Source organism: Populus alba, chromosome 9 (assembly GCF_005239225.2).
Source record: "Populus alba chromosome 9, ASM523922v2, whole genome shotgun sequence".
Classification (NCBI taxonomy): Eukaryota; Viridiplantae; Streptophyta; class Magnoliopsida; order Malpighiales; family Salicaceae; genus Populus; species Populus alba.
Genome location: NC_133292.1, coordinates 9,659,282 through 9,787,293, shown reverse-complemented (window position 1 = coordinate 9,787,293; position 128,012 = coordinate 9,659,282). Strand labels below are relative to the sequence as shown.

Sequence of the window (128,012 nt, the reverse complement as noted above, 5' to 3'; positions counted from 1 at the left end):
GATGAAAATGGAAAAACAAATATTTGATTTAGTCGGGTATAAAATATTTTTATTATATTTGTGCGCGCGCGCATGTATATATATATATATATATAATTTACTATATTTATCTAAAATAATTTGTATAATTTCTTTAAATGCCCTGTGGCCATCATCCTAATGGCTTCTGTGTTTTTTGATGTACCCTTTATCTATTCCCAATAAAAATTGGATCCTATTCATGAATAATAAAGGGCTCCTCTCACGCAGTTTATCATTGCCTAACTAGATAATTTATTTTCTTCCATTAGAAATTAAAAGTTCTTCGTAAATCGGTTAATTATTTGCTCGTCATGATCAACCTCATGGAACATGGGGTTCGCTGAAATTTCATATCTTCCTCGTTCTTAAAAGTCTCCGTGATCTTATGGTTACCACTCCTGAACTCTGGTCAGTGGGACACAAAAAATGAGAAATAAAACGAAAGTGATTGAACATTTGAACCTCAATTTCAATTACCTTGTCCCAAGTCAAAAATTATTGCTTACCTATAAACATAAAAACAAGGAAAGTCATCATGTACATGAATCCTGTTTCTATTCCCCGTTCATTGTATGATCCAAACCGGTTATAAATTAAATGGGGTGCCGGAATATAGAAAAAGTTAGGTCATGCTAGCTTTCACAGCTCACACCACACCAGCATCTTCCTCTCTTTTCACCTATATATATATATATATATAATATAACGAAAACTATTTATGTAACCTAAGAAACTAACGTGGTTCTCCATTTCAGATGACATGTACCTGTAATAACTTGGAAGTATCTTTACAGGTTGTGTTTTTTGAATCATTATAATTATTTTTATATCAATTTTTATTTTGATCATTTATCGTTTTTAATTATTTAATTAAAAATAACTATCAATTTTAATATTAAGAGATTCATGAAAAATTAAGTTGTTTCTAGTAACCTCATTAAAGTGGTGATTTTTACTTAATTTTAAAAAAAAAAAAAACCACGTCGGCGCCCCTTTAACCATCAAACAAATTGACCCCCTCATTCTATTTTCTCATTCTATTTTGTGTTTTGGTCATTTTAGTTTTTTTTTTTTTTTTTAATTTAAAGATGATAACATGGTAATATAAATATTTTTTAAGGATCATACAGGATTATTTTTGTAATTATGTTTTTACGTACAATAAAATTTACTAAGTAATCCTTGAATAAAATAATTTAATGATTTTTACACAAGTGTATTTTTATATTTTTGTATCTGACAAGATCAATATAATTACTATATTACTTTTACCATTCAAATTTCTTAATATTGTCTTTAGGAGATTGATTTTAATTTTATCATGGTTTATTTATTATTATTGTTTAGTTCTAAGAGTAATTTTTTGTTTCATATATATATAAAAAAAAGGTATTTTGATCACGATTCTGTTTTATTATTTGATTTGTCCTGGTATTTGTTTTCTTTATGAATGACACGTGTACGGTGTTCCACATTAATTAACCCGAAATTACTTTAATTTTGGCCGGCGGCAACGCGCGGCAAGATATGTAGTTGTATACTAGTTAATTCCTTTTCTCTATGGCAGGGGGAAAGTAAGTGGGTCTCACCAAAATGAGACCATCAGATGGCCCAAACGGACCCAGATAGATTGTACATCTGGGCCTAGAAGAGTGTGGCTCTCCTTTTTGTGATGGCAGACATTCAAGTAGAAAGATGGTGAAAGCAACTTATCAAGACTCTGAATCCGGCGTCCAATGTCTACCTTTTGGCCCCATTTTTTGTGGAATGTCTCTGGCAGTCCCACTATGTGCTTCCAAAATTAGCCGTAGCTCGAGTTTTCACCTTCCAGGTCTTCTTTTACAGTATGTGAATTTTATCTTTATCTTTTCTTTAAAAAAAAAAAAAAAGATGAAAACGAAATGATAATGTGCATAAGTATACAATGTCATTTAGCGTTTTTATTACATAATCTCTCGTTTAAAATTGCTGGGATTTGTCAAATCTATAAAACTCACGATGAATTTCTCATAAATTTGACTTTCCTGACATCTTAGAATTTACCTGCATTGTACTTTTTACTATGAAAATAAAAGGTTCACGGTTGTTATATGAAATGTCAGTGTATTATTTATGATGCAGAGACAATATGCGGTGTTTGTCACTGTGGTACAATTTTGTTTTCGAAAATTTTTCATTTTTTTTTAATTTTGAATTATTTTTTAATGTTTTTATATCATTTTATATATTAATATTTAAAAAAATATAATATATTTCTAAGCAAAAATTATTTTAAAAATCAATATAACCCTACTCTCAAACAACAAACTTTTAAGTGTCTCTTGATTATAAAGGTTAAAGATTCGTTCCTGTTCCATCAAGAGCTGCTCTTGTGTTTATAAATTGCAGGAAAACAAATTCTTGAAAAATTCATTAAGAAGGAAGTATTTTTGCTAGCAAATTCTTGAAAAAAATACACTTCACTATCTTGAACCGAAAAAATGTGTTTTCAGGAAAGTGAAAGGAATCGAACAATATTAGGATCTCTATGAGTAGAGAATTCACACAAATGAAAGGCTATTGTTTCTTCTTTCTTCCTGTTCTTCCTCTTTTTTTTTTTTGGAAGAAGTCATGGATAAATGGAAGGGATGCATGTATGCAAACAAGTCTAGTCAAACATCAAAGGGTAGGTCAAAGACAGTAAATGCCAGTTGCGGCACAAAGACAAGTGTAGAGACAAGCCCCATGTTCCAAATCTGTTTCACATGAAACCAAACCCACATGCCACAAGCACTCTCTGTGGATTTGGTCAAGACATGCCTGGACCAAGTTTTCACAGTTTCAGATGATCATAAAGCCAATTCTATCCTCCTCTAATCTGACTTCACTTCCAGCCCTGGCTGCCTAGCCTGTTTAGAGAAGAACAATGTGGACACCATTACCTAGCTACAGCTGGGCGTTCATGATTGCATATTCACGACAAGAACACCAGAGCTAAATTTTATCCAAGATGCGTCTGTCACGTGTTTAGGCAAAGATTCCAGCCAGCTTGGAAATTTATCTACCAAGCTAAAATGTCTTGTATGTGCTTTAGCTGGCTGTTACATATGTGGAACCATACCAGAAGCATGGGCCAAGTACAAGAATTTCTAATGGTTTCAACTACTGGTGATCAAAATTCTCCATCATCGCCCCATTTGAAGTGTTATTGCAAGCAGCAGGTTCTATATGATTTTTAAGCAATATCATTTGCTTGATGCTAATTAGTCAATCTTAAAATGAATTGAGATATACTAAGATAGAAGTAGTGTCTCTCTCAAGATATACCAAAAGGATTAGATCCATTAGTATGTAAATAGGAATGCTCAAGAGAAACCTTAATTATTTGTTCCCAGGATCGAAGACAAAAGGAAAAGGAAACCCATTTTGTTAGAAGAGCTGGGTGGTACAATAACATAGCTAGAAGCAAGAGAGACAATAGCACATGAGAGATCCTGGGTTTCCATAAAGAACAAGCAACCTGAAGGGCCTGAGTTTATATATTCTATCGTTGAAGAGAGATCTTTATAGTTTGGGATATTGGGGCATCTTAAGGAATGTTTTACGGTGAGAAAAGGACAAGTGACTGGTGATGAGGATGGCCATAAGGACTAAGCAAGAACTTGGAGGATCTTTGCCACTATTACAAGGCCATATGGGCGTGTTCCCGGTATTTTTTAGGCAAATATTAAATCAAATAATCTCTAAATAACACAGCTATATTTTCCTTGCATGCACTAACTCACACCTTGTCGGTGTCCCCTTCCAATCTCCTTCAATACCTACCAATTATTCGTAGAATTCCAGCTTGATATATAAAATTGAAAGTCATGCAACTTGCTTCTATGTATACCTTTGATTAGAGAGTTCTTGACAAGCCTTCAAACTGATCAAGATTCCGGGCCTCAGTTGCAGTCTTTAGGATAAGAAAAAGAAAGGTCCTTGAAATATGTAGTGCACATTCTGTATTAGCTAGCTCTGAATCGACAGCTCTACTGAAAGGAAATCAATTAATGTTCAAGGTTTTACCACAAGAAACACCGAGTTTCGCCTCAAAACATCATCGCTAAGATATTAAATCACAGACAACTTAGCATGATCTAGACCACCCTTCACCGATTTGTCTTCAAGTACAATCAATACATGGAGGTCATTCCTCAGCAACATTAATCTTGATGTCACATCCATGGGTTAGCATCATTATGGGACAGTGGGTAATGAAGAGCAGAAGGAGGACATGCAGAAGAGGTGTTGTGTTACAGCATCGTTTCAGAATTTTACATGGGGACAGATGTCGTACCAAATGAATAATTGCTTGATTTAATTCTCCAGCTGTTTGCAAGTGCAGCTCATGTTTCTCACTCTCATTACTTTCAGATCTCATTATATAATGAGGTTTGACATTTTTCCAGCTTAATGCTGCTTAATTCTTATGAAATACTAGCTAGAAGCAATAAATTTAAAAACAAAATATTGGGACAGTCAATATTCTATTAATTCACTCAACCGTCTTTTATTTTATTTTTTTCCCTTTCTACGAGCATCATTCAACAATCCTTGGCTACGTGAGGCACTTGAGAGGCAATAATTGCCATTGGAATTTGTTGTGTTAGAGTTGCTATGAGCATTAAGATTCAAGACAAATTTTGCTCAGTGGCCCCACGAGCACATAATATATGAGCCAATTAGCCATTAACACAACTCTGTAGCTGCATAGAACAGGAGCATAATGGCTTGGTATTACTCTGTCCATACAAGCTAGACCCGTTGTACACCTAGTGGACTTTCGATGGATATTGTATTTGATTTTGAACCTTCTAGAGTAATTTGTTTCCACCACTTCAAGCATTATAATACTGATGTTGATGGCATTGAGGCCCATGAGAAAATGTGGACTTATTATCTTGACAGCAGAAAGGCCTTTAGACGAAGATTGGGCAATTAAAACTGTGGGTTCCTCCAACCGGAAAGCTGGTGAGGAAACGAGAGTCCTTCAAGATTATGATGGGTGTAGGCAAAGTCAATATGATTTTGAGAGATCCAGCTGTATGGAGTTGTTATTAGAATAAGATGATAAGTTTGAGCTATTAGATATTGCTATTATTACCACCATTATTGTAACTTTTTGTGTGTCTTTTTGAGCATTCATGCGTGGGGAAAGTACACTTTAGGAATGGTCTTTGGTTTCATGATGGTTTTGAAGGACTGCCCGAAAGGAATAGAGATTTTGAGAGTGTGAAATGCTTTCTTGAAGAATCAAAAGCTGCAGGATTTCAAAGACAAAATGAAGAAATTTTGTTATTGACGTCACGGAAATGATTTGTACTCCTTTAGGCAAAAGCTGTAGAGAAAACATGGAGTCCATGATGATGGCAAGTCTAAGTAATCCCATCTTAACAGTTAACTTTTATCATTCTTCTGCTCGATTCACCTCAACTATCATTTGATGATATAACTTCTTTGGATTCTACTCTTTCCACAATTGAAGTGCTTTAGTTCTACATTAATTCATCAAAATATTCTGGGATTCACTCTTTTTTTCTTTTCAAAAGTGTATTGATTGTAAACCAGATTTCATTTAATAACTTTGCTTTGAGAATTTACTGTCTTGTTCGTAGAAAAAATCCATCTCTATCACAAAGAAAAGGATTAAACATTAAAAAGAATAGAGAATACTGTTTCACTTTACTTTCTTAGAAAAGAGTTTTGACCCGATTATTCGTTTGCTCGTTTTTCACTGTACAGGAGGCCAGAGTCCCAAAGAACTAGGGAACGAAAGACAGGGCATAGATACCACCAATTAAGGCTGTTCCAGGCCCCGTTCATCTCTACTAGCTTAATTGGACTAGGCGAACAATGTTCTCCTTTAAGCCCATTGTAGGAAACCCAGGTTTTGATTTAGCCCGTAGAGATGTTCTTAATAGATATATCCCCAGTCTGCTACCCGAGTCACGCTGCTGTTGCGAAAAGGGAACTGGTGACATAGGACTTTTTCAATGTTGTGGAGGAGCTGATTACTGGTAGAGAGGATGTTCCTATTAACGAGGAAAATAGAGACAACAACAACAACAACAACAAAAAAGTGGTTTTTCTTAATCATATAGAATACTGATATTGATTTAGAACTTGGGTTTTTGTGACTTCTGGAATGAAGCCATTAATTAACTTTAAAACTTGGAACTAGGGGCATTCCAGCCGAGGGTGATGAACTTGTTGAATGCTGAACAAGCCCCCTTTCTAAAAGTACCATTCAATCAATGCCACCATCCTGATAATTGATGGGAATGGAAAGATTTGACAGAAGATTCACTTGATATGTAAATAACTTGGCACTGCTAAACTGTCTATTTGAGTCTTGCAAGGAGTGTAGAAGTGCAAGAACTTTGAAATGTAGATGGATTCACTGTTAACAGTCAAAAAAGAGAAACATATCTTTCTCAATTCTCCAACTCACTGTCTTGCTCTCGCATTTAAAACCTTGGAGCTATCTCACACCGCATCTTTGAGTGAGGCAAAGCTTGGACGGGAGTGCTGATTGGACTCCTTGAGCGTCCAGCTCAAGGTGACATTTTCTTCTAGGATTGTATAAAAACAATCTGTCTGAAGAACTATGTAACAAAATATCTCCATTTTCCAAGACACATGTGTTGTAAATCTCCACTGGACAATTCAAGAACAATCTAGCTTCTATAACAACGATTTTGATCCGAGATTCAACACCACCATACTCCTCCATCAACCATACCTCCATAAAACTCCGTTTCTATTGATCAGTTAATGAAGAGAAATGTATGGTACTGTCCCTGAAGACCCCGATATGGAGTGTTCGATATTTCTCAATATTATCATCACTATATAAAACAGGAGGCAACGAGAATGATCGAAACTGCTCGTTTTTGAAACCAATCGCACATATTCGCTTCTGTTCCTGACGAACAAAACAATGAAGAGATCCATTAACAAACGCACGCCAGTAACCTGTAAGATTATGAAAATATTAACCACAAGGACTCTCCAGGTGTTAGAACCGCCAAGTGTGCACCAGTCTACCATATATGAAATCCAAATAACCTTAAATTTCTAACAAATGCACGAAAATAACCCAGATGTCTAAATTGACCATCAACACCCGCAAAGCTTTTCCAGGTGCTATTGCCATGTGTGCATACCTCAGTTTTCAAATCATCCTTGTAAATATCTCTATAACAACTTTCTTCCTGTTTTAAAAAAAAACCCTAAAATCTTAAATTTCTTGGTCTTGGGATCAAAACCAAGCCCGCTTAATCTTGTTCAGAAATAATCCTTCCCTTTTCACATGTACTAGGATTCTTTATTTGCAGAACAGCATTACCTAATTTATCTTGACAGCGACAGAGCAACCCACTGCAAGAATTGAGAAAAGCGAATGAACTGGGCCAGCAGTTGAGCTTTGCTACAAGTTTAAAATAGTGGGTTTATCCTAGAAATTAAAGCCTATGAAGTTCGTTGATCAAAGGGCCATAGGCCTGCTTCTTCAACCCTTTGAGCATCCACGAAATATAAAAAACGCTCGCCTATCTGTTTATCATTAAATACTATTTTATTGCTGAAAGAACACTTTTCTCCTCCTCACGACCTCTCAAGTCTCATTCTATCCTTTTAATCAAGCAGGATTGCATATGGACCAGCTTGTGTGGATGGTGGACTAGTGGTAGAGTTTTTTAGCCCTTGAAGAGTCGCATTTCTTTTTGCTTTCATGACCTAAAAAATAAAATGGGCCTTCAAAGAATTTAAGGCCCGTCAAGGGTTCGTGGGCCACATTCTTGTGAAAGGACGCCATCCTTGCAAAAAAAACAAAAAGCACCTTTTATGGGCCCTTGCAACCTGCAAGGAGGAACCATTAAAAATGGGAAATTGGTCTCTAGGGAGATAAAGCCCTTCTGCATAGTTAGTTGAACCCGTGCTCAAGCCCTGCATTAATTATTTTTTATTAGAAAAAATAGATATACAGATTACAGACAGACTTACTCCACAGCCAATAAATAACATTATACTTATCTTTTATATCAAAATGAAAATTTAAATTAATTTTATGAATGGAATTTAATTGATCTTTTGGGTGATTTAGTTCATTTATTGGTAATTATAAAGTTTTTTTTTTAACACTTGTAAAATAAAGTATTTGGAAGAAGAAATTCCAAATACACGGGTAGTATGTATGCTACGGCCACCCTAAAATCCTCCTCCACTAATCCACTTTAATTCCGCCACTTGGCTCAGGCTGCAACCGTAAGAACCTTTGCCCAATTAATGTGTCCTTTACCATTGTTGTCAGGTTTTTTAAAAAATATTTTTTAATTAAAAATATATTAAAATATCTTTTATATTTAACACGTTAAAATTATTAAAAAATATATTTTAAATATTAATTTTATGTTTTTCAAAATAAAAAATAAAAAAATAAGTTGAACTACATTATTAAACGGAGCATAATCATTAATTAATTGTTTAGATATAAAAATAAATAGAGAGTTGGATTATAAATATTAAAATATTATTTTTAAAGTATTTATTTGTCTCGAAATAATATTTTCAGAATACAATTAAACCCTCTAAATATATAAATTAAAAAAAAAAAAAAAATTTTTTTTTTGTATGATAACATGTTTATATAGACTCTAAACATTATTATGAAATTACATAATTTAATAAAAATATATGATTATTAATAAAATAATTTTATTTTGAATTAAACTAAATAGTTGTTATACAGTTATATTTCAATAATCACAAATAAAAAATTAATTATAAAAATTAATAGAATTAATTTTATTTTTTTTAAAAAATAATCCTATTAATAAATTAAATTCATATAATAGCATTAAAAATATTTATTTTTTGATATTATAAATATTCATATAATAACATTAAAAATTCCATTAAAACTATACAATATACAATAGAAACTAATACTTGTAAACATTAAAAGAGAACGTTTAATAGAAATATTTTCCTTTTTATTCAACACCAACAATAACTAGATTGAAAACTTGTTCATCAGGCTTTGGGAATGATATTTATGCGCTAAGCATGGCTAGCCCCTCTAGCTTGATGTGAGTTGTTAGCACAAAATATGAATTTGCGAATTCAATTATACAAACAGAAGTGCCAAGTTCTTATATTGATATGCATGAATCATTTGAAGAATGCTACGGCCTTCTCTTTCTAACCTGACCAAAGTAATAACATTTTGCCCATGAACCACCGGGGCTGTTCCTTGCTCAATTAAAATTGCTGGATCAAGGAGTTTGTTTCCTTTATAATTTTAAATTCAAGTTATATAGTTGTTAAAATATGATTATTAGAGACTTGCATAATTTATTAAAATACATGTAAGTTAATTTAAATTAAAAAAAAAAAAAGCACTTCTATGAACTCTCTCTATCAACGAATGATGGTGGTGAAGTTTCTCCATCATGAGACGAATGATTAATGGCATGACCAAAAAATGGATCGAACTTTCTTTCTCTTTTATTATTTTCAAGAAGATGACCTAACGATCATTTGTATGGTCCTCGTTAAAGAACACATCAATGTTGCCCTTGTTCATGGTAACACACGATAACCACATTTAGATCCCCAAATATTTTGGTTTTGATAAAAGCTACATGTGTGATCACTCCGAGGGAACCTTCTGTTAATTATCTTGAAAATTAATTGAAAAAAAAAAAAAAACCAGTAAAACACAAGTGAGATCGTTAACAGGACAAAATATGAAGAAATGAATTGCCAACTGTGCAAAATCCCCTGGGAAACCAGCGGCACCTGAAGGGATCCAGCAGCGAAACAACGAGGGTGATCACACACATACATGTCATGGTTCGGTGTCAAGTAGCCACCCAGAACCTTGTGGTATGCTGGTCACCAGCAAAAATCCGAAACTCCAATTCCAAAGGTCTGAAACGAATCAAAACTGGATGAATATAAATCCAGCAGGGTATCTCTAGCTAGCTGCTCTCTTTAAATCTTGGCAGCAAGTCATCAGTGATACAAAAGATCATGCCAGGTTCCTGCCATCTGATGCCAAGAGTTCGAGCCTGACACAGTAAAAGATAGCTATCCATTTTCTTCAAAGAAATCAATTGCAATATTTGATAGCATGCCATTTCTGGATTGCTATTTTCACACTTGTTGTTATGTCATCATCATCACTGTTAAAAAGATCTCATCTTTAACTCCTATAGGATAAAGATATGGCCAGTAATGTCCATCTGAAATCACCAGTGGGTGAATATAAGGTAACGATATGGCCAGTTATTCCAAATAGTGAAATTGACAGGTAAAGTTTTGCATAGCTCTTCCCTTCTTTGTTTCTTTTGCTTTCTTTCTTGTCTCAGATTTGGCTTTTCCATGTTTTGTTGCTTTCCTCTAAAACTGAACTGTCACCTCTCGCCATTTCTTGTACTACTTGGTGTTATGTCCCGAACACTAATTTTCTTATCCTCAATTCCTTTTCTGCATTTTGCCTTCCTTTTATCCATGCTTCAACATTAATACCACCAATATATGTCCATGAAAGTGCATTTTCAGCTACACAGTTATGAAATGCAACTTCAACATCAAGGAGATGGGTTTGCTTCCTCTTAAATGCTTTTAGTTAATAGCTAGGTAGTAGTTACATGGTTGTTTGTAATGAAACTAGTTAGTTCATAACCTAGGAAAGCTTCTGTGGATATTATAAAAGAAAGGAAAAGCATCGGGAAAAGTCTAAATTGAAATTGAAACCGATTCCTCTCTCCCCTGTCTGTGTCTTGTCCTGCTTCATCTTGTGGTTCCAAAGAAGACTTGTCACTCCTTACGCCACCTCTTGGCAACATAGATTCTCCAACTGGCTCCAACCAACCACCACCACCACCTCTTTCTCCACCATTTATAAGCACTGCACCCTAGTCAATCAGAATCACAAACCACCTCTTCATTTAAAACCTGCTCTCTTGTATTCACTTGTTTGGTGATCAGCACTCCTATTTTTGTATTTGCAAAGAGTCCCACCCTCTCTTTCCATCAAAGTTTTAGACTTGGCATTCAAGAACATGTCTTCAAGCTATCAAGCTTCCAGAAATTCTAGATCCGCTTGGACACCAAGGGAAAACAAACTGTTTGAAAAGGCACTAGCCTTGTTTGATAAGGACACACCGGACAGGTGGCAAAATATAGCCAAAGCTGTTGGTGGTGTGAAATCTGCCGAGGAAGTGAAGAAACACTATGAAATCCTTATTGAAGATCTTCAACATATCGAGTCTGGCCGCATTCCTATTCCTAAGTACAAGTCTAGTGGAAGCTGCAACCATACAAACGAAGAAGAAAGGTAATGCATTGTTTTCTTAAGCATATGCACTGTTACATTAAAGAACGCCTACAATATGTCAGGCACTGTAGATAGTGGATCCAACATGTGTTCATAATTACCAAGAATCATAATTCTAAAACTTCAAGTCACAATGTCGAAATCTTTATGCCCATTTAGTGAAGTTAATAAGAACAAACTGCAGATGGCAACTGGCAATCTCCATATTGACTCATTGAGAGTCCTCCAGGATTTCATGGCAGGGTAGGTCCATGTGCTAAGAGTGAGAAGGGAAAGTTTAGCTCTAAAGGGGTCCATCAGTGTGTCTTCGTTCCAAAAAGCCAACGTCCTCAAACTCCTTCCTTCAACCTGTTCCTAGTTAAAAATCAAGCACAAATAGGATTTCGTGTTGATCCTTTTGACTTTTTTTCATATTTTATAGGTGTAATTAACATTAAGAAATTATTCCAATAATTCTAGTTTTTAAAAAATCTTATGCTGTATATAAATTTTAAAGGTTTATTTTTTGTTAATTCTTTATGTTGATATTTACTTATTTTTGTGATCATAAAAAAGGAAGAAAAAACTAGGAGAAAAATAATAGTTTTTTTTTTTTTAATGAAAAAGGTCACTTGGAATATAGTCCTATTTCTAAGAGGAGAATAAATAAAATCATTTTTGTGTGATCACAGCAAATAAACAAAAAATTGCAACTAAGATATAGAAAAAATAATATTCCTTAATGAAAAGGTGACTTGAAAACATCCAGTTCTAGGAGTAGAATAAATAAAATCAAGTTAACCATGTTTGCTTTATAGGCTTCTGAAGTATCTCAACCTGCAGTGAAGTCCAAGAATCGGACAGGCTACCTGTTTATCATCCCGAAGGCAAGTTTGTGGAAAGTGGATGCTCCTATCATCATGAGATGAACTCTGTTTCTTTGTCCTTCTCTGCACTATGATTCATTTCATATCATCTTCCATTAGCTCCGTTGTGATGAAACTATCCATGCTAGTAAGATGTTCTTCATTGCTCCACCATCGCTCTTCTGATTAACAAGAAAATGAAATGAATTAATAGATTAAGTTTCCATGCTGCAAATTAACTTAATCTTTACCAGTGGATGCGGTCCTATGTTCTTCCTTCCAGATCTGGTTCATGTTTTGTGCACGTATACTCTTAAGGTCGCCTGGAAGAGAGGGTATCAAAGAAACCCTCGGCAAGAAATTGAGTCCTGTTCGAGTGATGTCCGATTACCAGAAAGCCCAACCACTGCCTAATTCCACTTAGATCAAGATTTCCGAATCATTTAGAGGCCTCTTGTAATGGGCCGTCATTACAGTTTGGGCCCGCTTCATTAAATAGGCCTAAAAATATATAATCACTGAGAGGTTTTTTATCAAGCAAGATTATTTTTTTAAAAAAGATTAATCATTATTTCAATTATGTTTTATTAAATTTAAAAATTACAAATATTTTCAACCCAACATTTTAATGTAAGAAAACTAAATTACTTAGGGATCGAGTCCTTAATAAAACATACACGGAATTCATTTTTGCAACTCCTTTTTATCTATTTATTTATCCAAACCAGTTAAAAACCATTTATTTCGATGCAGAGCTCCATTTTATTCCGTTCAAACAACAATTGATGGACGGAATCAGATCTCCCTGGTTTTGCTTTCCGTCAATTTGCATACAAAGAGGCAAGGATTTTCTTGAGTTGCCTGTTGTAAGCGCACGGTCGTTCCGATGGAACCACATGCCCTGCCTTCTCTACGTAATGCAACGTCGCTTTGCCCCCTAGTAATCTCCTGCAATCATTTCTCATCATATAATTAATCCACTGTGCAGCATAGGAAATTATATTTATGTAATTATTTAATTTCCTTTGAACATGAATGAAAAGCAACACGTGATTACATGAGCATGGCCGGTGCATGTTTCAAAATAATTTTTATTTGGGAATAAATTAATTTTTTTTTTTTTTTTTTTTTTTTTTTTTTTGCATTTCAATACTACCTGTTTCCATCTTATTATCTTGGATTCTTGGGGGGAGGGGGCCACGGTCCCCATAAGTTATTTGAAAAGTAAGACTTCATCCCTGTATCTGAGGAATTTCAATTAGGATACTTTAATTCCATCCTTGTATTTAAAATAATGTCAATTAAACCCCTTTAAAATGTTTTCCAGTAAAACTTGTGCCCTCGCCAAGAAATTAATTGAATAAATGTCTCGCTGTGTAATAGACTACTTACTCTTTCAAGTTGCGTGCGATTTCCATGGTGAAAAGTACGTCCTCCTCGCCCCATAAGAGATGTATCCTCTGTGCTTGTGGGTAATGAGGGATGTAGAAGTCCTTGTCCATCACTTGAAGTGCCTCCAGAAGTTCAACTCTCTCCTTCTTGTGATTTATAAACATGTCCTGCAGCATGAGTTTTCAAGTCATTTATAATTTGATTCCTGTGTTTTTTGTATATATAATTTTGTATATCAGTTTCTTTTGTTTTGAAAAAGCATAAGTTAGTAATTACATGTCATGTTAGACTGTTAGTTGATTTAAATCTGAAAAAAATGTACAGTTAGTTGAATCTAGGATAGCACTGCATTGCTAAACTCCCCAAGGACTGGGAACTAAATTTTCTTACATAATTCAGTGAAAAGACAAAAACTCGAGGGAAGTTGAATGCAATCGACGAGGCAATGATAGAAAGATTGTCCTCTAGCTCAGAGATTTCATCAAGTGAAGAACTAGTTGTTGGAATTAGAAGAAGTACGACAGAGGATATTACCTGGAAAATGTCTCTGTAGAAAAAATCAGGCATCGCTAAGGACTTGTAGGTACAAAGTTCTGCAATTTTTTTCACACCTTCAAATGTTTCAGGAATCAAGACTTCTGCCCATGATGAGAAGCCGATTCTTTCTAGGGCGGAACGAGTGATGGACTCAGTCAAGGCCATGACAGAGCAAGTCACAACCATTGAATCAACCAAGTCAGGGTACATCTCAGCCATCTTGAACCCAACCATTCCTCCATAGCTTAACCCAACCAAAGTACACTTCTCCACACCAAGCTTCTTTAGACCCTTAGCCATACATTCTGCTTGAAAAGCCGGTGACCGCTCGGTTTTATCAGTGATCGAGCCCCCAAAGAAGACGAAATCTGGAACATAAATAGCATAGTCCTTGGCCAGAGCAAGCATCTGAAATTGCCATGTTGAAATCCCATTGAATCCAAAACCGTGAAGAAACACCACAGCAGGTTTTCTCTTGGCTTGGTTGTGGATTTTGGTCTTACTTGGGTTTTCAGCTGGCGCCCAAAAGTGGACGACCGTCCCTGGTTCGATCTCTACTGCTTGGGACCTCACGCCGACTAGCCTTAAGAGGACACGCAACAAGGACATGTACATTGCTAAGCTTTTCCCCATTTTTCTCCTTCCTTGCTCGGGGTCGAGGGTGCGTGTGTGATTTGCTGAGTTTGGCTTTGCTGCAGCAAGAAAGAAGGAATGGTGGCCTTATATATTGGAACAAATAAACTCTAAACGGTCCATCTGCATTACAGTTAAGGGGGCTTCTTTCATTTGCGTTGTTGACTTGACCTTCTGTTAGAAACAATTACTTAATTAATAACTCGTGAATCACGCGAAATAAATTTGCTTTTAAAAAAAAAAAACTTTTTTGAAAAAACACTTTTTTAAATAATGACAAAATAACATAATTTAAAAATGTATATAAAATAAAATGGTTTGTTCATAACATAATTAAAAAATACAACGTTAAGTATGTTCGAGACATTTTAAAAAATATAAAATGGGCTGCATATATATATATAAAAAAAAAAGTTAGTCAATTTAACCCTATTGACTTTTTTTGAAAAAAAATCAAGTCAGCCAATTTAACCTTCCGATCCATAACCTGAACTTTTTCTCGGGTCAACTCTCATGTCGATTTTTAAAATTATGATAATAACTATTTTATCTATATATTGACTCAAGTTAACTCGACCAGTTATCCAAGCCTTGATTAGTGACTCGAGTTTTGTCCTGAATTGAATCCTGTGTTAGGTTTTAAAACTATTATATTAATCATTTTTATATTTACATGTTTTAGTTGGAAAATTTTAAAATTGAGAGTTTTTTACAATAATATTTTAGAAAAAAAAAAAAACAAAAGAGTTAAGAATATTATTTTAAAAAGCATGTCTCATTTGTAACTCTTGTAAATATAAAAATTCATTTTAAAATTATTATAAAGTCAAATTTATTTTACATCTCTATTTATCTGTTTAATCAAATACTTTCCAATTTATATTGTCTTTATCCCAACTAAACACTACCTTTGAGAGATAGACTAAGGCTCTGTGTGTTTGCGCGGTTGCTTCTGCGTTTAAAGCAACCATAACAACTTAACTGTTTGGTAATGCTCCAACAATATATTTATACTTGTGGGGCCTACCATTAATTGTGGCACAACCACAAGTTTATAAGAAGTAGCATAAAGTTGTTTCTTGTGCTGGGAAAACTCATGTTCATGGTTTTCTTTCTTGAATAGTGGAGCATGTCTCTACTGTTTTAGTTGGACCGGTCCAATTCAAAGTTAAAAATACATTAAATTAGGTCCGATCTAACAAAATAAAAAATAATATTTTTTATTTTTAATTGTGATTTATTCAAAAAACTAATCAATGTAACTTGGACGTATTTGTAGATTGTACAATTCGAGGAGACTATTAAGCAGTCAAGGTTCAAATTAATTCTTAATTATCAATCTAATTATGTAGTTTTGACAATAAGTGGTTTATAATTGCCTGGAAAACTTGTTCAAACTTTCAACTTCCACTTAAAACTCGTCATGTAATGACTTACATAATTTATGGCAATCAAATCTCCATACCCGGCTCGAAAATAAACAAGACAGACAATAACTGCGAGACGGGTACAAGGCCTTCGCCCTGTTTTTTGTTTTTATTTTCCATGCAAAGAGACGAGAGTTTTCTTGAGTTGCCTGTTGTAGGCAAATGGGCGTTCCAAGGGAACCCCATGGCCTGCCTTCTCTATGTAATGCAATGGTGCCTTCCCAGCTAGTAATTTCCTGCAAGCATGGTTCAATTTTCAAAATATAATTAACTAATTAATGCAAGGATAAGATTTGCCTCTGGTTGGATTAGCGAAAATTAAGAATTTTGTCTTGTTACTTCTATCTAGTCGGATTTAATGCCAACTTAAGATTAATTAGATAATTAAATGGTGTCATCTACACTCACTCTTGCAAATTGCGAGCGACTTCCATGTTGAAAATTACGTCTTCCTCCCCCCATAAGAGATGTATCCTCCTCGCCGTATTCTGCATAAGTCAAGAATATTAAATGAACAGTGAGTGGTGAAGAAGAGTGGCCATGGAAGCTACATTTTTTAAAAACAAAACTTCATTAGGACGAGATGCCATGTTTTCAGGCCACCTTGGCAGAGCGAAGGTCAAGAGTTTCTACAATTGAATAAAGGCCAAAAAAAAAAAAAAAGTAGCTCTAGAAAATGCTTTTTAATATCCTATTTAGAGTCAGTGTTATGACAATGTAATTAATTTTTCAAATAATTTTTTGTATTGAAATGCATGTGAATAATATTTTTTTATTTTTAAAAAATTATTTTTGACATCAACACATCAAAACAATCTAAAAATATAAACTATATTAAATTTTAATAAAATAAAAATTTTAAATTTTTTAAAAAATACAATTTCAAGCATGTTTTGTGATATTTTTCAAAATAATTTTTCGTGTTGAAATGCATGCTAATGATATTTTTATTTTTTAAAAATTATTTTTAATATCAAGTATATCAAAACGATTCGAAAAGTACAAATTATTTTAAAACTTTTTAAAAAAAGTTTAAAAAATTTTTCAAAAAAATATAATTTTAACCCATGTTGTCAGTGCATTAAATGGATAGTTAATTGTGACCTGTGGTTAAGAAGTGGGGCTGAAGTCCTTGTCCTTTAGGATGAGTGCGTCCAGAAGCTCTACTCTTTCCTTCCTGTTGATATTATATGCGGTCTGGCGCATTGAAATATTAAAAAAATCAAAAAGTACAAAATTAATGAGCAAATTTAATTTCTGGAAATAAAAGAAAAATTGAGGCAAAAATAAAAAAAAAAAGAAAAAAAAAAGGGATTACTGTTGTAATCCACAGGAACAGTGATTCCCCACACCATTTAAATATTGTTAATATAATATATATATATTTTTTCCTTCTCCATGAGATACTTTTTTAAACTTACATTGCAATCACCACCGGACCCGCCACTAATCCAAAGGCCATTAGTGCCCGCAGCCTTTCCTCACCGTTATTATTTATCAGGTTCTCAAAAGGAAATAAAAATAAGCATACCATTATATATTACAATTTTATAACCTCCAATCAAAGGGACATAGACATTAAAAAGTGCCCTTGATTTCAGATATTATCGTTGTGTATCCATGGTATATAAGTTATTATTTAGGGTTTAAGTTTTTAAATTAAATTGATTTTTTAATATAATATTAGAACTTTAATTGATTAATTAATTATGAATTCAAAATTTCTATAGTTTTATTTATTTAATAAAAAATAAACATAAAATAACTTAAATTTATATAAATTTCAAACTTAAAATATCAGCCTCTAAAGACGACTAACAGCAACATAAAGCACCCATAGAAAGGATGTCGGGTAGTCGATTTATTTCACCGTCGCTCTGCTCATTTTCTGGATCTTTCTTCCTTCGACCTTCACTTATGTTTTATAGATAAAAAACTAGCACATAATATAAATATTTTAAGAAGGAGCATAAGATAGATTACCTCGAAAACATCTTTGTATAAAAAGTGAGGCATCCACAGAGATTTGTAGGTGGAAACGTCTACAATTTTTTTCACACCTTCGACTGTGTCAGGAACCAAATGTCTTACCCACGATGGGAAGCCAATTCTCTCGAGGCTGGCACGACTAATGGACTCTGTCAAGGCCATAACAGAGCAGCTCACAACGAAGGAATCGACCAAGTCAGGGAACATCTCAGCCATCTTGAACCCCACCATCCCTCCATAGCTCAATCCAACCAAGGTACACTTCTCTACACCGAGCTTCCTTAGACACTTAGCCATGCATTCTGCTTGAAAAGCTGGCGACCGCTCAGCTCTATCGGTGATTGAGCCTCCAAAGAAGAGGAAATCTGGCACGTAAACTGAGTACTCTTTAGCCAATGCTAGCACCTGAAATTGCCAACTTAGAATGCCGTTAAATCCAAAACCATGAAGAAACACCACAGCAGGTTTGCTCGGTTTGTTCTCGGCTTGTTTGAGGTTGTTGGTCTTCTTTGCTGTTTCACTTGGAGCCCATATGTGCACGACTGTTCCTGGCTCAATCTCCACTGACTGTGGTCGCACTCCGGCTAGCCCTAATATGGCACGCAAGAAGGACGTGTAAATGGCTATACTGTTCACCATCGTTCTCTGATCTTCCTAATTTGTCTAGGCTGCTGTGTGCACAGAAGGGATGGTGGAGGAATTTATAGAATGTTGGTTGATACTTTTCTTCGTGAGGGACCCTTGTGGTTTACGTACAAACTGCATTGCAGGTTTATTTATTATTGCCTTTCCGCCAAGGGAAAATGTTTAAGATGTTTTATAATATATATATTTAATTGCATATAATTTATATTATTTTAAAAATTTTTTAAAATTAAAATTTATACAATTTCATTATTGTTTTATGTTTAATTTTATCAAATAAAATAAAAATAATATAACTCAAACTTATAATTACTTAAACAGTAAAATTTTAATATCATCTCAAAAAAATCTTCAGCTTTCATTGGAATCCAATTTGAAAGGACATAGTATCGTCTCCGGTCTTATCATCTGGAAAACTTGTTCCCGAAACTGTTGTCGCGCAAAATAATTCACCAACCTAAAATTTGTCGACTTCGGAGCTTCCCTGCCAAAAAAACTTTTGCCTGTCTTATTAATGTTGCTCACATGCACATGATAATGATAGCTTGGTTTTTATCGAAGTGACACGACGAGCTTTTTGTTTTGGGAGATGAGTTGGGCCCCGAAACCTCTTGTGGGATGGGATGGGGGTGGACAAATCATGGGTTGGGTCTCTTACTACTTTTTGGGTTTATTTAAATTTGGGCTGATCACGTGATCTGGAATTTGAGCTCATTAAATTGTACACGGGCTTTTATCCCTTCAATACTTCCAAGACTCTGAGAGTTCCGGTGAGTGGAATCCTTTCTCTTGTTAAACTTCAACACTCTCGGACTCGGTGCATGTTGCCCGTGGTGGAATAAGCATCCTCTCTCAAGTTGCCTGAACACTTGCTGCATGATGAGGGCATGTGCTAGTGAAACTTACCGACAAGAATTGAATTCAGCTTCAGCCGGCGGCGGAACAGGAGGGTGGGGCCTGGGCCCCTGATTTTTTTATTTGTTTTATAGCCCAGCTTAAATATATGTGCTAGAAAATAAATTATTGATCAGAAAATAAAAAATAAATGACCCAGTTCTCTCTCTCTCTCTGCACGCCCACACTAAAAATCCTCTGCTCCTCTCTCTCTTCATAGTCTCTTCTTGCTTTTGTGTTATTTCATTGGCATCATATTTTGTTTTTGCACCTAGTGGATTGTCATCAATTTTTAATTTTGATTAATTTTTTGTAAATTTTTAAATATTATATTAGTATATTTAGCTTTTAATAAGTAACTATCAGTACATCATACTTTTTTTTATAGATATTAATAATATTGTTACAGCTCATCTTCATTAATAACAGTCACCTAACTTTTTATATATTTTATGATTTTTGTTTATTATACCAACAACTTTCTTTACCAGTGAAAGCTATCTTGTTTTAGAAGATAGGCTGTAAAATGCTGCGGGCAATATCCCAACACTATGTTATCGCATTCTCGCTCCTACCTAAATTAAGTTCCTATAAGTTGTTTGTTTGCCCCAGATAAACAAGTGTTGCAACAGAAATTCCGCTAACTGAATTGATTAACGCAAATATTCTTGGTATTAGAAGCACTATTTTCGGTTCTAAACCATACTTTAACATACACAATTGTAAGAAATTAGATTCTTGGATTAATCCTGTGAAAGAGAATAATAAATATCGAATGAGAGTTTACGGAGTTGTTAGAATTTGTTCTCTGTTATTTATTTATTTTCACCCTGAGATTTCATTTGGCTTGAGGAGGCTGGCCGGTATCATGAAAACAGAAAATTAGCACGTCGGAAAATTCACAACGCAGCTTGATTAGGCACAATTGCTTATGATCATACTGAAGACAAACTAATACAAACAACAATGGCCAAAACCTGAGAGGATGAGTTCCACTATTTTTCCTTCCCATCTTCGTACAATGAAGCAAGAATTTGCTTGAGTGTCCTATTGTAGGCCAAGGGGCACTCCAATTCCACCAAGTGACCTGCCCTCTCTATGCAGTGCTCCGTTGCTTTGCCTTCTAGTAGCCTGTGATCACAGTTTCAAGTACCGTAACGTTACTAATGATGAACAGCATAAAAGCTCATTAAATCTATTCATTTAATCGGTAATATTCGTATAATTTTTACTGAATCTAATTTACGATATGGTAATATCATTCCTGAATGAATACAATATCCAATAAGACGTACTCTTTCAAGTTGCGAACTTCTTCCTTGTCGAAAATTATGTCATCCCCTCCCCACAAGATATATATCCTCTGCACTTGGAATCATAAATAAAAAAAAAAAATTCCCGAACTAGTTAGAACTTCGAGGAAGAAGAATGGAATGGCTGCAATACAAGGCCTGTGTAAAACGATCAACTTCGACTCTCATTTGAACAAGTGAAAGTATACATGTGACAAAATAAAGAGCATCTGCCATGCTGTCGGTTACAGGTTAAATCCCATTAATGTGGACTAGCAAGTTGAGTAATAACAATCTTGATGTCGGTTCCTTTCTGACCTGTGTAAAACGAGGGACAGTGAAATCCTTGTCCTTCACAATTAACGCCTCTAAAAGTTCATGCCTTTCCTTCTTGTGGTTGAAATACAAGGCCTGCCACCAATGTCAAGAATTTATTACTGTCAAAAATCAATTACGAAAGTTTAAATATGACTTTTATTAATGATATGTAGAATTCTACTTCTCAACTAAAGATCCCCGTTTGATGGAGAACTACTATATTCATGAATTGTTCATCTCGATTATTAAGTCAAATCTAGAACTGCTTTGCCAATATATATATATGGTTGCTTGCTAAGATAGAAGGATTTGATAGGTAGCATTCATGTCTGGGTACTTGCATGCTAATTCTAAACAAGTAGGAAGGGTTCATTAGACAGGGAGATTTGGTGTCATGATATGTGTGCACACACAATGGATCGAGGAGAAAATTAAAATTAAAAATGGGATGCACAGTGTGATACTTTAGCTAACGAAGCTTACCTCCAAAATGTCTCTGTAGACAAAATCAGGTATCCATGGCAGCTTGTAGAAAGCAACGTCTAGCAGTTTCTTCACGCCCTCGACAGTTTCAGGAATCAAATAATGTGCCCACGATGAGAAGCCAATTCTTTGGAGGCCAGCACAAGTGATGGACTCAGTCAAGGCCATAACTGAACAAGTTATCACCATTGAATCAACCAAATTAGGGAACATCTCAGCCATCTTGAAACCAACTATCCCTCCATAGCTCAATCCAACCACGGTGCACTTCTCGACGCGAAGCTTCCTTAGACTCTTAGCCATGCATTCTGCTTGAAAAGCCGGTGACCGTTCCGTTTTATCGGTGATTGAATCTCCAAAGAAGAGGAGATCCGGAACATAAACTGCGTACTTCTTGGCCAAAGCTAGCACCTGAAATTGCCATGTCAAAATCCCATCACAACCAAAACCATGAAGAAACACCACTGCAGGTTTATTCGTGGTAGTGGTTTCACTCGGGACCCAGAAATGGATGACTGTCCCTGGCTCGATCTCTACTGCTCGGGGTCTGACCCCAGCTAGCTTCATTAAGCCTTGCAACAAGGGCTTGTACAATGACAAAGTGTTCACCATCTCTCCTTCTCTGGAAAGGTAGCCTCTTCCAAGCCTTGTATAGTAGTTGTCTGAATGATAACTATAGAAGTCGTGTGAGTTGTTTCTATTGAATGACGTGTTGTTGCTCCGTACTAGTAAATTGCTTTCATTCATAAATGACAATTTATGAATGTCAAGTTGTTTGCTAGGGAAAAAAATATTTTTTTAAAGTTATTTTTAAAAATTTTTGTATTTGTTTACAGTAAAAAAAACTAGTTAAAAAAAGTATTTTTTAGTTTAAAAACAATTTGGTTTAGTTTTTTAGAATTGTATTTTTTTTATTTTGGGCGGAAAATACTTTTTAAAAATTATAAAAAATTTAAAATATCATATTATTTGCTGATTGTAACAAATTTGGTTCTCAAACTTTTAATTGTTATATATTTTATTTTCATTTTTTTTTAATTTCACCTCTTAGAATTTGATTTAATTTGATTTTTATATTAACTTTGGTTCTTATTTTTATGATTTTTGTTTTTTGCTTTTCTCTTATTATTTTTTTAATTGAATTTTTTTTATCTATCAAATTTGGTCCTTATTATTTTTATTGTTACTTATTTTATTTGAAATAATTTATAAAATTATAATTATTTGTTATTTTAATTTCATCATCTTTTAATTTTTTATATATATTATATTTAATCTCCATTATTTTGATTGTTATTTGCTTTATTTAATATAATTTATGAAATTAGATTTATTTTTCTAATTTCATTCTTGTTCAACCTTTTAATTTGTAAGATTTGTTCCTCATTATTTTAATAAACTTGAAAACATATATATTAATAAGATATTTTTCAACTTATTTTCCTTGACATAACAAAACTTTAGAAAGTGTTTTCTAACTTATTTTTCATAACACTACCAAATATCAGAAAATAACTTACTTTTTAGAAAACTATTTTTTTAAAGAAAAAAAATATTTTTCAACAAATAAACAGGTCTGAATGAAACTTTCATTTCCAAGTTGATGCAATTTCATTGAATGATGTGTTGTTACTTTATAAAAATAAATTACGATGTTGCTTTTTTATTCTTGAATGAAACTTTCATTTCCATTTTATTTTGTGATAAGTCTTTTAAATATAAAAATAATTTGGGTATTTAATATATTAAAAGTTAGAAATTTTAATTAAAAAAATAGCATAAAAATTAAGCCAAATCAATATGGGTTAACTCGTTAAGTACTATTCTCAAGTCATGAGACCGATATAAACTTATAGAAATCAAATTGAAAAATACATCATGAAATTTAATCTCAATCAAATGCATTATTAAATGATGAAATTAAAAAAAAAAAACAATTAAGAAAAAACTAAGTAGCATGATTTAACCAGGATTAAACCACCAAAACCTGCAATCTTGATCATGAAACCAAAATATTCCCATAGAAAACAATCAAAACATGTATATGAAACTCAAATTAAAATCGATCTAATATTAAATGATAAAATTTTAAAAAAAATTCAATTAAAAAAACACAAAAAACAACTTAACTTAACCTATGTTAACCTGCTAAGCACAATTATCAGGTCTTGAGACCGGAGAAACCCAATAGAAAGTGAATAAAACAAATTATGAAGTCTAATCCTTCATTAATCAAATATTAAAGGATGAATTGAAAGAAAAAAAGTTAAATAAAAAAAAACCTTAGCTAGTTGGGTTAACTCGCTATTTATATTATAAGAGTGAAATAACCCAATAAAAAATAAATTTAATATTAAAGGATAAATATAAAAAAAAAAAAAAAAAAAAACAAAACAAAAAAAAAACTTAGCTAGCCAGGTTTACTTACTATTCATATAATGAAAATGAGATGACCAAAAAAAAAACAGTCTAAAATTTAAAAAAAAAAAACAAAAAAAATAAAGACAAGTGGTTTTTTCAAGGCCACACCATGTGGAGAAATTACTTTTAATTGCTAAAGCACTTTCCCTTAAAAAAAAAATAAAAAACAATATTTTTTTAAAACCATGCTAAAACACGCGGGGAAATTACTATTTATTGAAATGGTACTTTTTTTCATATGACATGTTTTAGTTTATTGTTAATAATTAATAATCTAACGTGGATTTGAAAAAAAATAGTAAGGAGATATTTGAGAGTATGTTAATAGAACTGCTTTGCCAATATATATATATGGTTGCTTGCTAAGATAGAAGGATTTGATAGGTAGCATACATGTCTGGGTACTTGCATGCTAATTCTAAACAAGTAGGAAGGGTTCATTAGACAGGGAGATTTGGTGTCATGATATGTGTACACACACCATGGATCGAGGAGAAAATTAAAATTAAAAATGGGATGCACAGTGTGATACTTTAGCTAACGAAGCTTACCTCCAAAATGTCTCTGTAGACAAAATCAGGTATCCATGGCAGCTTGTAGAAAGCAACGTCTAGCAGTTTCTTCACGCCCTCGACAGTTTCAGGAATCAAATAATGTGCCCACGATGAGAAGCCAATTCTTTGGAGGCCAGCACAAGTGATGGACTCAGTCAAGGCCACAACCGAACAAGTTATCACCATTGAATCAACCAAAATAGGGAACATCTCAGCCATCTTGAAACCAACAATCCCTCCTAGCTCAATCCAACCAAGGTGCACTTCTCGACGCGAAGCTTCCTTAGACCCTTAGCCATGCATTCTGCTTGAAAAGCCGGTGACCGTTCGGTTTTATCGGTGATTGAATCTCCAAAGAAGAGGAGATCCGGAACATAAACTGCGTACTTCTTGGCCAAAGCTAGCACCTGAAATTGCCATGTCAAAATCCCATCACAACCAAAACCATGAAGAAACACCACTGCAGGTTTATTCGTGGTAGTGGTTTCACTCGGGACCCAGAAATGAATGATTGTCCCCGGCTTGATCAGGGTCTGACTCATCTATAACGCTCATATTTAGAGAATTGTTTTAAGGACGAAAGGAAACCAAAGAAGGTGGTGTTATTGCGTAATAAAGATTAAGTCCATCACTTGGAGAATAATGTGATAAGAAGCCTAACACTTGTAAAACATTCTCTTTTAGTGGGGTATAGAGACCCTCAAGTGATAAAATTAATGATTTTTTAATAAGGGATCACAATAAATAAAAAAATGAGCTTTCAATTCCAAAAATAAAAATGTTTTTTCTTGGTTTTATATGATAAATGCTCTAAAAATTAAAGTATAAATACTTAAAGAATATAAATTATCAATCTAAGGCTTGAAGGATTGCTCGTGAATTTATTTTTTTTGTGTAATGGAGGGGTTAAAGAGTTATTTTGCCCTTATAAATACATTAATGAGGGATAAATATCTCTTACAAAAATATTAGTGATAGGCTTTTAGAAGATTTTTTATACATATAAAAGTGTAGAAAAAATAAAATTTAGAATGTATTTGGTCAATAATCATAGACCTGAGTCTATAAGAACTAGACTTCTTTTTTAGGCTCAATCCATGAGGGTTGGCATCTTCTTCTAACCTAAACTCATAGAAATTGAGTTTACATATATTGCCTAAAACCATGAGTTTTTAGGTTTTTAATAATTTTGTAGACCTGTTAAATTTAGTTCCAAAACATATAAAAGTCATCTTCCAGTACACTTTGAGAAGAACAGTACTCCGCAAAATTTCTAACTAGAAAAACGCAGAAACTTACACAGGGATTTGTTCCTTTCAGGAATTTTTTTTATTATTATTGTCTATATCTCATTCACAGTAAAAATTTCTCATCATCTACCCTTGTCATTTTCAATTCTTCTGAAATAGCATCACTGGTTAAAGAAATTGTAAAAGCTGACACATCAAGGTGCTATTGTGACCGATTAGTCTTCACATGGCCTGCTGCTAGTGACTCGTGAGCAAATCAAAAACCTGTTTCGTATTCCTTTCAAAAGTTTTGGATTTGATAGTAAACTTGCAAAGTGGGGCATCATCAAGATTGATTTAATTTGTTTTCAAGCATCACCCCTTGTTATAAGATGAATGTTCTGTTCCTATACATTGGTGTAAGTACCATCCTGGACTTGTTTCTTTCAAGAATTGCAATCAAGTGGTCGCAACTGTGATTAACTGAGGAATTTGTTAGTTTTTGAAGGAAAGCGTTCCAACTTTCCTGGTCAATCTAGAATAATAGGCTCACTGTCTCAAACACAGATTGAAGAAACCTGCCGAGCTTTCTGTATTTCCCACTTGGAAAGGATGTTAATTGTTTAACCAATATTAATCTCCAGTATTTTGGATATTAGACCACCTTGTACGTTAATAAAGGGAAGCCAAGATTCTGCAATGTATAGGAATACTTGTCAGGGAAAAGCTATCAATCAATCAAGCTAGGAAAGTTCACTAGTTATTGCGCATGACACATGCATTGATCCGTTTCACTCCAAGCTAGGAAGATGTCCAAGATAGTGAAATGTGTAAGAAAACAGCATTAAACACAAAGAAATGCTTCCATGAATCATCACTTTTCAGAAACAGCTAGGAAAGTTCGTAGTTGTAAGTGCTACCTAATTTGTAAAATTGTAGTTCAAGCTTCAAGCATAGTTCTGTGCTACAGATCTATGAATTAGACGCACCGAGGACTTTCATAGATCATTAACACTGTGGAATCCTGATAGATAACGAAAGAAAGGGAAAACTATATCAAAACTCATCGGTGCTGGGAAAACACATTGCGATTTCATCCAGTTCAGAGCCAAAAACCAAACAGCCTGGGAAAGTCTGGCAACACTACTTAACAAGGGGGGAAATGATAAATTCAAAAAGATAATTGAGGAGAATTAAAGTACACGTATTTGGAATTGAAATTTTCTTTTTTAAGGAAAATAGGGGGGCATGAAACAGCAAGCAAAAAAACTTAAGAAGCAACCGATACTAGGACGAAACTAAACAAGTTTTCTTATGGTTATGCTTGAGAAACTAGAAATGAGATCGTGGGAATGGAATTGTATGTATAAATCTTGTTGCAAGCTACAACTTCTTCTGAATATGGGTCTTGAATTCTAAGAAAAAAGGGGGATGAAAAAAAACTAGATAAACAAGTTCATCTAAAGTTAGGATTTTATATGCCTTTAAATCAAACCAAACACTACATAATGTTTTGACTGCATTCAGAACAAAATCCATCAAAGCATTGAAGTACAAGAACACTAGAAAAGACTCCATAATGTTATGGCTACATTCCTCACACATGACCTGACCCAATAAATTAACAAAAGGAAAAAAAAAAAAAAAAAAAACAGTAGAGTGATTCCCTTGTTTGTCTATCAAGGCAACTCCTCCAAATTAAGAATCTATAACCAAGTTGTTGGCAAGCTACATGACTATCTGCACTGGATACCTGTCAATGCAATCCTGCCATGGATTATTAGAAGATGGATTAACATGCCTCAGAGCCTCCCAAATTGCACTGTTGCACTTGAAACCACTGCCAAAAGCAATCTGCCAAATACGGTCCCCCCTCCGTACTCTTTCCTTTGCCTCGGTGTAAGCCAACTCGTACCAAATTGAGCTTGACGAAGTGTTACCAAACCGATGAAGAGTCATCCTGGAAGCTTCAACATGAATAGGCAAAAGCTGCAGATTCTTCTCAAGCTCATCAATCACGGCTCTACCCCCGGCGTGAATACAGAAATGATCGAACGCAAGCTTAAAATCAGGGATGTACGGCTTCACTTTTGCATTGAACAATTTCTTAGCAACTAAAGTTGAAAAGAACAGGAGTTGCTCACTGACGGGAAGAACCAAAGGACCCAAGGTTGTGATGTTAGTCTTAAGTGCACCACCAGCAATTGCCATGAGCTCTTTTGACAGAGAAACCCCTGTTTTCCCAGCACCATCCTGCTCCTGATAGACACACTTGAACGCCTTGTCATCAGCTCCTTTATGAGTTCTAACCACATGAACAAGCTTATACTTGGCTCTTCTCTTATCTTTAGCTTTATTTGACAACAAAACAGCAGATCCTCCGACTCTAAACAAGCAATTCGGTATCAACATTGACTTCTTGTTCCCAAAATACCAATTCTGTGTAATGTTCTCAGTACTCACAACAACAGCATAAGTATTCCTATGAACTTGCAACATATCTTTAGCAAGGTCAACAGCAATAACCCCAGCACTACACCCCATTCCCCCAAGATTAAAAGATCTAACATTCCCTCTCAATTTATACTTGTTAACAATCATTGCAGATAACGAGGGTGTAGGATTAAACAAACTACAATTCACAACAAGAATACCAATATCTTTAGGCTTGATATTAGTATTTGCAAATAAAACATCCAGTGCACCAAACATCACCTGCTGTGCCTCTTCTCTAGCTGCTGCCATTGATGGTCTTGGTGGAATATAATGCATAGCTTCAGGGACATAAGTTTCTTCACCAAGACCTGATCTTTCCAAAATCTTCCTTTGAAATTCCAACGAAGAATCATCAAAATCACCAGTCAGACTTGAATGCTCCATGAATTGCTCAAATTTGACTTGTAAGTTTGATGGAGGCTTGTAACAAGCATAATCAACAAGAAAAAGGGATCTGGACCTGGTCATAAAATAAACCGTGGCTCCAAAAACAAGAAAAGCAGAACAAATAATGACACTAACAAGATTATACTGAAGATGAAGCCAAAGTTGGTGAATGTCACTTGGGTTCAATTGAAAAGCTTGAAAAATAACAAAAGCCATTAAAGGGACCAAACAAAGAGTCAACAAATGAGTTATCAAATAATGATAACCGAGCTTGACATGCTTAAGATTCACACTATGCAAGAAATCTGGCAATCTTCTTGATTGTCGGATCTGGACTCCATTGGTAGTGGTGGATTCGGATTCCCGTTGGTTGTTCATATTGTCTTCTCTAAGTTTTCAATATAGGTTCTTTTGGGTTTCTTGAATGGTGAAAATAAGACTAAAAAACAGAGTAAGTGACTATTATGGTGTGTAAAGAAATGAATGTCCGTTTACAATACGGATCTGGAGAAGCAATAAAGAAAAAGAAATGAAGGTTGTTAGGTAATGATGTAAATACAAAACGGCCCAGACCCAGTAACAATTATTAAAGACCGCGTAGATTTTGACTTGATAATTGCTGATGATGATATATGAAATCTGTAATTTGATTTCCTGAATCTGTTTTTTTTTTTTCTTGTTCCCCCCAGACCCCCACTCTCTTATCTGTAATGATTTTGGTCAAATGGGAGAAAGAGAGGGGGGGCAGGTTCAAAGATGGTGCCTTTTTACAGAGTTGACTTTGGCAGATGATGTGAAAATGAAGAAACAAAAGGCATTCTTCTTTTTCTTTCGAGTTAGAAGTAGTCAAATTTAATTTCATATAAAAAAGTTATTGTTTATTATTATTAGTTAATTATTATTAATAAAAACTAAAAAAGGTTTTTTTTATTTTGCATTACCTCAAATAATATTATTCTCTGCAATAGTTTATTCTGTATTTTTATATTTTTTTAATTTTATTTTTTAGCATTTGATGTATTAGAAATTATGTTTTATTATGTATTATATATGATTTATTTTCCATGAAATCATTTTAATCTTATGACCCGTGTTATAAATTTGATGAGTTAGCTCGGTTGAATTAAGTTTTTTTTCTTGAATTGTTTTTTATTATTATTATTTTATCATTTAATACTAGGTGGATTAAAAATCAAGCTTCATGACTTGTTTCGGTTTAAGTTCTATAAAGTTATATTAGTCTCATAACGCAGGTTTTGCAAGTTAATCCAAGTAGACTCATATTGTTTTATTTTATCCTTTTTTTATATATATATTTTTTAATTTCACCAGTAAACTATAGTTTGATTAGGAATTGAGCTATATAATTTGTTTTTTATAGAGTTATCTCGGTCTAATGGATTGGTGTTGTGAGGTTGGTAGGTTAACTAGATAACTCAAGTTATTTTTTTAATTTATTTTCTATGAGGTTATCACGGTCTCATGATCTTTGTTGTTAATTTAGCGAGTTAACCCCAATTGACTCAAATTATTTATTTGTATCATTTTTATAATTATTTTTTTTAATTTTATTATTCAATATTAAGTTGATTAAGAATTATACTTCATATTTATTTCAATTTACTTTTTATAAGATTATTTTGATCTTATGAAATAGATTGTGATTTTGATAAATTAATCTTTTATCTTATTTTTTATCCTTAAATATAGGGTTGATTGGAGATTAAACTTTATAGTTTATTTTGATTTGTTTTATATTAAGTTATCGTGGTCTTATAATCCGGGTTACAGATTTACTTTGTTAATCCGGTTTGATTTAATATATTTATGTTTCAATATTTTTTGTTCTTAAAAAATATATCTTGAAATTTTTAAGTCAAACTATATTTTTATTAGTTGTCTAGATTACACTTAGACATGTCAAGTGAATCGAGTTACATCGGGTCAAACATCACATAGTTTAATCTTTCTACTAAAACATAGATAAAATATTTTGTTTTGCAATGACTAGTTATTATTTTTTTCTACATTCAAAATATGATTCAATCTGTTGCATGGGTGAATAATATAATTATACTCGATATAAATAATGAATTGTAAATAAACTGACATTGATACCCTTTATCTTCAAGAAATTTAGTTCAAATCCTTTTTCTTTAATCAAAAGCTACATATATTATTACAAATATTATTCAATGTAATAATTTTATAAATCACCCATATACAAGTATATCACTTATACATTGTTACATATATATTAAATAGTACCACACATATAGACAACCAAACAATTAGCATATAAGAAATCCCAAAAACGAGGATTTGCTGCCTTCATTGTAAGAAATTATTGAACTGTTCTGTTACAATTTTAGGGCATGGAAAATGGAGACTCAGTCAAACCATGAAAGGTCAAACTATAGCACCGTTGTTTTCCATATTTTTCTATAAATGAAATCCACGTGTTATGATTTCCATTCACGATCACGCCTCCCCGTTATTGAGATTTATTAAAACGTTTACAGTTATCCAAAAATGACCGGAGTAATCGTTATATAAAATAAAGATATTGAACTGGTTCGTTGAAAATCGCTTGTAGTTTCAAACAAAAAAAAATATTAAAAAGCATATATTAGCACAGTACCAAACATTGTCTTGATGGAAATACCAGAGGCAAAGAAACTGCCAAATGGGGAAGGTCTGCACAGACCAATCAGGAGACATCAAGACACTGAATGGACAGGCTGAGGAGTGGATGACGAGCTGGCTTTGACACCGCTGACAGAGTGGAAAGGAATCTGTAAACTCCGCTATGTGCCTATTCGCACCCGCAAATCTGCCGTTCACCGTTTGGGAACCGCCATCCCAGAAAAAAAAATTTATTAAAAAATATTTTTTTTATGTATTTTAAATTATTTTAATAGATTGATATCAAAAATAATTTTTTAAAAATAAAAAAATATTATTTTAATATATTTAAATATTTTAAAAAATAATTATAATCACACTTCCAATAAAGTATTTCTCGGTCCATAAAGAATATATTTCTTCATCACTACCGAAAAGTTGGAGTTTATCTTTTCAATTTCTTTATGTTTGCCTTTATCAAGAAAACTTTGAAGTTCTTGAAGCTGATATTTTATTCACCCGATGCCAAGCTTTTCTTGCATCTGGTGATTTTGAGCTCGCTCCATCTGTTGGTATCCAGGGCCATCGCCGATTTGTAGACCGATGGGAGATCTCATTTCGGAAGAAAGCTTTTGAACCCAAAACAATTCCTATTATAAACAGGGATGACAATCGGCGGGTTGTTTTTATTTTTCTCTATTGGATTTCCGGCGGGTTCGAGTTTCTTCATTGATTGAAAAAATAAAATATTTCTTATGATATTTAGTAGTTAAAATACAACACCAGAGTATTATAGTATGGTTTGGTCTGGATTCCCTGCGAGACAAGGAACAAGCTCCAGTTCTTGTCTCCTTTTACGTGTCGAGGGGAAATTCTTCACATACACGGGTACATGTAACTTTGTTATTCTTGACCATGAAACAATCGATCATTCATGCAAATTCCGGTATATATAAGCATAATTTCATTCAGGAAAATCATATGATACACCATTAAACTACTGAGATATTATCATTTTTTCACTTAAATCATTCTTTATATCAGATTTATTATCAAAATACTTCCACCTCTTAATCAAATATTTATGTTAGGATATCTAATAGTAAATTTTAAGTTTTTTTTATATATAAAGTTATGTATCTTTTATTAAAAAAACACAATCTAGATGGAAATATGAAAAAGAAGCATTAAAAATGGATGAAAATCTTTAATTTAAACTTTCTAAAAGTTTATTTTTGTAATTTCAAGTGTCAAGAGGGGGCATTTTAATACTTTCACATTGAATCTTTAATTTTTTATAGGGAAAAGTTGTTGACAGGTGCTCGTGACGCAACGAGCAGGTGGCGCGCACGCCTTTTAGACAATACATGCGACATTACCCGGTGGCCTAACTTGACCTCCCTAGCTCCATGTTTTTGAAAACTTTGTCGTGTCTTTTTTTTCTTGGTGTGGCGCGTGACAATGGATAATAGGTAGTTTATTGTTTGTAGTCATTTTTTTTCCTTGTTTTCTCTCTCTCACAAAAAAATATACATGATTGTTCTCTTTGTTTTTAGTATTTCAATCACAGTTCTTAGTTTTTTTATTTTTGATTTTTGTTTTTATTATTTTTGTAAAAGTTTTGTCTGTTTTCAATTTAGTAATTCAACTCTATTTTTTGTTAAAGTTTTTTCAATTTCATCCCTTGGTTAAAGTTTGTGTTGTTTTATTGTTTTTTAATTTGACCCTCATTCTCTTGATTTGTATTTTTTTTTTGTCAAAGTTATTTTTCATTTCAATTTAACCCTTCAATTGAAAATTTTAGTTTGCTCTCTAATTTATTTTTTATTTTGATTTTCATTGTTATTCTTTTAATTATATTTTTTAGATCCTTTTATATAGTTGATTATTTTTTTCTCAGTTTCATCATTCGACATTTGATTTGTTAGGGAATAGATTTTATATTTTTTTTCCATCTGCTATGCTTTCAATTTAATAACCCGAGTCATGAGTTTGAAAAGTTAACATCATTTAATATCCTTTTCTTTTACAATCTTATCGTTATGCGTTGGTTTTTTTTTTTTTATAAAAAAAATGATTTTGTAACTATCTTCAATTTCTTTTTTATAAGTTGATTCTAGTTTCATAATCCAAATTATAGGTTTATGTAAGCTCTTTTTGAATAAAAACTATTTTTTAATTGTTTTGTTTATATTTGATTCTTGAAGACATTATTCTAATTAATCTATATTTTTTCTTCTTTTTTCACAAATGAAATTTCTTTTCAAAATTAAAAAATATTAAATTTAAATAATATTTTGATATGCTTAACTTTGTGTAATATATTTTTTAGAGTGTGAGTTTATTCAATTAGTTTCATTTGTGTTTATATTTTTATTGATTTAAATAAACAGGTCCAATAAACAAAATCAAATAAATGTATAATTTTTTATGGTTAAATATCTTGATTTACACTTATTTCTTATTTTTTCTAATGTTTTAGTTATTTTTAATGATTTTTTTTATTTATTTACATGAATGACTATTAATTTATTTAATTAGATCCCTGCATAGACATTTTAGTTTATATTTTGAATTTTTTATGTAAAAAAAAAATTAAATTAACATATATAGCTGATATTTTTACCAAAAAAAAAATTATAACCCGCGACAAAGTGTTAAATATCTAGTGTATTATATCAAATGTGGTCGTTTTTATCTCTGAACTAATATAAGACCTTTTTAATGGGGAGAGTCAGCCCAAACAAATATCTGGAAGGGCGCAAGCCCAGTCAATCCTTCACCTTTTTGTACGATAATGTTTGAGCTGGGCTGATCAGGGGCCTGAATTATACAGGGCCTTGAACTGCCTGTCACACGTCGTTACAGTTATCTTTATCCGTTGGTGTTGGTTTTTTAAAATTATTTTATTTAAAATATATTAAAATAATATTTTTATTGTTTTTAACATCGGTAAATTAAAAGGATTTAAAAATATAAAAAAATTTAATTTAAAACAAAAAAAATTAATTTTTTTCAATTTTTGTTTCTTAAAGATTCTAAACAGCCAACAACTAATATAATGATTTTTTTCTTTATTTATCTAAAACCTGGGAAGCTAGGAGATAATATCTGTATATGATGCTATAAGTTTTGATTTGTCAGATAAAAAAGGCACTCGATTGTGAAATCTATTGTTTTTATTATTATTTTTATTTGTTTTTTTATTTTAAAAATATTTTTAAAAAAATTAAATTTTTTTTTTTACTTTATATTAATATTTTTTTAATATTAGATATTTTGATGTGCTGATGTCAAAAATATTTTTTAAAAAATAAAAATATATTATCCTGATATATTTCTAAATAAAAAAACACTTTGAAAACCACATCAACCACACTTATAAATTACAATATTTCTATTATGAAAAGGTTTTATTATTATTATTCTGAAAGGTTTTAAGGTAGCAGAGAGAGAAAGAGCAGAGATTGAGTGCGTGCTTGAAGTAAAAGGAAGTCTTAAAACAAAAAAAAAAAAACATTACAGTAAAAAAAATCTTAAATTAGCACACTAGCACAGTTGAATAAATAATTTCTAAATTAATATAGTAATTGATACACATATGCACAACCAACAAATTTTAATTCAAGTTTTTTCTCTCTTAAATAATCACTTATGTAACAGTCAACATGTTTTTTTTATAAAAAAATCAATGGCATGAAATAAATCAAAATAATCTAATAGCTAGAAAGAAAAGATGACAACATATACCAAAAAAATAAAGAGAAAGAGAGAGAAATAATAATATGGAGAGGTCGAAAACAAACTAAAACTCTGATGATGAAATTTATAATTTAAATTATAAAAAACCAACTTTAAATACAATAATAAATCACAAGCAATCTAAAATTAGCGTCACTTAATATCTTTGACAACAAGTAACTCACTCATTGACCGTTCAGACCTGACTTCGAGCCTATTTAAAGTTGTATTTGCACCGAAGTTTCCTATCTAATTTTATAGTTATTAGATCCACATTTAAATTGCCATGCTCTCAATACTCTGAGCCTTGGTGTATTTTTATATGTTTCTTTCTCCTTGATTCCATTAATCATAATCAGAGTCAAGTTTGAACGCAAACATTAAGAATTACTCTAATTTTTTTTTTTGAAAGGTTCTATTATTCATCTTCTGATGTATTATTGAGGATGAACTATACAAAATTTTATGTTTTTTTAATTTGATTCACAAATTTATTTTTAATGATTTAGTCCTAATTGAAGGCCAATTAATTTTGATTTCTTATAAAAAAAGGTGAGATTAAAAGAAAAGAGACCGAAATAAAAAAGATATCAAACATTAATGACATGCTATAAATTTTATAAAAAATACACTTCAATCCTTAAACTTTAAAAATGTCGCAAATCTTTGGCTCTCAACATTCTTACGGGCTTCACTTTTCAAGTACCAGGTAGAGGTACTGTAACGGGACTCTGCAATAAATGGAACTTCTTTCCGGCAATACGACGCCTGGCCTGGCTCCATTTTTTCTGTATCGGGGCTGGTTCTCTCTGTTCGTCAGTTTCCCATCAACAAGCAAACATCTTCAGATGGTTTTCTACTGGGCATGAAGCGAGGAACTGAACATAAACTCCATGAACTTCATGATTTTTTATCTTGTCAAAATTGATCCAAAACCATGTATTATCGCCCCAATAAGTTATTGGCACTATCAAGCTAAAAATAAGTTATTGGCACTATCAAGCCCCAATAAGTCGGGCTGGGACCTCCCGCTCAACCTAACATCAAACCTTGATATTACTCATTCTTGTCGAAAGATGGCAAACAGTCCGACCATTAACCTTCTAAAGTCTTAGCTTAGGCCTAAAAATATGGCAAATCAACTTCGAGACTTGGCTTAGAAGCATTTCTTGAAGCAGTAAAATTGAATCCACAACTTATTTGGCATTATATGAGTAAAAACAGCAAGTGCTGCATATATTGAGCACATAGTTGCCTTATTTTTATCGAGCCTGGCTGTACAGGACTGCTTTTTGCAAGATTAAATTAATTGTTAATTAATCATGTTCTCAGTGCTTAATACAAATGGTACTGTATAACTAGAAATTAAGATCCACAGTTTAATGAGCCAATACGGTGATTACCTTAAAATAATTTGTCGCTAATAAGGGTACACATCGATCCTCACAGCAATTTATGATCATTTCTTCTTGTTCTTCATTTGATTAACTTTCTTAGCAAGCATTGGATTCCTAGTCTAGCAAGCTAATTCTAGAATTTTATTTATTTTTATGTTTTAAAAATATTTTTTGAAAAAAAATTAAAATTAAAATTATTTTTTATTTTAAATTAATATTTTTTTAATATTTTTAAATCAAATATTACAACTACACGTTTTTAGATACATGCCATAACACATTATGATGATTTTTCTATATTTCGACAAGGCAGTATCCAATATCAATCTAGATCAATTCTGCAATATACCAAGTACAATACCACGCTTCAACTGAAAATCATGAATATACAGTGGTAGTCTTGCCAAAACATTTTTATATTTATATTACACAAAATTAGCATTTTATTATTATTATTGGTCTCTTCAACTTCTAATGGCCTTTGAAGAGAATGATGTATTCTTATTGTATTTTAGAGTACGCAGATGTTACAATTTATACTGATGGTTTAATACTAAGATCCTATATTATTGTCTATGATCAAGCCTAATTATCTATGAATAAAAAAACAAATAATTAAAGATTTAATTATAATATTTGACTAAACTCGATTTTTTATTCTGTGATTGATTTTCTATGCCGTGATTGATTTCCTTCAACACCCTTGTCATGTCTCTCCGTTATCTATTAAAAAAACTAATTTTTTAATTGCTAAGGGCTAGGAAATATCAAAACATGAAAGGATGCAAAGCATTTTTTAAAGCAAGTAAATTTAATTTACCGCCTCTTCATTGGCTACCCTCTTCTCTATGTGCTCCAGGCCTCTTAACACGAGAAGTCCATAGCTCTCATTCTCGTATTATCTTTATTTTATTGGTTGGTTTTGTATTGAGTCCTCCAATTATGCAAGAATTAGAGTTAGGGCCATTATATCCTATATTCAGTTAATTTAGATCTCAATCTTTCGTCCATATAGTTAACTCCATGTTGCATTATAGTACAAGAAAAGTAAATGCAAGCACTGATCATGAAGAAACACTCACAGTAATAACACAAAATAAATATATTTCATTGCCTGGAAACTTAGGAACATCGGAAAGGGATTAGAATCATAAAAAGATTCAAGATGCCTTCCTTGATACATCAATTATGTGCTTATATTAGCAGCACGACATCAATAACATAAAATAGATGAGAACTAGAATAATATATAAAAGAAAGGGAAAAAGAATACAATAGTAGAATCACTGATTTTGATCCTTCAATCAAAACCAGTCTTTCAAGTTAAGTAATATATGACAGATAGAGCTAGCTCGTGAGTGAGGCCCTGGTAGGAAAAGGAGCAGCATAAAGCGGTGAATCTTTATTGCTGCTGATCATACATCAAGTGCACAGAGCTAGCTCACTACTGGAGCTTCATATTTTTCATCCTGCATGTCGGGGGGCAAAAAGATCAACATATTTGTCATCAGTTATTATTATTGTTATTATTATTCATTTATTTATTCTTTTGCTTTTTTATTTTTGGTTCAGAAATTATGTTTTGCTGTGGCTGCAACTCCTGAAAGAGAAATGCCACTAAACTGCAACTTCTTAAGTTTGAAAGCTATATATTTGCTTGTTAAATTCATAATTTGGTTGTCAAGATCACTATTCATTGAAGCCACGTGAAAAGCACTTGTGGGGTCAAAAAAAAAAGGGAAATTAAAAAAATAATCTGCAATAATTTTCCACAACACGTAACTTATTATTTACTAAACTCTCTGCATGTAATTTGGGCCATTTAAAGACAGTCTTCATGAGGGCATAATCTTGTTGATGGGAGCTTGGATTTTAGTTTGGATTGTAGATGCACAGTTTTTGCCATTTGAGAGTCAATATGTGGCTCTCAAGAAATAAATAAACTAAACGATATTCCCGTCTGTAAAGCACGCCACAGAAAAAGAGTTGGTAAAATCCATGTAAAGTTACAGAGTTAGACAGTAGCAGCGACTCCATGACACCCCACTTGATTAGTTCAGCTACCTTTAATTGTGGCATGATATGGTTAGCTATAAAGTCAAGTCTTGTAAGTGACCATGTAGTCAGGTAGCTAAATATGCATGTGTGTGACTGTGATTTTATCTTGGTTTTTATTTAGGTGAAGGAGGGAGACTTGTAACTGCTATACCTCTTGCGTGGCCATTTGCCCCTGTAGTCCTGTAATTAGGGAAGGGAACATGACCCGACTCGATATGCTTCACATCCTCCACAAGCCGTTCATAGTGCCTTTTCACTTCTTCTGCGGTTTTTCCACCGACCGCCCTGGCTACATTGTACCAGCGGTCGGGCGTGTCCCTGTCGTACACAGCCAAAGCCCTTTCAAAGGCTTTGTTCTGCTGAACAGTCCACGAGCCCGAACCGCGAGAGGACATTGAGCTTGATGCCATCTGTTTGAATGGTGTTTTGCTGTGAGAAATTCGCTAGACAGGTAAATAAAGAGAGAAAGAGACTGTGGAAGGTTGGTGTGTGGTTATGGAGAGGCTTGCTGCGAGGGCAGAGGATGATTGATGAGAAGGGTGGTGAAGGTAAAGATAAGAGATTTCAAGTCAAGGAGAAGATATGTGCAATAGAGGTGGCAGTGCCTGGTCTTTATAGGCAGAGGTGGAGCGGAGGGGGTGATGTGGTGGGGTAGGTTGGAAAAGAAATCTTGCAAATGCAGTAGGATTTTTAATGATTTGTCTCCTTAGGAACCACAAAATATGAATCAGAACAACAATGTAGGAGAATCAGTATCTTCACTTAATTAACAACACGGTTTATGTTTTCTATAGTTTTAATAACTTAAACCGGCCTAAATCCTTATCTGTCTTAAATTCCCATACTAAAAAAAGCAAACACTAGTAATTACCAAAACAAATAGAACCAATCCTTCCATATTTGTAAATTAACTTTGTTCCGTCAACATTCACTTGGCTTAGTTCAGTTAACTTTCTTATCTCCTCGGGACACAGGGTAACTTTATGAAGTGGTTTTTGATACATAAAATGAGTGGTCGGCAGGGAAGCCATATCAAGTTTCTAGAATGGCATATTGCCTCCGAAATAGCCCCGTTTCCATTACAGCAACTTCAGGAGAGCTAGAGCTTGGGGTACCTTTTTAAGTAGTGCCTTAAAAGCTGCAAACCTGACTCTCTTGGCACGTACGGTGATCGAGCTTTCAACAACCGGACCAACGCCATGTAAGGAATTGTATTGAGTTAGAACCTTCAAAGATAAATTTCATTAGTAAAAACAACGAAGTAGAAATCCCTGGGTATAGGATTCTGCACTTGTTGAGATTTTATGCAGATTATTACTCCTCTGCTGTTTTTTTCTCTGCCTCAACTGCACAGAGGGCTCTGATCAGTTAGGTGGTCCAAGCTAAAACCATAACCAGACCTTATAATTTTAACCTTCACGTGTGCACCACAACCCCATGTTTTTTTTTCCTTTCAGAAAGGATTTTTTGCAGCAAAAAATCCTTCATGTTCTGTTTCATTATCATTGAGATTATCTTACAAGCGTACTAGGTCCTCAACAACATTCCAAGCAAAACTAGCTGGCTTCCTGATTCCGTACAATGATTTATTATATGTTCTTTTCTGGGAGAGAAGTTCAGCATATGTTACCTACCTTTTCATAGCTTTTGGGACCCTCCCTTCAGAATGTTGGGTTTTCTCTTTGGGACTGTTGTTTCACTTATCAAGAATGTTTCAGACGCTTAACGAAGTGTGCTATCAAACCTTTTCTTCCCTTCTTGGATATTGAAATGTTTTCTAGCCTACTTTGATTAATGTTCAATGAACAACACCTTACCAGTCCCATCAATAAGTGTTTATGGTCCTAATTAGCCCATCTTATCACAATTTACTCTAGTGAATATTAATCTGTTGATTTTCATTATGAAATCATCAACATTTGTGAAAACAAAACACGATTAACAGATGCATTATAAGGTCAGAAGAAAATAATGCCGGCGCCGTTCAGTAATATTGATATTGAAGTGTTTATGGAGAGGTTATCGGAAAGGCACAGTAAAACGTGAAAAGGGGGGCATCAGGCTCTGATGCAACTATGGAAGATATTAGTCCTTTCAGGCTCCAAACAGGTTCAAAGTATTATGTGAATAATACAAGCTTCTATACCATCATATCTAACAAGGTTATGATCAATAGATGGCTTCTCTGCTTTGTTGTTACCTCAGGATGGTGTGCTGGAGTCGCAAAGATTGGTTTCAGAATCTGCCCACTTGCTTAATTTTATCTATTTTGGAGTAGATATTATTGGCCCGCCATTTGATCTAATCTTTACTCGAATCTGTTATTTAATTAGATGGATTCTGTGTGTGTGTGTGTGTTTTATTATACATACAGTAGTTAAAATTCATTTTACATTTAAAGCAAGATTTTGAATACAACAAATATTTTTTTAAAAAAAAAAATGAATGATAGATTCTATGGATATTCAAATTCTGGATCTGGATCGATAATTGGACAAAAAAATGATTCAAATTCATAAAAATCTTATCCATTTATTAAATAAATCAAGTACGATTTATATATTTTAATCTGATCCAAATCCGGCTCGTTTACAGCCGTAATTGTTTCTAAAGTTATCCCTCTTGTGAAAGGATAACTGATTACGTACAGGGTTTACTTCTTTGATGGTTAACAAATGCTTTTTATCTTTGCTGGCCCAGATATATATGTACCTGTTTCACCTTTGAATTTGTCAATAATGAACATCTCTTGCAATATTTTGAACAGATGTCTGGTCAGTAAAGGGCAACCGAAAGGCAACAATGTCGCAGAATCTTTTTGCTGGCCAAGATGTTGGGAGCCTTACGCCTCAGCGGGGCTACTTGACTCTTGTCAGCGGCCCTTTATTCATCTTAGGAACATGTAACGAAAATTCAAGTGATTGTATTAGAGAAACTTATCTTATCCACAAGATTTTTCATGTTGTTTGATACTGTGATGAATTGATTGAAGATAATTAGCTCATTTGCTAAAAAAGATTACATCATGATGCAATGATATTTCCATTCGTTTGGAGGTTTTCAGAAAATCAACAGGCAAGCCCTTATCTTCAAGTGCCTGTACATCTTATGACCAATCTATTTTCATCGCTTTGATATATACAGCAACTCTCAACTAATTGCCTTGTCAACTTACAATCAATATTTACAAGCCATACATTTAGTGATTAAATTATCTGCTTGATATACGATGTGACTGTCAGAGCCATGGAATTATGAGTCTGGTTAGGTTTCTGAAGTCATGTTAGATGTTACTGCAGCAATAGTCTAAGAACATCTGCTTAGTCATAGAGTTCTCAATCAAGAAAAGGACACAACATCTCGGGGGAAACTAAATATCTGTTTGGAATAAAAGGTGAAGTTTCGAGGAAGAATCAGAATTGTGAGGCTGGTGGTGTGATTCTGGCTCTAGGTTGCAAGTTGGCTAGAGTAGCCCCAAGCTACAAGTCTATGTATGCTGAAATCAATAATGGAGACTTAAGTTTAGTCTTAAACATCCAGGAATTGGAAAGGAACAGAAGACAACATTAGAAAAACTTAGGTAGTCAATGAATGGCACAGTGCATATGGTTCCTTCAAATACTCATGAGACTGTGGTGATAGAATCATTGGTCTATCAAAATATGAAACATAGAACTTCATACCTATAGCAAACTGTTTTCCCGGTAGAACTCGTTCTCACCAGACGTCATGCTGTGCGTTTAATTAGCTTTCTTCCTAGTTAAACTGTTGATTAGTGTTGTTTCTTGGATAGCAATATTGCATCAAGTCTTGAAGCGGTTGAAATGAATGAGGAAGGCCCCAGAGTTAATTTGAAGGAGTCATGATCATAGGATTCTGGCCACACACTAGTGGGGCTGTCGGTGATGATTAGTTGAAAATAACGTGAGCAACTGTATGGGAATCTGTACGAAGAAAAAGGGATTAGAGATACACCTTCCTGATATTGGAGATCCACATCATCAATTACATCCCAATTGGACCAATATCTGTGGATTCCTCTCCCCTACCACGACTGATTTTCATCTGCCAGTGGTCCTTCCCTACTAGTTGAAGACGTTTTATTACCATGGACTGTGTCTTCATCAAACTATCACTGATCAAGAGTACTGTAAATTTCGCTAACAAATAGTCAAGCGAGTTTCAGAGAGTTGAGACAACTAATATTGCATATTATTGTTTAGTTCAAAGAAGGGTCTCGTGGCCTTTTATCATCGACAGCCTACAGAACCCAGGAATCCACAACTTTATGGGGAAGAAAACACTACACCTCGCCTTAGCTGGCTGGTCCTGAGGTGGCCGTAAAGCAACTCTTTTATTGCTTTTCTTCGCGGAATCTTTGAATAAAGAGAAAGAATTCGGAATAAGGCAATTGTAACTGGAACATTTAAGTCGTTGAAAGGAAGAGTGTGAGGGGAATATACAGAGGGAAATGCCTATTGTGTGAATGAGATTTGTACAGCTCTACACTCAGTGATGATAAGCATTTGTTTGTGTATGTGATTGGATCGATTTTTTTCTCTACTTGTGATTGTAGTTGTAAGCGGGTTCAAGCCATATAGAGAAGCGGGCTAGCTTTCTGGATTGATAATACACTTGTGGCTTGTATAAGCTGGATAGGATATGATGTAAATGTGTATTTATAGGCCATGGACCATGCTATTGCTATGAATTTAAAGAAAAGAAAAACCATAGCTAAAAAACTAAGAATAAACCGACCCTTTTTATTTTTTTTTATCATAACCAATCAGCATTTTAGCAATTTTGTACTCACCAGTCACAATTTCTCTTCTATTCATTAAGGATCGTGTCTGTATTAGGACTAGAGCACTTGGATGTGGTAGAGCCGTGAGGCATGCTCTCTCGTTCATTTATTATATTTCTATCTTTTTCAAGTGTTGAGCTAATTTTCGTACGCAGATTCTGTAGAAGATTCGTTTAGAACAGACCAAGATATTGTGGGGCATGGATTCTTCTATCCCTCATGATGATGCTGTGTTGTCATTCTCGCAAAAGTGCAGCAACTAGTCAATGCTGATGCCTCAAGTATCCTTTGATGATATGCCACCAGCAGTACACTTTATGAGTCAGATTGGTGTTCTTCATCGTTTTAGATTTTCTACCTACTGTCAGTAAAAAAATGCTACCTTTCACCCTGGGATTGGATGATGAAGCATTTATCTAGTCATGTTGGCAAAGGGAGAATTATTACATTCTACAAATATTTTCTCCATGTTTACTGTCATTTCAAGCTTTTGTTTTCCTTCTGTTGAAAGTTGACGGTTTCAAGCACGGTCTCTCATGATTAATTCTAAGTCTTGTACTGCATGCCATTTAATTGATAATTGCCGAGGTTAATTCAAGAGAGTGTGATTGACAGGAGTATACTATAAGTTGTTTTTTAATATTTTTTTGTTTAAAAATATATTAAAAAAATTAAAAAATCTTAAAGAACATAATTGAACCACAATACTAAACAGTGTCTTTGTCTGGTATCCAAGCACTAATAATATCTTCTGCTAGATATTGCAGACCATTGGGATAAATGCAAGCCATTTTATTTTTTTTTTTTGCTGGACAGAATAAGAGATAAATCAAAGCATGGCTCACAGAATCTGTACTAATGTTCAGAAGATAAGGCGGTCTAGTAGATGTTTTAATTCAATGATACTCTTCCCTGTGAAACAGAGATGTTTTGTCCTAGCAGAGGACAGCTATGTTCGGTATTGCAGTGACCCTAATGGGTAGGTCAGCTGTTCAAAGAGGTTTTTCTGTTCTTTGTTTCTTGAATTCAAATCTTGATGTTTCCAGTATAATTTATTTTATCTGGGCTCTGACTGCAGCAAGACTGCTTGCTGCTTCTGGAAATGCTTTGTCCAGATCATGAACTCTGTTTTCGTTGAACGAAGAATCAGTCTCATTTACTTGAAGATTCTTGCCTTGATTTATACAGGCTTGTGCACAGATCGAGGCTACATTCAGATCAAGCTTCAAACTAGCTACCCAGTGAAGCAATAAATGCAATACAAACCCAGCAGTAAGATTATACAAACAAAAAGAATATTAAATTAAATAAAAAAAAGACCAAATTAAATACAAGATTCATGAGAAAGGTATTTGGTATTGCCGTTCCAGCAGTGTAATAGAACCGAACACAACTTGAGCGCATTGATCTATTTGCAGCATCCACCGTAATAGATATTTAGGCCAAGGGGAAAGCTGAACAGCCAAAATTCATGTACAGTAGCAGTCCGAATAGAAATGAGGTGATTTTGCCAACCGTTTTTTAAAGTATTTTTTATTTTAAAATATATTAAAAAATTATAATTTTTTATTCTTAATATTAATATATTAAAATTATTAATTTAATATTAATGTTACAAATAAGCGGATTTATTAAATTGAAATGGGCCTTTTTTCATACTAGCTTCTCCAATTGGCTGGGCCAGCTTCGAATGTGCCCTGTGCCAAGATCTGCCCCCTCACCCAGAGGAATGCTTGCCTGCCCATAGCCCATCAGCAATCAGCACTCTCTCACGCCGTCACGTCACGCTCCACTCACCATGACACCATCACTTGGTTACAAAAGCTCTGCTGAAGGTCAATCCAAGCTCTCAGTGTAAATATATCTGTTCTTATAAAAAAAATATTTTAATAACTTATTTTTATTTTAATATATTTGATATTAATGCTACTGAATTTTTTAATAAAAATTATTGATAAAGAATTAATTAATAAAAAAATAATTTTTAAATAATTTATTTTTAATATTTTAGTTTATTTATAAATATGGAGGAATGACTTTTGTTAATATAAAAGTCATTTTGACTCTTAATTTAACTTTCTCATAGCTACAAAATCAAAAAATTAAAATTAAAAAAATTACTTTTTTTTTTTACTATTCATTAGAGATCGACATGAGGGCACATAGTCCACTATGCCAATTTTTTATAATATAAAATGAGTTAACTCAGATTAATTTATTAAATATTATTTATTAGATCATAAAATTAAAATAAGCTAATAAAAAAATTATAAAGTTTAATTCTTAATTAATTTAATATTAATTAATAAGATTAAAAAGAAATTAAATTAATTAAATTAACTTATCATAGTATATATTATAAAAAATATAATAACCTAATAAAAAAATATATAAAATTAAAAAAAAAAAAAAAAAAAAACTGATTATTCCAGGTAAGAGTGCTTTGTCAGATGCAAGAAAACACCTCCTCTTTTATATATATTTGTTAATATCGATGAAAGGTAACATTTAAAACAGTTAGGTAATGTTGAAAGGAATAATTCAATAACGGGGGGAGGTGGTGGGGGGCGCCACATTGAAACTAGCAAGCAGGTCAAGGACATTGTTGTCCTTAAACCAAATCCGTGGTTAACATTAGGTAACTTCAGTTAAAGACACGAGCAATGCTTACGTGCCTGGTAGCATGATGTGTGGAAAATATCTTATATACCAAAGTACATTTTTGCCCCTGGAAACTTGTCGTTATATACCAAATCCCCTAGAAATTTTGAAGCTGCTTTCACCGATCAAATTTCTTTTTTTTCCTGGTCCTCGATTTTTTTTTCAATCACAGTTTTTAAAACCCAAATTATTGAGGACAGACAAATGTTTTGAAAAAAGAACTAAAGTGTAAAATAATGAGAAATAACATGGTAAATCTAAAAATCTTGAAAAAAGTTCTTTTTAATCCTCATAATTCTTAAGTGGTCTGAAAAGTTTATTTTTGTGGATTTTTGATCCTTGAGTTCGAGAAAAAAGGAGTCATTTAAGAATAATGATGATAGAAAAATTTATTAGATATTGGTGTAAAAATCTGTTACATGTTATATTCTACAAGAGTAGTTTGTTATGATGATTTTTGTTTTTAAACTTGCATGATAGGGTCTTATAGGCTTGGAAAGTTTTTTTTTTTAATTTGGGTTGAATATTGGTTTTTCAACTTATTTTTTAGTTTGTTTTGTTATCTGGTTTGAATTTTGGTTTTTGAATTCTGGATGCCGAAGAGGGGAGGACCGAAGAAATCAACTGATGCCTCCCTGCTAAAGATGAACACTTAGAAGCCCAATGCTGCATTCTTGCTAAAATTTTATCCAGGAGGCTTGCAGTAACCAATACTTTAACCTTCCCGTAATCAAAGGCATCCCGAGATATTTGACTGGTAAATTACACCCAGCTCGAAACCACTCAACTCCTGAAATACTTTTAGAGAGACCAGCGGTAATACCAGTACTATATATTTCACTTTCAGCAAGGATAAACAGCCGTGGGAGTAAACCTTTTGCACACCTGAGGTGAAGTGATTTCCTGGGGTGAAAATGAGAAATCGCTTTTAGTAGCAGATCCATACTAAGCAGACATGAAAGCATCCAAGCATCTCCGTTGGTAGCTGAAACAGACAGAGGGACAGATAGATATACTGGAAGATGGAAAATATCTGTTGGGTCTTATTGTATAGTAGCCTCCCAATATACATTGGTGGTCTACCAAAGTTTCAAGCTTCGACTACATTGATAGTGTTTGTTTCTTTAGAAGAAACAAAAGAATGATTTTGGATACTTAACAGATTGACAATGAAAAAACAAAACAATCCCACAAAACCATATATTAGCGAACGAACGAAGAACTGTACTTCATTTCATTACTTTCAATTTTTTCAGCAAAAGACCAATGTAACCATCGGTAAAGGTCAAAAAAGCAACAACGATAACATCATAACCATAACGAGAGAACCGGGAACCAAACAAGCTTGACTAGAAACTAAAGTCTTAATATCATAACCAACCAGCAACCAAATAAATCTAACTCCTCCAGCTACCACCCTCAGATTCACCCCTGGAAGAGTACCTAGATCCACCATCACCATAACCACGGTCACGGCCACCGCCATAACCACCACCACCTCCACCGCTACCATATCCGCCTCCGCCACCTCCGTAGCCGCCTCCGCCACGGCTGTAACCACCGCCGCCTTCACGGCGTCCACCTCCTCCATAACCGCCTCCACCGCTGTTGCGGTTGTAACCACCGCCTCCACCGCCACCGCCGCTTCCACGGGATTGAGCTTCGTTCACGGTGATGTTACGGCCATCAAGGTCCTGACCGTTCATTCCATCAATAGCATCTCTCATTGCCTTCTCATTGCCGAAGGTCACAAATCCAAAACCACGAGATCTTCCGGTTTCACGGTCATTTATAATCTGGAGACAAATTAAAAACAATCAGATATAAAGCATTACAATTAAACTCAAAAAACTAAACAAATCGATCGATCTTCGAGCCAGAGAGACACTGAAGACGAACGTACCGATTGTTGGTTAGTGACAGTAACATAAAAGAGAACAGTGAACAGTAACAAATAGTAACACAAACAGATCAAACAGATTATGGATCGCCAGAACCGAATCGGATCGGGCTAGGTCAGATCCGTCTCTGCGAAGGCAAACGGACCTTCGAATCGATGATTTCACCGTACTGGCTAAAAGCCTCTTGGAGGACTTGGTCAGTGGTGGCCCAAGCGAGGCCGCCAACAAAGCACCTGTACTCAACCTCGGCAGACATTGCTAAACCCTAGAAAATTATAGAAAGGAAGAGTAGTGGTCTTTTGGGAATTAAGAAGGATGAGTAGATTGTAAGGGGCTGAATGATGAATTTATAGATGAGAACTAGTGCGTATTGCGCATCGGGAGTTAACTAGGGTTAAATTTTTAAGTGGTGACTGTGCGAGTTTGTTTGGCTACGAGGGAATCGTCGGTTTCTGATCTGAATAGAAGTGAATGGGGGCGTTTGGTCAGGGGGGCAAGTTCACAACTAGTGGACGTGGGTTACAGTAATGAGATGGATAAATTTTTGCTTGCAAGGAAACATGTTAAAACGACGCCGATCAGTATCGTTTCCGTTGTTAATTTTGGTGAATTTCACCTTCTTCCAGTGTTTATAGTTTAGCTGGATAAATTTGAGTCATCTTCATTTAAGAACTACCAGTAAATTCGAGGAAAGATTTATATTCAAAAAAATAATCTCAAATTTATCATAATTCAAAACTAATTTTTAAATTTTTATTTTGATAGATCAAGCTATACAAATTATTGATAACTTGCTTAAGTTCTAATAATAAAAAAGGATCGCGGAGGGCAGGGTTATAGCAACAGCCGAATTGGGTGCCAAAAACAGGATGTAGCTATTCTATCCAGGTTTTGCTTACCCTGCCCTAGTCGCAAGCATGTTCAAATAAATAAATATATAACCTAATTATTTGCCTTATTTGGCACGGTAAACCATGGTTGGCATTTTACTTGAGTTAAGACACGCAGAAAGTGTGGTCAAGCGGGTCCATAGTCACGTGCCTTCTAGGATGGTGGATAGATAAACACAAAATATCGACCGGCATTTGCATGCTTCAAATATTTTAAATATCTAGAGTACAATTTCGTTTTTGTCCCTACACTTTACAAGCTTATCATTTATGTTCTCACAGTCATGAAAATTTTCTCTTTTTTTACTTTTATCCTCCGAACTATATGAATTATATTGTGTTTCTCATGCTTCTATGTTTTGCACTAAAATATTTATTTGTTCGACTCCATGGTATAATTTTCTAATGTTCTATCTGTCCTTCATTATCCTTTCACATGAATCGGATTTTCGAGAGAAACTGATATAAAAACATGAAAATGAAAGAAAGGTGAAGGAAAATTGGGCATCTTTTATCAATTTCAAGATTTTGAAACTATATAATAAATATTATAAAATATCAAACAAAGCGATCGAGATTAAGCACTAATAAATTTACAAGGATTGAGATGTAGTTTACCTAAATATCTAACACAACACAAGTACAACTGTGCCCCTCTATCCTTGCCATAATTTCTTTTTTTACCAGGATTTATACGGGTCTCTTCGGATTTTTTGGGATATACTTAAAGAGCACCTGACCTACTTATCGTTTCGTATCTTTTTGTTGTGGTCCCTGTGTTTACGAAAGAGAAATATGCGATGGATCATTGTTTTGAGTTCCCACCGCCGTAGGGTTTGGGATTTGGCTTGTTTGCTGTATATTATATATTTTTTTTGTATTTTTAAATTATTTTAATGTATTAATTTTAAAAATAATTTTTTAAAAATAAAAAAATATTACTTTATATACTTCTAAATAAAAAAACACTTTGAAAAACAACCATAATTACATTTCCAAACAAACTTTTATTTTAAAATATATGAAAATAAAATATTTTTTATTTTTAAAAGTTTATTGTTAGTATCAATATATTAAAATAATTTAAAAAATAAAAAAATAATTTTTTAAAAAATCAATTTAAAAAAAAAAACAATGCTACAGCAAAAAAAGATATTAATTAAAAATATATAAATTGTAGTTTTTTTTATAGTTAAGATTTATAAAAATACTTTTATGTATAATCTATGTAAAATTATGATATATATTATTTAACTAGAATATCGAGATAAGATTCAATTCCAACCATATTTTACCGCGAACAAATTAACTCTGCATTTCCAGACATGGCATAATAGCATGGTTATCATTATATTTAACAGGTTTTCATTCTATTTTTTGAAAAATACGGTAAGTTTTTATTTCTATTTTTCTCGAAATATATTAACATTTTTTACAGTAAAAATAGCAGTAATATCTGCAAACGCGGATTTGAATGATCCAAGAAAATCATAATTGTGATTTATAAGTATTTTGCTTCTATCAAAGAACTAAATCTAAGCAAACCCAAAATGCCTTTGATTTCTTTCTATTTTTTTCGAAATATATTAACATTTTATGGCAATAAAAATATTAGGAATATCTTCAAATGCGCATTCGAATGACCTAAGAAAATATAATTTAGATTTGTATTTTTCTTCTATATAAAAAAAAAAACTAAAATCTAGTGGAGCAACCCAAAATGCCTTCGAAAAAACTAGTAACGATTTTTGCAGTTGCTGCACCCAAAGGCAAGATGTTGATTATTTGGGCTAACCATGAATAAGCTATTAGCTAGTCAACGGAGCCCGCTGTCCAATCACTAGCCCGCGTAGGTTTTCTAGATTTGGGCTCATGAGCTATTCATCGTAATCATAAGGCTTGTTTTAGTGATCTTCGAGGTGTATTAAACTTGATCCATGCTGTGGATCATAATTGGTAATCCAAGATGTTCCGTATTATTCATGGTATCATTTTCTTTTAATGTATGGTTTCATTTTGTGAAATAATAAAGCATTTTTTCCATGATTCTATAAAATCACCCTGTTCTTTAAAGTTACAGACTATTTGTATTGCGACAATGGTTTTTTGTGAAAGTATTTTTTTTAATATATTAAAATAATATTTTGTTTTATTTTTTTTCAAAATTTATTTTTTACATCAATATATCAAAAAAATATAAAAACATAAAAAAAATAATTTAAAACAAAAAAATATTCAAATTAAATGAAACATCATTCAGGTCGTGTTCCAAAACGACGTCTTAAACTATATATCATGATATCTCATGTCATAGATTAAATCAACATTAAATTTAATAATACATTTTTTGGGTGCTTATTTAGGAGTCTACACTGGAAATTCCAAATTTAATAACCATGTTTTGCCTTTGGGTAACTCTGTAGCTGTAATATCTTACATCGGAAGCGAGTATTCAGGGTCAGGGCTTTATGAGTAGAGCTAATTGTTGATATATTATACGTGTTTGGAGTGTCAGGCTCATAAGAGGGTTCACGTACCGAGAACAAAATTATAAAAGGGCAATAAAACCCAAAACGGATAATATACGGCGTGTTGGGTTGAGCTATTACATTTAATATCAGAGTCGGAAGATGGCTCGTCTTAAGACGGGGGATTGTAATATTCTACGCTGGAAAACGAGTGTCCAGAGTTAGGAGTTTATGAGTTGAGCCAATTGCTAACATATTGTATGTGTTTTGGGGTGTAAGACTAAAAAATAAGCTCACATAAACAATAATAAAATCGTAAGAACAATAAAATTCAAAATAAATAATATTTAACATGTTAGGCCGGTCTATTATAATAGCCAACAATTTGAATACATTTTAGTAGTGGGATGATTGTCGAGGGTTCGATATTGAAATTCAAAGTCCCAAGTTATTAATTTATCTTCGCAAATGAAATCTGGAGTGGATGGAAGTGAACATTTCGCAAACTTTTTGATAATCAAATGGCTAGACTAGCCATGGTGAAAACACAAATAAAAGTTTTTGCTTAGCCTTGAGTGGTTCTAAAAATTGGTGGTGTGTCGCCATTTTCTTCTTTCATTGTCAACAAAATCCGTAGAAGCTAAAGTTTTTTTTTTTACCAGCATTTTCTCTCTCTTGAATTTGGGTAGAACTGGATAGCATGATTGCAAGTATGCCTTGCAAGCAATTTTTGTAATGGATCAAGGTAGCATCATGAAGAAATTGTCGTTTTTTTCCGCACCAAAACTAAAATATTTTTATATTGAAATTTAGACAAATAATCATTTCAATACAGTGCTAGAAGTAAACCTACTTTAGCATCCAATGGAGGTTTTCAATGATTCAACAAGAAAAAAAAAAAACTAAATAAGTTTAATTTTAATATTTTTTATATATTAGTACATTAAAATAATTTAAAAACACTAGAAAAATTATATTAATTTAATATTTTTTTAACCTAAATATATTTTTAAAATACACTCAAATTAAATTTTAAACATAAAAATAAACACACGAAGAGGGGACCATTTTCGCCTCGCAATAAAATTTCTTCGCCGCAAAATGAAGGATAAAAGTGTAAACTTTTCTCTACATTCGTTCCTCTCGAACTCCCTTCCATCCAAACAACACCTCGTAAGAGTTATTTTTCTCTCTATTACTACATCTTCATTCCCCTCACTTGTAAAATCCCACCTTCCTTCTCCTTTTTGCTGTGTTCCCAGTACAAGGTTAGTGTATCATTGATGCTCTATTTGATAATGAATTTATATTTGGTTTTAAAATGTTTTTATCTGAAAAAAACTATTTTTTAAAAATAATTTTCTCTGTGTTTGACAATTTATACTATATTATCAAATACAGTACATCTATAAACATTTTCTAAGTATTGTATATTGTATTGTCCGGTAACCATACTTTCCCAGCTGATTTGCAGAGGAAAATACTGATGTCTGGTAAGCATCCTTTTCTCAACCTGGCTTTCTCGAGACTTCTTTCGTTCTTACAGGCTTACTTGGAAGTTGGAAACTCTTAATTAAGGTTGTTCGTCTTCCAGACACGAGAAGTCTTGGATTCAGAGCCAGTGGTGCTCTTCATTGACACGATCATAGTTGTAGTTCATCACACGTAGAGAGTGGCCAGTGAAAATGTCAACAAAGAGTCTTGCTAACTCTGGCACGAGGAGCCCTACAAGACATCACTTTCCCTTTCACTTCAAGTAAAACCATCGTTTATGTGTTTAAAATCTCTGATGATAAAATCTCAGCTGAAGTCGAAGCCAAGAAAGAAGAGGAAAACGAGAGGATGAAACTATTAGAAGCAAATTCACTGGATAAAGTCATAATAATAATTAAAATTTAAAGTAATTGTATATAGGAGAGCCCCTCTTTTGCTCATGCCAAACACAGTTTGCCGTGGAGTGTAATAATTATTATTTTTAAAATATTTTTTATTTAAAAATATATTAAAATAATATATTTCTAATATTTGCATATTAAAACAATAAAAAATATTAAAAATAAAATATAAAATAGAGTTGAATCACACTATCAAACACGTCAAAATAAAAAGCACTAATAACCATTATTATCCGGGGATCAAAACATGATTAGTTTAATATACTGCTATTTTAATAGATAAATAGAACCGCTAACTCTCATGAAAGATTATTACCTTTATTAGGTGCAAATAAAATATTGTGAACCACTTGGATTGATGCGGGTCATATGATGTGTTGATTTTTTTTATTAATTTGGATCCAAGTTTAGGAGAGAAAAAAAACAATTGTGTAGCGAATTTTAATACGTGGGTCTCACATGGTGGTGTCAAAAAAGGTTTGTTCATCAATCATTAGATCTAATATTTAGACGGCCAGAGAATAATGTACTGTACAGCCTGGGATCTCATTTGCAAAGCACAGAGATATTTAAATTTATGATATTAAAGACCTGCCCTTTCTCTCGTGGTCACACACCCAGACACGTCATAATTATGTCCTAGCCGACAAGGTTCGTTATTTTAAGAAGTAGAAGAAGAAGGCGAAGCACCAGAATATATACACTAAAGTCCACAGTATGGTACCATTAAATTAATATCGGGGCTAGTTAAAATTACCAGTCCACGAGTGCCCAACGAGGCATGCCGTTGAGCGGTCATTAGTCATCCATTAAGTAGATAGTTGCCACTTGAATCTAATTGTCTCGATTAGTTGTTGATTTAAGTGATTAAAAGGGTTTTTGGAACTTTGTTAATGATTGTTTTTTAAATTATTTTTTTATTTAAAAATATATATTAAAATATTATTTTAATATCACACAACATGTTTTTTAAAAATAAACAATTAAATGTTAATTTTTTTTCTTAACTTTTTTTGAATAGTAAAAATCTTTGCTAACTTTTCTTTCGTTTTGAACCAAGCAAAAATCAAAGGACTAGAATGACATGGAAAACACAAGAATGTCAAACAGAAAAATGGGGAGACTGTGGATAATGACATGGCAGCCGACATTGAGATAGAATGCAAGCGGCGAGCCTGAAGACCAGGTCGTCGTTGACTGGCTTGGTGACTTGTAGTGAATATGCCAATAAGGTTGGTGTCAATCAACATTAATAGATGATGGTTTCAGACCCGGAAGTTAGAGAGTTTAATAACGCGGTGAAGACTAATACTTTTAAAAGATTTTTAATTTTATTCTCGGTCGCTATATCAAAGCCATAAAAAATATCAATTTATTATATATTTTTTTAAAAATCAACTAATCATTATAGTTTTTTAATTAATAAATAAATAAATTTATCGAATCAAGGGATTATCTTACTTTTTAAAAAGAGGTTTGTTTTAATAGCTTGTCTTAGGGGTTGATCATACCTGTATGTTTTCCATGTTAAAAAATATTTTAAAATATTTATTTTTTTTATTTAAAATTTAAATTTTTTGGTGTTATGAAATTATTTTGATGTATCGATATTAAAAATAATTTTTAAAAAATAAAAAATATTATTTTAATATTTTTCTAAATAAAAAAATATTTTTAAAAATAATTATAATTATACATTCAAAGCACGTATTCGTGGCATGGATCTTTGAACTTAGATTTGCAAGATGGGTTTCATGTGCAATAGTTCTGTTTTCTTTGAACGAAAAGCAAGGCTGCTTCCTATTCGTGGCATGAATCTTTTGAACTTAGATTTGCAAAGTGGGTTTCATGTGCAATAGTTCTGTTTTTTTTCCTTCTTCCTTCCTTTTCCTCCTGATCAAGAATCGCTTGCCCTTTTACACCACAGCTATTTTTTCCCCCCAGCTGCTCGATCATGTTTAATGGAGAAGATAAACTGCTGAACAGTGGGAACATGTGGCAACATTAATACTTCCATTAATAATTTCTTGAAAATCTCTGTTACAAGCTTTTATTTTCAATTTGTTGCTGCTTTAAACAGTAGCTGTTGCCACATGCCAATGTTCTGTAATACGACCAGTGTATGACATGACAAGCTATCCAAGACCTCAATACAGCAAAAAAAAATAAATAGAGTTGACCACTGAGCGTGCTTGACTCTCCACCGTCCCTCTTTGCCTCCCAGTGCACCAAGATATCTGCGCAGTGACCGGCAAATATGGAGTATCGGTTAAAAATGCCAAAATCTAATATATATATATATAATAATCATATAGTTTTGATGCTCATAGACCTGGTTGGTGTGATTATTTCTTGGCCGGTGATTATCATATCGCTTCGCAAATCATTTATCATATGCTGCATTTTTTTTCCTTGAGGCGTGGTAAGATGTTTTAAGAGCTAGTTTAGTATTTGTGTTAACTATTGTTTATTAAAATATTTTTTATTTAAAAATATATTGACCTCCTGGCAGTGCTAGATGCGTCTGTTCGTAATCCAGGGGATAACAAGATGTGATAAAAGGGAGGGACAAAATTTGAGAACTAACCTAATAAATCTGGATCCGTTCGTTTAATTTGAAAGGCCAGGATTAATCAAACATGATATATTATAATTACATCCAACTAACAGGTTTAATCTATCAAAAATCCTAAAGCCACCCCAGGCAATTTAGTCGCAGCAGCAGCAGCATACACGCACGAGTATATATGGAAACATGAAGAATTTACCCTACAACACACCTTTCAATTTTGTCCCTTACACGTACCAAACTACCCCTGGCAACAATTGCTGCAACGCGGCTGCACATATCAACCCCGCTTTTGCAACTATTACTGCCACGCCAGCACAGCTACTTCAACTGTCACCTAATTAGATTGAAAAAATAAAATAAAATAAAATCTGTTGTTGTTAGGATTAGAAATCACACGGGATCAAGTCAAGAGGGAAAAAAATAAAACTGCTTCATAAAATTCATTAAGATGACGTGGAGTATTTTTTTAAAAATATTTTTATATTAATAAATTAAAATAATTTAAAAATACATATATAAAAATAACTTTATAAGCAAAAAAGCCATGTTGACATGAGTTATGGTGTGTTTGAGAATGTGGTATTGGTTTGTGATTTAAAGTGTTTTTTTTTAAAAAAATATATAAAAATAATATATATTTTTTAAAAATATATTTTTAAAATCAAAATATTAAAATAATTTAAAATATATAAAAAAATAATTTTAATAAACAAAAACTCCGGATGATGGGAGTTACGGGATACAATTATTATTATTATTTTTTTTTATTTACATGGATGTTCAAGATACAATTATTTTAACTCAACGATGACTTGTAGAGCGAGAAGATGAAATGAAACTCTGTGTATATATGTCCAGGTGAGCAGCATCAACATCATATCATTATTTTTTATTCACCCACTGCCACCATAAAACCATCAATTCATCCCGAAATTTATGTTTGGTTTGACTGTTGAGTCATTGACCAATGGCCACTTATATTGTACTTTGATCACCTCTCTCTCCAGTATTAACCGAGACAGCATACTTGTATTCAAATCATTGTATGCATGATTTTTTTTTTCTCTTCAATAATACTGTAAAAACAGCAAATAATAACTTTATTTCTTTTATTTTTCCATTTTTTCTTAAAAATTAATGCTCTGAAAAGCAACACGTTTTACTGCTTAACAAACATTCAAGGGTAAAAGAAATAAAAAATAATTTTATCAAATATCCTCCATTATTAAAAAAACAATCCCATAGATTAGAACAATAAATCCCATAAATCATTTAAATTCTTTGAAAATAAAGTTTGAAAAAATTGCGTTTCTGGGCCCACAAGTTTTCTTTCTAATTATGGAAAAGTATCTTTGGTTAATAAATGACACGCATCCCCACCACCATCTGATACCAAGTTTCTCTACTAAACTTTCCTTGAGCAGTGGAGTGACATAAATTCATCGTTTATTTTCTCCCTTAAATTAGAAAACAATTAAATAAATAATTACATGCACCTGTATTCTTATAGAGAGAGAAAATCTTGACAGAGAAAATGAAACCCATTACTAATATTGCTTTAGTGTACTTGTTGTATAAATAACAGGGGATGAGGGGAGTGCCAGGAAGAGTAGTTTGAACTTAGCTGGCAAGTGCATGATTACCGGAGGTCAAACTCAACAACACCAATCCAACATAACCTCGGCACCACCGGAACATTTACCTGAAACACTGGTCCATAACTCCTGACCCATGAGCTCCGCCCTGGCTCGTGCCTCTTTTTCACAAAGCTCAAGCCGCTATCAAATATCTTTTGCTTTATGAATTGTCAAAGCTTACACACTCAAAAACACCAGAAGCCTTTTAAGCCCCCCCTTTATATATTTTCCTTCTTCACTGCTCCTATATAGAGAGTTTTGAGACAGATACTGTGATAGTCCACACACAGTATCTTTCTGGCCAGCCATTTTTAATTTTCTAATTATTTTTTAAAGAAATATTATATCTACATGATTGTTTCTTTTTTCTCTTTTTTTAATCTTTTGTTTCTCTCGTCAACTGAAGAAGCTGGAATTTAGAAAGAGAAAGAGAGAGTAGGTAGAGAGATAGCGCGATTCAGATTGGTTACCAACAAATCTTGAATCAAAACCTTGTGATTGAGGTAAGAGTCTGTGTCTGCAGTTAAGTCACCTTTTGATGTTTCTTTTTAATGAGGAGAAAACTAAAAAGAAACAAACTTTACAGTGAGAGAAAGCCAAATAAAAAACCCACATTTTTGTTTGTACCAATTTATGCTTATTACATGCAAAGCTTGAATCTTTGATATGAAGAAGAGAGTATTTGTGTTAGAAATTCAATCCCCATAAGCCATGGCGGATCAAAGGAGTGTATTAGCATTAAAGTTTTTACTTCTGGTGTTGTTTTTTGAGTCTACATTTGAGCAACAACAAGAGAGGCTTACCTCACCAATAGAGAGAGCAGCTTTACTCGGACTAAGATCTTCTTTGGGGTTAAGAAGCAGGGACTGGCCAATAAAGGCAGACCCTTGTTCAATTTGGAATGGTATCAAATGTGAGAATGGTAGTGTTAGTGAAATTAACATTTCAGGGTTTAAAAGGACTAGACTTGGTTCTCAAAACCCGCAATTTGGAGTTGATTCTCTTGTTAATTTAACAAGACTTAAATCTTTTAATGCTTCTGGTTTTTATCTTCCTGGTTCAATTCCTGATTGGTTTGGCCAAGGGCTTGTTTCCCTTCAAGCTCTTGATCTTTCTTCTTGCTTGATAAGTAATGCTATTCCGGGGAGTTTAGGGAATTTGACCAGTTTGACTGTTCTTTATTTGCATGATAATAACTTGACGGGTATGATTCCGTCGAGTTTGGGACAATTGGTGGGACTTTCAGTACTTGATCTTTCGTCAAATATGTTTACTGGATCTATTCCTGTATCATTTGGTTCGCTTCAGAATTTGACGAGGCTTGATATTTCTATGAATTTCTTGTTCGGTTCGGTTCCACCTGGCATTGGGATGCTTTCAAAGCTTCAGTATTTGAATCTTTCCATCAATGACTTGTCGTCTTCGATACCTGCTCAGCTTGGTGACCTGAGGAACTTGGTTGACCTTGATCTGAGCTTCAATTCATTATCTGGGTCATTGCCAGCAGAGTTGAGAGGCTTGAGGAATTTGCAGAGAATGCTGATTGGGATCAATTTGCTTGGTGGGTCTTTGCCAGTCAATTTGTTTCCTGTTCCAAGTCAGTTGCAGACTGTGGTGTTGAAGAGCAATGGTTTTATTGGTGCGGTCCCTGATGTGCTGTGGTCAATGCCTCGATTGCGCTTGCTTGATATCTCCGGCAACAATTTCACTGGTATGCTGTCAAATGCTAGTTTGAATACTAACACCACTACTGCAGAATTGAATGTATCCCAGAATTTGTTTTATGGAGGTCTTACACCTGTGTTGAGAAGGTTCAGCTTTGTAGACTTGTCAGGTAATTATTTTGAAGGCAGGGTTCCAGATTATGTGAGTGGCAATGCTTCTCTTGTTAGCAACTGTCTCCAAAATTTGTCAAATCAGAGGAGTTTGCTTGACTGTACATCTTTCTATACCGAAAAGGGCTTGATTTTTGATAATTTTGGACTCCCGAACTCCACACAGCCTCCTGCAAGGGAAAATTCAGGGAAGAGCAAAAGAAAGGTCGTCATATTGGTAAGTGTTTTGGGAGGATTTGGGCTTATTCTGCTTTTGGTGATATTGATAGTGCTGCTGCTCTTTTTCATCCGTAAGACGGGAAATAAAACTCAAAGAGGGGTTGGGGTTGGTCCAGCAACTCCAGTTCCTTCTGGGAGCAGTCCACCACCTCCTGGTGTATCAATTGACTTTTCAAGTTTAGGAGACACATACACATATCAGCAGCTTCTCTTAGCAACTGGTGACTTTAGCGACGTGAACCTCATCAAATATGGCCATTCAGGGGATCTCTACAAGGGAATCTCGGAAAGTGGGATCCCTGTGGTTATAAAAAAGATTGATCTGGAGTCCCATAGGAAGGAAGCGTACTTATTGGAATTGGATTTTTTTAGTAAAGTTTCAAATCCCAGATTGGTTCCCCTTTTGGGACTTTGCCTAGAGAAAGAAAATGAGAAATTCCTGATATACAAACATATGCCAAATGGAGACTTGTCAAGTTCCTTATACAGGAAAACCAATTCAGAAGATGGTTTGAAATCATTAGATTGGATAACAAGACTGAAAATTGCGATAGGAGCTGCTGAGGGTTTATCATATCTTCATCATGAATGCACTCCGCCCATTGTGCACAGGTACTCTGAAGATACGCTTCTTATTGTTGCCTTGTCCACTTTCCTTTTTGTGATTTCTTTTTGTTGTCAATCACAGTAAGTTCACTTAACTTCCTCTTTGTTCCAGTGAGCGAGTTTCCATGCATAATGTAGGAAGACACCTAGTTATGTGCCCAATATAGTCGTTGAAGTTCAATAAAATATGGACAAATCGTAGCACATCTCAAATCCTATTAAATGAATGTCATAAGATAGCCGTATCTTCAATGCCAAGGTTAATCATGTGGCACAATTGATTGGTAAACTATAAATCTGCTTTTATGTCAATCCTGAGTTCACTGTTGTAAAGCTAATGCCCTGGCCCTGTGTGATAGTTCCGGCGCTTAAAAGTAGGGTCTGAGTTGGTGTGATGGAGGGTATTGCAAGTGCATCTTATTGCTGCAATTACTGAACTGTTTTCTTTTGGTTTCTTGAAGAGATGTTCAAGCAAGCAGTATACTCCTTGATGATAAATTTGAGGTACGATTAGGGAGCCTGAGTGAAGTCTGCACTCAAGAAGGAGATACACATCATAGCAGGATTACCAGGTTTCTGCGTTTACCCCAGTAAGTATTGTATTAAAAGTTGTCACTGTACACTGTCCGGACATTTTGAATCTGCAACCTTGCCTGGATAAATATCATGTTTTTTTATTAGTTGCTATCTTCACTTGCATATAACATGTAAACTTTTGGTTATCTACATGAAAGTTTCTTGCGATGGGTTTGGTTGTCTCATTTTGTGGTCTGCATGGTGAACAAGTATGTGTATTTTATTTTTCCACCTAGCTGTTAACCATAACTGGCCTTGTTGAATTACTTCCAATTTTTATTTTTCAAGAGTACCTGTTGCGTGGGACATTCCTGGCTTAAATGACATTAATTTTGGCTGTTTGTAGTCTCAAACGTAGCATTGCTGTTACTATTCTGCCAATAATAACTTCTTCTAGTTCTCGCTTTTATTTGATATATGCAGCTGGAAAATCCTTAGTTGTGACTATTTGATGTAATACATTTTCTTGCCACCAACATCAAGTGGGTGATTTTATTGATCCTTTTTCTTTCTCAATGGAAAAGTTTCAGAAACTGTGCTGCTTAGTTTTTCTGCAGCATCCCCTTTAATCGGCTTGGGTTTCATGAACTATAAGATGTTCCATAGTTATGATCTAGTTATTTTGAAACTTGGGAGATTGGATCTTGTGATTTTTTCTGTCCTTTTGGGAAGCTCTTCAATTTGTAGACCAGGGGATAATTGCAAAGGTTAGAAGTAAACACTTGAGAGTTCTTTCATTGCGTTCACCTTGTATAGTCAAGAAAAAGAGTGTAAAGTGTGAAAGCACTAGCATAGTGTAGTTTACTTTATACGTGGTCTTGAACATGACATGGTCATATGGTTCAAGTTCGACTACTGTCTTGGTATCTAATGAATGAAAAACACGAGCAAGATTATACATGATATAACACTTTTGAAATTCAATTTGATGCACTGATAGCATATAATCTTCTTTTGTTATTTGTGGTTGGACTATACCTGGTAATGCCTAATTGTTGCCTCAATCAGCTGTAATGAGGGATTATGTTGCATGCTTGTTTTTGCATATCAAGGTAGTGATTTCAGTGTTTCTTTATCATGTGCAGGTCATTGGAGCAAGGTACTTCTGGTACGTAAAGATTTAGTTGTAAAACATCACCAAAATGTGATTATGTTACCTGGCTTCATTATATTATCTAGCTAGAAGAAACTATATGTTCTAGAGTTTGTCATACACACCAAAATTAAATAACTTGTTATGGTGTTATAGTCCATATGGTTTCTAAAAACTTAAGGTTGAGGCGTCGATAACATGAAATATTAAATCCATTCTTAAGACAATATAAATCTTCCATCCAGAACCTTTTTAACCATGATGAATTATGAGATGGGTGGTTTTTATCACTGTAAAATAGTATTTCAGTTGTTGATGTAGTTCATTGTTAACTCTGGTTAACAAGGTGCTGCCATGCCTTGGAACAGGGGATACAATAAACTGCCATATCATTGTTTACCCAATTTGCTCATGCAGAATTGCTGTTCATATAGCATTGCTCCTGAACTGGTTGATGCTATTTGGCCCTAGAAAAATCATGATTTAGTTTCAGATTCGTAATGTACTGCCTCACTGTCAATTTTTTTGATACATGATCTTTGCAAGGAGGATTGAGATATCGTTTCTTGATTCTGACTCTCTATAATATTATATAATTTAAAGTTTACTAATGTTTCTGGTGTAGTTTCTGAACTCTATTTTTTCTTGAATATGGAATTTAAAGTTTACTAATGTTTCTGGTGTAGTTTCTGAACTCTATTTTTTCTTGAATATGGACAGGTTCATTGACAACCACGTGTGCCTATGATGTTTATTGCTTTGGGAAGGTATTACTCGAGTTAGTTACAGGAAAGCTGGGCATCAGTGCATCTAGTGATGCTCAGCTGAAGGAATTTTCAGAACAGATTCTACCCTTCATTAGTATCTACGACAAGGAACTTGTAATAAAAATTGTGGATCCATCCCTGATCATTGATGAAGATCTGTTGGAGGAAGTTTGGGCAATGGCCATTGTTGCGAGGTCTTGCCTCAATCCAAAGCCTTCAAGGCGCCCTCTTATGAGATACATCCTCAAGGCTTTGGAAAATCCTTTGAAGGTAGTGAGGGAAGAAAATTCTGGTTCTGCAAGGCTTAGAACAACATCTTCTAGATCTTGGAATGGTTCTCTATTTGGGAGTTGGCGTCACAGCTCATCCGATGTAGCAGTCATTCCAGCAGCCTCCAGTGCCAGGCCAGGAGGAAGTAGTTTTAAACAGTCAGGAACTTCAAACTCTCAGGGTAGTGGCCAAAATGGTGGTGGCGACCATTCCACGTCACATAGACGGCATTCTAGAGAGATTTTCCCTGAACCATATGATGAGCAGGATGTAGAGAAACAGGATTAAAATTAACAGAGATGTTTATTTTTCTTAATTCTTTGTCAATAATACAGCAGGCTTCCTATTTGAATGCCTGTTTGTTGGTGTCCCCAGTGCACCGTCCATGGTTCATGGAGTTGATTGCGGTCTCAAGCTCATTTTGGTATATTTTGGGTGTTGAAGGTGCGTATCTACTTCCACAGGAAGCAAGCAAGGCTTACATAATGAAATATTGGATGGAGAAGATTGAGAAGAGTCAGAGGACCCATTTTTATCTGTAATTGATATTTTGTTCGTGGTCTTTTTTTGTGCAATGTAAAGTGTAATTGCTAAGAATTTCATCATTCAAAACCTTCCCGTTTTAAAAAAGAAAAGACAGGCAAGGTAAATACCTTAAACCCTATTGTTCTGTGTCTCATATTGGGATTGGTTCAGCCTCTTTAGTTTGGTTGTGTAAAAGAAGTCGACTAATGCCTGGATGTTAGAACAAACAAACGAAGCATCCAAATACCACTGCCAGTCAGTTTTTTTTTTTTTTTTTTCTATGTTTAGGCTACTATTCACCATTACTGTAAATTCAGTCTCAAGGCGCCACCTTAGAAAACTCGGAAGACAGCCGAGATCTGAATTCGGGCTGCTGGATTCAATGCCCTGACGGGCCTGACCACTAAACCAAGGGACCGTGTGTGTTAGATATTTCGCTTTATTAATTTTTGCCACCCTATCCATTACACACTCTAATTCAACACCGCAAAACATGCTCTCTTGTCCGCATCACCACCACCCCCTCCACTTCCACCACCACAGAAACCGCAATTCTACCACCATTCTCCAGCTCTCCTCTTCCCACCACCACCATCACGACCAAACCCCTCAAAACCATGCCGCCACCACAACGATAACGACCAATGACAAACCGATCCTCAGGACCCATAACTCCAAATCCACCTCTCTCCTCATCCATCACCTAAAATCACCAAATCAGACCCAAAACAAGATTGAAACTTCACAGGATGTAATTACACCAGAAGAGAGAGTTAAACTTCAAGAACTAACTCTCGTAACTAAAAAAAGAATCCCACGATTCCCAGGTTCAGTTTTTCAAACAAAAGCAGAATCTTTAGACTCTCCCTTGCAAACCCTATTCAGAAACCAAAGTGAAGATGAATATAACAGTGAAAACGATGATGATTTTGACGAAGAAATGGTGGTGAAAGCTATTGAGATACGTAGGAAGGTGACAGCTGAGATTTTCAAACAAGCAATGAGGAAGAAAGGGAAGTTTGGGATTACGTATTCGACGAATTTGGTTAATAGATTGGATGATTTTGTTGATTTTGTCATGATTAAGGCTGCTGCAATGAAGAGAATGGATGAATTTAAGTTTTTGAGTTTTAATGACAGAGCTAGAAGGGTTATTGAGGAGTTGAATGTCGTACCACTGATAAGGTATATTGAGATTTCAATGGTTGTGAAGCATTGGTTTTATTGAGTTTAGAGTTGGTTACTATGTGTTTGATTAGTTGTTTTGTGAATTACTTGGTTTTTATCTGTCGGTTTATGAGAAAGATCACCTTTTTATTAAGTTCTTTTCACTTCATTATCGTGGATTTCAGTAGGTTGCATCTCACTTTGTGCTTGGATAATTTTCCTAGTTCATTTTTATAGATTTGTGGTCTTTGTTCAATGTGGTTTTAAATGTGTTAATTGTGATTGCTGAATTATATAGGTGGTTGAAACACAATGCAGTGTCATATCCTAGGATTGCTAAGCTTATTTACATGTCAAGAGGAAATGTTGAGTCCATTAGACGTGTTACTGAGTGGTTGAAATCAATTCATGTGAAGGGGGAATTTCTTGGTTCGGTGCTCACAAAGGCAGGAGAAAATATTTTGGAACGACCTATTGAAGAATTGGATGAAATTGTTTGGTATTTAGAGAGCAATGGAGTGAGAATGGATTGGATGGGTTATGTGATGAGTCGATGTCCTCAATTGTTGTGTTGTAGCATGGAAGAAGTGAAAACTCGAGTGGGGTTCTTCTTGGATATGGGTATGAATGAGAAGGATTTCGGCACAATGGTCTTTGATTATCCCAGGGTACTTGGATACTTTACCTTGGAAGAGATGAACCAAAAGGTAACTGAATTATTATGCAATTTATAATATTGCAGGATTTTAGGATCTCGCTTCTTGAAACAGCTCAACTTGATTGCCAATGAGTTAACTATTGAGATGCAACAAGCACTGCCTCAATGATGTATTTTTTGAAAAATCCTTATAGCAATAAATATTATGATATAGTGGATGATGTTGTTCATTCAGGTTAATTATCTGAAGGAGTTTGGCCTCAGCAATGAAGATGTTGGGAGATTACTAGCATTTAAGCCACAGTTGATGGGTTGTTCCATTGAAGAAAGATGGAAGCCTCTTGTTAAGTATTTATACTACCTTGGAATTTCACGTGATGGCATGAAGAGAATGCTTGTCATTAAACCAATGGTTTTCTGTGTTGATTTGGAGCAAACGATAGTGCCAAAGGTACACAACTACCCATTCTTTCATGCTCATTTAATCCAGTTGAGTTCCTTTGATTCGGATTTCATCCTGCTAATCTCATTTTTCTCCTCGTGCTAATGTGTAGTAATTGTTTCTGGATTGCCTGAAAGATAAACTTTTGAACATGAAGTGAGATGTTAATGAAATTATGCTAGTCTTGCTGCTGCTGTTTCTAATGAATTGACATGATTTTTCTGTTCATTGTGAAGGTACGATTTTTTCAGGATATAGGCATTAGAGATGATGCTATCGGCAACATGCTTGTAAAGTTTCCTCCGCTGTTAACATACAGCCTTTACAAGAAAATCCGGCCAGTGGTTTGTTCTATTTCTTATCATATCCTGCGTGAAGTATATCATTATTTAAGAACCCCACCCTTTTCCCCTTAAAGAGATGGTCTGTTTTTCATTGTACAAATGTATCTCCATTTCTTTTTGTCTGGCTATCATCTCACTTTGCAATGCAAGTAAAGCTGGACTTTATTTTACTGAAAGTTGGAGTAACATGTAGGTCATATTCTTGATGACAAAAGCTGGAGTTAGTGAGAGAAATATCGCGAAGGCTATAGCTTTGGGACCTGAGCTCTTGGGATGCAGCATAGTGAATAAGCTTGAGATCAATCTGAAATACCTCCTCTCACTTGGCATACGCCATCGACAATTGGGTGAGATGGTTGCTGATTTTCCCGTGCTACTGCGGTACAATATAGATCTCCTCCGTCCAAAGTACAAGTACTTGAGGCGAACTATGGTGCGGCCTTTGCAGGATCTCATTGAGTTTCCAAGGTAAATATCTCTACCAAAACTAACTAGTTTCATTTAGAGGCATGTTGTAAGTCAAGATCAACTACTCAGTAGAGGCTCTCAACTCTACAAAGACCAGTCCAAGTTAGTTGAATAAAAATTTGCTGGTCCTTTATTCGTTGCTCTTCCTGGGCGCCCTTGGTGCTGATCGCTAGTGATGCAATCTTCAGGTTCTTCAGCTATTCTCTCGATGACCGAATAATTCCAAGGCACAAGGTTCTGGTAGAGAATCGAATTAATTTTAAACTGCGGTACATGCTAGCTTCCACGGACGAAGAGTTTCAGAAGAAGGTTGAGGCTGCTGTGGAAAGGCGTCGAAAATTTGAATCTGGTTTGATGGGTGATAATTCTCAAGCATCTGATGTCGACTCTTCAGAAGAGGAGACAGATGTTCAGTTTCCTGAAACTGAGATTATCGTTTCCAGTTCTCCAAAAACACGGTTTAATTTCAATTCTCTTGGAAGTGGGGACTCTGAAGACTTAAATTAACTTCAGTTGCTCATTGCATGCATACCCCGATTGTACCCTGATGTGTATATACATGTGTGTCTCAGCGCTGTGTTTCTGTGAAATCCTTTGGAAAGTCCCACAATCTAAAACAGTTCCAAATAAATTCAATCACCAAAATTGTTCATAATTTCAACACGAAGCTTAAAAAGTTGTTTCAGCTAGGGACGTCTAAATGGGTAGGGCTAGGAGTCATGCTTTTCCTATTATCATTTATGACCTATTTATTTCTTAAAATGGTACTCATCCCCATTTAATCCGTATCCTATCCATAATGAATGCTTGACCAAGTTTACCTGTATCCAGTTAAATGAATGTGACACAGGGATTTACATAAAAGTATGAAAACCAAAAACTTTCAACTAATTACTTAGTTGTGATAAGAAGATAAAATATAGGAACCAAATAAATTTTAAAAATATATTAGGGACTAAAATGAGCATGCGAGAAAACTTCACTTTCTTTTCTAATGTTACACGAGGTCTCTTTATTGGATGCAGCTACCTTAAAAAAAAGACAGGAGTTGTAATATTATTCAACTTTTGGATTATGTATTTCATCTGTGTATAAAACCCGTTAAGATTTACTAGTTATATTCATATTTATCCATTATTAAATGAGTTAAATGGGTTGCCTGTGTCAGCTGAGTTTCTTTTCATTTGTTTTTATGTTTTAAAAATATTAAAAAAAACTAAATTTTTTTTCTTCAATTTCATTTTTTTTAGTATTTTAAAGTTATTTTGATATATTAATATCAAAAATAAAATTTAAAAAATAAATAAAATAAATAAATAACGACAACATGAAACAAACGGACTATTAAAAATGCTCCTTGTGGTATGATCACAAATAGTACAGGTGCGAATCTCAGAAGAACCAATTTGGCTTCCATTTAGAACCGAAATACAGAATCACTTGTTTTGGCTTTCATTTAGAACCTCCCCATTTAACAAACGGTCGTTTTGGATGATCACACGGCACTCTTGTAACGGACGATAAGGTGCTTAAACCTCTGATCCATCAACCCTTCAAAGATCTTGCCCCATGAATGACTGTCTATTTGAATTCCACGCCCAATTAAAGAGAGACAAGCTATCTGAAATGGCTGGGCTCGTTATCGGTGGGGAAACAAGCTTATAAACGAGAGACCAATCTGGGAAAGTTTACTACCACGCTAGCACAGCGGGACAGGTTCAAAACGCAGAATTTATTGCTGCTATTTCTGAAAGAGTACAAAACAATTGAAGACTAGCCCGTAATTGGTGATGCCAAATGAATACAGCCTCAGCCGTCGCCAATGAAAAACTTAGGATACAACACAGGAAAGAACAGAAGCATTTCAGAATCTACTGAATCCCAATAAGGCAGAGAGGGTTTCTCTTGACGAGGGCAAGATCCACCTGCAAGGCAACAATAATGAATGCTTGGACGTCAAGTTGTTATATGATAGCATGATGTTTTAAATAGCAGGAGTATAAGGAAGTACCTTGTGTCCAAAAAGCTCCCTGATATTATCGATCCCGTATAATATCATGGTTGGTCTGTTCAAACCATTGGAAGATTAATATGAATAAATTTAAGTGATTCATGATATCTATTACTTCTCAAAGATGAGAATGAACAGGAAGTTTATTCTTTTATTTCTCAAAAGCGAGGATAAAAATTCTCACCTTTCAAGCGAAAGGCCCCATGCAATAACATTAACATCTTCTGAGAATCCCATAGGACGCAACATTTCAGGTCTAAACATGCCAGAATTACCAATCTCCACCCATTTCCCAAGTCCTTTGTGATAACTGAAATATATAGGATACATCAAATTTCCAATTACTTTACAAGCAGTACATGCATAACAGGAATTCATGATTTTATACCTGAAAATCTCCATGCTAGGCTCAGTATATGGATTATATGCAGGCTTGAATTTCAGCTTGTCCATGCCTGAGAACAAAATGTGCATTTAGAATTTTTTTCTGATGGTGATAACCATTCTCATCCAGCATCAATTGTATACTATGAGTAGTATAAACAGCCTTGTTCTTTCAAATTAACAATGCAAACACATTGCATCCAAGTACTGGGCACTCATACCAAGATCAATCTATCTATCTATCTATCCACTTATATATATGGTGATGATTCATTGGGATCCCGTCAAACCTCCAACTGCTTCCTTCCTAGTATGAGCAGGATTTCGATCCCAAGTCAATTGGCATCATGCTAGGTAACCAATAAAATTTTACAGGGGACAACCAAACTTTAATTCTTTTTATGCATATTTGAAGGAAAGAAGAGTGTTAAAGAAAATCCCTTAACGACACTTCATTTAATTACCTAAACGTGAAAAGAAGTCCTGCAACACTCCAATCAAGTGACCTAGAGTAAGCCCTCGATCACACACCAGACCTGAAACCAAAGGCAGGATTTTTTAAACTGTTAAGTGATTGACAAAAATCCCAATAACATGACATTAATCAATCCAAGTCGTCAGTGTCCACACTTGACAATATTCTATAGCTCAACATTTGTAACATGACCAGCAGTACACCATCCGAATCACAAACCATGCATTTGTCCAAAAATGGGGATCAAGTGTATCAACACCAAAATCCAAATTAGTTTTGTTTTAGCACTTCATAACAGACAAGTATGATATGAGCAGGCATAAAAATACTAAAGAACAGCAAGAAAAAAGGCTCCGTTGTATAGTGAATTGGCACAACATACCTTCTATCTGGTGGAATTCTGCTAGATGAGTTCGATCTACTGCTTCATTTCTGAAAACTCGATCAATGGAGAAGTACCTTTTGGGGGTAAATGATTGCTGTTTTGCAAGCTATCAAGAAAAACTAAATAAGTAACAAAATACGGACTACATTTAAGTTAAAAAGATGGCTAATTTCACATAACAAAATATCCCAATATTATAATAAACCCAGAACATATTAGTTGAGAATACTTCAGATCGATAGCATGTTTATCTTAGACGTAGATCATGGCACACTCATTTTTGTAAGCTGCTATATTCGATCTTAAGAGAAAATAAGTGGTAAAGAAATAGAAGAGGCAAGACACCGAGATTGAAACTTCTGTGTTTGCCTTCATAAAATCAGTGTCAAATATTTTTTATGACACCTGTTTGGCTCCCTCAAGAGTTGTGTTTGCATAAATCAATGTAGAGAGGTAAACTAGATCAGAGCATAAAAGAAAGAAAGCAGACCATAATAACACATGCATGAGCACAAAATAATATTTTGAAAACCATTCCACAAAGTCAAGAAGATGGATACATAATAAGAAACTTAGAATGCATTAATACCTGTGCTACCGCATAAAGCATCCGAGAAGAAATTGCAGTCGTATGAGTTCGCAAAAGGTTTTTGTTTGCTTCTTCTCTTTTCCAATCATATCCATATCTGATAGCGGAGTACAGGTATTTCATAGTTGTGAGAATAAGACTCATGTGACAGTGAAAACAAGGATTAAAAGATAACATTGTACCCCCTTGACCCATAGCCACCAGACTCATGAACACGTTTCACCAGCTCAACATAATCTTCAGGCAGTTGCTTTGTTGTTTCAGGAGCTACAGATTTATATGCCATGGATATCAGAATCAAACCAATTATAACCGAGTAACAAATAAGAAATCAAGTCAAACATACCTTTAAGAAAGAAGGTATCATGCGAATCACGGGCAGGATGTTGTTGTGGCTGGAACAGTGCATCAAAATTCCAGAAGCTGCAGGTTGAAATGGGAATGCATCAGAATGTTAAAAAAATATCACTATAATAATAATTACTGTATTGCATGAAAGAAAAATACAAAAGAAAATTCAGGAAACCATATTTTTTTAGCTTAAAATACCCATAGAAGAAGAACAAACAAGTTATGAATTCACCGTCTCATTTTTCAGCTAAATTACCTTCTTCTATATGAAACCATTTTTCCCTAACTACATCATTACAGAATCAACTTTCTTTGGTATGGAATAATATGAGAATCATGAATAAGAAAATTTTGCAATAAACCCAGAAAATGAAAAGAAAAAGAAAAAGAAAAAGAAAAAGAAAAAAAAAAAAAATATATATATATATATGTTCAAACATGTGTAAGAAGACAAGTTATCATTTTGTGAACTGCATAGTTAGATTTATTTTGATGAGGTAAAGCTTCGAGTGCTAAAGAATCAACAATTGATAAAATGGAATCATGCTGTTTATAAAGAATGAGCAGAAACAGCTACCTGCTCTCTACATATCTATTTGTAGGCATTTCCTCAAAGCTGCAGCCAGACAGAAGACCAATACACAAATGTCAAACTTAAAAAAAGATCACTGACAGTAAAATCAGAAGACACAGCAGGTCTTACTTCATTAGACGAAAAATGTCCTTCAGTCGTTCTTTCACCTAAAATAGAAAGAAAACAAAAGGCAATGCTTGGGTGAGAATTTGCAACAATGTAGCAAAACTTTTATCATGTGTTTAGGGAAAAATAAACTCTATAGCATCAATCAGTTCTAAATGAAACTGAAAATTGCCAGTTATCACCAAGAAAGCTAAATTCAAACAATAATAGAACCATCACATATTTTTCCAGTTCAATGAATGTATACATATGATTGATACATTATTCCTTCAACTGAAATTCCGTCCCAATGCCTTTTGAAAATCTGATTGCCTGGATCAGTACAAGCAACAAACAGCATCCAATAAAAGCCTTTATTTGACAGTAAAAAATTAACAGATGTGAACCCACGTCTCAACAGTTGACTCAGATATAAAACTTTAGATCTGAAACATGAGAAGGTTTAACCCAGTTATGAGAAAATTTCAGCATTAGACCTATGAACAATGCTGAAACCAAAGCACACCCACCCAAACTTCTAGCCTGGTAAAAATAAACTTATGAGCAATAAATGCTGTATATGATGGTAATATTTCAACTTACAATGACAAGATGATGAAAATGGCAGTCTCAATCAGTCTAGAAACTCAGCCCGACCTTTATTTACAGGACAAATTGTTGTCAGTATCAATTCACCAATCAAATTACTCTCTAAAAGAAATCCTTGAGAGCACAGTGTTGCAATTCACACCAATAAGCCTCTTTACACAATCTTTTTCGGCAAAACTATGACATTTGTCAATGCAGTGACAATCCAAATAGTTGTTTGAAAATTAAAGGTCAAATTTCAGCATTTCAGAACACTGAATGTGATTGTGCTAAGAGCTTTTTGGTGTCTAAAAATAGCAACCCATTCTACAATTGGCTGCCCTTTTATACTGTATAGCAATTAAGAGTAAAAGATGGTTGTTTGAAAATTATAGGTCAAATTTCAGCACAATGAAAATGATTGTATTAAGAGACTTTTTCGCCCATTCTACAATCGGCTGCCCCTATAACTTGTATGGAAATTAAGAGTATAAGATTCATTTAAAATATATAAAAAAAGAGAAAATAGGTTAAAAAAGAATAATGTTATTCTTGCCTTGTTGAGTGGGTGAAGATGGCCACCTTCAGGTGGTGGACCTTTAGCACTGAAGTTATACTCTTTGAACTCTATATTCCTCCAATCACCCCTAAACATTAGATAAATTTGTCAACAATATGAAGTAAATGGAGCAATTAAATGCAATGAATATGCAAAACCAGGTGAACAGTCAACTCAACACTGCCCCAATATGTTATCATTACTATGCCCAATACACCCAAGTACATGTAATTGTTTACATTATTGATGTAGGTAGGATACCTTCGGGAGGCTGTTCTGGGTCTGACTTTAGAGGCTGTTTGTGTCTGTCTGGTATTTATTGATGAGGATTTCTACTAAGAATTGTAGAAACTACTAAAGTCACAATAATAGGGTTTCTAGGATTTACACCTTGAGGATAGAAAAACCTAATATTCACACCTAGGGTTCTTAGGAGTCACGCCTAAGGGAGATTGAATCATGCTATAAAAAGCAAATTGCTGGAATTTTATTCCTAAACTTCAATTAAAATATTGAAAGACTACAGAGTTTTAGCAGTCCAAATCCAATAAGGACATGGATTCCTAAAACTCAGTGCTCCAAAATAACAATTTCTATTTAGAATAAGAAAACCTAAGAACGACCAGTAAAATAAAATACTAAACAGAAATAAAGCCTAGTCCGGGACGATTTCCAGATTTTCCAGCAAACGTAGAAATTACTAAATACCCCTGCAATCTAGAATTTAAATAAAATGCATAGGTCTTATTGTCTCTCTTTTTTTTGTTCGCGTAAATTATATAAAGAAATTGTATGAAGTTGCATGCTACAGAAAGAAATGAAAAGATCTAGGTGGCATCCAGAAAAATTTCATTAACGCACTTAAGAGATCTGGAAATTAGTTAATGCATGCTTAATTATTACGATGTCCCCATGCATACCCCATAGCATAAGTGCTTTCTCTAAATGGCATGCATTTTTATCATGTGCTTGCAATCATAGCAGTCTATCTGCACCTTTCCATTCTGCCTTCATTATTGAACCCAAATTGTTCATTAACATGCCCCATGCTTCATAGTTGAGGACAACTATTGGTGTAAAAAAAGCTCCACCAAACACAGGCATGCTTTAGCTTGATGAGAAAATTATTCAAATAGCAGCTAACAATTCAGATTGGAAATGAACACGGTATCTGCATATAAGAGCATACCCCTGTAGATATTCACGAGTCAAATCAGTTGCAGTTCTCCTTCTTATTGGAGCATAATCAGGACCTTTTCTCACCGAGTAGCCCTTCCAGGTTCTAGAGCACAAGTCACAAGTTGTGAATACCAGCACCACTAATGAAACCAACCTTGTACTACAGACAATATGAGAACCATAATAAACAACACAAAAGGCGAAAGAAAAGGATCATTACTGCACAGCAATAAGCTTTCTAGCTTTGAGAGACTTCTTATCACCTGTGTCAATTTCCTAATCACAACAAATAACATAAGTAAATCAAGGGACACAATTGAGATAAAATCATGCAAATTGGATGCAGTAAACATGAATAACGAGCAGCTTAAAAATTAAACATGAAAGAGCGGACATGAACTGTCCATACAGGGATGAAATAAGGCCCTCCCCGCAACCCTTAAGAGCGGACCTCTTCTTAACCAGAAACCATGCCCAAGAAAACAATGCCAATCTCACCTACTGTTTAATCGGATGCCCTCAAAAAGCATATGAAAAAAAAAACCATTAATGCACCTGTCCATCTCGTATCTGTAAAAGAAGATCCTTTATTCTGTCTTCCACATGTTGAACCTATGACGTAGAAGAAAACGAATTATAATTACACCAGAACAATATGCAAGACTGAACAGAAGTCAAAAGGTGGGTACTAGGTTTCTTCTTTTGAAAAGATAAAACCCAGTTCATGATATTTGGGATATTTGGGTGTAGACATGGAATTCTGAAAGAATGAAGAGGTATCAGGTTGAGATTTGAAATAGGATAGCGTGTTTTGACTTGAGAGCAAGTGAAGATGTTCTTAGTTATTTATTCGTCTAAGCTTAATTTTACTTTTACCAGCAAAATATTTTCCTTAATAAAAACACAAAGCTTAATAATACCCAAAAAAAAAATCATTATCGGACTAATCACAAGGACCACTAAGACGAATTTCATGTTAAGAAAAATAAATTTCCGTTACCTTCCTAGATATTTGATTTCCCATTTGAACCCATTTATTCTTTGCAGCCTGAGAACATCCTATTTTGAAAACTGCAGGATCCACCAGTTTCTGCATTAAAAAATCAGCAGCCAAAATTCAAATATAACACTGAAAAACAAAAGGCATAGACAGGAAAAAAAAATGAGGGAGCAATCAATTACGACAACCTGCAATTCTTCTTTCAATATGCTACCCTCCGCTGGTACAGCCAAGAAAAGCTGAACTTCAGGTGATCCTTGTTCAGCATATTTTTCACCCTCTTCGGTAAGCACGTCTGTCTCTCTCTTAATATCCTACACAACATCATCGAATCCCTGATTAATCAACTAATCCATCACTATTAAGATTCATAACCACACTGATCCTCTTTATTATAGTCATATCTAAATCTTTCAAAATCACATTAATCTTCACTTTCTCTAGTCTACAGTTAGGGCATGTTTTTTTTTTAAGTTTAAAATAATTTTAGGAACCTGAGCATCGACGTAGCGGAAGCCATGGAGGCTTTTGATGACATTAACGACGTCGCTGTGGTCGAGTCCATGATCGGTAGCGAACTGGCCGGAATCGGAGATTTCGTCGTGGTTCTGTAAGTAACCTAAAATCACTTCCTCTGCCATTATCGCTATTTGCTTCAATTTTTCTGTTGCGTTGTGGGTTTTAAGGGGGCTTGGAAACTTTTATTAACCCACCACGCACTCCATTTCCATTTTCCTCTTTCTTTCTTTTTTCTCTTTTTTTTATTAGGTTTATTAGATGGAGGAACCAGTAAGGATAGAGCCGGTATGCTATGTTAAGGAGATCGGGCTTCGTAAGTTTTAATTTTGGGCCTTGATGATGGATTTTTTCCGAGACCCGCTGATGGGTTCTTACTCCTTCTTTTTCATTAATTCAATTAATTTTGACAGAAAAACTGAAAACGAGATGTATCTATGTAGAGGAGGCTCGGCATGGATTGTCATGAATGACAAATGAATGATGGTCTTTTACTTTGAGAAATAATTTAGAGGTTATTTTTTTATAAATAATGTATGATAATAATAATAATAATTCAAGTTAAAAATATATTTTTCATAAAAAATGATCTGCTGTTTTTTTTTATTTGAAGAGTGAAGATGCTATGGGTTAAAGTTAAATGTTGAATGATAATTCCAAGGGATAGGATGTTTCCTTTTCTCGAGTTTTGTTTATTTATTGAGTTTGAACATTGTTTTTATGGTAATTTATGCATGCAAATACATCAAACTGGAAAAGGAGTGCATTCTTAATATATCTTTCAAAAAGAAAAAACTTAAACTAAAAAAAAAAAAAACTTAATCTCTATAAATTATTTTGAGAATATCTCTAGTTTTCTTTGTATATTAAAAAAAAAAAAAACCTCATGTTAAAAGAGGGGCAAAAAACCTACCCACGGCATCTAAATTCCCCTACACTACAAATATCCTTCTACGACCTCTCCTTTATAAAGCCTTGTGGCTCTTTGAAATAACGAACCTCATGATTCAAGCTTACACCTAAATTCGTTATTCCATCTGCACAGTTATTTGCTTCTCTGTACACATGAACGATATGCACAACTCAATCCCTATGGACAAGTCTAGTGATATGTTTGATTGAAATTTCATCTGGCGAAAGAAGTCCAGTGCTCGAGATTCTTGACCATTTCTCCTTTAGCTTTGCACAAATGAAGACGTACCAATTCTCGGGGATTGTTTTGTTCCCACGAGAGAAGAGGTATAACTTAAGAGTCGTTGCTTCTGATCATCCTAACATTAATGATAAGGCAACCTTGCCAACAACTCTTCATCTCCTGCAACCTAATTGTCCAACTCTGAACACTAAGGTTCCAAAAAACGACTAAAAATGAAGTTCAAATAGATTGCCATGTTTCCCGCTCATTCCATAAAATCAAATGTTCTACAAAGAGGGCAATTGAAGCTGCATCTCGAGTCCCTTACCTGTCATGTTACATTTTAACATGTTGCATAAGAAGCGAATGCGATAAGAAACAATTACCAAATGACAAAACTTGGAAAACAAATATCTTCTAGACCCATATACAGATCTCTTTATTTTTTTCAAGCGTGTCCCATCCAGTGAAAAAACATTTTAACGATAAAGGCTCTCAGATCTGAGGTTCTCTGCAATCTCAGTTTCCCAGCGGTCTCCATTCTCAAGTAGCTTTTCTTTGTCATACAAGAGTTCCTGCAACAATGATGAATTTTAAGAATAAATTCTTTACCAGTCAAAGTAGGCTCAAGCTGAAAGGGATATAACCTCATGAGTCTCTGTTGAAAATTCGAAGTTGGGTCCTTCGACAATGGCATCAACAGGGCATGCCTCTTGGCAGAATCCACAATAGATGCATTTCGTCATGTCTATATCATACCTGTCAAATCCAGAGTTGTGAGAAAGGGCGAGACAGGGGCACAGAAGGAGAAAAAAGCGATGAACAAAGAAACAATGATAAACCTCTTACCTAGTAGTCCTACGGCTTCCATCTTCTCGCTCCTCAGCCTCTATGGTGATTGCTTGAGCAGGACAAATCTGGCAACCAACCAGGCTTTGTGAGAAGAGCATTAAATGCAACTAACAAGACCATATGAACTGAGAGATGTTAGCAGCATGTAGAGATTATAAGGATACAGATAGAAAAGACACGCTGCTACTTTCTCAGATAAAAGCAGAAATTGGGTTCTCAAAAAATATTACCCAGGACAAAAATGCATACACCCACAAAAAAAAAGGTAAGCACCAAACAGCAATGCAAATTGAGAAGCTACCAGCAAGTTTTCACGCTGGTAATTATAATCTCTTATGACAAGTGCTTACCATAGGAAGCAAGCAGTCAACTTGGAATTTCACAACTATATACAATCAAATCATTAAATTCCAGAGAATATAAACCTAGAAATGCAAAAAGGACAGTCGAAAAAAACAGTACAGGCATGCATATAAAAGTTGTCTCAGCTTATATACTGTAGTACCATTTCTGAAAAATCTGAGTGGAGTTGCAAATATGTGACAACCATTTCTAAGTTCTCCATATGCCTGATGGGATCACATAATAATAATAAAAATTAAAAAAAAAAAGAACAATTTTATCAAATTTTGAGGTGGTTCAGCAAAACACAATTCATAGCACCATGGTATAGTTTGATCACCTCCAACCTAGAGAATGATTTAACTAGGGGCTGGATGTAATATGGAATTTGAAACTAACAATGTAAATTCCTTCCTTTCTAAAAAAAAATCCACACAACAAACAAAATTGTTTAAGGGAGTACAATGAATCTCAAAGCCTTACAGCTTCACAAAGTTTGCAAGCAATACAACGTTCCTCCCCTGTAGGATATCGCCGGAGTGCATGCTCACCACGAAAACGTGGGCTCAAGGGACCTTTCTCAAATGGATAATTGATCTGCACATGAGAAGATATTTCTACTATCATCACTCACCATTGTCACATTATATGAGCATCTCCAATAGCAAAAGTTGTTTAGAAGAGCCAAATTATTGATATAACTTTTTGAATAGTGTAAATATGAATTTTTTTTTTATATGCACTACAATGGAAAAAAGTCATTTTAACAACCCATTTGTATTTTAATATATTTAATATTAATAGTTTTAGCTCTTTTGAGAAAAATAATTGAGAAAAGTTGTGGAGATGAGAGAAAGAATCTTTAAATAATTTATTTTATGCTTTTGGCTCTTTAAAAAAATATGTAAGAATGGCTTTTCAATGACAAAAAAAAAAAAAGGATTTTGGCACTTCATTGGCTGTATTTTTATTTTTTTTTCTTTTGGCTCTTCTTTAGCTCTCCTATTGGAGATGTTCTAATATCTGACCATGTATGGGGAGACACTTACAGTAACTTTTGGCTCAAAGAAGTACTTGAGAGTCAACGACAAACCGCGAACCATTTCAGTAAGGAAGAGTGTGTTAATGCTCCGCTCAAATACTGTAATTAGTCAGAACATTAGGACCTCTTGTTGTATCAGGAAAAAAAAAAGTAAGACAGAATTCAAAACACAAACTCCAAGGATGTATATATTACCAGAACTCCAGTCCTTTGAAATCTCCTTTGCAAGCTCGTTTCTATCTTCATCTTCTATGGTAACAGATAAGAAAAATTACATAAATTGCGATAACTTAAACAAAGTATAAACACACTGTAAGAGTAAGAAAGGTCCCATTAAAGATGTACGCAGTTACTTTTGGACTAGAATCTCAACATGTTCTCTGAAGAAGAAATAATTGCTTGTCATCCTCCAGAGGAGATTCTAAAACATTAATCCAAAACACTCTCCTCTCAAATAATTTCAGTATGTCATGTAATAAATTTAACACAAACGATTTACAGTCTTGGATTTGTGAGTATCACTAATAAAACTCAATAACATTTTTTTGCTCGTTCACCCACTCACACAAATAGTATATCTGAAAGCGAATAAAACAGAGAGAACAGAGCAAACCTATTTTGGTGGAATATAAGTGGGCACTGGATCTCAGTACATATTGGTTTGAACCATGCAATGCTTGTCTTGGTACAGCCTACACACCCAGAAAGAAGAACAAAGTAATATTACTATAAGCCAACTACCATCTTTAGATTCATAAATCAACCGTGGAAAACATAAACTGTCAAGGCCAACACCAGCAGCAATAGCCAAATACAAACAACTATTCCAAAATACAACCAATATTTCATCACCCATCAGTCAGCAATTCAAAGTATAGTGAAAAACATCCTAAACTTTCCATCACGGGTCGCTATTCCATGCCCTCACGAATACCTTAAAAAGCTTCTGTTCTCTCTTTCATTTCAATTCATACACAAGTTCAAGAAAACAAAAATTCACAAACTGAAATTTCAGCATATTACAGTAAAAACACAGATTAAAAATTGAACAAAATAAGTTGATTTCTACCGCTGCAACAATGTGTCGTCTTGCCATCCATCTTAATAGCAATTCCACTACAAAATACCATATCTGCTACTACAAATTTTCAGTGAAGATTCGAACCAGGAAAATTTAATTAACCTAAATCAATTCATTTAACCTCTGTTTATAAATGGGAGAGGAATTAAATTTATATAATTCATTTATAATCCCAAATCAGTTCGTTAAATAACCTAAATCATCGCGTTTCAACCCATATTATCCATTTTTTAGAAAATTAAAATTAAAGTGAGATAAAGATTAGATTCAAGTCACGGGTATTGAGAAGTTTAAGGATCAAATATGCAATTCGGATTCCATTTTTTCCTTCATTTTCTAGGCAACCAAACAGAAAGAGGTAGCTAGGGCAACAAGATTCTTACAAGCTGACGAGCGCGAAAAGCAGAAAGAGACTTGCGAGCTAAGATCGCAGCCATTGATAAAAGCGAAGACGATTTATTTCGAGGTCTTCTTCTTCCTCTCCGGGTGCGATTTGTGAAGTTAGCAGTGAAGGGAAACCAAACAAAACCACCTGATAAATTGGAGGATACGGTTCAAGTCAGGTCACTTTATTCAGAATAGTTTACTGACCCGCTACTGTGGGTTGGACCAATTATTTTTTAAAAAAAATAAAAATTACACAGGGCGTTGGGGAAAAAAATGTATTATTACTGAATAATTAAAAAATTATTATTATTATCAATTCTAAATAATCAAGATATAGAAGGATAAAATAAAAAAATTAATTAAAAAAATTAAAAACAAAGCACCACTAAAATTAGATGAAGTCGTTAAAATTAGTAAATAGAATTATGCAGACAAAATAATATAGTAAAAAGCAAAATATAAAAAAAAAATGAAGTGTAATTTTCAAAAAAATCAAATTTTAAATGACAAGATCAAAAGGTAAAGAAAACGACTTCAAAAATCTGAGCCACCCGGATAGACCTCTCACCTGAATCAAGGGACAGGGATAACCTGATTGAAAAGAAAACTAAAGAAAATAATGAAGTTTATTTTTCAAAATAAACAACTTTGAAATATGTAACCAAAAAAGAAAACAATATCAACCCGTGTTAATTTTTCAGACCCGTTAACCTAGCTAGTAACTAAATTTAAAGCACTCAATTTGGAAAAGCTACTATTTTAAAACTTGACCCATGACTTGGGTGACTTGTGGCTTAAACCAGGCTAAGTTTCGAAAGAAATTGAAGGAGAATTTGTCTAGTATAAAACAATCAAAAACCCTGGTTGACCCGTGTTTTGAATAGCCCAGGGCAAATCAAATAAGAAATTGTTGACTATTTGTCTTTTTTTCCTTTCAAAATGGTATCATTTTGATTTTATTTTTTTTTACAAAACAAAAAAATTTAGTTTGCTTAAGCCAACCTGGGTAAATCAATTCAGTCCATGACCCAATAACTATCATGGATTAGCTCCATGGTAGGGTTTATAAATATGTGAAAAAAACTAAAGAGATCAAATTTTAATAAATCAAATGTTGAATGATAAAATAAAATAAAAACTGATAAAAAAAATAAAAATTAAGAGAATATGTATCTCATTTTAAAAAATAATAATTGAGAGGAAAAACTAAAATTTTGAATTGAATGGTAAAATTAAAAAAAAATATTAAATTAACAAGTGAATCTAGAAATAAATAAAAATCAAGGGAATAAGAACCAAATTAAAAAAAAAAATGGACCTAAGGATGGAATTGAAAAAACAAATTGATAAAAATCTAAAAATCAAAATTAAAAATCAAAATATCGAGGGTTGAACCTTAAATACCATCAAATACTAAATTGAAAGGCAAAATTAAAAGAAAAATTAAATTCATAAAAGAATCTATAACAAAAATAAAAATCAAGAAAATGAAGATCAAATATATAAAAAAATAAAAATAAAATCATGGATTCAATAATGAAATTAAAAATAAATTAAAATTTGATAAAAGAATCAGGAATCTAAATTATAAATCAAAACATCGAGGATCAAATTTAAAATATCATAAAATAAAATGACATGTTAGATATAAAAATCAAAAATCAAATGATCAAGTTGATCTTTTGAATTTTTTTGCTAGGGTTGCATATTTTTTAAAAGGTTTTGGGAAAAATAGAAGGGGGGAGAAAAAATATCGTTTGAGCTCCATTATGTGTTTGGTGGCTATACATGTCAGGATACCTTTAACATTGTCCTAAAATGTGGTATTCAATCATCGGAAGGTAATATATGCGCTGCTCAAAAAACACAAATGTTTCCTACCACGCTAGTACACGCGCCACCAACTTAAAAAAAAAATTCATGTAAATAATTTTTTTTTTCATGACCACTCACAACATTAAAATAATAATAATAATAAAAAAAAAAACCCTCAATCCCAGCTTTAGATTATCTAACTCTAGGGGCACTTCAGTAACTATATTGTGCCAAGAAAAAATAAGAGCCAAAAACACCCTGCCCTTACCGTCAAGAAAATTCAACTTTTGAGAGTACTTTGGATATTACAATGCGCATATCAAAATTAAGAAGACTTCTTCATCCATGTTCAATCTTGTGACAGCAAACGTGCCTTGTGAAAAATACTATTTTATTCTTGAAAGCATGCTAAAAGACTTAAACTATCAAGGGCAAGGTTGTATTTTACTACAAAGATATACCGTAGATATGAGTATATGCACATTAAAACACCGATTTTTTTTAGTTTTTGTTATAATTAAATATGATTCAACGTGTCAACCTTGAATTTCTTTATTAGATTTCTATCCATTTTGAGTTTTAAATTAAATTACATGTCTAAAAGTATTTTTAAAAATAAGTAAAATCGTGACTTGATTTAGATTTCTTTTAAGAACAATAATTTTTTTAAAATTAAATATTAATATATTATATTAATCTTAGTTTTTCACTTAACCTATTAAACTAACAACCCAATTAATAAACTATATTAATAATTATTTTTTAAAAGAACTATTTTTTACTCATAATAATAATAATAAAAACACCCATACAATAAAAAAAATAGAAACAAATTATCAGTGTCAATTCCAAACGACCACAGGTATGATTAAAAATCAAAACCCCTGCGTTCCTGTTAATTTTCCCACCCAAAACGCTGCGTTTCTTTGAACAGTTAAAAGAAAGGTTGCCTTTTGTTCTCACCACAAGGCTCTGGTCTTCTAAACTCTCTCGCTGTGTAGCGTAGGGTTTAAGCCATCAATCACCCTTTCATCTCTCGATTTTGAGTCAGATACTTTAAACTCACTCTCCGCTTCTCTAAACCAGAAATGGCATCGTTTTGCAGATCGGCAATAACGGCAACCTTAAGGTCCCTGGCATCTCGATCCGAAACGGTAACTCAGAAAACACTAAACGCAAAATCCATGTCTTCTCCTTTCACCTCAACACCAACACGAACTATCCTTGCCTCTTCAAGGTTAAAAGAAAAAAGCAAACTAATTCCTCTTTTCAATTCAAATTTGGATCTTGTTTATCTTAATATAATGTTTTGTAATTGCCTTTGAATTGTAGGGTTGTTTCAGTTCTAGGGAGTGTGGAGTCACTGATGCCACTTCACAATGCAATTGCAAATGCTAGACTCAAATCTAGCATCGCTGTTGATTCTTCTTGCTGGAGCTGGCTCTCTCGAGGTCAGTTGTTTTTATTTCTCAAGTTTCTATCTTCTTTTTTTTATCATTTTAGTTTATTGTTGTTTTTATCATTTTGAGAAATACTAAGTACAGTCTGTTGTGTCATTTGTGAAATATATGCTGAGGCCCCACTTGTTTACGCACTATGAGGGTTCTATAGTAATTAGGTGCCTTCTTCAGAGGCAATGAGAAGGAACTGGGATGGCGTTTAACTGGATTTTTCGATATCTCTGGAAGAATTTACTTTATTACTGACTCAATTATTATATTTTTAATTAATAAACACTGGTGTTTGTCTACCTGGATGTGTTGTAGGAATTAGGAAATGGACGTTGTAGAAACTGGTGTGGGTTATTTTGTGTGTGTACAGTACTTGCTTGGTCTTGCAAGCATTTGTTATAATTTCTGTCTTCTCGTATTATATCTACGAATAAAACCAGATTGTGCAGAAATGGATATCTTGCCGGTGTTCAAGTGTTATGGCATTTGATTAATATTGAAATACAATTATTTTTTAATGGGTTTTATTTTGGCAGTGTTTTTTAGCACTGTTTCCTTTCAACCTTTTATTGTGCGTTAATGGTTGCCTCTGACTCGATTCCTCTACTGTATTGCAATAGGACTTGCAACACCGTTGTGACATGACCTGCTGGGGTGATAAATGTGAAAGGAAATTGAATCCTTTTCCGAGTCTTTGAATTTTGTTTCTTTGTAATATGCCAGCATATGCAAACATGTTTTGGCCAAAATGCTGTTATTTTGCCTTTTTGCTGCTGTTTCCCCCTTCCCCCACCACAAAGAGAATGGATGAATTATATTTGTCATTGGTTGCTAGTTTTTTTTTTCCATGGATTCTTTGAGTTATAATATCCTGTACCAGTTAAGGTGGGGTCTGGTAATGCCATTTTTTAATTGAATGTTTAATGTCCTTAAAGCAGGACAAATTGATTTGATAGGGATTTTAACCTGTCCTCAAACAGAACTTCTCTTTATCAAAATATCTGGTTTCCTTCATCATTCGATGGCTGTGAGAGTAGAGGTCTCTTAACGTGAAAGATCAAATGTATGTGAAATTAGAATCCCTTTGTTGATCAGCTACAAGATGAAAAGTCAAGCTTCTGTCAACAAGACATAACTTCGTTACTGCTTGTGTTGTAACCTGTCGATTCAATCTTTAAAATATTCCTTGCAGATTTTAGGGGCAAAGTAGGAGACATCTATATTTTTCCCTTGGGGAATCTTTAGAATTGCCACTGATTAGCTTTTATTTCACTCCTGACCATCAAATGAAATGTGAATAACCTGCCCATTCATTTGTTTTTCCATCTTTGCTCTGGTGTGTAAAGTAGAGATGCAGGCCTTGTAAGACACTTGAATTCTATATCCAACTTCAAATGTTGTGGTTCTGCTGTGGTGGCTGCAGCATACAACTTATGCTTGTGTTTCAGAATGATCACAGTGTTAGTCATCCTTAAGTTCTCATCACCAAAAATATAAATCAAGTCATTAGATGAAGAATGAAATTGGGGCAGCAAGGGTGATTTTTTTTTATCCTCAGATTCCCTTGTTGAATTCTTGTTATCATGATCCCCTCTGTTGCCCAATTAACTTGTAGTATTCTATGTTCCATATTTGTTTTCTCAACGTGTTTTAAGTTTCCTGCTGCTGAACAAATTTTTTTTTTTTTTTTTACATTTCTCCAGCTACTGAGTTTCTTCTATTTTTTTTTATCGCTGGCATTTCCTAGATTTTGCAGTTCCTCGGTGACAAGACTCTGGTCATTTCAAACCAAATTGGGTTGCATTTGAGCAGTTTTTCTTCCCCTAATGTCGGTTCTTCTTTTTGACATCTCATTTCCATTCGTGGCTATTGCTTGATGTAAGTCATCTCTTGGCCAAGATCATTTACTTCTGTGGGGTTGATGTAATACTGGTGGTGTTATCATCTCTCACAAAACAGAGGTTTGGTTTTCTTATTTCCAAGTAGCACCTATTCACCTCATCATGTGCTTGAGCTGGCTTGATTGGAGCGATTCATGTCTGAACCTGATGCATGTTCACCCTCCCATGTTTTCTTTGCACACAAGCGGGTCCCGTGTGAAAACGTAGTTTTAACCCATATCTTGGTTTGATAGCTGATTTGAACTGGATGATGGGTGTCAGGATCACTTGGCATGTGTCTCCCTCGTTCCTCTCTCCATTTTTTCCCATATTCATTTGTTTGGATATGTGAATTGTGATGGTGACAAAAATAACACGGAAATTACACGCTTTGAATCGTGGACAGAATACTAGATCAGTTGGCGGAGGCACATTTCCTCAAAAAAATAAACGACAAACAGATGATCAGCACCATTGTCCATCAAAACGTGCTGGTTGACTATTGTGGGGAAACCGATATTTTCTTTTGAATTCGGAGGATTGTGATTCGATGAATATAACCCAACGTCCATCCCATGAGGTAATGAGGCGTGAAATTGATTTATCATTTTATGCCGTGTTGGCCTTTTTCTCTGAACGGGAGGATGAGCTGCATTCAGTAATCACACCGTTAGACGTAATTTATGACATTATCGTTTATATGTCTGATATCTGTCTCGCAATAGCTGATGCTCGAGAGTTTATTTCATATGCACTCCATTTTCACTCATCTTTTGGTCTAGGATTCATGAATTTGCCAATCCGAAGAGTTTATAACATGATGATTGAACTGGATGGAAAAACATCTGCTTTGAAATGGATAATCTTGGAAATTATTACTTGTTTTCTACGTTTTACACCCTATTGTCATTGAAGGAATTGGATAATATTTCGCAATCAGGAGGCATTGCGCGGCAGGTTAAGGAAACGTGCTGTCCTTTTCCTATACACGTTATCAACCGCAAATAGCATAGCGTGTGAAAGGAGGAATTCTTTTTTAAAACTTGTGATCCCAGCTGATTAATTGTGACCCCTGTTGAAAAATAAGTAATACTGCAAGAAATTAGAAGTCTCTTAAAACGTTGAGATGCTGGCTATGGCAGTGAGTTCGTTTACCATATTATTTCCTCAAATTCGGACTCTTAGTAGTGTATATGTTGGCTATGGTAGTGAGTTCATTTAAGGTATTAAGTTTATCTGAGGTGTCTGGAGGACCAACTTCATGAGCAGTGGTTAAGTTACCGTTGATTCCGACCAACGTGTTGCCATGCCAGCTCCCTCTTGCAACGTTATCATGCAAGGGAATGGTAGTGAGGCCATGTTAGAGATGGATATGAAGCAGAAGATAAGATATTGTTTTCGAAAGAATGCAAGTTCCGTTTCCCCACGTGTCTTCTCGTGAAATGCCAAGGCAGTGAAGTATCAAACCGTTTTATTTATGTCTGTTGTATAGATGGTAGAGGAGCTCGAGCATGCTGTTTGATTTATTTGGTGAAATTGTTTGGTGCATTCAAATCAAACTACTTTCTATCGTTGAAAAAATAATATTTAGATTATAGAAATTTTTTTAGTATTACTATTAAACTCAAAAAATAAATATCAAATTCGTTGGGTCCAAACTTATAAAATTTTCATTCAGTATTTATTTTAAATTAAATTATATAAAAATTATCCCTGAAAAACTTAGAAAAAAATATCAAATCCATTCTAGTTAACTCACAATTTTAATTATGAATTTTATTAGATTGAATTATTTTTTATTTTATTTTATTATATAATAAAAAATATAAAAAATAATTTATAATTAATTTAATATTAAATAATAAAATTTCAGCATTAGTAATAATTTTTTTTTTAAAAAAAACAAAAAAACCCAAAGAAACCAAATGATAGCTTAGCTGCCCCAGGATATGCTTGACGCAAAACAATTGAGCGTGGGGCTGAGGTAGGCACGTGCTAGGACAATATTTTCTCGTATTTTTGTAAGGGGTTGCTCGTACATGACAAGTTGTTTGTCTGACAATAAATAATAACTTGTGTTTTTCATAGTGTAATTAAAAGTCTTGATTAAAGTTGTTATTTTAAAATATTTTTTTATTTAAAAATATATTAAAATAATATATTTTTTATTTTTAAAAAAATTATTTTTAATATCAATACATCAAAATTATCTAAAAATACCAAAAAATTGTTAGTTTAAAATAAAAAAAATTAAATCTTTTTAAAAATATTTTTAAAATACAAAAACTATTCTGCATCTTAGCTCATTACACACGCTAATCACTTTAACTTTGATAAAATATGTTATAAAATGATTAAAAATACATATTAATTTGGTTCAGTGTTTATATAAACCATTAAACTAGTATAAACGTTTTAGCTGTTTTTTTAATATATCGCACTTGCAATGAAAAGAAAACGTGAGAGAATTATGAATTTCTAGCTCCGTGTTGGGAAAAAAAAATATAGTTAACGCATTATTTTTTTATTTATAAAATTTAACTTAAATTATTTTAGTTTTAATAGACAAACTTATCGGGAAAAAACTAGAAATACTAAGGATGTGTTTACTGTTTATACAAAATAATTTTCCTTTTGTATTTTCAGTTTATTTTTCTCATAGAAAATTGAAAAACATATTTATTTATTGAAAATGAGCACCAATTTTTATTGAAAATATAAAAAATAAATCAAGCTTACAACTATTTTTTTATATAAAAAAACCATAATTTACATCAAGTTCCAGCTCTTTTTTATTTTCCTAACTTCTATTTTTTTTTTAAAAAAAAAAATGAGCATTACTATGTTATAAACACCTACTTATAAATAATAATAAAAAGAACAAAAAGGCATAAACTGCCACCCAAATGCAAAGTTCCCTGGCAAATAAGCTGCCATTCATTCAACCATCTGGTTGATAATTTAATGATAAAAAGTTTGTTTTTTTTATTATATAAAATTTAAACGTTATGATTATTAATATGATGACTACTAGATACTTATATGATTATTAATTTTAAAATTTATTAAATTAATTAAAATACATAAAAGTTTATCTAAATACTCATATTAATAATAATAATAAACACTACTAATCATTCATATGACTATACAAGTGCAATAGTGGTTAAAACTTAAAATCTTACAACTTTAACGGATAAAAAACTACTAAGCATTTAAAAAATATTATAAAATCACGGGACCATGATTTCAACATAAAGTTCAATAAGCTAGAAACTTCTAAAAATGCTATGGAACGCTTAATTGTGATTTTATCAAAATGTAATTTAAAGACGAGTCTCGTTAATCAAGTAATCCATGCATCTTGCGGGATAAAAAATTAAATAAAATCTGAAGATAGAATGAAAAAGTTTCAATCTTATTGAACTTAATATTGAAATCATGATCTGGAGCAACCAAAGTTTTTTTTTTATATATAAAAAAAACATATCCCTTTCACTGACCGCGGCCTTGTGAACCGACCCGCTTCCTCTCTTTCTTGGATAAGATCAGAAAAATATCAGATACAGAGTAACCCCACTTTTCCAATATAATAATAACCGTAAAAAGGAATTAAAAAAAAATAGAGAGACTCAACTGCAAGCCTGCAACCACCCAGAATTCGCCACTCTGCTGCTTGTGCAGCTCTTTGCTTTTTCAATCTGATCAACTTACAGTGATAATCTAAAAATCAAATCGAAGAGCAACCCTTTTTTGTTTGTTGAATTTGATTATCAGGGTTGTTCGTTTTTTTTTTTTTTTTATCCTATCCATAAAAATGCACTCAACCATCCAATATTTGAAAGTTTGCTTTTTGATCAGCTGGTCTTTACTTTTCAATTTCATCAACAATCAACTATAATTCAAATCAAAGGCAGCCTATTTTCGTTTGTTGAATTTGACGAACTGGGTTGTTCTTTGTTTTTCATCCCATTAATTGTAGATTAAGTAAATTCCAGGTTGTTTGTGGAGTTTTGTGCTTTTTTTATTTTTGGAAAGTTTAGCTTTTGCATGGCTAGGAGGATTGTTGTTCTCTAGCAAATCAAAAGCCAAGTTTCTGTTATATTGGAGGAGAGACAAGTGTTCTTAGAGGCCTTGAAATCGATACCATTGGATTGTGGAGGCCCCTAAGAGAGAAACAAAAGACGGTGTCTTGGTGATACAAGTCTGGTGAGTATTTTTTGCAATTAAACAATTCTTTTATCATATTTTAGTATTTCTTTTATTTGTGATTGGATGCAGAGAGAGAGAGGGAGAGAGGGAGAGAGGGATTTGTCTGCTTGTAAGACTTGCATAATTTGTCTTCTATGCCGTCCAGTTTCTTGGAATCTGCGGTGATTTTTTTTTCTGTTCCGTTTCTGTTACAATCTTTAAAAGGTTTAATCTTCTTCAGTGAATTGTAGTCAGTGTTCGGTTTTATTTCTCTGGTATACCTGGTATGGTTTATCTGTGATTAGTTTTTAGATGTGATTGGTTCTTAGGTGAGTTTGATTGGTGTGTGCTTTGTACTTTATATTAGGTCTTGATCGGCTTGGAGAAAGAACCGTTAGTTCAGCTTTACCCTCCAGTAGTATTTTTCTTTCTTTCCTGGGGGAGTTACGTAATTTATTGTTTTTCAACATCTAATCTTTTGAACTTTTCTCTGGCTGATTTTCTCATCTTCTCATCTCTTTATCTGTTGTTTCTTCAACTTATTTACGTTGTCCCAACTTGGGCTTTACTTTTTCTTAATTTGCTTTAACTTCTTGCAGGAAGTAGAAAGGATTGGTGTATGGTTCTGGCTGGTCTGTTAAAGCCTTCTGTCTCAATTCTCAAAAGGTTTCATTTACTGTTTAGTTTTGCTTCTTCTCTCCAGTTACGTTTTAGGTGTTCTGTCTCTCTTTGAACTCTTCGATTTTCAAATGGACTTCTATTCTTTAGCTATGTCCAAACTTCAACTTATGTTGATTGAATTGCTATGGATTCACTTTTTGGACATGTCCACAGGTCATTTGTTTGTTCCTCCGAAATGAACTTGACGTTAGCAACAGAGTCAAGGTGGAAGATTTTTATTTAGGAGGACGATTGATTTCTTTATGTTCATGGAGAATTCTTATGAAACATCTAATGGAAATGGGCTGAGAGAAAATGGCCATACAGTTGTTAGGCAAACTCCTCATCAACCCAGATCATTACCTTGGCTTGATTTAAGAGTATTCTATGTCCGAATCAGCAAATGTGTGATTGATGACTCGACTCCAGAGCACCTTTCTGTGAACCATATTCCATTATATCCTGATACCCTTCTCGAAGTAAATGGTGTTAGAACTTCTATCAATTCTGATGGTGCATCAACCACTCTTAGGAGGGATAGATTAGATAAGAGATCTGAAGAAGCAACATTTGTCAGCACCGATAGTATAAGGATGACTGGGAGTGTGAGGTTTGAGGTTTTTGATAAGGATGTCCTCGTGTTATCTGGTGTTCTAGAATTGTGTTATAGTAATGGTTTTGTAGGGGAATCAAGGAACCATGACCAGAGGTGGAGCATGAATTGTGAATCAGACATAACACTAGGCAACGGCTTCCTGAAGGATAAACAATTTACGGGTCTAGATTCAGAGATGCCTACAATTGAGGTCTATGTTACAGGATCTTTCTCAGGCACTCCAATTATCTTAACAAAGACGTTGCAGCTTGGTTTTCGTAAGAAGCAAATGAGAAAGGGGATGTTAAATTCCATACCAGAATATGAGGCAACTGAAAGCCAGGACAAAGCCCCTTCCAGACTTCCTTTACAGGTATACCTTAATTTCATCTTGGATTTCTTGGAAAATTGTGTTTTGCTTTCAGAATGTTTAGTTCTTCTGTTTTGTTTTTGAACTGTTTCCATCTTTGCAAGTTCTTAGTTGTTTTTGTTGGAGAATAATATAAATCATGTCTTGAAACCTCATCTAACAACTTAAACTTTTAAGTTGAAATAGTTATTTGATATGGTATTAGAGTTTTAATGACCAAACAATCATGGGTTTGCTTTTTCTTGATGTGTCAAAGAATAATATAAATCATGTCTTAGAATCTCACTTAACAGCATAAATTTTTGAGTTGAGATGGTTCTTTGACACTTTTCACTCTATTCTAGCCATTCTACTGACATGCAAAGATATGATTCTAGTATGTGTTTTGCAAGGTAGAGAATAGTACAATCCAACCCCATTTTGTTTTGTATGTTATTTGCTTAAATGACCTGCTACAACAACATGAAAAATGTGTGAATATTTCTAGATTGAAAAGTAAAAATCCTAAACTATTAATTCAAGTTAATCTGTTTGAAGAGTTATACGGTTTTCTCCGGGGGTGTCATTAGTGCAACATCTCTTCCTTGTATAGCATGCGGGTGTCTTCATTAGCTTCAAATGCTATCTTAAGATGATATATCATGCATAAAGATCTGCTGGTTTCTTAGAAAATTTAATGGATGTTAAGAACAAAATGGTTGTTTAAAGTTGTTATAGTTTCCTCTGATGACAGTATCCATTTGAATTCTCAATCCAGATATAGTCAGGGTTAAACAGGCCATTGGTAGCTTCGTTTACCTTGCACTTTCTGGGCAGTCCTATGCATGAGAGATTGTTGGCATGTTAGAACCAGCACTGTGTTGTAATGTAACTGCAGTTGTGATATGAATTCCTTTGTTTTAGTCTGCTTTAGTATGTTGTGTTGCGAGTGATTCTAGAGACTTTACGAAACTTGATACCATCTAAGATCAGTACTTTATCCTCATTTCTTTGAAGTTGTGCCCCCAAGCATTCTGCTTTTAATTTACCTTGTAAACTCTGCAGTTATCTGAATACTCAGACCCCAAGCCGGAGAATGAAGATTACCACCTGTTCCCAGGAACAGAATATATGGACGGTGAAGATGGTGAAATGTCATGGTTCAATGCTGGTGTTAGAGTGGGTGTTGGCATTGGCCTAAGCGTTTGTGTTGGAATTGGGATAGGTGTGGGCTTGCTGGTACGAACCTACCAAGGCACCACCCGTAACTTTAGAAGGCGATTACCATGACTAACAGTTTTGCTAATTGGCAATTTTAGCATTATGCCTTTCATTCTTCTACTCACAATCCAAATGCAGCTAACTCTGGGCATTTCTGACGTGCCCTGAATCCTGATTGTGAATAAGGATTTTTCACCATTGCAATTAGATGCAGGTAAGACTTGAGCTTTGTTGGTCTTCTGGGGCTAAGCCTTGCATCTAAAATAAAAGGGCAATCATTACATACTGCAACATCGGAAACTTCACGAAATTCTCTCAAATGGATCGCATCTGGAGTCAGTCTGTTTATGTATTTAATGCAGGGCACGGCGCTGTGTGTGGTGTGGTATGCCTCTTGTGAGTTTGATAGTTGCTTGATCTTTCTTTTTCCTTCCTGGGAGACTCTTTATATCTATTGTAAAATTTTGGTAATGGACAGAGGTTATCCTCTGTTGCTTGATATTCTTCCTGTCTTGACATACACATCTTACTGGTTTTGCTTGTCTTCTGTTGTTTTGCTGGAGTAGTTAAATCATTTGTGGCTTACAATTTACAGCTTTCTGTGCTGCCTAGCATCGTATCCTTGACTTCTATCATCTCGTTAAATAGCATATTAAACTTAAAATTTTGACAAAATAACACCCTTTTTTAAAAAAAGAGAGGGTAAAATAGTATATTTCAACCACAAGTGCGACAACTTAAAATCTTGGTGTTGAAATGGGAGGCAAAAGACAGAAAAGAAAAGACAGTATGGTCTCTACCCAGCACCAGACATTAGCAAATGTTGCCCGGACAAATTTCACAGTGTTGCGCCTCAAACTTACTTCCAGGCCTGCAATTCAGAAGTCAGCCAAATGACCCTGAAAGGCGCACTTTTTCGACCTAAAACTCTCTTTACCAGATATTAACCATGGCAAGAATTGATCGACTGTGTGAAAATAGAAAACTTGAAATGGACTGCTATAATGAAATATTAACTTCCAACCCAGCCACACGGGATTGAAGCAAACAAACAAAACTGTGAACTGGAGAGCTATACACTTAAACTAGTGGTAACAAATTCCCAACATTTGCTATAACAACAACAAGATGAGGACATGCCCTGAACTAGCGTAGGACGTTCTTGGGCAAGTTCCAAATAACATTACTCTCCATGCTAATCTTGGTGCGCATGGCCTCAACTGAGCGATTCACTTGTTTCATGACTTTCATCGTCACCATTTGCTCTCTTGATTGCACAATTGGCAGCCCTGTGCTCCGGTATCTACAAATTGGATAAAAAACTAAAACAAAATAATATCCCTTCACAATTTATTTGATTCCTAGAATTACTTGGGTACAAAGGTAAATGAGGAGTTGGTGGTCGTGAATTGAAGGGAAGAGCTTGGTGTTGAAATGAGAGGCTATGGGCTTTTAAGAGATTTAGCAAAAGACAAAATGAAAAGAAAAGACAAAAAAAAAAAAAAAAAGGAAGTAGAGGACAGATGGGAAGTGGGAGTGTTTTGCAGTTGATTTTAGGAATAGCATGTTCACTTAACCCATCAAAGGGCCTAAACGAGTTTAAAATCTTATGAATATTTTGAATTCCGGTCAAGTTTAGCCGAAACTCGAAAAGACAGAATCTGATTTTTAGATAAGTGATGGTGTGTGCTTGAGTAAGTGGTAGTTATTGTATTCGATGTTAAAAAATATAGGTTTTGAAAAAATATTTTTTAATTATAATGCTAAGAGATTAAATTTTAAAAAATATATATTTAATTAAAATTAGTTTGAGGTGAATTATTACTTACAAAATAAACAAAAGGTAGGCTTTTATAAATAAAAAATAAGTTATTTTAATTTCTGTAAAATCAAAGTTTGAAACGTAATGATACTGTAAAGAACATTTTTTTCTTAATTGTTGGGCAAAAAATCAAAAGCTACCATGATATTAGGTTACTTCTTGTGTAATGCGGGTTTGATTAAAATTTCTTTGAACAAAAAAATAACTAAATTTAATTTTTTTTAAAAAAAGATTAAAACCAAACCAGTTTAGATTTTGTTGTTAAAAAGCCAAAAAAACCTTCTTTAAAAAAAAAAAAACTTTTCATGGGCTTAATATATAAACCCTATTCTAATCAATTTAAACTTATATTTATATGTTAATTAAACTCAGAAACGATTTCTAATCCAATTTGTTTGACTTAAGAGGTTCAAGAAGCAAACTGGGAGCTGTATAAGAAACAGAAAGCAGCAGAAGCAATTCTCTATGAAAAGCAGAAAGATGCTGATGCACAAAAAGCAACAGCAGATGCAACATTTTATGCTCGCCAACAAGTTGCTGATGGGGAGCTATATGCAAAGCAAAAGGAAGCTGTAGGACTCGTAGCACTTGCACAGGCACAAGGAGTCTATTTACGCACCGTTTTAGACGCGTTAGGGGGCAATTATGCAGCGTTAAGAGATTACTTTTTTTTTTTTTTTTTTTTAACTTTTAAAGGTGTTTTAATTTATGTAAAACCCCTAATTTAATTTACATTTATTTATTTATTTTAACTGGGCTTTTAAACTTTTTTTTTAAGAAGTTATTCACAGTAATATAATAAAAATACAATATTAAATATCAATCCATAAAAAATAAAAAATAAAATAAAAAACCTGCAGGAGACACAAATCCATCAAGCCAATCTCATACCAGCTCATGCACACATGCACCTTCAAGTGAATCAACTTCAGCACATCAATTTCACATTAATCCTTTTCGTCAGGCTGGCCTCCATTCCCGAGTTGGTTTCAAACCCTTCTTTTAGTCCCAGAAGATTCGAAGAGGGCCCAAATGGTCCTGGGTCTGTTAATGGGCTCGAAGTTTGTCCAATCCAACAGTAAATGCTGGCCCATCAAGCACCATATTCCATATCACGGGCAAGTCTAAACCAAGACAGCAACCCCCCCCCTGCCGGAGATCCTTTTCTCCTTTAATTCGATAAAGCTCCACCTTGCAAGATCAATTTGATCAAGGAACTACATACCAGATGCAATGCTTGTTCGATGGTCAATGGTAATTATGGTGAAATGCTAAGGCGGTGGGATCCTTACCATTTAAAAGAAGCAAAAAGAAGTGAAGTGTCTTCTTTACACGCCATGATGCCGACCGATTTGGCAGAAAACCAGAAACAATGCCATGATTCAAGGGCAGGACATAAGGGCTCTAAAAAAGATCATCATTTTCTGGCCACGTTTTGTTGAAACATATAAATCAAGGTGTGGTGTCATGTTTTTTGGGTCCTCTCGGAAACAAATCCGAGTTAATGAAGAAGGTGGACCTAGAAACCAAGTACACAATAAAGAAACCACCAACGGGTATAGGCGATGGGCTCTCCGGTGTCCCATGTTGAAGCCATGCATCGCTGCATGTGATCTAGGTAAGGAGCATGGTCCGATAATCAATGGCCTCGGGTCCCAAAGTCAAATTAACGAATCTGGTTCTTGGCTCGTAACTCTGTTGCATCAGTGGTTTTTAGCTTGGAAGTTAACTATTACTGCTGTTAATTTACAAATACTCTAAAAAAAAAAAAACATCTGGAAAATACTTTTCTCTACTGCATTGTTCAGCTAGATATACATCAACGTGGATTCCTACAGTGATTTTCTTTAGTCCCTCCTCCTCCTCCTTCCTTTTTTTTTTTTTTTTTTCCTTTTTCTAAGTGCACCTTTTTAAGTGATGGTCAATTAAAAAGAGATAGTTTTTAGAATTCTGGAGCTAAATGTATCCTTTTTGTTTTATTAAACTTTTTAAATTATAAAATTTTAATTTTTAACAACTTATAAAATTCAATTTCATTCTAAACTTTATTTTTATTATTTATTAGTCTCTTGTTTGTAAAAGGAGAGTCAAAATAGTTAAATTTTAGTGGTAGAAAAAGAAAGCCATCAAATGAGTCCAATTCCGGCCACAAAAACATGATTTTGGTGTTAATTAATTCCTTTTAATGAGGAGTGTTTGTCCAAGATGTTGTTTTCTCTTAAATTTGCCTGAAATGATAGATTTCAGTTCGAAAAAAATTTTAATTTTAGGTTGATCGTGAATTTCAGAATCAATTTTTGAGTTGTTAAAGATTAATGAATATGTGTTTCAAATGTGTTTAATTTTTTTTATTATTTAAAACAAACTAGCTAGAAATTGTCAAAATTTAGGTGAGATAAGAGATGGCTAGTCAACCATTTTGTTTTTTTTCAAGTAATTAAGAGGCGAACGACTAACTATCGACCCCTTAAAAAAACTAAGACCAGGACATGTTGGTTGTTTCAGGCTCGTGCGCCAAGGCTCTTTTTTGGAGGTCCAGGAGCTTTGGGTCATCTAGGCCAAGGAGACTAAGATTTTTTTCTTTTCCTTTTATTTTTGTCTATTATAATTGGAATTTTTAAAAGATTATCTTGTTTAATCTCTTTTTATATAATTTCATCGCTCAATGTTTAATTTATAATTAATTAAAAAATGTAATTTGTTTTGGTTTAATTTTTTTCCAATCACCTTGATATTTGATTGGTTCTTAATATTATAGGTATTTATTTCAGATAAAAAGTAAAATAAAAATAAAAATAAAAATTGTTGAACCCAATTAATTTCAAAATTCAAATTACAAAGTTAACTGGTTAACTCTTGTTAGATAAAAATCAAGTTTCATAAATTTTTTTTTGTTGCATGAATATATATATATATATATATACATGTATATATATATATATATATAAACTTTTCTACTGTTAGAATTCTTTTCTTGTACAAAAACAAATCTTAAAAGTCTGCACATATGATTTTCTTTTTTAGAAAAAACATGTCATCCCAGGTTAAATAGCTAATATTCACTAAATAGAAAGTCTTTTAACCTAGCCCATTTTTTATGCTGTGCTCGCTTTATGTCCAAATAATTGAAATTAATTTTCAAAATGGTAACTCATTTCTTGAAACGGATAGCACCACAATTTTTTTAAAAGAATCCACGACAACCTGTAGCAGAAATATCGATGTTTTTTGAAACAGAAATTCGCACCGTCCCCTAAATATTTCGATACACAAACACACAATTTTGCAAGCTACGACCGATGTTTCTAGCCATGCCATGATCGAAAGTCACGAACAAATGCCCTTTAACTAGTTTAAAATTTTGAATTCAAGAAGGGAGAGTGGCTCCACAAGGGGTTGTTTGGCTTTGTCCTTTGCTGTGGCGCTCCTTCCTTAAATCGAATCAAATACACCAGACCTCGTATAAATTCCAGTGTCTTGTAAGATTCACGATTTTTATCACGTGAACATTAATGTTTCCCACGTGGTTCCATGGCCCCCACTCTTCGTTGTCCACTGTTTCTTTCGGGAAGTCATGCCCCCAGCTATCGGACCATATGATGTTAAATCACCTCCATGGCCTCGAAAATATTTACAAGAAGCCAACCCATTCCTGACAGCGGATTTTGCATAAAATGCAGCTTCTCCTAATGGACCATAAAATGCAGCTTAGTGTATTGGATATTTATGAAAGGGGTATTTGTAAGTGATAATTATTTTTTAAAATGTTTTTTTTTAATAAATTAAAATAATATATTTTTTAATTTTTATATATTCTGTTTTCTATTACGTGTGTATATAGGCTTGATAGTAGAAAACTCTGTGAGTATCTTTACCATAAATATCTGGTTGATTCGGAATTCCAGTCTTCTCATTCTGTCGATGGATAACTAAATTCGATGACTGACAGGTGGGAAATAGCTTCAGTTTCTGGCAAGAAACACTGCTTTTCTTGGTGCCTTTCGTGGCATTGCAAGTTTTCTCAGTATAAAGCAATAAAAGTTCGTAGCAATCCAATCTTCTGTGATAAATCCCACTTGACTATTTTTCTAGTTTGAGCACTATTGACCTACTCTGATCAAACGTGCAATTCCAAATATACTACCGGGAGAGTCGTGTTAAAATAGGTGGTCACATAAATGTTATTTAAGCAGTCGTACGAGCCATTTAGTGGACATTAATTTGAGAATGTATTAGGTGGCAAGTTACATTGACACCCACGTTCGACCTGGTTAAGACAAATGACATGTGGGATTCGGTTGAAATTCAGTAATATTTTTTCATCTAATTTGTGCTCCACGGAAGGGCCTCATTGGCCACGGTCAACCAAGAGCTTGTTGAAACTTGTAAACAACCTCAGATGGCATCCCCAAGTTGTCTCAACTAAGTTCAACAGCACCTTTCTGAATCTTTGTTCCAAATTAAGGAACTTGAAAACAAAGATATTCATTATTTTTCTAATCCTCGTGATGTTTCTCGAGAAGGAGACTTGGATAGTAAAGGGTTCTCTATACAGCTGTAATACAAGCACCCACTGCCCAGGCCTTGGTTTTTAATAATTAATTACTGATTAGAATGGTTCGTTGACTTCCACGTCTGAATTCAAGCTTCCCGTTCCATTGATTTCTTTGCATGATGCTTAGTCGAATAATTCCACCAGCCAGCCAGCCAGCCGGAGCACTTGTTTACTCCGATCAACAGACAAACTTTGACCAGAGGCGGAACACTTAGGTAATAATGCTCACACCGATTTTATGAAAGCACGTGGAAATCAATTTACCTTGGTGGTCCTATCCATAGCAGGTACCAACCGTGTACGAAGATTTTATGAGAAATCACTTTCTGCTTACTCTCATGAGCTTCATCGGAACAGAGGGAGCATAATTCCAAGGTACACCCAAGACTTTGTTCCCTGTTCGACAGTCACAAGTCACATGCTTTGCTCAACCTATCCCCTGCTGCGGCGACGTTTGACACTGATCAAACATGGAGGCATGCATTATTGCAGGCATCCAAGCTTGTTCTACAAGGAGAAAAAGGCAGAGCAGCATCAAGTTAAAGGAAATAACCAGCAAACAAATATGTTGCAATCATACCGTCAATCTACATCCTTGGATTCTTATATTATGATGATTCTCTCCTCCTAATTCAACATCAAAGTATGAATCATCCTTTAATACAAAAGCAAGAAAATCAAATCATGTCCTTTTCAAATTCGCTCATGTGTAGGATGCAACGGATTGGATGAAGTTGGGCCTTGTCTTCTCGTATACTTGATTTGAATCGAATTAGATTGAAATCAAACACTATATAATTCTTGTAATTAGGTTAAATTTCGAATTCTTTCCAGCCTTTTTTTATATTCATGTACATATGAATTATCTTATGCGATGAGTTATTATATGTAATAAAATTTAATATTGTATATATAAAAATAAAATTGTGAAATCATGGTATTATTTATTTGCCCGGTCAGGATATATTGAAGGATGGGACCGTTATCACAAGCCACCTCCATCCATACCCGACATCATGGTGAGAGTCGGGCGGGCGTGTCGGGCCGGGTATTGTCCGGGTCAGGCAAAATTGCGATCCCGACAAATCTGCAATCACAAAGCAGTGGCATTATCGTAATAATATCCTACACCAAACCCAAGAGTTAACGACTAATCACTTAACGTCTCCTTTCACTTTTTGTAGCTTGTATCCGTCGAAAAAACACATAGTAGTAGTGTGTCTTGACGCCCCCCCCCCCCCCCATCTCCCCTTTCTCTTACAGTACCAAGCACTAAGCTCGCAAAATTTCCTCTATTTTCTCAGCAAAAAAACACTAAAATTTTCTTTCCTTGACATTTCCGAGAAAGTTCGAATCCATGTCGGATTCAGATGCTGAAACTAACATCACCGCCAACCACTACAACTCTCTCCCTCACAAACTAGCCTCACAAACGCCATTTTTGAATCTTAAACTCTATGTCTTAATCGCAATTCTCTTACTTTGTATCCTCTTGGTTTCTTTTTCAATATTCCTCTGTGTTCGTTTACGCCGCGCGGCTAGAAAACGCAATAAAATGAGAGTGAAACACAGTTCGGGTTCGATCCCATTAGTGTCTAAAGAAATTGTGGAGATTAAAGATTTGGTTTCGAAGAAAAATAAAGAGAAAGATGAGGGGAAAATGGGAAATGTAGGTTTTGTAAAGATGGAGAATGTTGGTGGTGGTGGTGGTGGTGGTGGTGATGTGGAGATGGGAAAGAAGAGTGGAGAGAGTGGTTGTAGCAATGACGACGTTTCGTCGGTGGATGAAAACATAGGATGGGGTCGGTGGTATAGTTTGAAAGAGCTTGAGATCGCGACACGTGGATTTGCTGAAGAAAATGTGATTGGTGAAGGAGGGTATGGTGTTGTTTATAGAGGTGTCTTGCAAGGCGGCTCTGTGGTCGCTGTCAAGAATTTACTTAATAATAAGTGAGTATTCAATTTTTGTTTCAATTATTTTTTAGTTTTTGTAAATTCTGTTCTAATTGTTATAGTTTCTGTTTCCCTTTTTGTATTTAACTGCTTTGTTTATGATGGCAAAGTTTTGGTCTTTTGATGATGGAGTAGTAGTGGTTGTCTAGCAGGGAATTAAAGTAGAGGGTTGCTTTGTTCTTTAGTTCTTTTTCATTTTCATTATCCAATGGTTTGCACTTCCTCAACATTATCTTAATACCTTTGAGCTTAGGAGGCTTTTTTCTTTTCTTTTTTTGACCTTTCTCTTTTTGTCCTTTCGATTTATGAATGGCAAGGCTTTATTTTCTTATTGAAATGACAAAGGATCGATCTCATTAAACTGCTTTTAGTTTTTTTCTTTTCTTTTTGTTTTTTTGGAGCTGAATTGGCTTTGGAATTTGGAGTGAAGAAGCGAAGGGTTTTTTTTCGCTGTTGGAGAGAAATTGGAATATAAGAAATCCTGAAAATGTTACATGATTTTGTAATGAAATCAATGTTAACTAAACACTGTTGCTCTAATTCGTTACAGGAGTTTTTTAGTTTTTTCCTAATTATTGTTACAGAGTGCTCTGACTAGGTTATGAATATTCTCATCAAAAGCTCAAGTCTTGTAATATCTGTGCACTATAAGAATGATCTGGTTGGAACTTCATATGCTGTGAACTTTGTATTTCTAGGGGTCAGGCGGAGAAGGAGTTTAAGGTGGAAGTTGAAGCCATTGGAAAAGTAAGGCATAAGAACTTAGTGCGCTTAATTGGGTACTGTGCAGAAGGTGCTCGCAGGTATTTCTCACATCCAAGTCCTACCCATCTATTTTAAGTTCAACGAAATGAAATTTATCTTGTTCATTTTCATGGGAACTGTTTCTGGCCTTGCAGGATGCTTGTTTATGAATATGTTGACAACGGAAACTTGGAGCAGTGGTTACATGGTGATGTAGGTCCTGTTAGTCCTCTGACCTGGGATATTCGAATGAAGATTGCGATTGGGACAGCAAAAGGGTGCGGTACTCTAGGCTCTAGTTTCATGTCTTAGTTGTCCTCCCGGTGATTGATCAGTAAAAGTGGGGCTAATTACTTTTTGCTTTTCATGTCATATTGATTTTAATCAGTCTATCTGATATATCTTCCATACATGAGCACCTACAAAGTTCAGTCTACAGAATTGCCATCAATTTTGTCGTTGCAGAAGTTTAGTGGGGGTAGTTTTAGTTTGTGTCGGTTGTGTTATTTTGTGCTTCCATTCAGATTCACTCTTTCTTGAGGATTGATTTTTTATTCTTCCTCGGCAAAGATTCAAGAATTTTAGTCATTGTGAATAGAAAATAACATCAAAGATCAGACTTTAAATTCCCCCCCTTCTTTTTCTTAATCTTTCCCATTGAAAAATTATTCTACTCTTTTTGTTCCTGAACGTTTATGTTTCCCATCTCTGATGCAGGCTAGCCTATTTACATGAAGGTTTAGAACCTAAAGTTGTTCACCGGGATGTAAAATCCAGTAACATACTTCTCGATAGAAAATGGAACCCCAAGGTCTCTGATTTTGGATTGGCCAAGCTCTTGGGTTCTGAAGCAAGCTATGTGACTACACGTGTCATGGGGACATTTGGGTGTGTATCTTTTCAAAATTGTATTTGAATATTTGTAATGAGGTGGTCGAATTTAAATTTGGATAACATTTCTTTATCTTTACTCTACACTGACACTCATTTTATCACCATTTGCTCCAGATATGTATCTCCTGATTATGCAAGCACGGGTATGCTTAACGAGGGGAGTGATGTATACAGTTTTGGAATTCTTCTTATGGAGATGATTACTGGAAGGAGTCCTATTGATTACTCCAGACCAGCTGGAGAGGTGAAAAGAAGTTTCCCCTTGTAAGCATCTGTATTGAAAACTGTATCCCCATCATAACACCCTTCAATTGGTTTGTCAGATGAACTTGGTTGATTGGTTCAAAGGAATGGTAGCAAGCCGTCGTGCAGAAGAGCTTGTAGATCCCCTCATTGAAGTGCAGCCTGCTCCAAGGGGTTTGAAACGAACATTGCTGGTCTGCCTCCGGTGTATAGATTTGGATTCCTGTAAGAGACCAAAAATGGGGCAAATTGTTCATATGCTTGAGGCAGACGACTTTCCTTTTCGTACTGTAAGTCCTCCCATGCTTACTATTTTTCATGTCATCATTTTCATCAAAACTGTTTGATGTGTAAGCTTTACCTAATTCCATGGTGTGATATCCAACTAATGTTACTTGTAATTGAATTCACATCGTCTGTGTTGCTTGCATAAGCAATACAGCATATTCTACAGATTAGATTTTGCATAGCCTTGTAGTTGGCAAATAAACCATCAAGATTCTAGAAATTTAGAAAAGCATATTTTTGGACTAAATACAAGACAGAAAGGATGCTTATATGCGTTTTAGATTGACTAAGCTTTGTAATTTCAGTAACATGGTAACTCTTTCCTCTTCAACCAGAAAGCACACAAATTCCTTCTTTTATTTCCTTTCATCTGCTTCAAGCTGCTATTTGGTCTGTGCAGGAACTTCGAGCAGTTCGAGAGAATGATCCTCCACCTTCCACTGATTCTATCTCCAACAAAATTCCACATCCAACCAAGCTTGCTGGTAGCGGTGCTGATGTAGAGAGATCAAGGCGAAGATGATTGTTCACCATCTGAAACTTAGTAGTTGGTGAATTCAGATTATTTTGCAGTATAATTTTCCACAAATATACGAAGAAGTAATTACTTGTCTTCGATGTGCATATATCATGTTTACGCCTCCCACCTGCTTGGTTGTCTTTCTTTGCTGATATATTGCAGCAAGTAACTAAGTGAGCTTTGTAAATATTGACATGTTAGTAATTTGCAACCTGCTTGATATGAATGACATCGTGGAATGTTGGATGAAGGCTAGTTGAGCTTAAAAGTCAACATAGATTTCACCCCATTTAGATGCCTTTAGATTCAACTTTCTGAGTTGTATTAATATCCTTAATGCAGCCATTAATCTTCGATTTGCTTGGGCTTGAAGATAATCTTGACTCCAAGTATATGGGGATTTTGAACATCAAAATTCAACTGGTCACCAAGTATCCGGTGGTGCCATGTTTTAGAAGGGACAAAATGCTAATGCTTCATAATTCAGCCGGTCACCAACCTCATTGCCAAAGACCGTGCTAGGGGATGAAACCATCTGTCACCATCATCATGATAGCGATTCTGTTTTTACCATCCTTTTATGGGACTCGCGGTGTAGCAGTTACCGTTGCCGAGTCCTATCCAGCAGCAATTGCCCACTTCTGCTCCAGAGACCGTGCGTCGGTGAGTGGTGAGTGATGCGTGCACGGGAGGCGCTGGATCGGTGAAGCCGTGGTGTTTAAATTTGAACCAGGCCATATAAATGCATCAAATCGTTATATACAAATTAAATCATTCGATCATCATCTATTCTATTGTAATTTATCATTAGCCAAGCTAGCAAATATATATGATTTCTTTAGCTTTGATACTTCTAGATGTTATAGTTTATCTCTCCGTTTTTTTAGTTCATTATTCGACTCAATCGACTTTCAGACTTGGGCTGCACAGTGAAAATGCCAGTGTCTCGCCCCGTTCCAGAAATCCAACTCCATCTTTTCCTGGTTTAAATTCGAAACCTAACTATCCCCTTCGTACGTAAGAGAGGCATCCCTTGTTCAACCAAACATATTGATGTGGCGGAATTTTTGGGAAATATAACCATTAATAAACTCTTGTCCCTCCCACATGGTCAGCATTGAGAGTATCCCCTCTCGAGACACGAAGGAAATCAAAGGTTCTCTGAAGTGGAGTATGAGTGGAGGAAACTATTCTAGCAAGCAACAATGATGATGTTTTATTCATGTCCTGCGTCTAATGCGTATCAAAACTCTCTTTTTATGATACTTTATCGTCTTCGGTAGCGCGCTAGTTTTTATTGTGTGATATGTTTTAAAAATATATTTTAATTAAAAGTATTATATCTTTTTTTATGATATTGATGTTTTAATGTCAATATAAATTTTTTTAATAATTTTTTATAATATTTTTAATAAACAAATAAACTAATTACAAAAGTGCTTAGTTCGAATTTAAAGATTTCATAAAAAATTGTTAATAAATTAGATTTGATGAACTCATAGTAAATTTGAATTTGATCATAATTTTATGGATTTGAATAGGTTTTTAAGAGTATTTATTTTTGCTTTTGTAATTGAGATTATGATTGGGTATAACCTAATTATATACAAAATTCAATTATAAAAACTAATTTTTTTATAATTTTTTTAATGAATGTCACACATAAAACTCAATTTTTACCTCTAAAACAAACACTCCCATCAATACCAATACAAATCCTAATGGATGTGGATACAAATATTTATGAAATCTATTATATAATTTTTTAAAATAAAAAATATTTTTCGGAGTAAAAATCATGTTTTGCGTTTAGATGTAAAATGAGTGTGAGTCGTGTCGTGGCATGTATAAAAAAAAGTGCTGTGATTATGTTTTCATTTATCCATCTTTTTTAAAAAATCGAAAATGGCTCACAACTAAAAGAACTAAATTAAATAATTTTAATAAAAAATTACAAGAAAGTTCAGAATTAATTTCAATTATGCTGAACGCTATTCAAATAATTCGGGGGCTATGAATCACACGAATATCCTATCCTTGAACCACACTCCAAGCAGGTTACACCTCAATGCGAAACCGGCACTAAAATATAACACTGGTTTTCACGTACATTTATTCCTTTAATATTTAATTTTCTGCAACAAATAGCGAAGTCGGCATAATTCACAAATAGCCACCTAGCAGGTGTTCGTCCTCACGACGTAAAATGGGCCAAGTTTCACTCTGAAACTAACACGTGTCACTATGGTAAAACCCGCCAGAAACTCCAAAATTACCATCGCCACCTTCTTTTTTTCTCCTTTTTGTGCCTTTCGGTGCCTAATTACGAAAAAGGAAACAACAGAGAGAGAACATTCTCTCATTGATTACACGCATAAAGCATCCACAGGCGTCACCGCCAGATCTACTATCTGGAACAAAACTACACCGTTTTACAGAGATAAACGTTATCGAGTTTTTAGAGAGAGAAAGAGAGGGACTGGGAGCGGGCGATGGAGGAGAAACTGATAGAGAGGCTAGAATCAGCGGTGGCGCGATTGGAAGCGCTGTCTTTGAGGAGTGGAGGTGTGGCTGTGAGTGGCGGAGATGATTCCGCGGCGACGGATCCGTCGATTGTGGCGTTTGATGATTTCATTGGGACATTCTTTGGTAGGGTTTCGAGTGCCGCGGATAAGATTGGAGGACAAGTTTTAGAAGTCACGAAAATTCTAGAACAAGCTCTTAATGTACAAAAGGAACTTCTCATCAAAATCAAGCAAACTCGGGTACTGATTTATTTATTATGTTTTGGAGGTTTTAGTTTTAAATTAAGAAGTTGGCGCCATTAAAATGTATGTGGTTTTTTTGGCTTTAATGATAGAAGGACAATATTGAGTTTGAAGTGATTATGTAGCTTGAATTTGATCGTGATTCGCTGTATTAGATAGCTCGTGAAGTGAAAGAATTATAGTTTGATTTAGGTGGTTTTGGCTGACTTGAGTTTTTTTAACCGTCTCTAGAGGAATTTGTTAAGATTTTGCTGGGATGGTTTAATCATATATATATATATATTGTAGTTTTAACTGTTTGCATGATCCGGTACATTTTGATTTGTCATGGATGGGTGTTGAGTGAAGTCTGATTTAGTCTCATAATAAAATGTAGTTTGACAAATCGGTTTTATTTAGTTCCCCGTAAATATTTTCTTTGGAATGAAAGATTTGACGAGAATGGCCTTCTCCCGTTGTAATTAGAACTTGAAATGATACGAGAAAGCATGGATATTTAGGTTGGTAAGAAATAATTTGAAAAGTCACTGGTAATTTTAGATTTGTGCAAACTGTCTTCTCTGAAATTGTGTTTCGTTGACAAACTCTAACTTAGAATGGCTATTGTTGCATGATAATGCGTTAGAATATTTAATAAGAACAGTATATCATAATTAGGGAGACAAGATCCGTATGTGATTGTACTTCTTTAGAGGTGTGACATGGACATAGAGTTCTGTATGTTATCATTGTTCTATGTTGGTTAATGTAGTTGATGATGTAAGCATTGAAAGAGAACTTGAAGAGGGAATAAAAAAACAGGTTACTATAGAAGTAGTGAAGGGTACAAAAGATTGGTTAGGGGAGGGTTGTCTACTTTTGATTTCATCGGCAGTATCATTTCCACTGTAGAATTGAAATTTGGTGATGTTGAATGACTTGTTCTATTTGTGCAGAAACCTGATCTTGCAGGATTGGCTGAATTTATCAAGCCATTGAATGAAGTGATCATGAAAGCAAATGCAATGACAGAGGGAAGGAGATCTGATTTCTTTAACCACTTGAAGGCAGCTGCTGATAGTCTCACAGCTTTAGCTTGGATTGCTTACACTGGAAAGGATTGTGGTAAGGGCATTTTGTAGTCACTTCTACATTCTAGTAGCATGTAGTTCTTTATCCCTTTGTTTTGTTTTTTTTTCCTGATACTGCTTTTTCTTATTTGAGGTATGAGCATGCCTATTGCGCATGTGGAAGAAAGTTGGCAAATGGCTGAGTTTTACAGTAACAAGGTACTTTATGATTTGCTGGATCCTTGCATCTCACTATAGGGAACTGCAACAAAGTTGAGATGCTCTTCATTACTGTTAGCTGTAGGAAGAAAACAGAACTGGTAGCTTGAAGAGGATGTTTATGGAGCAGAATTAGCCCCCAAAACTGCATTGTTTTTTCTCTTTATTTTATTTGACTATGCCACATGACTTTTATCCAAGTCATTCATCTGTAGACCCTTGCATTCTTATTTTGGTGTTTGATATCTGCATTGAACTGCTCTGTACCCACATTATCTAATTGCACATGAAAACAAGTTATTTAGTGAGCGAGGAAACTACATTGATTTTTGCAAACTTTTTGCGCTGTAAAATTCAGATTCTTGTACAGTACAGAAGCAAAGACCCAAACCATGTTGAATGGGCCAAGGCCTTGAAGGATCTATATTTACCAGGTTTGAGGGACTATGTTAAGAGTCATTATCCCCTGGGCCCAGTTTGGAGCACTACTGGCAAAGCAACGGCCTCTGCTCCATCAAAAGCTCCTGCACCTCCACCTCCTCCACCAGCTTCTCTCTTCAGTTCTGAATCTTCTCAGCCTTCATCATCAAAGCCTAAAGAAGGGATGGCTGCTGTTTTCCAAGAAATTAGTTCTGGGAAGTCTGTGACTACAGGTAGTCTTTTTCTTCACCTTTTAAAAGAAAGGTCCTCAGCAAAGGATATTGTAGTTCATCGATTTTGGTTTCTTTCTTCCCAGGTCTTAAAAAGGTCACAGATGATATGAAGACAAAGAACCGTGCTGATAGAACTGGTGTTGTTGCTGTTGCTGAAAAAGGAGGCCGCGCTGGTGCATCTTCGTTCTCCAAGGCAGGGCCTCCAAAGCTAGAGCTTCAAATGGGTCGTAAGTGAGTGTCTATCTGTTTCAAAATGATTTGATTTTAAATTAAAGCATCAGGCTAGCATGGGGTGTGATTCATATATTATCTCTTTGGTTGTATCTTCTTGCAGGTGGGTAGTCGAGAATCAAATTGGAAAAAAGAATTTAGTAATTGATGATTGTGATGCAAAACAGTCTGTATATATTTTTGGATGCAAAGATTCAGTTTTGCAGATTCAAGGTAATTTTTTAATCTGTGAGGATATATAATGCATGCCATCCATTTACAAATATTACTCAATGTTATTTTCCTGTTTATAAAGCCACAAGCAGCTTATTTTGGTTCTCACTATTTGCAGGCAAAGTTAACAATATAACAATTGACAAATGCACCAAGATGGGGGTTGTATTCATGGTTAGTATGAGAAAGTCTGAAAGAAACATGCCAATATGGTTTCTGCTCCGTAGTGCCATCACACCTTTTGAGTTGAATGTTTCTTTTATTGGATAAACAGGATGTGGTGGCTGCTTGTGAGATTGTGAATTGCAATGGTGTTGAGGTGCAATGCCAGGTATGTTATTTCAAATTATGTTCGGCTTTGTCATTACTGTTTTGGTAATTGGACATGTATAGTTATTGATGCTTGGTTTATGGAATACAAGCATGATCTAAAGTTACATCTACCAAATTTGTTCCCTGCTCTAGGGTTCTGCTCCAACAATTTCAGTGGACAACACGGGAGGCTGTCAATTATATTTAAGCAAGGATTCCTTGGGGGCATCTATTACTACTGCTAAATCTAGTGAGATCAACGTATTGGTACCTGGTGCAGAGCCTGGTGGTGATTTGGTATTTTTCCAACTTTTACATGTGTTCCTTCTATGTTTGACTACAAAGATTTTGTTATTCGCCATTGTGTATGTTGCTTTTCTTTTCTTTCTCTTTGGGTTGGGTGGAGGTCTTAATGCTCAAATCCTTCTCTCTCTTAATAGCCAGCTCAAATCACAATCAGATCCCTTTTGTTGTACTTTTGAAGATTTTTGCTTTGTAATTTCCTAAGAAATGGCTTACCATGTCTTCATTTGTAGGCGGAGCATGCTTTGCCACAGCAGTTCATTCATGCATTCAAGGATGGCCAGTTTGAAACCACTCCCGTTTCCCACTCTGGAGGGTAATTGGGTCGAGGTCCTGTTGCAGATGCTGGTTTCTACTTTTCTATTTTATTTATTTAATTTCTTGGATGGCTAGGGGTCGCTTCAATGCATTTTTTCCCCCTTTGATTCGATTTAATGTCAATACATGATTGTGACACATGATAGAGTGTCTGCTGTTTATGCCCTTCTTTGTTGCTTGGGTATATCACACTTTTGGAATTTTCTGCGTGATTTTTATTTGCAGAGTTTGCCTCTTAGTGCCTGTCGTGTTGCAAAGTTCTTGTAATTGCCGTTGTGTTGTAATGAGAACGAGTTGCTGCATCATTTTGCGCTGTCAAAGCCTCCTTTTTTCTTTTTTTTCTTTTTTTTTTCATAATTCTATCCCCTGTCTATCTTCTGTTGATAAACTGAGGCCGTCGCCATCCTGAAAATCGTCATTGAATTCGGAAAGTTGAAACAGCCTGCTGAGACATAAACACGTTGATTGCCTGTAATAGATGTTGCCCAGCAAGAGCTGTTAAATTCAATCTGGTGCAAGTCTCATCCTGGTTTATCTTTTAGCCTGGGCGTTTTATCCTTTTTAAACACTTGATCCAACAACCAACTCCGGGAGGTAGAAGCTGAGGTGTATTTGGTTAGTATCATTTTTGTTTTTATTTTTTTGAAAAAGAAAATGGTTTTGAGTTATCGATGAATTGATAACAGTGGGATTCGAATTTGAGACAACCTGGGTTTTATGTGGTTTGTCAATCAACCAGGTAAAATAATCCTTGTGGGGTTTGACCAGAGTCGGATACGGAAGGGTGTGATTTTTTGTCTTCAATTTAATGTATAAATTTTATTCTTATTGTATGATATGATTTTATGTATATATTTGAAATTTAGACTATTTTATTTTATGATTAATGTATGAGGGTGCTTATATTTTATTTTTGTAAAATTTATTAAAAATAAATAAATCCAGTGGATCATTCGCCTAGCAGAGAAAGTCTTTCATCTGATCATATCCAACCAGATCGGAGGTGGGTGGTGGATACAAGAGAAGCAAAATTCAGCTTCAACCCCATCCTAATGGTCTCTAGTAAATTTGACTCGGGACGGTCAATTAGCGATGCCTTTGCACTAGCTGGGGTTGCAAATTCAATTATTTTGATGAGAGACCCATTTGAACGTTACTTTTTGAAAGGCAGTGTGACGTAAAAATCAACTTTCTATGGAGAAGGTTGTGGTAGCTGAGGTCGGCTACCTTTTTCCATGTAAGTTCTGGCCCAACCAGTACCGTTGTTTAGTCACGTAGGATAGTAGGATTGTTTCAAATATTTTAAAAATTAAAAATATATCCTTGATTATATGTTCGTTGACGATAACTTTGTTTTCTTCTTGTGGAAAAACTCAATCTAAATGGGTTGTAGCTTTTTTACGTGGCATTTATATATATATAAAAATGAAAAATATGTAAAGTTTGCTTTTAATGGTGGACTTTTGTGTATAAAATGTTATAACATTTAACCATATTATATTTTCAAGATCGTTTGTTTTTATGATTGAGCATACTTTTAGTAAAATTTGAATTTTATTATTATTTTTTTAGTATTTTTAAATTATTTTTCTGGTATTAAAAATAAAATATATATTATTTAATATATTTGTAAATAACAAAAAACTCTGATGCGGACCAGCCCAGAAACACCAGCAAGGACCCATTACATGTTCTAAATGGACCAATGACTCGGTCCAAGACAAAGACATTGAAAGACGCATTGAATGCATTGGTTTTGAAGGTTTCCACCAAGTCAGAATTGGAAGGTCCATTGGAGTATCAAGAGGAGATCCTAGTACATCTTATCCATGTGGAAGAGGGGTCCAATACAACCTTATTTGGGCCATGAGATAAGGGCTTTATTTTATTTTGTTAGCTACAGCCCAAGGCTTGTTTGGGCTTAATTCATACTTTGTTTTAAGCTAGGATCCAAGGCTTGTTTGGATTAAGTTATGAGCTTTTCATTTTTTGGGTTATGGGCTTTTCATTTTAGGGTTTTGAGCCAGTTTTGAGTGGACCTCATATAAGTCCACATAAAGGGTCCATTAGGGTTAACTTTTCAAGAACTATTTAAACTCATGTAGGCCAAAATTTCAGCAGCTTTGATGATAATTACTTCTGAATTTTTCAGTTTTAACGTGTGAGAGTGATTCTTGCATTCTTCAGTTCTTGAACGAACTGAATCTGACTTATCGAAGATTAACTGGCTTCGTGGCGTCATTCTACTCATTCCAATAGTGTAGGTGCCTTGGGGCAGGTTTCCATTGTGTCACACTCCTATCAGACCTATTTCGGCTTTCCGGGATCAGATCTCAATCTTGATTGTGGGTTGTGTGACCACGTGATCACGAGGTTCGCATCAGTTGGTATCAGAGCTAGGCTCCGAAACAAGGTCATATCATTCTGTTATTTTCGTTTTTTTTTTTTTAGTGTCTCTTGAGTTTTTTAGTGTTTGCATCCATCTTCTTGTTCTTCGTGTCTGTGTCATCTAAGCAAAAAAAAAAAATTTTATATTTCATCTTGTTACTGCCTCTAATCATATCAGTTTATTAAAAAAAAAAAAAATCAGAAAGAAATAGAGAAAAGAGTGATTAGTTAAAATTTGAAGGATCATTCAATTTTTGCCGCAGAAACACAAATCTTGGTGAACCATAAGCAAACCACCTCGGAATCAATTTAAACTTCATATTCAGTCTATTGGGGGTGGGATCGCATGATATATCAAATTTGGGCTTATTCTGATATTATTTGCTTGAGGTTTTAATTCGAGTTTCAATTCTGCCGCAAAACACTACTCTTAGTGAACCCTAGGTAAAACACCTTGGAATCTATTGAAACTTCATATTCTGAGTATTGGGTATGCGATTGCATCACATATTAAATTTGGGATTATTTTGATATCGGTTTCTGGAGGTTTTAATTGGAGGTTCAATTCTGCCGCAAACTGATCATACAAGGGGTTTGGGTACCTAGACATTATAGAACGACTTATAAATTGATTTTTGGTGTTTTCATAGTATTGCAATACTAAATATTGAATTTGAGGTCATTTCGAGATCGTTTGGTCTGGGTTTCAATTCTGTTACGTAAAATTGCGTAATGGGTTAGATTTGCCTCGAGTTTCAAAACATGATCTTTGTTGTTTAGTTTTGTCCAAATATTTTTGTTTCTGCTATATTTGGATTATCTAGGAGTCAAGTAATTGTTTTCTTAACATTCGCTTCTGTTTTATTTCGTGTCTTTGTTTCGTCCACAATTCGTACGAATTTGCATTGCTACTCGCAAAATCGTAATCCTAGTTTTGTTTTGCTTTGTTTTCAGTATATTTATTGATTCTTGAGTCTGAAAATTATATTTAGAGTGCGCTGCGAAGGCTATTGACTTTGATTTGTTGATTTCAGTTCCTAAAGAACCAAAAGAAAGCAAGTTGTGAGGTAAAAGGCGTAGAGAGCTTAATAGAGTGAAAAGCCTTCATTTTTGTTTGTGTGATACACGAGAGGTGTGAGGATATATTTGTGCTACTGACCAAATTTTGCAGATTCAAAGAATGTCTGAAAACAACGAATCAGCGACACAAAACGTTGACGTAGCTTTCCAATTGCGATCCATAGGCCAGCAACTTGAGCTGTTGTCTAGGACGTACAAGGATCTGAAAGATGAGGTGAATTCAATAAAGCAACAGAATAGTGGGGCTGATTGACGGGGAAATACGGCCCGTATGGCTGCACGGAATGTTAGATCTGATTTTGAAGAGTTTGTTGATGAAAACGCAGATGCGGGAGAAGATGACTATGATTTTGCATCAGCTGGCCAAGGAATCAGGTCTGGACCGAACAGGGCTAGGAGGAATGTGAATTTCCGTGGCATGAGCACTTATGAAGATATGGATGGGCACTTGGACACCATTAAACTGAAAATTCCTACCTTTCAAGGTAAAAACGATCCCGAGGCTTATTTGGAGTGGGAGAAAAAGGTAGATTGGATTTTTGATTGCCATAGCTATTCTGAACAGAAAAAGGTGAAATTGGTGATAATTGAGTTTACGGAGTATGCGTTGATTTGGTGGGATCAGATTGTGATCAGTAGGAGGAGGAATGGCGAGCGACCCGTTCAGACTTGGGGGGAGATGAAAGTCTTAATGAGGAGATGATTTGTGCCAAACCACTATTATAGAGACTTATATCTGAAGCTCCAAGGTCTGAATCAAGGTTATAAGACAGTAGATGAATATCACAAAGAGATGGAGATAGCAATGATTCGGGCTAATGTTGTTGAGGATAGAGAAGCCACCATGGCTAGATTTCTTAATGGGTTGAATCGGGACATTGCTAATGTGGTTGAGCTACAGCACTATGTGGAGCTAGAGGACATGGTTCACATGGCGACGAAGGTTGAGAGACAACTTAGGAGGGGGCATGCTCGGCCAGCGTTTAATTCTGGTTCGTCATCATCTTGGAAGTCGAATATAAAGAGAGAGGGCACTATCCGCCCAAGATCCTTTGGTCCTTCTAGAACTGAACCACCAAAGGCTAAAGTTGATGTCCCTACTGATGCCAAAGGTAAATCTGAAACTCAACCTAAACGTACTCGTGATGTTAAATGTTTCAGGTGTCAGAGACATGGACATTATGCTTCAGAGTGTCCAAACAAGAGAATCATGATGATTAGAGATAATGGTGATGTGGAATCTGAAAGTGACAGTTCTGATTGTGAAGGCATGCCACCATTGGAGGATAGTGATGGGGATGAGTTAGCATTACCGGTTGAGGAGTCCTTGGTTATAAGGCGAACACTTCAGGTTCAGATCAAAGAAGATGATAGTAATGAACAAAGGGAGAACATCTTCCATACGCGTTGTTACGTACAAAGAAAGGTGTGTGGTTTAATTATAGATAGTGGAAGCTGTGTTAATGTTTGCAGTGCCACCCTTGTTAGTAAACTGAATTTGTATACTGCTAAGCATGCTAAACCATATAGATTGCAATGGCTGAATGATAGTGGTGAAGTGAAAGTGACTAAACAGGTTGTGGTTCCATTTTCGATTGGGAAATATGTTGATGAAGTTCTGTGCGACGTGGTATCAATGCAAGCAAGTCACATCTTGTTGAGGAGACCATGGCAATATGATAGGAAGGCAATTCATGATGGGGTTAAAAATAGGTATACCATTGTAAAAGATGGTAAAACCATCACTCTTGTACCTCTTACACCCAAACAGGTGTATGATGATCAAATAAAGCTAAAAAGTGAGCATGAGGCGATGGGGAGAGAAAATCAAGGTGAGGAAAAAGGGGAGAGAAGACCATCAGATTCGGCTAGAACCCAAACCACTACAACCCATTCGGCCACCCATCCAAACACAAGCAAATATTCGGCCAACACTCCAAACAAATCAAACCATTCGACCACAACTCAAAAACACCCAAATCTGGCCGAGAGTGGAGGTAAGACAAGAGGAGTGAAGAAAGTCAGCAAGTGTGATGAGAATTGTGTGGAAAAACTAAAGAAACAACCCAATTTTTATGCTAGAGAGGGTGAGGTCAGATCTGCATTTTTCACTAACAAGCCAATGATCTTACTTGTGTACAAAGAGGCTTACTTTAATACTAAAGATCTTGATCATATTGTGCCTAGTGTTGCTATTTCTTTGTTGTAGGGATTTGATGATGTGTTCCCCGACGATAATCCTAGCGGATTACCACCATTGAGGGGGATAGAGCATCAGATTGATTTCGTACCCGGAGCTTCAATTCCTAACCGACCAGCTTATAGAAGCAATCCCGAGGAGACGAAGGAGCTTCAAAGGCAAGTTGATGAGCTGATGGAAAAGGGCTACATTCGTGAGAGTATGAGCCCGTGTGCTGTACCCGTGCTACTTGTGCCAAAGAAGGATGGAACATGGAGGATGTGTGTTGATTGCCGAGCCATCAACAACATAATGGTAAAGTATAGACATCCCATCCCTAGGCTTGATGACATGTTAGATGAGTTACATCGATCCTGTATTTTCTCTAAAATTGACTTGAAAAGTGGGTACCATCAAATTAGGATGAAAGAAGGTGATGAATGGAAAACAACATTTAAGACTAAGCATGGTTTGTATGAATGGTTAGTAATGCCGTTTGGACTTACAAATGCACCTAGTACGTTTATGCGTTTAATGAATCATGTGTTACGTGCATTCATAGGTAAGTTTGTGGTTGTGTATTTTGATGACATTTTGATATATAGCAAGAACTTAACTGAGCATCTTGATCATTTGCGTAATGTACTTAGTGTGTTGCGTAGTGAGAAATTGTATGCTAATCTTAAAAAGTGTGCCTTTTGCATGGAGAAAATTGTGTTTCTTGGCTATGTTGTAACTGCACAGGGTATCGAGATGGATGAGGAGAAAGTTAAGGCCATCCGGGAATGGCCTACACCCAAATCGGTAAGTGAGGTAAGGAGTTTTCATGGGTTAGCTAGTTTTTACAGGCGTTTTGTGAAAGATTTCAGCACAATAGCTGCGCCCTTGAATGAAGTTGTTAAAAAGTCAGTTGGGTTTAGATGGGGGGAGGAACAAAAGTTGGCTTTTGTTTTTTTGAAAGACAAATTATGTTCTGCACTTGTTTTGGCTTTACCTGACTTTACAAAAGCATTTGAAATAGAATGTGATGCGTCTGGAATAGGAATAGGTGTTGTTTTGATGCAGGATCGAAGACCTATTGCGTATTTCAGTGAGAAGTTAAGTGGAGCGACCTTGAACTATCCCACTTACGACAAAGAACTCTATGCCTTGGTAAGAGCACTTGAGACATGGCAGCATTACTTGTGGCCAAAAGAGTTCGTAATCCATTCGGATCATGAGTCCTTGAAACATCTGAAAGGACAAGGTAAGTTGAATAGGAGGCATGCAAAATGGGTTGAATTCATTGAAACTTTTCCTTACGTAATCAAGTATAAGCAAGGGAAAGAGAACATCGTAGCTGATGCACTCTCGCGCATGTATGTTCTTTTACACACCATGAATACTAGATTGTTAGGTTTTGAATATGTGAAGGAATTGTATGATAATGATTCTGACTTTGCTGAGATTTATAATGCATGTGGACATTCGGCTTTCGGTAAGTTTTATTTGATGGATGGTTATTTGTTCAAAGAGAATAGATTGTGTGTTCCTGCTAGTTCTTTGCGTGAATTGCTTGTTCGTGAAACACATGGGGGTGGTTTAATGGGTCACTTTGGGGTTGCGAAAACCTTGTATGTATTGCATGAGCATTTCTATTGGCCAAAGATGAAAAGAGATGTGCAACGAATTTGTGAACAGTGCATTGCTTGTAGAAAGGCAAAATCTAGAGTACAACCGCATGGACTATATACACCACTACCTGTGCCTACTGAACCTTGGGTAGATATCTCTATGGACTTTGTTTTAGGTTTACCTAGGTCAAAGAAAGGTAGAGACTCTATCTTTGTTGTGGTAGATAGGTTTTCTAAAATGGCGCATTTCATTGCATGCCATAAAATAGATGATGCATCTCATATCGCAGACTTGTTCTTTAGAGAGATTGTACGTTTGCATGGCATTCCTAAGAGTATAGTGTCAGATCGTGATGTTAAGTTCCTTAGTTACTTTTGGAAGACCTTATGGGGAAAGTTGGGAACTAAACTCTTATTTTCAACAACATGCCATCCTCAAACAGATGGACAAACTGAGGTAGTGAATAGAACATTATCCCAACTTTTACGTGCTGTAATTCAAAAGAATTTGAAAAGTTGGGAAGAATGTTTGCCTTTTGTTGAGTTTGCTTATAATAGAACTGTGCATTCAACTACTACTTTTTCTCCTTTTGAAATTGTTTATGGTTTTAATCCACTAACTCCTATGGACTTAATTCCTTTACCTTTTGAAGAAAGGGTAAGTTTAGATGGTGAAAAGAAGGCAAAGATGGTGAGAGAACTCCATGAGGGAGTTTGACTACAAATAGAGAAAAAGAACAGACTTTACGCTTCTAAAGCAAATAAGGGACGTAAACTGGTTGTTTTCCAACCCGATGATTGGGTATGGGTGCACATGCGTAAGGAACGATTTCCTAACCAAAGGAAATCAAAATTACAGCCTCGTGGTGATGGTCCTTTTCAGGTTTTAGAGAGAATCAATGACAACGCATACAAAATCGACCTTCCAGGTGAGTATAGTGTTAGTGCTACCTTTAATGTTGCTGATCTTACTTTGTTTGACACAGATTTTGATTCGAGGTCGAATCCTTTCGAGGAGAGAGGGGATGATGCGGACCAGCCCAGAAACACCAGCAATGACCCATTACATGTTCCAAATGGACCAATGACTCGGTCCAAGACAAAGACATTGAAAGACGCATTGAATGCATTGGTTTTGAAGGTTTCCACCAAGTCAGAATTGGAAGGTCCATTGGAGTATCAAGAGGAGATCCTAGTACATCTTATCCATGTGGAAGAGGGGTCCAATACAACCTTATTTGGGCCATGAGATAAGGGCTTTATTTTATTTTGTTAGCTACAGCCCAAGGCTTGTTTGGGCTTAATTCATACTTTGTTTTAAGTTAGGATCCAAGGCTTGTTTGGATTAAGTTATGGGCTTTTCATTTTTGGGTTATGGGCTTTTCATTTTAGGGTTTTGGGCCAGTTTTGAGTGGACCTCATATAAGTCCACATAAAGGGTCCATTAGGGTTAACTTTTCAAGAACTATTTAAACTCATGTAGGCCAAAATTTCGGCAGCTTTGATGATAATTACTTCTGAATTTTTCAGTTTTAACGTGTGAGAGTGATTCTTGCATTCTTCAGTTCTTGAACGAACTGAATCTGACTTATCGAAGATTAACTGGCTTCGTGGCGTCATTCTACTCATTCCAATAGTGTAGGTGCCTTGGGGCAGGTTTCCATTGTGTCGCACTCCTATCAGACCTATTTCGGCTTTCCGGGATCAGATCTCAATCTTGATTGTGGATTGCGTGACCACGTGATCACGAGGTTCGCATCAAACTCTCAACACAATATTAAATACTATCTAAATATCTAACCTGTGAACACTTCTTGTAAATCTATATCCCCACGCGGCTAGTGACCGTTGTTTCAGCTCGGTACTAGACCAGACTTGGGCCTCTCATCGTCTTGACGCAGAATACGGCTCTCACGCTAACCTGATGACGAATTAGACTTTGTATTTTTAACCACAGATTAACGTATGAATGAAGAAACATTAAAATATTGGAATGATTTGGAAAAGACGTTCTGATGGAAATTGCCAATTAGCATCCGAAATTTAAAGCAGAATTTGCTGCAGCACTCACAATGGGTGGCTGATACAAACTTTTTTCCAAACCCCTCAAAATACAATTTTGGTACTTGATGTCATGTGACTTATTCTACGAGACTATCAAACACACACAAGAAGATATTTTAATTTTAAGAAATTTCAAATTCATATATTGATATCCTGAGCTTTTTTTGAAATTAGCAAAGCAGCAATTATTTTTTAATAAACTTTTATTTTTATAAATAAATTTTTAACACATATTTTGTAAAAGAAAATTTGTCCACGATACTATTTTTTTCTTTTTTAAAAAAAAAGTCTATCTATGTTTCACTCATTTTTTGCCGACGGGAACTTGGATTTTCAGACTCATTGAGCCGACACGTTTTTTAGATCCCATGTTGCCTCTTCAAACTGAGTCACTGTTACAAGCTACGAGGTAATAAAAAAACCCAAAAAGACAGGGTCCCATTCCACGAGCCACGAGGACATCCAGCTAACTTTAGTTGAATTCCACACACACAGCAGAATCGAAACTGCTACACTTATATATAAACTTTTAAACCGTTAAACTCCATTCCTCTCCACTTCACTCGCCTTCCCCTCCATTTCTTTGTCCCTTCCTCTCCCATCCCTTGAGAATAATAATTGATATTCCCACAGCCACACATACAATACCAAACATGGCGATTTCAATCCTCATCCTTCTCTGTCTCCTTCAATCTTTCAACTTCGCTAGTAAGTTCAAACTTTGATTTATTTTGGCCTAAAAGACATAAAAATTAAGAGGTTCACAGCTTGATTTTGGTTTTTGTTACAGGTTCACAGTCTTTTATTGGGGTCAATTATGGTCAAGTGGCTGATAACTTACCCCCACCATCAGCCACAGCGAAGCTCCTACAATCTACGGCTGTACAGAAAGTTAGGCTCTATGGTGCTGATCCAGCAATCATTAAAGCACTGGCAGATACTGGAATTGGGATAGTTATTGGTGCTGCTAATGGAGACATCCCTGCTTTAGCTTCAGATCCCAATTTTGCGACTCAGTGGGTTAACTCGAACGTTTTAGCTTACCCTTCTAGCAAGATCATTCTCATCACAGTTGGTAACGAGGTAATGCGATATGAACACTTCTACGATTTTTAATTGCTGATTTTCTACACTGTGAACGTAATTATCAGAATTGTATAGTCCTGACATTATATTTCAAGTGGGCTAAGTTATGGAGGGTGTTGGTTTTGACAGGTATTGTTATCGAACGATCAAAACCTGATCTCTCAACTTTTACCAGCGATGCAAAATATGCAAAAAGCACTTACCTCTGCCTCCCTCGGCGGCAAGGTCAAGGTCTCCACTGTGCATTCCATGGCCATACTGTCTCAGTCCGACCCGCCTTCTTCGGGTTTGTTTAGCCCGGCTTATCAAGACACTATGAAAGGGTTATTGCAGTTCCAAAAGGACAATGGTTCACCCATTGCCGTTAATCCGTACCCCTTTTTTGCTTACCAGAGCGACCCAAGACCGGAGACTCTGGCTTTTTGCTTGTTTCAACCCAACTCGGGACGAGTTGACTCGGGAAATGGGATCAAGTACATGAACATGTTTGATGCTCAGGTAAGCACATTCAAGTTTTTACTGATTACTTTGAACAGTTGCTGACATGCTGGTGTGATTCAATCTTGGCCGTGCGTGCCTTACACGCCGTGGCTATAGTTAAGCAACGTAGTTAATATTGTGTTGATTTTTTAAAGTATAGTAACAATAACTTCAAGGAAAAAAAAACAACTTTATGTAAAACACGTTACGAACATGTTTCCAAACTAGCCGCCACCCTGTTATTTTTTATAATGATATTTTTTATTTTTAAAAAATTATTTTAATAAAAAACATATTAAAACAATTCAAAAATAAAAAATAATAATTTTTAAACAAAAAAATTCAAATTTTATCCGCCACTCTGTTTGCAACGCAATACTAAAACAAGGCTCGTTACGGATTAATGGATGGTTGGTCCAGACGAGGCTGTCGCAATAGTATAGTGATCAGCAGACCTCGATGATTAATTCGTAATCAGTTGGGCGTTGTAGAGGCCCAGTGAGTAAATGACACATTGACATGTGAGATTTTTAGGTCAATAAACAAAGAAGTACGGGACAAGCTTGTGGCATACAGTAGCGATATAGCGTAGCGTAGATGTTTTGTCTTCTCTGGTCACGAAGGCACGACATTGACATGGGGAATTAGGTTCCCTGTACCTATGTCAACTTTACGCCTTCGGCCTTTACGAAAGGTCTCCAGCAATTTCGATCACTTGGGATCAGTTAAGGTTGTGTTTTTTTCGAGTGCGCTTACTTTAAGTGCCAAATTATTGAAAGCTTGCCGTGTGGGTTGCGCAAAATGGAGGGATGAAAGTTCCATCGATGTAACAAAAACTTTGCTTGGGATGATCAAGGATTAGAGTTCATTTTCCATGGATTATCAACAAAATGCTGTGATTATTTACATGTACACGTCATTTTGTTGATATTTGCAAGAGTGTTGCATCATACGGTTGTGGGTGTGTTTTGGACTTCGATGAAGCATTGCTATAGAATTCCTGTTTAAATGGTAGTGTGGTGTGCTAACTTTTAGAAGTCAAATTAATAATATTTGGTTAAAGAGACTTAGAAAGCAAGTGCATTTGTTCAAGGACTTCATGAAAAAGCATTTGCAGATAATTCTCTCCTCTATTATATGCCCTTCCTTTTTCCCTGAGAGGATAGAGGGCACTGGGATGTGACTTATTGTGCCTCATGACAGGCTGGCCTTTGCTATAATCTATGCTCAAATCGTTCCGAGACTTGAATTATTGTTGATGTAGAAATTGGACCATATAAAATGTTGTTTAATTTGATTGGTTGGGGACCACCATGTGTGAACATCATAATCATATCATCAGCCATTGTAGTTTTTGCATTTACTAAGGGCCAGGCATGGGGTTTGCAAGTGTTTGAATTATGACTACAGAGCACGTATGTAGAAGTACACTTCCCTATACTGATACACAGGTTCATACTTTTTATAATTCATCAAGAGGAAGCTTAAGCCTCTAATGATCAAGTCTTCGGTTCATTAGATTGATGTTATTTAATTGTTCTGGAAAATGAATTGCAGGTTGATGCTGTACGGTCGGCCTTAAATGCTATGGGATTCAATGACATTGAGATTTTGGTTGCTGAGACAGGGTGGCCTTACAAAGGTGACAGCAACGAGGTTGGGCCAAGCGTTGAGAATGCAAGGGCTTATAATGGCAATTTGATTTCTCGCCTTAGATCAATGGTTGGAACCCCACTAATGCCTGGAAAATCTGTAGATACATATATCTTCGCCCTTTATGATGAGGATTTGAAACCTGGTCCTGGTTCGGAACGATCGTTTGGGCTCTTCAAGCCTGACCTTTCAATGACGTATGATATTGGTCTTTCAAAGAGTAGCTTGGTAAGGACCATACCTTCTTTTCCTTCAACGCTTTAAGAATGTTTCTCCTTGGCAATCTTCTTTGTAGGCTGTGGTCATGGTGACACAAAGTAACCTGCAATTATCACTCAATAGAGGAGTTTACATGTATACTAGGATGCTCAAGATCTAACCAGGCTTAGGCCTAAAGCATGACATGTGTTGGTAATTTCCGGTTAACATGATTATAAGAAGGGAGAAGAAAGCATTTAAAATTGACTTTCGTGACGAGGATTGGTAGAAATGTTGAAGGGGAGTCGAAATTTGTTGGCTGTGATGTTCCATTCTATTTGTTCTTAATTGAGAATTTGGTATCAGGGTGTTTTGAAGATTTATTATCAGATTTTCACAGTTTATTGCAGGAAGTTGTATGCATCAAGCGTTGAGCTCATTTTTGCATCTGCATCTTAAATGCAGAAAGACAGTTATAGGGAATGCGTTGCTTAAATGCAGCTAGTTTGATATTATTGATTTGCGATTTGTAAAATCCACCATTTGGTCTTTCCTCAGACTCCATCGACTCCAAAACCTCCAGCAACTTCATCACCAAGTCCAGCAACAGTAGGCTGGTGCGTGCCGAAAACCGGTGCTTCTGATACTCAATTGCAGGCAAGTCTCGACTATGCCTGTGGCCAAGGCATAGATTGCGGCCCCATTCAACCAGGAGGTGCCTGTTTCATACCAGATACTCTGGCATCACATGCTGCTTATGCCATTAATCTCTACTACCAGGCTTCTGCAAAGAATCCATGGAACTGTGATTTCTCAGAAACGGCTGCACTCACGTCCAAAAATCCCAGTAAAATTTCCATTTTAACTCCAACTCTATTTCCTTTCATGTATACAAAATTTATGCAATTGCTGACATTAGAAATGACCACATCACGGTTCCTATTTGAGCATCTTCTTACTTAAAGTTGCTTTGTGTCAAAAAGCAATTCTTTCTACAACACGTAAATGAATAACTACTCTAGGAACCATTAGGTGCCAGCTCTTGTTATCATGAATTATACTTTAAAAAAAAAAGGTGATATTCTCTTCGTTGAATTAGCTCCATATTAGTATGTGATTAGAAATGTAAAAAGAACAATAGCTTTTAGTTTTCATGGCTACTGATGAATTAAGAATATAAAACAATATTAGCTTTTGAATTTTTTGCCCACTTTATGGCTTTAGGTCCCCACATCACCCAAAGTTTTAATCTTTTGTGGTTTATAGTCTCTGTCTTGGAATCATTGCCATGCTTATGAATGTGTTTCTCTCTCTAATTGTAGGTTACAATGGCTGCACCTACCCTGGGGGGAGCACTTGAAAAAATCAAGAGCAGGTTTCATTTTGGTACTGTACCTTGATGGTTTTAATTTGAATCTGCGATTGTAAAGGCTTCCTCCTTCAATTTGGAAGCATTGATTTAGATCTCTGTTTCTCGCTGTCCATTTTCATTGCTCTGATGCTGTTAAGGTAGCAGGAAGTATGCCATGAAGTGCAATTATGTTTAGAGGAACTTTATAGACTGTCACGTGGTTTCTGGTACAATGTTTCAAATATCCAATCATGTACATCTCTTATAGACAAGGCTTAAAGTGGCAATCATGCCATTTTCTAATTTACAAGGCTCAAACTTCAAATCTATTGCAAGTTGCCCTTTTTCCTCTCTCCCTGTCGTTATTTATCTGAGGAGCCCACAAGTTTTTGTGAAGAAAATGTCTCTGCTTAATCCTCTTTTTTTCTCAATGATCAACGCAAACTTGACTATAACTATGGTTATATTTATTTCTTGAAAAATTATTTTTTAATTTTTTTTGTTTGTTTTTTATTAAAAAATTTAGTTAATAAAAAATACTTCTTGATCAAAGAAAAATTTGGCTTTGTTTCGAGAAATTTTTTTTTTTTATTTTGAACGGAAAACACTTTCTGGAAATTGTGAAAAAATTAAAAATGTTAAATTATTTGTTGATTATATCAAATTTGATACTCAAATTTTTAATTATTATATATATTTTGTTTTGAATATTTTTTTTTCAATTTCATTCCTTAGAATTTAATTTTTATATTAATTTTGGTCCTTATTTTTATAATTGTTATTTGCTTTTCCCTTATTATTTTTTAATTAAAATTTTTTATCTATCAAATTTGATTCTTATTCTTTTGATTGTTACTTATTTTATTTGAAATAATTTATGAAATGTTAATTATTATTATTTTAATTTTTTCATCTTTTAATTTTTTTATTTTTTAGATTTGATCTCTATTATTTTGATTATTATTTATTTTATTTGAGATCATTTATGAAATTATATTTTTTTTACTCTCATTCTCATTTAACTTTTTAATTTGTAAGATTTGTTCCTAATTATTTTAATAAACTTAAAAAAAATAAAACACTAATAAGTTATTTTCCAGCTCATTTTTCATAACATAACCAAATAGTAAAAAATATTTTCCAACTTATTTTTCACTATACTACCAAATATCAAAAAATAATTTATTTTCTCGGAATTCACTTTTCTAAAATTTATTTTTTAAAAAAATATATTTTTTAGCAAACAAACAATACCTACATAATTTCCTCGATATTCCATAAGAGGATCTGGATTTCGTTTCCCCCATAGTTTTGTCAGGGCAACTTTGGATTGTATGCATCAATCTACACTTTTCACCAATTTTGTGGACCGAGTCCCATATTTTTGGAAACAGAACAGAGCCCTTCAGTTTTATATTTTCCACTCTTGATTTGAGTACACATGCATGGAAATCCATGAACAGTCGACTCTTGGATTTCTATAATGTATTCAAAACCATGTCCTCTCTTTGTCATCTTGGTTTGTGCCGGGATGGCATTAACAGAGCCCATCAGGAGGAAATCCAAGCTAAATTTTGCAGTAGACTATGTGAATGCGTGATCAACGTTCATTATTAGCATAAAAATCTATGGAATTGGTGTCCTCCAATTATATGCTAGGTAAATGGTGTGTTAGTAGTTAATACTCCGGCTTGGGCCCAAACCGGTAATTTCAAATTATTTGTCTTCTATACTATAGTGAGCATCAACATCTCTCGAGTTAACCTCTACCTGCCCTACCACGACGCCATGGAAACGTAATTTCTGATGCACAATTACAAGCTGCTTTAGGATACCACATGGATTTCCAAAAACAAAAAAAGACGACCACTTTTGCATGTGAAAATCTCGAATCAATTGGGCGTGTGAAAACGAATCCACTTTTGACTCTGGGTGGGCCTTAAATCTGAGTTTGCGTATTGAAGACATTTGACAAGTTATCATATATTCATTAATTATCTTTTTAATAGGAAGAAAATATAAAAAATCCGTTGTCGTCCAGCGGTTAGGATATCTGGCTTTCACCCAGGAGACCCGGGTTCGATTCCCGGCAACGGAATTTTTATTTTTAGAATAGAATAAATTGGCTCTCTTCTTCTTTTTTCCATGTTATTTCCTTGCGAACACTAACGATTTAGCTCTGAAAATGATGAGGTTTATATATGTATCTGACCCCTTTTTTTCTGGCATTATTCAACTGTTATCAATATCTGACCCATTCTCTGTGCTCTTTCATGACCATGTCAACCCCTTGCAGGAATTATCTATACAAAAAATGGCGGCAGTCCTTCCTACAGTCCATCATTTGAAAATAAGTGGTTGCCACCTGTTCTTTTATGATTGGATAGGATCTTCACAGAAAGGAGATTTGTTTACATGTTTTGACTTCTGGGCTCAACCATTTTTACGTCCACGTTGGTTTCTATCCTGTGCATCGATCGAGAGATTATCTCCTCCTCTCTTTTCTTTTTCTTTTTTTCTTTTCTTTTTGCGTCATTATACGCGTGAGTTGTTGTGTCATACTGTCATCACTTGTATTTATCGTTCTACAGTTCTCCATGAACCAAACACTTAACATCGAGCATGCACTTTTACTTTGTCAATGAAAGAAATATTTTGATGGTTAAATTAACTTGATCCAGTCATTTATTCGGTGTTGTTGCGTGCCAGTTGTTGCATTCATGGCATGTATGCATATATTATCAGAAACAAAAAACAAGACATGAACAGGGTAGTTTACTTTTATGAATCGAGGTTCTATCTTAAAATCAAAATAGATCTTTAATGTTGTTTGGGCAGCATGTGAAAACACACTTGGCAACTAGACAGTGGCTTCCATGGAGATATTCAAATTGTTTCGGTAACCCCTCTATTCTCAGATGATACATGTGGCTAAATCACTTTTGGTTTGGCTTCAATGATCTTCTTCTTCTCTCTTATTCTTGATTTTAATGCATTACCCTGCAAATTTTTAAAAGAATCCTTTCAATTTGTTTTTGTTTTAGATTTAGTCCATATTCCTTTTATTATTATTTGTTTTATTTGAAATAGTTTATAAAATTAAAACTGTTTTTCAATTTTATCTACTTTTGATTTATTATTTGTTGTGTTAAATCATTATTTTTTTATTGTTATTTATTTTATTTTAAATCATTTTATTAATTGGATTTGTTTTGTATTTTCATCATTCAGGTTTGATTTCAATTTATTTTCATAACAAACTTTATCTTCATTGTTCTTATTGCTATTATTATTATTATTATTATTTGTCATTTTTTACTGTACTTTTTTTTTAATTTCACCCCTTAATATTTTATTGATTGAGATTTTGACTTCATAGTTTTTTCAGGTTTGTCTCCAATGGGAAAATCTCGATCTTGGGACCCTTTTCGTGAATATAAAAAGTTAGCCTGAAATGATTTAGGTTTTTTTTTTTTTTTTTTTAAAATTTTATTATTTTAATATTAAGTTTGTTGGGAATTAAATTTTATTATTTTTTAATCTTTTATTTTCCATGATATTATTTTAATTTCATATGCCATCGGGTCACAAATTTAATAGGTTAACTCGTGTTGACTAGAGCTAATTTGTTTTCAATTCATCTAATATTATTTTTTATTTTTTATTGTATATTAAATCAAGCAAAGTTATCAGATAAATTCATGGTAATGGTGAAACTCTCTTTTTTTAATTGCTTTTTAAAATTTATATATCATTGAGGCATCTTTTTAGCATGGGAAGAAATTTGGTATGGCATACAAGGTAGTGTATGAGAATACGATGTAAATTGTGTTTTTTTATTTTAAATTTTTTTAAGTTTAAAATATATTTTTTATGTGTTGATATCAAAAGTAATTTTAAAAAACAAAAAAATACTTAATAAAAAATATTTTGAACGATTATCTTTTTCAAAATTCCAAATACCTTTAAAAAATCATGAAAAAATACGAATTTATCAAATTGAGAGTGCATCTTAAAAAAAATAAAATATACAATTAAAAAATATCAAACATATAGCTGTTACATTACCTCCCTGTGAGGTATATCTTTCATTTTTACTCCTATGCATTGACCACTGTGAAAAGAGGACAGTAAAGATGGGAATAATGAATCTCGAACATAAGCGAAGTCTTTTTCTCTGTGGGACCAAATCATACGCTTGATGTTAACCAAAAAAAAACTCATCGAGATAGAAAAACAGTGGAGAAACATCAGCTCAGTCCTTGTTATGTCAACTCATTATTAGCAGTCCCAAGGCTTTTCATTTTATCTTTTTTTTTTTTCGAACGTTATTGATACCAGACAATGTCACCTTTGTATCCATCCATAATTGGTAATTATAAAATCTGAATACAATCCACGTGTGATTTGTACGTGATGAGTTAGGATTTGATTAATATTTTTATTTATAAAAAATATTTTTAAATAAAATAAATATGGTTATTAGTGACATTCAAGGCAACATCAATTTAACAAACATACTAGATTTATAAATTTTAAACTTAACAGTTATTCAAGTTCAAGGAATATGA

The 128,012-nt window shown here is 34.6% G+C and overlaps 17 protein-coding genes and 1 non-coding gene across 31 annotated transcripts; 9 read left to right on the top strand and 9 right to left on the bottom strand.

The window, feature by feature from the left end:
• Positions 1–9,548: 9,548 nt before the first annotated feature.
• LOC118058899 (protein RADIALIS-like 4) lies at positions 9,549–13,295 on the top strand. Of its 4 annotated transcripts, none has more exons than XM_073411249.1 (2): positions 9,549–11,386; positions 12,985–13,295. In XM_073411249.1, exons 1-2 carry the CDS (start codon positions 11,112–11,114, stop codon positions 13,085–13,087), a joined length of 378 nt encoding a protein of 125 aa, XP_073267350.1. In that variant the 5' UTR covers positions 9,549–11,111; the 3' UTR covers positions 13,088–13,295. The 4 variants fall into 4 exon arrangements, with proteins under 4 accessions (XP_073267350.1, XP_034927575.1, XP_034927576.1 ...); XM_035071684.2 differs by lacking the exon at positions 12,985–13,295 and adding an exon at positions 11,571–12,402 and having other exon boundaries at positions 9,715–11,386; XM_035071685.2 differs by lacking the exon at positions 12,985–13,295 and adding an exon at positions 12,184–12,402 and having other exon boundaries at positions 9,723–11,386.
• Positions 12,793–14,881, bottom strand: LOC118058898 (uncharacterized). The gene is made up of 3 exons (XM_035071682.2): positions 14,158–14,881; positions 13,624–13,790; positions 12,793–13,179 (listed from the first exon to the last, which is right to left on the bottom strand). The coding sequence occupies exons 1-3, from the start codon at positions 14,791–14,793 to the stop codon at positions 13,053–13,055; spliced, it is 930 nt and encodes a 309-aa protein (XP_034927573.1). The 5' UTR covers positions 14,794–14,881; the 3' UTR covers positions 12,793–13,052.
• Positions 14,882–16,149: 1,268 nt separating this feature from the next.
• LOC118058897 (uncharacterized) lies at positions 16,150–18,962 on the bottom strand. The gene is made up of 4 exons (XM_035071681.2): positions 18,204–18,962; positions 17,325–17,417; positions 16,629–16,708; positions 16,150–16,456 (listed from the first exon to the last, which is right to left on the bottom strand). Exons 1-2 carry the CDS (start codon positions 18,846–18,848, stop codon positions 17,331–17,333), a joined length of 732 nt encoding a protein of 243 aa, XP_034927572.1. The 5' UTR covers positions 18,849–18,962; the 3' UTR covers positions 16,150–16,456; positions 16,629–16,708; positions 17,325–17,330.
• A 1,701-nt stretch (positions 18,963–20,663) lies between these two features.
• On the bottom strand, positions 20,664–22,493 carry LOC118058896 (uncharacterized). Its single transcript, XM_035071680.2, has 4 exons — positions 21,842–22,493; positions 21,359–21,451; positions 21,044–21,111; positions 20,664–20,879 (listed from the first exon to the last, which is right to left on the bottom strand). The coding sequence occupies exons 1-4, from the start codon at positions 22,451–22,453 to the stop codon at positions 20,744–20,746; spliced, it is 909 nt and encodes a 302-aa protein (XP_034927571.1). The 5' UTR covers positions 22,454–22,493; the 3' UTR covers positions 20,664–20,743.
• A 2,234-nt stretch (positions 22,494–24,727) lies between these two features.
• Positions 24,728–25,358, bottom strand: LOC118059024 (uncharacterized). Its single transcript, XM_073411454.1, is given in 2 exon segments — positions 24,728–25,058; positions 25,061–25,358. Coding segments are annotated over 2 exon segments (561 nt in total). The 3' UTR covers positions 24,728–24,795.
• Positions 25,359–27,500: 2,142 nt separating this feature from the next.
• Positions 27,501–29,668, bottom strand: LOC118058895 (3-ketoacyl-CoA synthase 4). The gene has a single exon (XM_035071679.2). It carries the CDS (start codon positions 29,304–29,306, stop codon positions 27,774–27,776), a length of 1,533 nt encoding a protein of 510 aa, XP_034927570.1. The 5' UTR covers positions 29,307–29,668; the 3' UTR covers positions 27,501–27,773.
• Positions 29,669–37,778: 8,110 nt separating this feature from the next.
• LOC118058894 (protein RADIALIS-like 2) lies at positions 37,779–39,342 on the bottom strand. The gene is made up of 2 exons (XM_035071678.2): positions 38,901–39,342; positions 37,779–38,160 (listed from the first exon to the last, which is right to left on the bottom strand). Exons 1-2 carry the CDS (start codon positions 39,157–39,159, stop codon positions 38,156–38,158), a joined length of 264 nt encoding a protein of 87 aa, XP_034927569.1. The 5' UTR covers positions 39,160–39,342; the 3' UTR covers positions 37,779–38,155.
• Positions 39,343–47,417: 8,075 nt separating this feature from the next.
• Positions 47,418–48,444, bottom strand: LOC118058893 (glycine-rich RNA-binding protein). The gene is made up of 2 exons (XM_035071676.2): positions 48,261–48,444; positions 47,418–48,010 (listed from the first exon to the last, which is right to left on the bottom strand). The coding sequence occupies exons 1-2, from the start codon at positions 48,369–48,371 to the stop codon at positions 47,612–47,614; spliced, it is 510 nt and encodes a 169-aa protein (XP_034927567.1). The 5' UTR covers positions 48,372–48,444; the 3' UTR covers positions 47,418–47,611.
• A 9,046-nt stretch (positions 48,445–57,490) lies between these two features.
• On the top strand, positions 57,491–63,605 carry LOC118058890 (probable LRR receptor-like serine/threonine-protein kinase At2g16250). Of its 3 annotated transcripts, XM_035071674.2 has the most exons (5): positions 57,508–59,288; positions 59,403–60,243; positions 60,699–60,827; positions 61,899–61,921; positions 62,627–63,605. In XM_035071674.2, the coding sequence occupies exons 1-5, from the start codon at positions 58,289–58,291 to the stop codon at positions 63,229–63,231; spliced, it is 2,598 nt and encodes an 865-aa protein (XP_034927565.1). In that variant the 5' UTR covers positions 57,508–58,288; the 3' UTR covers positions 63,232–63,605. The 3 variants fall into 3 exon arrangements, with proteins under 3 accessions (XP_073267430.1, XP_034927565.1, XP_034927564.1); XM_035071673.2 differs by having other exon boundaries at positions 57,512–60,243; XM_073411329.1 differs by lacking the exons at positions 61,899–61,921; positions 62,627–63,605 and adding an exon at positions 61,360–61,894 and having other exon boundaries at positions 57,491–60,243.
• Positions 63,606–63,773: 168 nt separating this feature from the next.
• On the top strand, positions 63,774–67,137 carry LOC118058892 (transcription termination factor MTERF2, chloroplastic). 2 transcript variants are annotated; one of them, XM_035071675.2, is made up of 6 exons: positions 63,779–64,653; positions 64,934–65,342; positions 65,529–65,744; positions 65,972–66,079; positions 66,273–66,547; positions 66,736–67,137. In XM_035071675.2, exons 1-6 carry the CDS (start codon positions 63,962–63,964, stop codon positions 67,052–67,054), a joined length of 2,019 nt encoding a protein of 672 aa, XP_034927566.1. In that variant the 5' UTR covers positions 63,779–63,961; the 3' UTR covers positions 67,055–67,137. The 2 variants fall into 2 exon arrangements, with proteins under 2 accessions (XP_073267431.1, XP_034927566.1); XM_073411330.1 differs by lacking the exon at positions 65,972–66,079 and having other exon boundaries at positions 63,774–64,653.
• Positions 67,138–67,875: 738 nt separating this feature from the next.
• On the bottom strand, positions 67,876–75,505 carry LOC118058998 (phenylalanine--tRNA ligase alpha subunit, cytoplasmic). The gene is made up of 18 exons (XM_035071823.2): positions 75,242–75,505; positions 74,936–75,061; positions 74,748–74,837; positions 74,303–74,359; positions 73,968–74,023; positions 73,758–73,850; positions 72,566–72,656; positions 71,446–71,483; positions 71,320–71,358; positions 70,738–70,814; positions 70,574–70,658; positions 70,392–70,488; positions 69,800–69,908; positions 69,407–69,478; positions 68,947–69,013; positions 68,743–68,868; positions 68,559–68,613; positions 67,876–68,472 (listed from the first exon to the last, which is right to left on the bottom strand). The coding sequence occupies exons 1-18, from the start codon at positions 75,386–75,388 to the stop codon at positions 68,419–68,421; spliced, it is 1,479 nt and encodes a 492-aa protein (XP_034927714.1). The 5' UTR covers positions 75,389–75,505; the 3' UTR covers positions 67,876–68,418.
• Positions 75,506–76,632: 1,127 nt separating this feature from the next.
• On the bottom strand, positions 76,633–80,268 carry LOC118059057 (NADH dehydrogenase [ubiquinone] iron-sulfur protein 8-B, mitochondrial). 2 transcript variants are annotated; one of them, XM_035071869.2, is made up of 8 exons: positions 80,099–80,268; positions 79,248–79,326; positions 78,830–78,880; positions 78,642–78,733; positions 78,076–78,189; positions 77,248–77,315; positions 77,046–77,157; positions 76,633–76,973 (listed from the first exon to the last, which is right to left on the bottom strand). In XM_035071869.2, exons 1-8 carry the CDS (start codon positions 80,150–80,152, stop codon positions 76,878–76,880), a joined length of 666 nt encoding a protein of 221 aa, XP_034927760.1. In that variant the 5' UTR covers positions 80,153–80,268; the 3' UTR covers positions 76,633–76,877. The 2 variants fall into 2 exon arrangements, with proteins under 2 accessions (XP_034927760.1, XP_034927759.1); XM_035071868.2 differs by having other exon boundaries at positions 78,830–78,883; positions 80,099–80,267.
• Positions 80,269–82,869: 2,601 nt separating this feature from the next.
• LOC118059056 (uncharacterized) lies at positions 82,870–85,369 on the top strand. Of its 5 annotated transcripts, none has more exons than XM_073411279.1 (3): positions 82,871–83,154; positions 83,250–83,368; positions 83,684–83,968. In XM_073411279.1, the coding sequence occupies exons 1-3, from the start codon at positions 83,006–83,008 to the stop codon at positions 83,704–83,706; spliced, it is 291 nt and encodes a 96-aa protein (XP_073267380.1). In that variant the 5' UTR covers positions 82,871–83,005; the 3' UTR covers positions 83,707–83,968. The 5 variants fall into 5 exon arrangements, with proteins under 5 accessions (XP_073267378.1, XP_073267380.1, XP_034927756.1 ...); XM_035071865.2 differs by lacking the exon at positions 83,684–83,968 and adding an exon at positions 83,494–83,677; XM_035071866.2 differs by lacking the exon at positions 83,684–83,968 and adding an exon at positions 85,116–85,369 and having other exon boundaries at positions 82,872–83,154.
• Positions 85,370–88,834: 3,465 nt separating this feature from the next.
• Positions 88,835–92,765, top strand: LOC118058889 (uncharacterized protein At1g01500). Of its 3 annotated transcripts, none has more exons than XM_035071672.2 (4): positions 88,835–89,457; positions 90,039–90,105; positions 90,274–91,067; positions 92,109–92,765. In XM_035071672.2, the coding sequence occupies exons 3-4, from the start codon at positions 90,363–90,365 to the stop codon at positions 92,331–92,333; spliced, it is 930 nt and encodes a 309-aa protein (XP_034927563.1). In that variant the 5' UTR covers positions 88,835–89,457; positions 90,039–90,105; positions 90,274–90,362; the 3' UTR covers positions 92,334–92,765. The 3 variants fall into 3 exon arrangements, with proteins under 3 accessions (XP_034927563.1, XP_034927562.1, XP_073267479.1); XM_035071671.2 differs by having other exon boundaries at positions 90,039–90,153; XM_073411378.1 differs by having other exon boundaries at positions 90,039–91,067.
• A 7,115-nt stretch (positions 92,766–99,880) lies between these two features.
• LOC118059052 (probable receptor-like serine/threonine-protein kinase At4g34500) lies at positions 99,881–103,533 on the top strand. Its single transcript, XM_035071859.2, has 7 exons — positions 99,881–100,591; positions 101,293–101,397; positions 101,494–101,616; positions 102,056–102,226; positions 102,347–102,476; positions 102,556–102,765; positions 103,164–103,533. The coding sequence occupies exons 1-7, from the start codon at positions 99,999–100,001 to the stop codon at positions 103,284–103,286; spliced, it is 1,455 nt and encodes a 484-aa protein (XP_034927750.1). The 5' UTR covers positions 99,881–99,998; the 3' UTR covers positions 103,287–103,533.
• A 2,049-nt stretch (positions 103,534–105,582) lies between these two features.
• LOC118058759 (cyclase-associated protein 1) lies at positions 105,583–109,669 on the top strand. Its single transcript, XM_035071512.2, has 10 exons — positions 105,583–106,048; positions 106,987–107,155; positions 107,255–107,319; positions 107,678–107,972; positions 108,056–108,203; positions 108,307–108,416; positions 108,535–108,590; positions 108,691–108,747; positions 108,882–109,025; positions 109,265–109,669. The coding sequence occupies exons 1-10, from the start codon at positions 105,776–105,778 to the stop codon at positions 109,349–109,351; spliced, it is 1,404 nt and encodes a 467-aa protein (XP_034927403.1). The 5' UTR covers positions 105,583–105,775; the 3' UTR covers positions 109,352–109,669.
• A 9,546-nt stretch (positions 109,670–119,215) lies between these two features.
• Positions 119,216–123,770, top strand: LOC118058760 (glucan endo-1,3-beta-glucosidase 7). The gene is made up of 6 exons (XM_035071513.2): positions 119,216–119,381; positions 119,464–119,756; positions 119,889–120,257; positions 121,797–122,120; positions 122,649–122,937; positions 123,413–123,770. Exons 1-6 carry the CDS (start codon positions 119,327–119,329, stop codon positions 123,448–123,450), a joined length of 1,368 nt encoding a protein of 455 aa, XP_034927404.1. The 5' UTR covers positions 119,216–119,326; the 3' UTR covers positions 123,451–123,770.
• A 1,697-nt stretch (positions 123,771–125,467) lies between these two features.
• Positions 125,468–125,539, top strand: TRNAE-UUC (transfer RNA glutamic acid (anticodon UUC)). Its single transcript has one exon. It is a non-coding gene; the product is annotated as a tRNA-Glu (tRNA).
• Positions 125,540–128,012: the final 2,473 nt, after the last annotated feature.

Bases quoted from the DNA above. Each gene is read 5' to 3' on its own strand.
- LOC118058899 (XM_035071683.2), top strand. From the start codon at position 11,112: ATGTCTTCAAGCTATCAAGCTTCCAGAAATTCTAGATCCGCTTGGACA. The intron at 11,387-12,208 runs GTAATGCATTGT...CTCAACCTGCAG, and splicing joins CATACAAACGAAGAAGAAAG to TGAAGTCCAAGAATCGGACA.
- LOC118058898 (XM_035071682.2), bottom strand. From the start codon at position 14,793: ATGGGGAAAAGCTTAGCAATGTACATGTCCTTGTTGCGTGTCCTCTTA. The intron at 13,791-14,157 runs GTAATATCCTCT...CTCATGCTGCAG, and splicing joins TCTACAGAGACATTTTCCAG to GACATGTTTATAAATCACAA. The intron at 13,180-13,623 runs GTAAGTAGTCTA...AAATGATTGCAG, and splicing joins ATCGCACGCAACTTGAAAGA to GAGATTACTAGGGGGCAAAG.
- LOC118058897 (XM_035071681.2), bottom strand. From the start codon at position 18,848: ATGGTGAACAGTATAGCCATTTACACGTCCTTCTTGCGTGCCATATTA. The intron at 17,418-18,203 runs GTAATCTATCTT...TCAATGCGCCAG, and splicing joins TATACAAAGATGTTTTCGAG to ACCGCATATAATATCAACAG.
- LOC118058896 (XM_035071680.2), bottom strand. From the start codon at position 22,453: ATGGTGAACACTTTGTCATTGTACAAGCCCTTGTTGCAAGGCTTAATG. The intron at 21,452-21,841 runs GTAAGCTTCGTT...CATTGGTGGCAG, and splicing joins TCTACAGAGACATTTTGGAG to GCCTTGTATTTCAACCACAA. The intron at 20,880-21,043 runs GTACGTCTTATT...CTGTGATCACAG, and splicing joins GAAGTTCGCAACTTGAAAGA to GCTACTAGAAGGCAAAGCAA.
- LOC118058895 (XM_035071679.2), bottom strand. From the start codon at position 29,306: ATGAACAACCAACGGGAATCCGAATCCACCACTACCAATGGAGTCCAG.
- LOC118058894 (XM_035071678.2), bottom strand. From the start codon at position 39,159: ATGGCATCAAGCTCAATGTCCTCTCGCGGTTCGGGCTCGTGGACTGTT.
- LOC118058893 (XM_035071676.2), bottom strand. From the start codon at position 48,371: ATGTCTGCCGAGGTTGAGTACAGGTGCTTTGTTGGCGGCCTCGCTTGG. The intron at 48,011-48,260 runs GTCCGTTTGCCT...ATTTGTCTCCAG, and splicing joins GTGAAATCATCGATTCGAAG to ATTATAAATGACCGTGAAAC.
- LOC118058890 (XM_035071673.2), top strand. From the start codon at position 58,289: ATGGCGGATCAAAGGAGTGTATTAGCATTAAAGTTTTTACTTCTGGTG. The intron at 60,244-60,698 runs GTACTCTGAAGA...GGTTTCTTGAAG, and splicing joins ACTCCGCCCATTGTGCACAG to AGATGTTCAAGCAAGCAGTA. The intron at 61,922-62,626 runs GTACGTAAAGAT...GAATATGGACAG, and splicing joins ATTGGAGCAAGGTACTTCTG to GTTCATTGACAACCACGTGT.
- LOC118058892 (XM_035071675.2), top strand. From the start codon at position 63,962: ATGCTCTCTTGTCCGCATCACCACCACCCCCTCCACTTCCACCACCAC. The intron at 64,654-64,933 runs GTATATTGAGAT...TGAATTATATAG, and splicing joins AATGTCGTACCACTGATAAG to GTGGTTGAAACACAATGCAG. The intron at 66,548-66,735 runs GTAAATATCTCT...TGCAATCTTCAG, and splicing joins GATCTCATTGAGTTTCCAAG to GTTCTTCAGCTATTCTCTCG.
- LOC118058998 (XM_035071823.2), bottom strand. From the start codon at position 75,388: ATGGCAGAGGAAGTGATTTTAGGTTACTTACAGAACCACGACGAAATC. The intron at 69,909-70,391 runs GTATTAATGCAT...TTTTCTTGATAG, and splicing joins TGCTTTATGCGGTAGCACAG to CTTGCAAAACAGCAATCATT. The intron at 68,473-68,558 runs GTACTTCCTTAT...GTTGCCTTGCAG, and splicing joins GGGAGCTTTTTGGACACAAG to GTGGATCTTGCCCTCGTCAA.
- LOC118059057 (XM_035071868.2), bottom strand. From the start codon at position 80,152: ATGGCTGCGATCTTAGCTCGCAAGTCTCTTTCTGCTTTTCGCGCTCGT. The intron at 79,327-80,098 runs GTAAGAATCTTG...CTGGGTGTGTAG, and splicing joins CTTTTCGCGCTCGTCAGCTT to GCTGTACCAAGACAAGCATT. The intron at 77,316-78,075 runs GTAAGGCTTTGA...GTTGGTTGCCAG, and splicing joins CTTGCAAACTTTGTGAAGCT to ATTTGTCCTGCTCAAGCAAT.
- LOC118059056 (XM_073411277.1), top strand. From the start codon at position 83,006: ATGGCATCGTTTTGCAGATCGGCAATAACGGCAACCTTAAGGTCCCTG. The intron at 83,155-83,249 runs GTTAAAAGAAAA...TTTGAATTGTAG, and splicing joins ACTATCCTTGCCTCTTCAAG to GGTTGTTTCAGTTCTAGGGA.
- LOC118058889 (XM_035071672.2), top strand. From the start codon at position 90,363: ATGTTCATGGAGAATTCTTATGAAACATCTAATGGAAATGGGCTGAGA. The intron at 91,068-92,108 runs GTATACCTTAAT...TAAACTCTGCAG, and splicing joins CTTCCAGACTTCCTTTACAG to TTATCTGAATACTCAGACCC.
- LOC118059052 (XM_035071859.2), top strand. From the start codon at position 99,999: ATGTCGGATTCAGATGCTGAAACTAACATCACCGCCAACCACTACAAC. The intron at 101,398-101,493 runs GTATTTCTCACA...CTGGCCTTGCAG, and splicing joins TGTGCAGAAGGTGCTCGCAG to GATGCTTGTTTATGAATATG. The intron at 101,617-102,055 runs GTGCGGTACTCT...TCTCTGATGCAG, and splicing joins GCGATTGGGACAGCAAAAGG to GCTAGCCTATTTACATGAAG.
- LOC118058759 (XM_035071512.2), top strand. From the start codon at position 105,776: ATGGAGGAGAAACTGATAGAGAGGCTAGAATCAGCGGTGGCGCGATTG. The intron at 108,204-108,306 runs GTGAGTGTCTAT...ATCTTCTTGCAG, and splicing joins GAGCTTCAAATGGGTCGTAA to GTGGGTAGTCGAGAATCAAA. The intron at 108,748-108,881 runs GTATGTTATTTC...TCCCTGCTCTAG, and splicing joins GTGTTGAGGTGCAATGCCAG to GGTTCTGCTCCAACAATTTC.
- LOC118058760 (XM_035071513.2), top strand. From the start codon at position 119,327: ATGGCGATTTCAATCCTCATCCTTCTCTGTCTCCTTCAATCTTTCAAC. The intron at 119,757-119,888 runs GTAATGCGATAT...TGGTTTTGACAG, and splicing joins TCATCACAGTTGGTAACGAG to GTATTGTTATCGAACGATCA. The intron at 120,258-121,796 runs GTAAGCACATTC...AATGAATTGCAG, and splicing joins TGAACATGTTTGATGCTCAG to GTTGATGCTGTACGGTCGGC.